A 143,273-nucleotide genomic window follows, 5' to 3' on the forward strand; every position below is an offset into this window, starting at 1 on the left:
GACTTCACATTATATCCCTCCTTTCCGCATCTGTTTCTTTTTTATTTCTTTATTTGTGTGTTTTAAAATTCACTTTCTAAAATGTCTAAAATAATTTTTAAAAGCCCTTCCTGACATGCTGGAAAAGTTCTTTCCTTCATCTTTATATTTAATTCTATTTATCTATCGCTGGGTGGCGGTTTTCTTTCCTTTTCATCTATCGATCTAAATGTTTACATATTTGTTGGATTTTAAAAATAATCGGTCATAGACACAAAAGGTTCCCCTCCGCCCCCAATGTGCTGCAATATTAAATTTGGCAAAAGGTATATTGGGAAACAAAGGAAAAGAGAGGCATGTCTATTGGTGACTGAATGTTGCCTATGATTTAACAAGGAGAAATGAGCTAGATCAATATATCAAGAGGTCCGTTTTCGTTTTATGGACCCAGGGCAGCACCCAGGTTAGTCTAAATTCTTTACTATTCCACTGTTAAGTATCACCATGATCAAAATTGTGTTTAACAATAGATGTGTGAACATACTGGGTTTTATTATCATCATGATAATCATCTGCGATTTGCAAAGCTGCGGGTAAATCATGCAGCCAAATATTATCGAAATTCAATTGCGGGATTGCGCTCCTACCAGCCGCCTGCGCGCAAAGATTTAACGCACGTGCTTAATTTTACACGCAACGGGTGAAATCATGATCCCAGTGAAATCAACCGAGAGTTTTGCCATTGACTTCAGCGAGGGCAGAATCTCTCCATTATAGGATCAGAGGGGTAGCCGTCTTAGTCTGAATCTGTAAAAAGCAACAGAGGGTCCTGTGGCACCTTTAAGACTAACAGAAGTATTGGAGCGTCTGATGAAGTGGGCATTCACCCACGAAAGCTTATACTCCAATACTTCTGTTAGTCTTAAAGGTGCCACAGGACCCTCTGTTCCATTATAGGACAGTCCCACTCCCGGCCCCCGTGTCAGTCATTCACAAAGTTCTCATTGACTTCAGCGGCGCAGGGTCAGATTTAGCGAATCGTTCCATTGAAGTCAATGAAACGGGGCAAAGTTAAGCGAGTGGGTGTTCGGACTTCTTTGAGAATCCAGCCTTGTTGGTACGGGCTTTACCTGGAGAAATAAGAAAGGAATATTATACATCTATAGAAGTTACAGTGCCTGTAATTTCTACTGAAAACTGTTGGAAGGGACTGGATGTACATTGCTCCATCCTTTGATCCCGTGTAATAACCCCCTTGTATCTTCCTCGTTCAGGCAAGCAAGCTGTTATTGAAGGCTATGGGAATGAGGAGCTTTATGGGGTCAAATCCGGGCTCCCTTGGAGTCAATGGGGTTTTTACCATCGGCTTCGATGCAGTCAGGATTTCACCGCAGCCTGTGTGAACCCGGGTGTTGCTTTCCCCCCCCCCCCCCCCCCCCCCATGCAAAGGGAGGATCGCACAATGATTTTCTCCACCAGCAAAGAGGGTCGTTTCAGGAGCCGAGCAGGGCAAAAAGAGATGGGGGGAAATCTGTGCAGAAAATAAATAATGGGAAAAGCTGAGGTTGTAAAAGTTTGTAAAAGTTCCGCGCTTCTTGGCAATCGCACGAAGCTTTCGAGAGTAGAGAAGCTACTTTCCTGTCCTGCCAATTCGTTGCTCGCGTTTGTGTCCTTGTCTTTTCCCCGGACAATTGGCATTTGGGGCGCTATTGCAAATCCCCCTATGTATACGCTCAGTTTACTGCCCAAGAGGATTCGGACAGAGAGGGGTTAAAACACGGAAGGCGACTAAATGGCGTTCGAATGCTTTGAAAATCTGCAAAGCCCCTTAGGATCCTTTGGCCTGAAAACCATTCTGGATATTAATGCCTGGTGATCTATAGCGTTAGATAATGAGGAATCCAAGCCTACCAGTGTGCAAGCCAAAACACACCGCTGGGGGATAATAATCTAATCTAGAATAGGATTGTTTTTATCCTATTATTATTTACTAATACCTAGCTCTTAAAAATAACCAGACTTGAAACTGATAAAACACAAACACTCTATAAATGAAGGATAATACTCCATGGACATTAATGCTAACAATGCAACCTAATAAAGGGCAAATAACAACAAACAATAACAGATAATATAATGATACCTACCAGCACAATGAACTTTGATGATGCTGATGACAGTAGGAAAATAAGAATAGAAGAAATAACAAACAAAATATTACACTGCTAAAATAATTATCCAGTATAATAATAATCAAATGCTAATTAATTATAACGACTATTGCGCTGATGTTAAAATAATCGAATAACAAAACATCAGCAATGAGTTTCAACCATAACAATACAGTTATTGTTATTCTATCACTCCATTTAAACCTTTAAATAACCTCTGGACTTCACTGCCACTTATTAATTACTGTTGTGGTTAAAAAGTGGCTGTGAGTTCCAACGGTTAATGATCAGCTATTGTTATTAAAGTGGCAGTGAGTTCCAACGGTCAATGATCAGTTATTGTTATTATTAAAGTGGCAGTGAGTTCCAACGGTTAGCTCGCGGCGAAAATGCAGCATAATAAAATCAAATCATACTTCTACATCTTACCGAAAGGAATGCTCTGGGATTGCGTCAGGCGTGTCAGTGCTATTGGGGTTCCCACACATGTATACCCAGCCTGCCCTACCTGCAATTCCTACAGTCCCCCCTCCCCCACATGTAAATCCTTTCCCCTTCAGATGAACTTAAGCCCCGTTTCCCATCCCCGCGCCCCAGTCATAGATCCTGGCCCCGCTGCTGAAATCAAAGGAAGAAAACGGGGCATTTGTTGAATCTTTCATTAAAGCTCATTTATCAGGCCCGAAACGGAGGAGCAGGAGCCGCTCCCCGCCGCCCCAGAGCCTGCAAAACACAAACGCAGCTCGGGCTTATTGTCCCCACGCTGATCCGTAAAGCTGGAGAGGAGAGCCCCGTTCCTTGGGCCAGAGAAGCAAGCCTTTCATTGTGCGTTTTCTCCTTGCTTTGTCTGCTCACCTAGGGGCTATAAACTTCACAAATCAAAACTCTCTCCTTGCGTAGCACGAGCTACTTGCTGTAGGATCTAGCATTTGTGCGTCTAAAAGATATCCACGCAAATCAGAGAACATTCGAATCCCATTTGGAAGAGCAGTGCCAATATTTTGGCTATAGCCCTTCCCGTTTCTGCGTCTCCGTTATTTAGAAATCATTTTTCAGTGGCTGAATTAATTTCAAACCCTTATGTACGTCTATATATTATGTATTTCCGTGTAGGAATGTCTGCCCATATTTATATCACAACTACACATACAATTCTGTTAAGCCTCAATCTCTCTCGGTCTAAAGCCAAACAAATATATGTAAGGTGATAAATAATTCTTCAGCTGAAAATAATTTATGGCTCATGCAAAGTCAGAAATTTCGCTGAACAAAGAGGTTCGTTCGTGTTTATAGAGTCAAAATGCTGTCATTGATCCGGCTGAATTTTATTTAGATTTGATCTTTTATTGTATACACATACTTGCATTTCTCTATACATATATAGATACGTAGCGATCCATCTCAAATGATAGATAGATTAGGTAGCTATTAGTGCTGGTCAAAAATGCTATATTTTTTTCACCAAAAAAATTAACAAAACGAAACATTTTTAATTTCATTTGATCATTTGGGGGGATTTTTCCTGTTTTTGATCAAGCAAAAACTGAAAAAAAAAAGTTATTTGAAAACAAAAGTTTCCGTTCTTGGTTTCTCATTCGGGGGGGAGGGGGGAAGCCCAAGCAGATTTCTTTTAACCCAAACTAACATTTTCCACGATCATTTTAGTTTCAGTTAAAAAAAAATCAATTTTCGTGGGGGGAAAAATGGTTCAGTGAAAATATTTCCATCCGCTGATTTATAGTCACGGGCACTTCTCTGAGAAGCAGCTCTCTGGCTGTGTGTTTCACATTGATCCCAAGTGCACACTAAATCTGTTTCATTTTACTGTCCTTTTCCCCTTCGCTTTCATCAGACTCACTTAACACCCTGACACTTACCTCCTAAATGAGCCTAGGTGAGGATTACTAAAAACTCAGCCCTGCAATGAAAGGACCTCTTGCTTCTCTAAGCACAACATAAATTCTGGGAGGAATCTTTCTCCAATGGACTGTCTTGAAATATTTAGTTCTTAAAGCCAAATGTGGGGCAATCCCTAGCCCTTGATTTCCTTCCCTGCGAGACAGGGTCAGCTGTAGGAAACTATTTACTATGTGGCCCTTCATGTCTGCGCCCTTTGAATCTAGCCCTCTTGATAAAAAACATAGTTGGAGCTTAATTAGAAGCAGTTGGAATGGACGGACTCTTGTAGACTGGCAGGCAGCGGGCTGTGTAAACAACTCTGCCCCTGAGAAAGGGGAAACAGGTACCACAAACAGACGGGGGGAGAAAGAGAAAAGTTCTGGATGGAAGAAAAATGGCAGCCCCCTCCCCGCTATCAGGAGACAGCTGTAGTCAGAGGTTCACCCAGCAGCCGCAGTGCTGAGCCCCAAATCATGTTCTCAGCTCCCCCTTTAAAAAGAAAACGGGGGAAGTTTCTGGTAGAGGCGAATCTTCTGCTCAGGCTCTCTGGGGTTCGCCGCTGAGGAGGGGCCGGGGGGCAGAAACGCGCCCTCCAGTGCGGAGGGACAAGCGAGCGATTTAAAGTGAGGGAGTGAAAGAGAGAGAGATTGAAAAAGTTTGACTCTTTCCTGCTTTATTCTCTCCCCCTCTTCCCCAAAGCTGATCTTTCTCAGGCGAGGTGGCTTCCTTGCTCGTCTTTGGTACAAAAGCAAGTCGGGGAATTACAGCTGTCCAGGGATTTAGCAAGGACAGACACGAAGCTCCAGGGCCCATGAGTCCTGGGCAGAAATCATTCAGTCCCTGATGACTTCTGCTCCGTTTATTTTCCCAGCTCCCCATGAGATTGCGTGGGACATACAACAACAACAAAACCCTCTCCGATTTTTGCTTTGGCCTAGGAAGGAAATTGGCTAGGAAGGAATTCAGTAGTCAAGAGAAAATGACTAGGTGAAATTGACTAGGTTTGATGCATGGTTAATCCACAGGCTGGTCTGGGCAGGTCGAGGTCTCTTACGCGCCCAGATACCGGGGTGATGGCTGCCTATACATGCCTGTATCACATTTCCCGTGCAGCTCACCACATTCCCCCCCGCCCCTCACGGCGGAAGGGTTTCTTTCTTGCCCCCATCCCTTGAATAATGGTCTCCGAGTTTTTCCACTTTAACCCAACAATTGTGCAGTTGTTCCCCAGCGGCTAACCCTGCCAGCTTCACAACCCGTCTGTCTTTTCTGGGACAGATAGCCCATCAAAATACACACGGAGAAATCTCTAGCACGATCTAGCCACTTCTTCTCTCGCCTGTGATTTTTTTATTACCCTTCCTCCTTCCTGTCTTTTTCTTTCAGCCGATTGATGGATTGATTGAGGGTGTGTTTTGGAGATGGGATGCGTGTTAAAGAGAAGCAGCTGAAGAAAACCGGCGGGATCATTGTGTTGACCAGATTTTGTGGGGGGAGGCATCACCGTATGAACCTAATTTTTGGGATCAGTTCAGCCCAAGCATCTTTCCCTGCCCAACAGAACAATCTCCCATCTCTTTACATAACAGTTGGGGGTCATCCCCTCGTTTTGAATTTAAAAATAGAATCTCAGCTAAGGGCATTGCTAAATTTTGTCTCATGAATGTTTGCCTCTGTCGATACCTTGGGAAATAAAATGGAGAAAACCCGTTACTTTTATTTTTATCCATCCCAGGTATCTAATTTCATTGCTATATCTGTAGCTATTTATTTGAAATAGCTAGATAAACATAGCTGTGGAGAAAAGAGAGAAAGATCTCTAAAGTGTCTTGTTGTCTACCTCCAGAGAAAACATTTCCCGTGGTGGGAATTAATCAAAACAAACTGACTCAGACTCGGCTGTTGGGATAAACCCCAAATTGGTTTAATTAAGCGGAAAAAATCCCTAAATAAACCCACTTCCTAGTCCTGGGAGAGAAGGAGCCGATTCGAATTAGAAACCGTTTAAGAGGAAGGAGAAAAAGGGAAGGTGCTGGGTTCCTATCAGAGTTGCGTGCACGAATTCCGATCGATTGAGTTTTGTAAATTGATTCAAGATATCAAGTTAAAAAAAAGAGTCGACCTTCCCTTTTCAGGTTTAGGTGCAAGATCCCGACTCTAGATCTGGTGTAAATTCGGACCCTGGAAGGCCATTCTAGTTCTCCAGAAACTCTCGGATGGCCTTGTTTTGTAATTAGGTAGACGAATGAAATGGGAATTTGGGTAGGGTGCTGAGAACGGAACGAACAAACCAGCCGGCTGACAAGCCAAGAAAGGAAGAGAGAAGCGATGGGAGGGGGAAAGAAGGGAAGGGAAAAGGGAAGAGGGGCAAGAAAAGACAGAAAGAGGCTACAATGGGTCAATTCAAATGAATCTCGTGCAATATTTCAAGGTAAACTTTCTGCTTAGATGGTTCGGAGTTAAAGGCATCACTTTCCAGCAGGTATTTGAAAGGAACTTTCTCTCCAGCCCCTTCGCTCCCAGCTGCTCAGACAGACCGTTCTGCGGCTAACCCTAGCGCCAGCGGCCACCCTGCAGAACCCCCTCCCTTGGCTGAGTCCTATGTGAGCCCAGCTAAAAAACAAACCACTGGGACGGAATAGGGATAGTCCGCAAGGAAGGAACTAGGCACCAGACCAGACCCTGTGTACAGGATCCGTCCCACACAGTCTATACAGGAGCCAGGGTCCATCCCATTCAACCTATACGAGACCCAGATAAGCAAAGAATATTGGGCCCGATCCTGCCATCACTGAAGCCCACGACCCAAATCCCCATTTGCCCCCAGTGGTGCAGGATCAGGCCCAATATGAAGAAAGCAAGCACAGGCCAGTTAAAACTCTGTGCCCTGGTGCCCTGTCTGCTGGTGAAAGAGACCATGGTGTGGAGAGGAAACCCCAGAAGGCTGGATCCCGTTAGGAAGGGAAATCATTCCCTAGAATGAAACCAGGACAGGAACTTCAGCCCCAGGGCTTCCTCTGTGTATCCCCAGCCGCAATTTCCATGGCTTCCACATCTGCCTCTTCCTCCCCTGGGCCCCTTTACCCCATTTTCACCTGCTGAAAGTCATAGCCTGCAGGTGAGTTGAACCAGGTGTGAGGAAAGCAGCAGAGAGGAAAGCAGTTTCCTAGCAACTCCTTTCCCCTGGGGCATTGATGGGGTAAAATGTCTCAGCCACTGAAGAGCTTGATGAAACAGGGCACCAAGTGGGTTAAATGGGCTGGCATTGCAGCTTCAGGGTGGGCCCCACTGAGAGCCCCGAATAACCTGGGAAAGCTTTGCCTGCCCACACTGGTAACAGTGTAGGGATTGAGGAGTCGTCGAGATTCAGCACCCAGAACATTCCAGGCCTGACTCTTCAACACACCAGCCTTTCCCTGGAATGGGCAGGGCTGGTTGCTGCCCCCTTTGCAGCCTCCTTCACGCTGGTATTTTAGACTTTTGCTTTTAACCAAGAGCCAGGGCCTCGGCTGGCGAAAATTAACAACATTCCACTGATGGCTACGAAGCCAATTTCCACCCACCGAGGAGCTGGCCGCAGAAGACCTTCTCCACTGGTGCGGTTCCCTCTTGTGTTCTGCTTGTCACCGTCGGCAGCCAAATCCGTGTGAAAGAGAACGCTCCTGGCTTGCGGCTGGAAAAGGCAGCCCGCGTTCCTCTTTCAGTATGTGCTCTGATTTATTCCCTCCAACACATTTCAGTACAAATTCCAGACACGGGGTGGGGAGAAAAACGCAACACAAACATGTTGCCCTAGATTCCCCACGGGCTGTTTTCTATAAGGCAATTCCTCAAACAATTGATTCGGGCTGGGAAATGGTTGCCCTGGGCGGTGCTGTTCAAAGGCGCTGGGATGGCTTTCACTGGGGAGTTCTTTCCAAATAGTTTCTGGAGAAAGATTTAGATCTTTGGGGAGCCCCTGGCCTCCAGCACATTTTCAATGGCGGTAGTTCAGGGGCTGCAAACCCAGGGCGTGCAAGAACGGAGTCATCTCCATGCACCAGGGTTGTGCAGCATGTCTGTTTGCCGCCACACCAGGCAAGATACTGCTCCATCGGTGGCGAGACAGATATTGTGTCCAGCTGGTCTGGAGATGGAGAAAGGGTGGGGGGAAGCTCAGTAGGCATGCTGGGACAATCTCATCTTGCCCGTGCTTCAGGACAGATCCTCAGTGGGTGTAAATAAGTGCAGATCCATTGAAACTATTGCTGGTTTACACCCACTGAGGATCTGGCCCTGCAGGTGCACTCTGCCTAATTCATCCTGCTCCCTAGCCTCCATTCATCTCACCTACCCCCCTCTTTACTCTTCATTTCACACCCCTGGCCTCCTGCTTCAGTATCCCTCACCCATCCCACTGCTAAAGACTCAGAGACCCCTGCAGCAGCACACAGCCGGGCAAGCCCTAGAATGAATGGTTCTGTGTGCCCTCAATTCCTGTTGGAGGCAAGGGGATCACAACAGCATCAATAATTGTCCTATAATCATAAGCACGGCCGTACTGGGTCAGACCTATGGTCCATCTAGCCCAGTATCCTGTCTTCTGACTGTGGCCATCACCAGGTGCTTCAGAGGGAATGAACAGACAGGGCAATTATAGTGATCCATCCCGTGGTCCACTCCCAGCTTCTGGCAAACAAGAGGCTAAGGACATTCAGAGCATGGGGTTGCATCCCTGCCCATCCTGGCTAATAGCCATTGATAGACCGATCCTCCATGAACATATCTAATTATTTTTTTAATCCAGTTATACTTTTGGCCTTTACAGCATCCCCCGGCAACAACTTTCACAGAGTGATTGTCCGTTGCGTGAAGAATTGCACTTCCTTTTAAACCTGCAGCCTATTAATTTCATTGGGGGACCCCTGGTTCATGTGTTATGTGACAGGATAAATAACACTTTCCCATTCACTCTTTCCACACCATTCCTGATTTTATAGACCTCTCTCATATCCTCCCCTGAGTCGTTTCTTTTCTAAGCTGAACAGTCCCAGTCTTTTTAATCTCTCCTCATGTGGAAGCTTTTTCCATCCCCTAATCATTTCTGTTGCCCTTCTCTGTACTTTTTCCAATTCTAATCCCATCTGTTAAATTGACAGGAGATACACATGTACCATGCTCTAGGCCAATGCAACCAATGCAGGTAACAGACTGTCTCTCTGTTTTAGGTACATACGTGGCCCCCATCACATTAGTACCCAAGTGCCTCACACTCTTTAAGGGCTATTATCTCTATTTGACAGAAGGGGAACTGAGACACAGGGTTGATTGACTTGCCCAAGGTCACACACAGAGGTCAGTAGCAGAGCAGAGAACTGAGCGCTGGTCTCCTGAGTCCCTGGCTACTACGCTAAAAGGTGTTGTAAAACCTAGCCCTTCAATGGCTTCCCCCAGGAGAAAACCCAGGCCCCACTCGCTGTCTCTGAGCTTTCATCTATACCCCAGCAGATGTGTAGTCTTTCCCCTCTGGGTATACTGCAATCGTTGGCAAGATGGATTTGGACCCACTCTTTGTCCTTGTGTGTCTTCCCCCTTTTAGTGATTTCATCCACCAGCCCTGCCTTCCCCACCCCAAGGCTGAGCCATTCAGTTGCTAGAAGTGCTTAATTCTTGCCTGACGGGGCACAGAGGAGATTTCCCCCCAGAAATACAGGCCCTAATCTCTCGGCACCCACCCCAGACCCGTGGTGCTGTTTCAGTGTTTAATGGGGAACTTGGAAAAACGCGTGCTGCATTAATCTATTCAGAGCCACCAGCCAAGCTCCCGGGTCCGGAATAGTTTAGAACATCCATAGAGAGCAACGCTTGAGGGGTGGGGGCAGCAGGCAACAGTATGGCTCTGTGATTGTTTAATCCACTGCTCTGTGTGTTCCCACTGCAGCCAGAGAGAAAAGCGCCAAAGGGCAGGAGTACCACCCTGTGCCCACAGACTGCAGAGCCCCGCTGGAAGAAGCCCCTGATCTCAGCTGCTCCCCGGCTGCGTCTCTGGGCAGCTTGAGGGAGCACATCTCCCCCGAGCTCACCGACACCATGGAGCTATCCAAGAACAAGAACAAGAAGAGGAGGAACAGGACGACCTTCAGCACCTTCCAACTGGAAGAACTGGAGAAGGTCTTCCAGAAAACCCATTACCCCGATGTGTATGCCAGGGAGCAGCTGGCACTAAGGACGGACCTAACAGAAGCCAGGGTTCAGGTAAGGGAACGAGAGGTGGGCAGGGTCATTTCTGCAAGGTCCTTTCCACAAAGCACAGTGATCTTTGCCTCCCTCCTAATAGTTTCACCTGGGACTGTACAAGCCGAGTGGGGGCAGGTCAGGTTGGTACTTGGATTGGAAGATTGCCAAGAGATGCTTACATAGTGTGGGTGTTCCTTCTTCTGTCTCCGTAACAAACCCAGCCTGGTGCTATAGAGCATGTGCTGCTGGAGTGCCAGCTTTGGAAAACTGAGGGGCCACAGCCATTTGGGCAGTTTAAATATCCCATTGTGGTATTTTGGCCTAGAGGAGGGTGGTTAATCCCAGCGTCCAGGGCAAATTCCAGTCTGGATAATTACATTCTAACCGATCTTTCTCTAGCAATCATCTCATTTTCTGAAATGGTCGGCGTTGTACAGGACCTAGATACAAGTCTGTCTCCCTGAAGTCCGCCTGTGTTTTCAGGTGGCTATGAAAGTCATCTTTACTTCTTCTCCTAGAAGGCCAAGAAGCATTCCTGTAGTGTCTGCTGTTAAACTTCTGCCACATTCCACCCCCATAATATCTTTTATTGGACCAATTTCTGGAGCCCATACAGGGTATCGTCAAACAATTACAACCCCATAATTGATGGGGACCACATCCTGAAAGAAATCTTCTCTAAACCCGCTCCTCTGGCTTCAAACCCCGCAGACTCACCAAGTTCACTATCAGAAGCAAGCTTCCCACAGACCAAGACACACCAAGTCAAAGCAGCACTAGACCCTGTCATAACAACAGATGCAAAACCTGCAGACATATCTCTACTGCTGCAATGATAAATCCCCCCCCCCCGCTCCCCGATCCCTGGGTCCTTCATATGCCTATCACAACTTGGGGTGTACCTCATCCGTTGCATCAAATGCCTCAACAACTACGTGGATGAAACCAGACAATCACTATGCTCTCGAATGAACTCACACAGAAAAATCATAAAAGACAAACACACCCTGTCACCTATGGGTGAATACTTTTCACAAAACGACCACTCTATAGGTGACCTCTCAGTCCTTGTCCTCAAACCTGCACACCACCATCCAAAGACAAGCCTGGGAGCTTACATTCATAACTTTGCAAGATGCTAATAGTCATGGACACGGAATTTATGTCTCATTACAAAAATCTGTAACTCATTAACCCTCTTTTGTTCTGTGACTGTAGAGGTGTTAATTGCCCACTTCATCTTGAATGGTCTCTTGCAACCTGTTAAATTCTTATGCTTACCAAGCTGTTCCATCTTGTACAGTATTTAGCTGTGATACTTAAATTTCCCAGACCTGAAGAAGAACTCTGTGTGGCTCAAAAGCTTGTCTCTTTCAACAACAAAAGTTCATCCAATAAAGGATGCTACACCTCATCCACCTTGTCTCTCTCATATCCTGGGACCAACATGGCTACAACAACTCTGCAAACAAAGTTTAAGCCTTGGCATTCTTATTCAATGTCTTTCTTTTAATAACAGCACCATCTTGCACTTATATAGCACCTTTCAATCCAGCTAAAGGGTTTCTACCACTGGCATCCCCAGGACGTGCATAGGGATTAGACTGGAGCGGATAACTTATCCCTTCGCTGAATGGAAGGAGACCTCGGCATACAGCCTGGAGCAGCCCAGTCTTTCCCCTGGCACCCCCTTTACATCAGCAGGGTTAACTCTCCCCAGAGGCGTTGGCCTGTGGTTTCAGTCTCATGCTGGAAAGCCAGAAAAGTTGGCTTGCAGGAATGCCCGCAGGAATGTGCAAAATGAAGTGAGTGCAAGTGATGATCGAAAGCAACAGGAGAAACTGGCGCTCAGAGCTACAAACACACATCTGGACAGGAATCCACGCAGCCTCGCCGCTCTGGTTATTAAATATCACTGCAGAGGACGAGCCAGTCTGCAAATGTAATGCTGGGTGAGGAAGAATGTCCCGTCAGCGGAGATGCAGACAGGGAGATGGAACATTCCACTGTGCCTGAGCCAGCGCTCATATGCAGGGACTCCACCAGGATGTACTTTGTCACCCAGCCCGCCACAGCTACAGGGTTCGCTGGAAAGCACATTCTGAGGCGGGATGGGTTCTGGGGAGAAGCTAGTGGTGTCCCCTGGTGGCAGCCTTCATAGGAGACTAAGGAAAGAGTTGAAGCAAGCACTGGAGCCAGTGTTACTCATCTGTGTGATGGAAAGGAGCCTGCGGTTGTTTGGTTTGGGGACAGAATAATAATAATTCCTAGCTTTTATACAGCACTTTTCATCTAGAGACCTCAAAGCACTTTACAGAGGAGGTCAGTATCATTAATCCCATTTGACAGGTGAGGAAATTGAGGCACAGGGAGGTGAAGTGACTTGCTAGCTCAGGGCAGAAATGGATGTAGAGTTTAAAGGAAAGGGGCATTGTGAGATGGGCATGGGGGGCCAGATCTGAAAGGGCCCAGAATTTGGTCCCAGGGTTTTAGTTTGGCCTATTACACAGTTAGGGGCCGGTCAGAAAGTTCTAATCTGGATCTGAGTGGTTCAGGGACACCTGGATCCCAGACTGGGGCTTGGATCCATCTCTAACACCCGGTGCTGCAGCTAGTGATATAAGTGAAGAGTCAGAAAGAGGTCAGCCAAGGAGAGGCCCTCCTAAATACAGACTCAGATTTTAAGCCCAGAAGAGTCCGTTATGATCATCTAGTCTGATCTTCTGCATAGCCAAGGCCAGAGATTGATTCCCTGCATCAAGCCCATATGAAGATAACCGCAACGCTATCTTGGGAAATTCCACTTAATGCAGTTATTTGAGGTGGTACTAAAGTGCTAGCAACCTCAGACAGGCACCTCCTGAGACAGCTCCACTGAAACCTCAGCATCTCTAGAGCCCACCAGAGACAATGCTGCCAGCCTCTTGCTAGATATCACCAAACTGCAGTCATCTTCTGGGGCTAGCTCCATCACCGGATCCCAGGACAGTGATGCCTGTACCATCAGATGGAGAACCCGCAGCTAGTTCCTCCGGGCAGAGGCTAGACCCCTGTGAATATACTCACTGTTAACATACTGGAGTACATCAGAATAGAAGCAGCTTGGGGAAATCTGAGACCCAGGAATGCATGAATGGAGGTTGTGTGTGTGGTAACCACTTGTAGGCTGCAGCTATTCATACGAAGCATCTGACTACTTCCAGAGGGTGTGTCCAAACTACAGCGTTGTGGGTGCTTCCTATGGAAGAGTTTTCCCATCACTGTAATTAATTCACCTCTCTGCAAGGGAGTAGCTAGGTGGACAGAAGAATTCTTCCATCAACCTCGTTGCATCTACAGTGAGGTCAGATCAAGCTAACTATGTCATGTCAGGGGTGACATTTTTCCCCAGCCCTGAGCGATGGAGCTAGGTGAACTTAATGTGTAGGCGTAGACAAGGCTGTAATGAGGATATAAAAATAAGTAGTCACCCCAGCAACCTGTGCTCTGTATGTTATGGGAGAGAAAGGAGGTCTTTCCCCTTTCTGCTGTTGTTTCTTAAGGTGAATTCAGTGCCAGTTAAAAGGCAGACAGCCCTGGAGACTGAAGTCCTTTTGTTATCCAGAGAGCAAGTACATCAAGCATAAGCTTGCTTCAAACTCCATCTGACAGATGAGCCTCAGCCATGAACTGGAGGGACCAACCCTTCTGCTGTTGTCTCTCCATGGTCCATTCAATCCTGGGCAACTCTGAGACTGCCAACAAGGGGACGAGACAGCAACAGTATCACTAGGGCTCCTTGTGTGCTGTAGACGCCTGTCAGCTAGGAACTGGATCGACAGCCACCAGACACGTCGTGGTAAAGGCTTTCAGACACTGCCGGCCTGCACAGCATCAGATCTGCTGGCCACGAGATGGGGGGCTCCATGCCTCGGTATCAAACCGCTGCTCACAGTGCACGCTCTTAAAGGAACAGTTGACAAAGTGACTCACCAGCCAGTGCGTTGCCTTGTGTCTGGATCTGATGTTGCTGGGTTTTCCCTCTCTGTAGCCTCACTGACCAGCCATTCAGGTCTGCCGGTGGCCCTTGGTCCCGTGACTCAGCCCTCCAGCCAGATCAATTTCTAGTCTCATGCCTTCTGAGTTAAGGGGGAGACCGGTCCAATAACAGTCCAGCCGCCTTGTGCCAGGGCTCCAGCCCGACTCTAGGCCCACTATGACCCTTGCCCAGGGCCTTCACCAGGCCTTTCCATGGTGACCTATAGAGACTGGATTCCCCTACCTCTAGCCTGGGTTCCAGCCCAGGCCTCTGTAGCAGATGACTATGATCGGCTTCTTCTGACCTCTTCCTTCTTCCTCAGACTTCTTCCTACTGTGGCCCGTGTCTAGGCCTTTCCCCCCAGCCCTGGGAAGAACAGTAACATAAGACAGACTTGCATCTGAAGAAGTGAGGTTCTGACCCACGAAAGCTTATGCTCCCAATACTTCTGTTAGTCTTAAAGGTGCCACAGGACCCTCTGTTGCTTTTTACAGATTCAGACTAACACGGCTACCCCTCTGATACATAAGACAGACACAATGCAAAAATAGCCCAAACACATCTCTGGTCTCCCTCCTCTGGGGGGATACTGGATGAGCCATAGCCCTGCTCAGCATCCTCCGGGCAGCGTTTGCAGTAACCCTCTGCCAGCTTTGGCTCCGCGGTGCTTCTTGCAGGGAGCTAGTGGGGAGAGATCCATTCACCTCCCTGAGCTTGGCCCTTCTCAACTGGGCTTTTCCCTTGTAAGGCTCCTCTCCTCCATGGTTGGCTTGGCTGAGCCCAAAGCTGCTCCTTAACCCCCTTCTTGCCTGGTGTGGGGCTTGTACTCCCCATCACCAACACCACAATGGAAGGTAACTTTCTGGGGCTAGCTGGTTTCATCTGGGCTAAGGTAAGATTTGGGCTTAATCCTTTCGTCAGGCCACGAGTGGAAATGTGTTTAGTGGTGTTGTACCAACCCCGAGTGGGGACCAGAAATGAACCCAGGAGACCACCACAGAATCTCGAGCGCTGAATGGTCTCCATAAATGAGAGCAATAGGGATGGGGCAGTCGCAGTGCCAGGCGAGGACCAAGGTGCACTGGCAGATGGAAGCTTGCCCAGTGCTCACCCTGACAGGGCCTTCATCCCCTTGCTAAAGTCACATGTACCATATGGACCCATTTATAACTCAGATAGGAACCAATGCATGTGAGTACCCCAAATTCCACTGCAGGGCCCTCTAAACCCACTTACTAGCCAAAGGAAACTTTGTGCTAATAAAGTGGCAGAGTCTGCTACACCATACCCCATATGCCAGTGGAACCCTCAGACACTGCAGTGCCCTGTAAGGCCCAGCCACACGTCAACATAAGCCTCATATTCCTTGGATGTCTCCAGTCTCCTGCCCCCTGTAAGGACTTGGTAGGTCTAAACTTGATCACTTTCAGTTGGGTCCCTGCTGGGTCTGACCCTTGGCTGTTTCAGCGTCTCTGTGTTGACTGACAGTCTCAGGTCACCTGGGATTTGCACTGTTCCCCCAGGTTTGGTTCCAGAACCGGAGAGCAAAGTGGCGGAAACGGGAACGTTATGGGAAAATCCAGGAGGCGAGAAATCCCTTTGCAGCCACCTACGACATCTCTGTCCTGCCCAGGGCTGAAAACTACCCTCAGGTACTGAGACAGAATCAGGAACAGTGGCCAGACCTCACCCTCATCAGAACATGTTGGGCCAAATTAGGATTTCACATCCATGGGCGTAAATCTAGATTAGCTCCACTCAAATCAATGCAGTTACTTCAGACTGGCACCATGTAAATGAGAAGACAAGGGAGAATAATGCAGCAGATCAGAGCTACAGCATATTATGCCCCATTTCTAAGCCTTTTGCATCGCTTCACCAGGGAATCTCACACTGCCCCAATAACCCCCTAAGCACCTGACCCCACAGACCAGAGATAAACACAGTAGAATACCTGATTTGGTGCTGCCTTCACATTCACCCTTCATATTTCTAAGAGAGCTGGGAGAAATTTTTCCAGACTAAACATTTTTTTGCTGAAAAATGCAGATTCAGGTGGACCGAATCATTTTGTATCGAATTCACCGAATTGTTTCAGTCAGAAAAAACAAACAAACCCTTCAGAAAAAGTCAGAACGTTTCATTTCAACATTTTTAAAATGAAATTTCTTTGATGCAAAATGACTTTTTGTTTCGAATTTTAGTTGTATTCATTATTTTAAAAGGTAAAAAACCAACAACCTCAAAATGAAACAAAATGTTTCATTTGACCCCAAGCGATTTTTTAGTTTTGTTTTTCAGTTCAGCCAACTAACCAGTAACAACCACAACAAAGAATCAGTTACTGGCATAGCTCTATTTTCTAAAGCCCTGGGGTCACTTCCCTTGTCCCCCAGTGCTCCTGGCCAGAGTCAACTAAAGAGAAGTCTGGCCCCTCTCAGAAATTCCATCCCAGATTTTACACTAACCCCTGTGCATGCTGGAGCAGGACTTTGGGAGTGTGGTCATTTTTCTCTGGAGCCCCAGACAGCGTGGGCATGATCAATTTCACTAGTGACCCCCTAGCTTTCTAGTGCCAAATGCATGTATCCAAACACACCGGAACTCTGGGGCATTGGAAAGACGGTGCTGACTGAGTACTTGGCCGCTTAAGACCATTTCTACCATTGAATTTCACTCAGTAATTAGTGGATCCTTTAAGATTTCTGCTCTCTGCCCTCTCATTAGGTGCCTGATCACACAAAGTTGGTGGGAGTTAAGGGCACTCACAGGTTCGGGTCTTATGTTCCAGGGCAGAAGAATGTGCAGCTCTGGCACTGGGAGTTATGTAGCAAGGAACCCACCGCTCCTCGCAGCTGTTATCCCTGGGGCTCTCCTATGCCCTGGGAACGCCAGACCTCAATTACGTCCATAAATTACGTAACACCTTTTTTGGGGATTTTCGAGACCCACCCAGCCCTTGTAACATTTTGCAAAACTGAAACAAATGAGGAAAATTAAGGACCCATCCACCCCTTACTGTGTGATTTATGGACAGCCCCTTTTCCCTCCGAACAATCTATCGATGGAAAATGCCGTTTCCACAACATTGACATTTTCCTCAGGGACATTTTGTTTTTTGCTGAAATTTTTGGATTTTTTGGTTAAGAAAAATAGAGACAAATTATTTGGGGTCAATTCAACATGAAACAGCATTTCCCTATTGTGGGGCATTGCCTCATGGGAGTTGTAGTTAGAAGGCCTGATGCCCCCATGCTCTCCTACGGGCCAGGTTTCCTGGCCAGATGACATCTCTGTAGAAGGGTCAACTCACTCCTGGAGCGCCCCCTCGTGGCTGGGCATGGTGTAGCAGTGCTTTTCCCTCTAGCGCCTCTGCCGAGAGTCACTTCAGTCCTGCAGGGTCTGTCTTCTCGCAGCTCTTTCCCTCCAGCCAGGTCACATTTTAATTCCACCCTTTCCAGGGGAACAGAAAATTCAACACAGGACAGTCCAATGTCATTACAAAAGGCCTTTGGCCCCCAACTCTGGGCCACGTGGTGTAATACACCCTTTTCTCAGGGCTTCCAGGAATCTATATCCCCTTCTCAGGGGCTTCCCCACCTTCCCCAGTGACCGGTGGGGGAAGCCCAGGCCCACTTTCTATGCTGGGTTCCCGTCCAGGGACCCTATCCCAGCAGCCAAGGTCTGCTCCTTCAGACTCCTTGCTGCTGCCTTCTGGAGTTCATCCTACTGTAGCCTGTCAGCTGGCCTCTCCCACAGCCTCTCTAAAGTCACCCTTCATTCAGGGCAGGCTTCTCCTCGGGAATCCCCCAATAAATCCCAAACTTAAATCAAATTCTGCCCTCCTTGGGCTTGACCTTCCATCCCTCCTAAGTTTCCCTTGCTCAGTTCCTCAGCGGAATGCCTCCCTGGGCTCAACCCCTGGAAGTCCAGATCTCCTGCCCCTTTATCAGGGCTCATCACCAGAGCCTGCTACACCCCTGTGCCTGCTCCATATATCTCTCGGCCTTCTAGCAGGAGGGGATCCCAGGGCCAACTCTTCCCCTCTGGGCTTCCTTCTTGACTCTCCAGTCTCTCCCCACTCGAATCCCAGGGAGTGACCGCACAGTTCTTCCCTCTCACCCTGCTGCCCCTTCTGATCTGGGCTTCCTCTCTTTAGTTACCACCCAGCTCCATCCCCAGCTGGGCTTCATCTTAAATAAGGCCCAGCCCACCCTGCAGGTGCAGCCAGATGGGTTAATTGGCCTTTGAGGCCCACATTAACCCTTTTAAAGCCAGGAGGGGGTATACACCCCTGCACAATCTCCCATGATACCACACTTTCTCCCCCCTGGTGGAGTGGTATCATGTGAAATGTAGTCCATCCAGGAGAGACCGGGGTCATCCTCAGACCCAAATAGCAAAGCCCAAGAGGCAATGCACCCCACATGGGAATACAGTTTAATGTTGAATGGACTCATTTTGACACTTCCGACTCGAAATGTCAATGGTCGTTAGGAAAACGGAAATAGAACATTTCGTTTGGGGTCAGTTCAAGATTAACCTGGGATGTTGAACAGAGGAGTCCCCCCGCCCTGGGATGGAAATTCTGATTTGCACTCAGCTGCATGCCACTCCCTGCAGCAGGAATGCAGGAAGGACAGCGCGCCCTCCTGACCGGTAGCTGCTAACCCAGCCTCATCTGTCTGTTTTCCCTTGTTTCAGCTGCAGAATAACCTGTGGCCGAGCGCCGGATCGGGGAGCCCTGCAGGCCCCTGCCTCATGCCCCCCGAGAGCATCCCTTCCCCCTGTGTGTCTCCATACCCGCATTCCCATGGGAACATTGCCGGATTCATGGGCATCCCTGGTTCTCCCAACCACCACCCCGGGATCAACAACCTGTACTCCATCCACGGCTTCCCCTCTTCCCTCGGCAGCCACAGCTTTGAGCCCCCGCCGGACAACAACTACAAGTCCCCGGGCCTGGTCACGCTGAGAATGAAATCCAAAGAGCCAGCCAGCCTGCTTAACTGGACCACGTGATCACCCTGGAAGGAGCTGGGCTGAGGACACAACCCACCCAGCAGGTGGTTGGCAGCTCTTTGAAGCCAACTTTCCACAAGGGGTAGAGAGAGCTCCCAGTCTGTGCTTTTCCTTTCCCTTCAGCCTCCCTGCACTCCACACCCAGCTGCTGGCACCTCAGACAGGATCCCAGGGCTGATGAGAACTGAGGAGCACAGCGGCCATCTTCCTCCTTGTCTTGGCGCTGAGATGTTGGAGCCAGCCCCCACGAGATTTCTGCGGAGGCTGGAAATCTCTTATTCCAACTCTGAGTCCCTCCTTCCAGAATCCCTCAAGCTTGCTCTGCAATGGGATTTTTTTTGCGCCACGCTTCCCACCAGGGCTGCCTCCAGGGGGAGCCAAAAGCCAACTGCAGGAGCCCTAGTGCAGACAAGACCTTATCACCGTGTTGCGTAGACCTTCTCTGTTAGGGTAAAATGTCGGTGGGCCGGAGAGCCCTACCTGCGCTGTGGCCACCATTGGTGGGGCTGAGACACTGGCAGCAATGGTGAGACATTGTAGGGGGTGGAAACATCCAGTGCAGACCCACACACCCATCCGCAGGGAAAAGGGACCAAGAATGGCACAGTCACCTGCCCCCTTAGCTCCCACCCAACCCAATCTCCCTTTCTCCTGCCAGAGCCTGGGCGGGAGAAGCCACCTGAGAGTCTCCTCCCATAATCCACTGCACTGTGGCACTTCTGCAAAGCCCTGACTCCCCTCCGGCAAGCGCTTCTGTGGGCAGAGACAGGGTGGGGGTGGGGAAGGAGAGAGGCAAAAGCTGACAGGGGAGTCATGATCCCCCATTTACCATGGAACTGTGGAGTCTGCTGCTATTCACATTTACTGAGCTGTGCTCTGCTACCTGTGCCTGATCTTAGCAAGAGGGGAAGGGGCTCCCAAGTATAACCTCACCAAAGGCCCCCACAAAAATATATCCAGCCCAGGAAGGAGAGGAGGAGAGCAGAGCCTCGTCGTGTGTGCAGGGGCTGGATGGGGGATTTTCTCCCAAACTGCAGCTGCTTTAGATGGAGATTAGACATCATCTTCCTTATTATAATGGTTTCCCTTTGGTCTGAGCCATTAGCCAGCACCTGAGGCCTTGCTGGGTAAGGGTTGTTTCCAATAAGAGGAAAAACTGATGCTACGAGTCAGTTATATTCTTTAGTGCAATCCTGTTTGCTTACTAAGAACGCACAGAGCCCTGTTCTCCTGAACACTGTAGGAACAAACAGCAGCAGGCAATGTTCCTTGCTCAGAATTTCCACACCTGCCCCTCCAGCCAGCACTCTGCTCAAAAGCTGTCCTCTCTCTCAGCTTTCTCCCAGGGCCACACTCCTATTGTGCCACTCGCCGTCTGCTCACCTTCTCCCTGCTTTCTCATTCCTTTCACATACATGCAGCTGTAACCAACATCAATGTCCCAGCCCCTGAGCTTGCAATCAGTCTTCAGGGAAACCCCTCAGCTGTGTGGCTTAGCTCAGGCCTTGCCATGCTGGTCAGTGCCTTAAGCAGTGGCTTCTATTGCTTTAGCTATCACTAAACAAAGGGTATTTAATTGCTCCCTCTGTTAGCCTGAACAGAAGGTAGCTACATGCCCATTGGCTTCAAGGAGGTCCGTGATTGCCCACGGATCAAAGACCTGCTTCCTGGCAGCCACCAACACAACAATAATAAAAATGCAATGGGAAAGCTAAGGGTGTGCCTACACTACAGCTGCTACAATGGCAGAGCTACAGTGCTCCAGCTGTGTGCCTGTAGCACCATAACGTAAACACTTCCTACATCGGTGTTGATGTAGTTAATCTACCTCTCTGCGAGGCAGTAGCTAGCTAGGTTGACAGCAGAATCCTTCCATTGACCTAGCTATGTCTACACTGGGGGTTAGGTGAACTTAGTTGATTGAGTTGGTGTTGGTCCTCCTTTGAGCAGGGGGTTGGACTAGATGACCTCCTAAGGCCCCTTCCAACCCTAATCTTCTATGATTCTATGAACTACATCAGGTCATGAACTATTTCACAGCCCTGAGAGACACAGCTAGGTCGACCTAAGTTTTATGTGTAGACAAGGCCTAAAACAACCCACTGGGAGGGGAAATACTAACATGGTGCATTGGTTAAGGCACGTGCATTCTAGGCGGTTCCTGGAGTAAGATTCCAGTAAGATTCACCCCACTGGGGACACTTCCCTGTATTATCAGAACAGGAGCCCTTTTCGTGTTGGAGCAGTTTGCCACCACAACCCTCGGAAGGGACACCCCAGAAACCATCCCTGACTAATCATCCGTCCCCAGGGGAGCCAACAGCTTCGGAGCAGGCACGGCGGAACCACTGCAGAGACAGCCTGTCAAACCACAAACCCTTACTACAGAAGTTCACAAAAGTCTGGTTACTTTACAGAGAGAAGAACTGGGTTAGAGGTTCTAGCACAGCAATGGGGCACAGGGCACAGTTTACTTCTAGATTACAAGCCCAGAAGGGCCCATTATCTATTCTAGATCATTTTGTCTGACCTCCTGAATAACGCGGTCATTGACTCCTGGCACGGCCAGTGACTCACTATGTGGTCTTGGATAAGTCACTTAAAGGTAACCTCCAAAAAGGAAAAATGAGTTTCAGCCTTTTATGTTTTTTGTGAGGGGCTTTGATCTAACAGTGGGTTTTTTAAATTATTTCCCCCCAATTTCTACTTTCTTTTGTTTTATTAGAACTCATCAACAAATTTTAGTTTACAAAGATTGTTTCACAGAAAAATGGCTTTTTGATTGAAACTGAAAAAATTTCAAAAAAATGTGTGACATCAAATGGTTTAGTCAAAAATTTTCACGGGAAAAAATTTCATTTCCAACCCAATTCTTTACATGAGAAGTATCAGAAATGCCAAGTTTTGCTGGGAGTCTCCTTGGAGTACTCATAGATTAGAGTGGAAGCGCTCTCAGCCCTTAATTCTGAATCTTTCACAAGAGTTTTCTCCCAACTGTTTCTTAGGTGTTTGAGGTAAACATGCATGATTACATGCGTCTGACGAAGTGGGTATTCACCCACGAACTCTTATGCTCCAATACATCTGTTAGTCTTAAAGGTGCCACAGGACTCTCTGTTGCTTTTTACAGATCCAGACTAACATGGCTACCCCTCTGATACTTGAGGTAAACATGTATCACTAAAAGCACAATGTTAAGCAGTCTGAATAAAATCACTCCTTCTCTCACTTGTAATTCATAGATTCCAAGGACAGATGGGCCACTGTGATAATCTAGTCAGACCTCCTATATAACTAGAGGCTAGAGAACTTCTCAAAATAATTCCTAGAGCAGATCTTCTAGAAAAATATCCAATCTTTATTTAAAAATTGTCTGATGAAGAATCCACCATGACCCTTGGTAAATTATTCCAATGATACATTTTTAACACTGAGAGAAAGTAATGCCTTATCTCCAGCCTGAATTTGTCTACCTTCAACTTCCAGCCATCGGATCATGTTAGACCTTTCTCTGCTAGATTGAAGAGCCCATTATTAAATATTTTCCCCCCATGCAGGTGCTTATAAACTGTCATCAATTCAGCCCTTAACCTTCTCTTTGTTAAGCTAAACAGAATGAGCTCTTTGAGTCTATCACTATTAGACAGGTTTTCTAATCCTTTCATCATTCTCGCGGCTCTTCTCTGAACTGTTTCCAATTTATCAACATCCTTCTTGAATTGTGGGCACCAGACCTGGACACAGGATCCCAGCGGTGCCATTCACAGAGGTGAAATAACCTCTCTGCTCCTACTTGAGATTCCCCTGTTTGTGCATCCCAGGATGGCATTAGCACTTTCGGCCACAGCATTACACTGGGCGCTCATGTTCACCACGACCCCCAAAGCTTTTTCAGTCACTGCTTCCCAGGGTAGAGCCCCCTATCCTATATCTATGGCCCACATTCTTTGTTCCTAGACGGATACATTTACATTTAGCCATATTAAAACTCATATTGTTTGCTTGTTTGTTTCCAGCTTACCAAACAATCCAGGTCGCTCTGTATCAGTGACCTGTCCACTTCCTTATTTACCCCTCCCCCAATTTTTGTGTCATCTGCAAACATGATCAGTGATGATTTTATGTTTTCTTCCAGGTCATTGATAAAAAAGTGTTAAACTGCGTAGGGAAAAGAACCGATCGCTGAGGGGCCCCACTAGAAACACATCTGTTCAACAATCATTCACCGTTTGCAGTTACATTTTGAGACCTATCAGTTAGCCAGCTTTTAACCTATTCAACATGTGCCATGTTAATTTTATGTATGCAGTGTTGTTGTAGTCATGTCAGTCCCAGGATTTTAGAGAGACAAGATGGATGAAATAATATATTTTATTGGTGAGACCAACTGAAGTCCAATAAGAGATTCCCTCACCCACCTCGTCTCATATTAATTTTATATCTTTTTAGTTGTTGTGTGGTACCACGTCAAATGCCTTACAGAACTCTCATATATGAGATCAACCAAACTTGTAATCTCATCCAAAGGAGATATTTGCATTAATAGATTGCCCTCCTTTAATTTTTTATTAATCGAGTCTCATATCAGCGACTTCATTATCTTGCCCAGGATCTACGTCATGCTGATATGCCTATAATTATCCAGGTCATCCTGTTTACCCTTTTTAAAAATTGGCACAATGTTAAGGCTTTCTTCCCATCTTCTGGAACTTCCCCAAAACTTATTGAAAATCAACACTAACGATCCTGCAAGCTCCTCAGCCAGCTCTTTTAAAATTATTGGATGCAAGTTATCCGGGCCTGCGGATTTAAAAATGTCTAATTTTAATAGCGGTTGTTTAGCATCCTTATGAGATACCAGTGGAATGGAAAGAGTGTTATCATGTGATTCAGCTACATCATCTCTTTCTTTTCCCAAATACAGAACAGAAATATTTATTCAACACTTCTGTCTTTTCTGATAATCAGATTTCTCTCCCTTGTCACCACCAGTTCTCTAGTCATCCATGGAGACTTCCAGGAAAAACAGGGAAATGTAAAAAACAAAGCAACTGCTCTCTCCTTTTTAGGGAGCCTTCCAAGCTTCTTTATAAAGAAGAAAAAAGCAGGTACAAACCTAACATATTTTTCCTTTAACCTCACCATGCCTCTGTTTTCCCCATTTTATAGATTGGGGAACTAAGCTGTCACCAGGTTAATAAATATTTGTAAAGTTATTATTCATAATAATGGTTTATATTACAGTAGCACCTCAAGGCTCAGGATAAGATCAGGGCCCAATTGTGCTGGGCACTGTACATAGTGAGAGACAGCACTTTGCCCCCTAAGAGAAGAAGTATTATTGTTGCCATGTTGTGGTACTGAGACCTTATGGTTGGAATTTTCAGTGGGACCTCAGGGAGTTAGGCACCTAAACACCATTGATTTTCAGTGGGAGTGGGGCTACTTTTTTCTTTAAATCCCTTTGAAAAGCCCATTCTAAGTGACTTACCTAAGGCCACTCAGGGATGTAAACCCAGACCTCTTGAGTACAAACCTTGGGCACTATCCACCAGCCCAAGCTTCCTTGCCAAAAAGTGCTTTGAGATCCTTCAGTGGAAAAGGCTGGTGCAAGTCTCACTATTATCCTGTTGTGGGTTTTGTAATTGTTGGTGCCTGTGTGTTCTTGACAGGATTGAAATATCCCCTGGGAAGCCATTCTTTTGGCACTTCCAGCCCACCCCAAACCAGAGAGCACTAAACAACTCGTGAGAACGTCCGGCGCTAATAGATTCTGAGCGCAGAGAGGTCTGGAGAGGTGGGGAGCTGGGAGGAACAGTTGAACTCTCAGAGGCTTCTTACCCGTGCTGCAAAATTCAGAGCTGGCTCGGGCCTTCCTCTTGGATGTGGGAGCGTGGGCTGGTGAGCAGCAGGAGACAAAGAAAAGCATCTCAACCGATTCTGTCTCCTCCAAACCCTTGAGGTGGCAGAAGGAAGTACAGACCCTGCATGGAGATGCATGCAGGCAGACCCTGGGTAGGTGCAAGGACCTGCTGCCTGGGAGCATCTCATTGCAAGACTGGAGTCTCAATCTGGAAATCTCATCAGAGGAGGCTCCCTTACCCCATTTTTAGTGCTTCCTCTGCTTCTGGTCAGGTCAGGAATGCCAGCACAAACAGTTTTTGTGGCCACAGTCCAGCCCCGCTCTTCCAGGCAGCATGAAAATGACAAAAAGCAGTGGAGGAGATAGTTAGTCAAACTCTTTGGAACTTCTGGAGAGGTTTGGTTTGGATTTGGGGCAAAGGCTCTGTCAGATCTTCGGCAGGAAAGTGCAGACCAGTGTTCAGGAATGGGAATCAGGACTCCTGGGTTCTTTCTTGTTGTCTGGCTTTGTCACTGCTCTGTGCCTCATTTTCCCCACTTGGGCCAGGAGGATTGTGACAATGTCCTACCTCCTCTGGGGGGCTGGGAGGGTTATTTTGCCAGTGTCTAATATTATCATTGCATCCAAAGTAGTTTGCCAGCCCCTCTGTCCCTCAGTGTAACCTGAAGCATGCCGAGCTTGGGAACCTTCTGAGCCCATTCTTGCTTTGAAAAAAACCCTTGGTCTTTTGGATTTATTGATGTATTGATTTCCCTAGTTCTCGGATCCAGAAATTGAGAAGGATCCAGGCCATGACACATGACCCTGGATTCCAGCTCCCGATTTCTAACCCCAGAAGTTTGGGGGTACTCAGCCCCAGATGTTTGGTTGGAGCTCACCTCTACCTGGGAATACCAGGGTACTGACAAAAGAGAGACCCTTCCAACTAGACAGAGCGGTCTCTGTGAAATTATATCATATATGGGCGTGCCACGCTGGAAGTATGTCTACACTAGAAATGCTACAGCAGCGCTGCTGTAGTGTAGACCCTACAGGAATGGCAGAGGTTTCCTGCCGCTGTAGTAAATCCATCTCTCTGAGAGGCAGGTACTGAATTCTTCCATTCACCTAGCACTGTCTGAGCTGGGGTTTACTTTAGGTTGGCTTAACTGCATCTCTCGGGATGTCTGTGAATTTTTCACACCCCTGAGCGATGTAGTTAGGTCAACTTAAGTTTTAGGTGTAGACCAGGCCTCAGAGCAATCTCAGGACACAAGCCAGAAGGAGCGCTCCCAATGACACTGTGGGTCATCCTATATTCTGGCCTATAGATGGCCCCTTACAGAAGACAGCAACATTTTCTCTAAACAGGAGACCTCTTATAAGAGATGTAAAGTCTCTATATGGGAGACAGTTCTAGTTTCTATAGGGGAGACCCATATAGGAGACCCCCTACTATGGATAGGCATACTGTCTATGCTGGACATCTATATCGGAGAGCCCATATAGTAAGCACTATGCTGGAGATGGTCATATTCTGCATAGAAAATTGCCAAAACTCTCAATACTGGAGATTCAATTCGGTAGATACAACAGATCCCATAAAGGAAACTTCAGATGAGAGCTGCTGGCTTTACTTTCTATACAGGTCTGTGTCTTTTACTTTTCAGACAACAAACATAATACGAAGACAGAGCACAAGCCCAGCTGGGTCCCAAACAACCACGTTTACTATTTATACACACATATGCAAGGCCTGGCTCCAGACAAGCCACCGTTCTGGCTGGCTTCTGCAGGCTTCTCAACCCAGAACATGGTGAGCACCACTAAATAGGCTTACAGCAAGAGCATTAAAACCCTTTGGTAACCTCAAGGCTGATGCATCCTAGTACCCGCCATCTATTGTCTAAAACTTTGGGTAGCAACCCCATCCCCACAGAGATGGGGCCTGGAATCCAAATCCCCCCTGGCACGGGCTCGTCCGCTGCACACCCATTTTGTACCGATACATCTGCAAAGATTTTGCGATTCATTTATAAACAATAAAACACATTTTCAATGAGTTCTTTATGGCTCCCGCAGCGCTATAAAAGGCAGCAGCGGCGCTCGATCGCCCCACAGCTGGGGAATGTTTCTGAGTGAGCCGGAGATCAGGGCGCAGGGTTTCCATGGCGTGATTAAGTGCTTGGCTCTCCTGACACCTCATCTAGAGGAGGCCTCTGCGTTCACACTCAGCCTCTCCCGGCGCCCGGCTCCCTTTGCAGGCGCACGTTCAGCCAGGCCGGCCTTGTCGTCTCCGGTGAAAAACAGGACCTGTGAGTCTCCAGCCGGAGGTGTCGATGGGGCAGGCGTTTGTAGAGGACATGGGGGTTCTGCCACAGCCCTGTCTGCACTGGTCTGCGCTGCTGGAACTGCTCCAGAGGTTTGAGAAAAAAGAAGCCAGCGTAGACTCAGCCTGAGAGTGTCTGCCCCTAGCTCTTCGCGTATCACCCTGTCGTAGCGTTTACGGCCAGAGGGGCCACCAAATCAACTAGTCTGATCGCCTGTAAATCACAGGCTGCCACCACCGCCCAGTGCCCACACACTAAACCCAACAACCGAAACTAGACTGAAGTGTCATAGCCCACAGGAGACTAACCTGTTCTGTGCCGCAGGCAGAGCATAGGAGAAGCACCAGTGCCCGTGGCCCCCCGCAATGGCAGGGAATTGATTAAATGAGAGATATCCAAATAATCCCGGCGTGTGACCCGTCCCCACACGCTGCAGCAGAAGGCAAAACCCCCCCAACCCAAGGTCACTGCCAATCTGAAAATTCCTTCTCCACCCTGCACATGGCTCCAATTTATGTCGCCCACCCCGCAGCGTCTCCTGGGTCCACCCTGCACTCTGAGCACAATGAGGAACAGGCACGGCCTGGCTTTGCTTGGGGCGGGGTCACACTGCAGAGGGATGGCGCCAGGGCTTCATACCGCGGGAGCATGTTACTGAAGGTGGAGGGGAAAACACACAGCCTCAGAGGGGGTGTCCCCACTAGAGTGGGATGAACCCCCTCATTTGGGCCCCATTTGGGACTGGTGAATTGCTCGCCTGCTGATGCTGATCTTTGCAGCGTGTTTGTGGTTCCCCGGATCAGGCAACTATCACATTCCCTGCTGGTGTGTCTCTTCCCTGATTGCATGACTCACGAAGAGCTGTCAAGCTGCCCTGGCAAATACTCCTGCAGGTATGTCCCTCGTGAATCCTGGTGCCAACGATTCCTTTGTGGAAACCGGCATGCTCTCACAAGGGCGTTCTCTTGCCACGCACTTTCTCGGAGGGCCCGGGGCAGTCATCTGTGGGCACATGCACGGAAAGGAAAGCAAAGGAGCTGATGCAAACGAGTCTGTTTTATCTGAGGGAATGTTCCTGGGGGCTGCTCACCCGTCTCTGATCCTGGCTGAGGACCAGCAAACTTGTTTCATAGCATCATGTGTTCCACACAAATGCTGGATCCGCTTTGGATATAGAAGAGACTGTGGAGCAGAGATGGGAAAAGCGGCATTGTCTCATGAAAACCCCGGGGCTACAATGGGCTCCACTGATTCCCACCAGCTGAGGGTCTGGCCTTCAGTCCCTTTCCCTGCTTTAGGGTCCCCATCTATGGCAGCTCAGCTTGTCAGGGGTCCTCTGTCCCCAACCCACAGCGCAGCCTGACCCTTAGCTAGAGAGAGGAGTGCAGGTTATGTTAAATGGAGTCACCATGCAAAGCACCGGGGGGATCAGTTACAGAGGACAGGAATTGGTGAACTCTGATCTAGCGCCCAGAATATTATTTGGAAGGCAGATAACACCTCACGCTGCGCCAGGCTCCCCCATCACTCTGCCCCTCAGGATACACACCGGAGCAGCCTTTCCCTTTAAACTTCACCCTCCCTAGAGTGTCCCTGTTCCCATCCAGCGCCTCTTCACAGAACCAAATCCCACCGTAAAACAGCTCCACCCCCTCCCTGCCATGTGGGCCACATCCAACCCTCTCAATCCATGGCAACCCTGATAAAACACAGCTCCCTTCTCTGCTGCTTTTCCCCCGGACATTACCTGTATTATAGTAGCACCTAGAGTACTCGGCTGCAATTGGCTCCATTGCGCTAGGCGCTGTACATACATATGCTCTCATAGCTCACACACGGTGACGGTCCCTGCCCCATGGAGCTTACAATCTAAACAGACCAAGGCACTGCTGTTATCCGCATTGTACAGATGAGGACTTGAGGCTCTCAGAGCACTTAGCAAACATTAATTAATGACTCACAGCCCCCTAGGAGGTAAGCCAATATCATTGTCCCCATTTTATTGGCAGGGAAACTGACGCACAGAGAGAGGGACGTGACTCGCTCAGCATCACACAGCAAAGTCTGCAACCACCTACGGGTCAGCATTGGGTTCAGGACCGCTGGCTTTTGTGGAGCCCAGGAATCTGAGCTCCCAGCCCCCTGCTCTAACACTAGGACTTCTGGGAGCTATTTCCGGACCTGGAAAGCAGTGGTCAGAACAGAGGTCTGGGAGCCAGGCCAGCATTCCATTTCCTACGTAACCCCGCTGGACAGGGGCAGGGAGGTGAGGCGCATACAGGCACCACTTCCATTTTGCTCATCTCTCCATAGGACCTCGGGGCCCAGAGTCAGCAGAGCCAGGCCAGGAGTTCGACTGACAAAGGAAATTTGGCGGGAGTCGGACGGGAAAGGGCAGGAGACGGGGAAGGACCCGGCCCACTGACTAAAATGCCGCAAGGAAGTGCAGTGGGCCTGGGCTGGAGTTGTCGTTTGCAGCTGCAATTCACAAGGACAGAGCCCCCCTGACGGATTTGTGTGTCAGAAATGCTCCCGGTAGCCTGTCTGCTTCCCCTTGCCGCTACCTGAGCCTCTGGGCTGAGATGAAAGCCAGAGCTCTTTCTTGTGGTTTCTGCAGCATTAACTACTCAATCCTACCTTATCTTGCCAGGACCCCGGCAGGCTTTACCAGGGGAATAAATTCAAGCTGCACGGGGCTCCGTTTCCCAATAAACACAACCACATTTCTCCAAGATCAGCAGCCCCCTGACCCTCCCCCCTCCCCCCCCCCGGCAATCTCTCCCTTTTGGGGGGAAATACAAGGTCACTCAAGGAACTGAATCTCTTCCGGCACCACTAGCCAAGGCCTGGCCAATCACTCTGTGCGGCAAGGAGAAACACGGGCAATAAATACCAAACCTCTGGCCATCTGTAGCACTGAGATGGGGGAAACTGAGGCATAAAGAGGGGGAAGCAACACACCCAAAGGGTAGGCAGCAAGCCAGTGCCAGGAACAGAACCCAGAAGTCCTGACACCCCCTCACACCCAAATTATTCCTTCCATTGAACATAAATCACTACAGTCCCACCTACCAGTGATCAGGGCCCCCTTGTGCCAGGCACAGCACATGCACATAGTAAGAGATTGCCTCTGAAGAGATTATTGCACTCTAAATCAACTGGGAGGAAGGACATTTCTATTACTTAGATTGTCAGCTCTATGGTCAGAGACCATCACTCTGTTCGGTGTTTGTACAGCACCTAGCGTAACAGGGTCCTGGTCCATGACTGGGGTAATGCAAACACCAACTTTATCAATGGGGACTGAGGTCCAGGGAGCGTCAGTGATTTGCCCATGGTCACGCAGTGAGTCTGTGGCAGAACTGGGAATTATACCCAGATCCCCTGAGTCCCAGGCCAGACCCTTAATCCCAAATCCACCCTTCCATCCCAAAATGTGCTGCTTCACTCTGTAGGCTGGTCTGGACTTCCAGGCCAGGTAAAGAAGATTCTTTCCATACCTTGGCTTGGAGAGATCGCCGTCATTTCAGAGCAGGGACCTTGGCTGGATTAGGAGAGATTAAAAGAGCTGAAGATAAATTAAGAAAAATGACACCCAGAGACAGAAGCACCCACTTGTGAGGAACTCCAGTCCTGTGGAGCCCAGAGTACCATGAAGTCAAGTGAAAGTCCTTGCATTTCAGTGGGACTATCACTCCACTTCTGTACTGTTTTTCCGAGACAACCACCACCATGCACAGCACAGGGATTAAACTGGGGCCTTTTTAGACATTAAGGACCAGTCTCTCTCCAGCTGGAAGTAAAGGACCAGATGCGGTTGATGGCAGCAGTAAACCGACTCACTTCCTTTTTGGATCAGGTAATACACACTATTATACATCTGCACTAGGGAAATTCAGATGCTTAATTCACTCCTGGTGCAGCTCCAGTGGTGGCAGCATAATCCACTCAATGCGGCACTCTGTTCCCCTGTAGAGGTGGCCGGGGCCACACAGGTTATGTCTACACTACACACTAAGCCCAGACTCAGATTTGAGCCCAAGCCCCCCACTTCAATCCACACAGAAATCAGCCTGACTTGGGTCAACCAGCATTCAAGACTAGGGTTTTAGGACCCTGCTAGCAGGGTGGGTCAGATCTCGAGTCCTGCTGTGCCTGGGGTCCAAGCCCTGTCATTGTGCAGTGTGGGCACAGGTCAAGCCATAGATCCAAGTCAGACAGTCTGTGTAACACAGTATGGACATGTTAGCATGGCTGTGAGATCTGGGTGCCGCAACGGTACACCCAGGTTTACAATGCAGTGTGAACACGCCCATCTAGACCCCATGAAGAGGGCTGGACAATATTTTTCAGCTCAAACGTTTTTCACCAAAAAAAATCCAGATTGAGGTCGACCGAAACATTCCATGAATTTGTGCTGATTTTTCCTGGTTGAAAAGACACACACACACTCACTCTTTTTGATTCAAAACGCCCCATCATTTCAAATTTTCCTTCAGTTTTATTCTATTATTTGAAAAGGCTTAAAATAACCACTAAATGCAACAAAACATTTTGCTCCTCCAAATATGGTCTCGACATTTTCAGTTCAGCTAGTGGAGAGAGAAACCAGCTATTCTCCCGGCTTCGGCTGCTACAGCGTTGGCCGAGGGAGGTGAATGTGTTAGTGAGGGTGGTAGGTGCGCGTAGCTTTAGAGCCAGTGGCCCGGCATATTAGCAATGGGGCAAACGCTGGTGTCGAGGGGCCTTTGAACCACCAGGGTCAGACAAGATGGTGGTAAAACCCCAGGTGACAATCTATGAGGGGGCTTTGGATCAGGCCTTTGCTGCACACGGTGGTTACAGGCAGGGGCGGCGAGTTATATGGGCCCGTGGTGCCTGTGCTCCAGGAATATTCAGGGCCCAGGGGCCCAGCTCCACCAATGTTCTGGGCCGGGATACTTCCCCGGCCCCACCTGCCGCCCCACCTGCCCTAGAGGGAGTGAGGGACCTGCCACCCACGAATTGCCGGAGGTGCCACCCCTCTCCCTTGGCTGCCCCAAGCACCTGCTTGTTAAGCTGGTGCCTGGAGCCGGCCCTGCTCTCCAGGGTGCTAACCCTGGCTCAGCACTGGCCCTTGGTGACACGTATGGGGACCGCGACCCCTTTCTGACAACAAAAATAACTACACAACCCCAGGAAGGGGGATTGAAGCCTGAGCCTGCCCGAGCCCTGCTGCCCCGGGCTGGGGGGCCAAAGCCCAAGGACTACGGCCCCGGGCCGAGGACCTGTAACCTGAGCTCTGTCGCCCAGGGCTGAAGCCGAAGCCCGAGCCCCGCTGCCCAGGGCTGATGCCCTCGGGCTTCGATTTTGGCCCCAGGAAGTCTAACGCCAGCCCTGGTGACCCCATTAAAATATCATGACCCACTTTGGGGTCCCGACCCACAGTTTGAGAACCGCTGGGTTAAACACTCCCTGGGATCCCGGTTGCACATCCGGGGGCTCCGTATCCTGGCACATCCCGTGGAAGACAAAGGGGCCCTCTCCTCCCCATTACCGGAGGCCCGGATGGATTCATGATCTGTACCAGATGGACAGCACCTAACCTTCCCTGACCAGCTCAGAGCTGGATAATTTGGAGAGCGGGGCTATTTCATCTCGGCCGGGCTAGGGAATTCAGCAGGGAGAAGCGGGCTGAGTGCCTTAGGCCCGACTCCAAGAATTAATAACCGTCTGAATCATCTCCAATCTCCCTAAAAGCCGTTTATGCATCCCAGCCTCCAACACACAAAAGCTCTGCCTGGAACGCTGCAGAAACTCAAAGCAGCTGTGGACGGGCGGCATCAGCAGCTTAGCTCCAACCAGGGGGGAGAGAGAAGCAGCAGCTTCCAGCCCTCGGGGGGTGTCTCTAGTGGAGTTGGGTGACTCTCAATCCAAGAAGGAAATCTCCTTCTGCACTTCAGATTAACACATCTCATTACAAGCTCGTGGGCGTAGATCAGACCCCCTTTGGAGCCATGCAAGTGTTGGCAGGCTGCTGCCACTTTGGGCAGAGCTGCTTTTAGAGTTTCTCCTCCTGTTTCGGCCGAGCAGCGACCGATCGGCCCCTTCCCATCGTTAGAGAAGTTTTTTTCCCCCCTCACACGTGCTCCCCTCCTGACCCGGCCACACGCAGGAAGAAGAAGAGCGGCCCCCACGCGCAGGGCAGCAGCACAGAACAGGGCGAGCCCACCTACGTGCAAATTCTATCGGGCACAGTGGGAATCACACGCGGCCGCCCAGTCGGGAAGGTGCGAACGGGAGTGCAAATGTTCGTGAAAAGTCATCCGCCTCCTCCCCTCCTCCTCTCATCTAGCGGCTGGGTGCCACCCTGGGCCCATCGGTGAACGCAGCCTCGGCGCAGGGAATCGTCTGGGAGTCCCCGGAACGCAAGATCGTCATTGTGTTGGGCGCGCAGCAGAGATGAGCTCAGACCACGGATCTAGATGGAGAAGGAGGGTAGCCTCATGGTTAAGGTAAGGGCTCAGGAAACCCTGATTCAGTTCCCAGCTCTCCCAGACTCCCTCTAGGACCCCAGGCAACTCACTGAATCACTCTGTGCCTCGGTTTCCCCCTTTGGAAGAGGGGGACGACAACGCAGCCTCGTCCATTTCAACTAAGCTCTTGGGAACAGGGGTGCGCTCTTGTTGCGTGCATGTCTGGTAGCTGAGAAGTGACTGCTGTTAACCTGGACCATCCCACCGGGGGGTAGTGGTGTGAATCTGGAGTCCAGGCCCTGTCTCTAGTGAGCAGAGATGACAAACCAGCGAGGAAGAAATCAAGGCAGCTCGAGTGTCTCCGGCTAAGCAGAAACTCCCTGGCACCGGCTCCATGCTAGAAAGGAGGTGAGGGGCCAGGCCTTGCTCCTGGCCAAGCTCCAGCATGGCTCTGGAACAGCTCATATTTCTCTGCGCAGTGACAGCTAAATGAACAGAGCTAACTTTACAACCGCCGGGTTCACACTTAATGAATATTAATGGTAATCCCAGAACCTGCTTCTCAGCCTTATCTGGAACCTGACAGGTTTCCCCCCGTCAGGGCATCCCCATCACTTGGAACTGTCCCCCGTTAACCAGCCTAGGAGGGGCTGGCTGGCTGTATAGCCTCCACCTGCTTCCCATTAGCCTTCCTCCCAGCCCGCCCCTGCAGAGCTCACCCCAAGACTCCAGCAATCCACCCAGACTGAGAGGAGATGGGCTGTGTACCCCGAAGCTCCAAAGACCCCCATCTCACACAAAAGGGACAGGCTGTGTACCCCCAAACTCCAGAGACCCCCATCCCACACAAAGAGGACAGGCTGTGTACCCCCAAACTCCAGAGACCCCCATCCCACACAAAGGGGACAGGCTGTGTACCCCCAAACTCCAGAGACCCCCATCCCACACAAAGGGGACAGGCTGTGTACACCCAAACTCCAGAGACCCCCATCCTACACAAAGAGGACAGGCTGTGTACCCCCAAGCTCCAGAGACCCCCATTCCATACAAAGGGGACAGTCTGTGTACCCCCAAACTCCAGAGACCCCCATCCCATACAAAGGGGACAGGCTGTGTACCCCCAAGCTCCAGAGACCCCCATCCCATACAAAGAGGACAGGCTGTGTACCCCCACGCTCCAGAGACCCCCATCCCATACAAAGAGGACAGGCTGTGTACCCCCAAACTCCAGAGACCCCCATCCCATACAAAGGGGACAGGCTGTGTACCCCCAAACTCCAGAGACCCCCATCCCATACAAAGGGGACAGGCTGTGTACCCCCAAACTCCAGAGACCCCCATCCCATACAAAGGGGACAGGCTGTGTACCCCCAAACTCCAGAGACCCCCATCCCACACAAAGGGAACAGGCTGTGTGTCTCCAACCCACAGCAATGTGCGTCCAGGAGGCTGACATCCCTCAGTACTTCACAGACTCCATTGGCTTTGATGGCACCCCTGGAAGCTGCAGGATACCCGCCAAAGCAGCTGTGAGGCTGGAGATAGGGATGGAATGGGGCGCACTTGCTTTTCCCTCCAAGGCCCAGGGGAGGGGAAAGGAAGGGTGTGGGGTCTGTGGCTGGGGATGTTCATCTGTGCAGACCCTTTAGGAGGCAGCTCAAAAGCCTGCTCCCGGATCAGTTGCTGAACCTGACCCACCTGTCCCCAAACCTTCAGCTAGGCCATCCTACTGTCTGGGGGCTGGAAACAGCTCCAGGAAGGGATTGCCCCAGGGGATTTGCCTGGAGCCAGGGAATCTGGCTGCTCAGGTTTCAAGAAACTAACAGATCTCGCCTGGCTTCCCTCAGCTCTGGTGGCTGGGAAACAGGAGTTGGCCCCAAACCCAAAATCGTTCAACTGATCCCCAGAGCTTTGATATAACAAGACCTGGATCCAAAGCATTTCACAACCACAGCCCAGCCTCTTCGGGACCCAAATACATTGGGAACCTGCTTCCAGCCCTATCCTGAGCATCTATGCCTGGTCCTAAGGTCCCCGGCCCAGCTGATCTATGAGCATCCCTTGGGGAAAACAAAGCAGCCCTGATCCTCCCCTAGGAGCCTTCTGTGATTCCCTGGCCTAGCCCTGCTTAATGCTGAGCTCGGATGTTTCTTCCAGGCACTCTAGGCCCCAGTTCCCTCCAGCGCAGGGATAATTACCGCCCTCCCCCCCCCCCCCCAGCATCCCAGGAGCCTTGGCATGTTCTGGCCAGTTGCATTCGGCGTCCCCAGGCAGCCAACTGCTGCTTGTTAGAGAACTGGAGCCCTTGCCAAATTACCGCAGAGCAGCTCAGAGCCATTGCAACTCCTCGGCCTCCTCTGCAGCCTGCACTGGCGAACGCCCTGCCAACGGGCGAGTCACAAGGCTCTGTCATGGCATCTAACACACATACCCCGGGGCTGGGAGCAGCTCCAGACAGGGGTCTGGGCTGGGACGGCCTGGGGCAGAACCCAACGAGAAGATCTTTCCTGTCCCAGCAGCTGAAGGAAGAAGAGCCAAGTCAGCCAGCAGGGCAGAGAGAGGAAGCAAGTGGGGCCTGTGACAGCTACAGGGCTCCTTGCACCCCCCCCCCCCCCTCGGTCCCCTGGCTAGTCTCTCTGAGTGCACTCCTCGTGCTGGCACTTTTCCTGGGGTGGAATCCCAGCCTGGGCCACAGCACCCTGCTTACCCAGCAGGTCCAGCTGGAATAGACCCCGATGGCGTCTGTGGCCAGTGGTGAGCAGCGTCCACCAGCTTCTGAAAACAAATGTCTGGCCTATTTTATCACTAGGAACTGGACCTCCCCACACACACTGCCTTTATACACTGCTAGCATCCTTCTAAGCTCTGGTTTCCAGGCCTCTCCTGCCCTGGCGTGGTCTCAGAAAAATTTGGTTGGGGGCAAAGCTGTCAGCACATAGAACATTACCTGGGATTTGATTATATCCTGCAAAGGCTGGGGGAGGGTGAAAAATTGGGGAAGGGGCAAACAAAGGTCGGGGAACAACTGCCCCCCTTGTCCCTTGGCAATCGATGTCCCTGCTCGTAACAACCCTCAAGCACTTGGTTAGGGGTGGGCTTGTCTCGGGCCGTTCTTTACTCCGCCAGCTAATTTCCTTTACAGGCAACTGCTGAACTAAACCAACATCTACCGTCACCATCCCAAGAAGCCGGCCACCATCAATCATTGCGCAGCAGCTCCACAGCCAGGGCAGGGCCCTTCGCCGGTGCACACGGGCCGCGGCACTGATGGAGCATGGCTGGGGGCACCGTGCCGGGAGCCCCACCTTGCAGCCGACAGCATCACGGTGACGGTTCCGGGGGCAGCGGAGGGAAATGCTGGCCCTGAAGGTGCAATTCGCCAGTGAGGGCTGGGGTGCATCAAGGAGAAGGGGGAGAGCATGATCCTGGCAGCAGGTCCTGATCAAAGCAAGAGGTGGTACGGGCAGGAGTGACAGCCACTGAGGAGGCAAGATGCAGCTGGGACGGGGATACACCCCTGCAGGGTGCTGCAGGCTAGGGCAGGGGCATGCTATGCATGAGATGGACACACCCCGTAACATGCAGCCTGGGGCAGCTTCCCTCCTGCACCAGGTGTGTCAGATGAAGCTGAATGGAAAGAAGAGAAAAACAAGCATGTCCGGGGGTCGCTTTGGCAGGGAGCGAGGGAAATTCCATTCCAGCAGCCCCAAAATGCCAATTTCTCCCCCGCAAGCTGGCCCTTGGTTCCCCGTCCAGCCACTCCCATTTCTTCCATATTCCGGCTGGATTAGAGCTCGAGCGATCGCAGAGCTGGAAGATACCCAGTTGCAAAGACCGTCAATCTTTCCATTCAGTCTGCGAAGTGCCAGGCTCCTTGTTCTGCCAGCAGTTTGAGAGAGGCAGCGAGGGGTGCAGGGAGTGGAGCCAGCTGCTGGAAGAGCGTCCCTCGGATCTCAGTGAGAAACAAATCCCAGCCCTGAGAGCCAGACACTGCGCTCATAGCCCTGCCTTGGGCCACAGAGCACGATCCCAAGAGACAGAAGTCCCCTGCTGGGCACTTGCCCAAACCGGAGTTTGGCACCACTGGCAATCTCGGCTGAGAAAGAGGCCGTGGCTGGAATTGCAGAGAGCTGGAGGCCAGGCGTGCAGCCCCTCACCAGGGTGCTGTGGCGGGCCTGCAATGGGCACTTGGTGCAGACACAGCAGGTCAGGCTTCAAGGGCATTGGCAAAGCACGAGTGGGCCGGGCAGGATCAGCGCAAGGTGCTGCGAGTGGGAGTGAGGCATATGGGCAGAGCAGGAGGAGGGAGCAGTCCTGGAACGGAAGTGGAGGAGCTGCAGGTTCTGACTGAGGAGCATCCACAGAGCAGTCTGTGAGGAGCCCGGCACTGGGCCTGCCGCTTGGGACAGAGGGGTGCTGGCAGAGCTGTGTGCATGTAGCCCAGAACTGGACTGAGGGAGACCTGTGGGTCAGGACTGAGGGGCATTGTGGGAAGAACCTGATCACAGAACCCTTATCCTAGGCACCACTGCCTCCCGCTCTTCTGAGCCCTGAACTCCACAAGAAAAACAGGTGCGTGTCTGCAGCATGCATGCAGCCACTCCTGGAATCCAGCCCTAGAGTTCCCGGCCCACGGAGAAAGCTCCCAAACTAACCACCACGCTGACCCAGCCGTGCTGGAGTGTGAGGAGGTCATGCCAGCCTGGCCTAGCCTTGCTTTTAACACAGCCACAAGCTGGAGATTTAAGGGCTTATTTTACTAACCCCTCCCTCACCTGCTAAGGGGACAGAGTGCATCCCTGCCCCTACCAGAGCCAGCCCACTGATTTATTCTGGAGAGCCATTGCCAAGGCCTGGCCATGCCCCTCTGCTCTGCCAGCCTGCGCCGTTGAGGAGGGCTGAGGGTGGGGAGAGAGAACAGGGAAGCTAGATAGAATCATAGAATATCAGGATTGGAAGGGACGTCAGGAGATCATCTAGTCCAACCCCCCGCTCAAAGCAGGACCAATCCCCAGACAGATTTTTACCCCAGTTCCCTAAATGGCCCCCTCAAGGATTGAACTCACAACCCTGGGTTTAGCAGGCCAATGCTCATCTCACAGTATATCTAATGTACTTAGCACTCACATGTCTACAACTGGGCTTTCTTCCTAGCTGTGCCAAAGATGGTTGCCTGGGGTCATGGCCTCCTGCTGTCTCTGTTTCCCCCCTTTGTAATATGGGGATAATGTTTGAGGGCTGCTGGGGGAGGGGCTTTGGCAGGAATCAAGCTTTGGCTCGAAGGCCCAGTAGCAGGGCTGAGGGGTAAGTCAAAGATCACTCAGTAAACAGAGCATATCCCAAGAGAAGGCATAGTGGGAGGTTACCAAACAGCACTCTATGGGACGGGGCACACTGGCATGCACCAAGGGGACTAGCGCCATCCACACAGCTGGTAAGGGCTAGCAGGGTAAAGCACTGGGCTGGGTGCAGGAGTCAGAGTCATAGAGTTCAAGGCCCAAAGTGACCATGAGCTCATCCCGTCTGGCCCCCTCTACATCACAGGCCACCAGCATCTGCACACTGCCCCCACCAACCAGTCGGAGACCAACGTATCCCAGCCCATAGGTGACCAGATGGCTGCGTCACAGGGACAGAACAAGAGGGACCAAGATGCACTAGTGCCCCAGGCCCCTGCAATGGCAAGGAATTGAGTGAGCCAGACCCAGATGATCTCAGCAAGTGACCCACACTCCACTCTGCAGAGCAAGGCGAAAAGCTCCAAGGTCCCTGCCATTCTGACCTGGGGGGAAATTCCTTCCCAAGCCTACACCCAGCGATTGGCTAGACCCTGAGCGTGTGAACGAGAACCAGCCAGCCAAGCACCTGGGAGCCCTGGCCCACCCCACCCGACGTCCCCTCTCCAGCCATGGCCATCCCTGCTGCTTCCAAGGAAGTATTAAAAAAAGCCCTTCCACACTGCATGGGGGGTGGGGGGTAATTCCCTTCCTGACCCCTGCTGGTGGCCAGCTGAAACCCTGAACTATGAGATCTCCTGTTCCCAGGAGATCTGGGTTCAAACTCTAACCGTGTCCAGGGGACTTTGGGCAAGTCCCTTCATCTTTCTGTTCCCATCTGTCAAGGACAGGAACCCCACCCTTTGTCTGTATAGACCATCAGCTGCTTAGGGCACGGGCCGGCTCTTTGCACATGGATGTACATCACTTAGCATACTGGGGCTCTGATCTCAGGAGGTGCCGCTGTACCACATGGGATGTGCAGGCTGAGCATGGGAGGAGCTCTGGAATATACAGTGATTTCTCTGGCCAGGGGATGTAGAAGACACCCAACATGGTCCATCATGCGGTATACAGAGGCTCCCCACCTGCTTTAAAACAGGAGCCCCCCTGCATTCAGAGGGCAGTGACCCTACCTTTCCACATCCATTCCACCCTCCTCTCAAAAGGGCTCTGGCTAGAAGGCAAATCAGCACAAGCCGGGCTGTGAAACTGATTCTGTCTGTTTCGCCAACAGCAAAATATTCTGGAACCCTGCGATGGCTGCCACATCCCCAGCCACTGCCTGAGCCAGAAGCGACGCCTCCTCGCACGGCCCCCAGCCACAGCAGCTTCTGCAGAGACAGCAGGAGCAGGAATGGGCTGGTCCGTACCAGCAGCCACACACTGGAAGCTCCAGGACAGGGTGTGGGACTGCATCAGAGGGGCTCTGAAGAGAGCCTGGTTCAGCCTATAACCCCAACTTCAAAGCACCAGCAGCCACATTCACTAGCACCGCAGCCTCCCCCATCCCATCTTTTTAATCCCTGCTGGCTCTAGCCTGCCTCAGTTGTGGGGGTGGTACAGGAAGAAGGCCAAGGAGCCAGAGGCAGGCAATTGGCAGCCCTGCCAGTCCCCATGGCACTGACAACGGAGGGGACAGCAGGATACGAGTTCCACACCATAAACTGCTGGCTACAGATGTAACCGTGAACTTGCGTCATTGGCACAGGCTGTGCAGCCACAGCACCACCTGACCACAAGGGGAGCTAGCCCGGGTGTCGACAAGATGGGACAGTGCCCTGCAGTCTCATCATTCTCATGCCTCACGCCCACAAATGGCCCACACGAGGCTTCCCCTGCTTCCCTTAGGAGGTCCCTCCACAGGCTTATAGGTTTCATAAGTAAGCAGATTTTGCACAATTGCTTTCACCCTATTCCTCTTCGTTGTCCGATGTGGGCGGTCATGCCGACTGGTTGGAGTGAGAGTCACACCTAGCGGTTAGCACAGGAGTTGGGAGCCAGGAATAGAAGCCCAGGGTGAGAACTGGAGTCAGATGCCAGAGGCCATGGGTCAGAGCCAAAGTTGGGAATAGGAGCCAAGGGTCAGAGCTGGACGAGGCAAAGCAGGAGCAGGATTGGGTCCGAGGCAGGAACAGGGCTGGGAACAAGCACGCCCAGAAATTATCACAGCCGTGGGCGAATGCTTTGAGCAGCCACCAAACGGCTGCTGGGTTTAAGAGCTGGTCTGCTGACTCTTGCCGCCAATCAGGCAGGGTAGCCAATCAGGCAGGGTAGCCAATCAGGCAGCCTACTGCAAGCCAGCTGTGCTCATCAGATTACCCAGAGCTGGCTCTGCTACAGGCCCTGACCCTTGACATTAGCTAAGCACCTTTGAGACACCAGCCCATTGGCCACCTCACCCTCCTCATCACTGGGGACATGTAGTCCCCAGCCCAGCTTCAGTGGTCACTTAGCCCAGCTATGTTCCTTGCCGCCCTCATCTGCCAATCTCTGCAGCCCCCTGATCACCTGCGGTGTTCTGGTCGGAACTACCATCTTATCCAGCCATGGCCACAGCAAGACAGGGCACATCCCACCAGAGCTGTGTAGAGAGGGATCAATAACTCACCCCCAACTTCTGTCACCCAAATCTTCTAATGCCTGCCCTTGTCCCCACCTCACCCGCTCTGCTAGCACCCGGCATGGGGATCGGCTGTATGGGCAGACCCAGGGGCGATCAGAGGACACCGGAAACCCTGCCTGGCTCACGGTCATTGGCCAGGGAGAAAAACCTTGTGTGTTTAAGAGGGGCTAAGTGCAGAGCAGCCACAGCTGCAAGCTAGGAAGGGGCAGGTTGGTCCAGCTGCCTGAGACAGGCTGGCCCCCAGAGCCTTGGGCTCAAGGCCTGAGGGAAGAAGGGGAGACTGGGGTGGCCTCAAGAGCAGAAAAGGCCCCATTGGGGAAGGTGGCTGGGAAGCTGTAGGGGCCTGCTGGATATCGGCAGGGAGCAGCTGCTCTGCAGGATGGAGGAGCCCCACACCTAGCTCAAGCCAAGTCCAAGCGCGACAGATTGTTTAATGCAGAGTCACAAAGACATTAAAAACCTGGCATTTGGAGTTACGCAGGAGGAATGGTTACAGGGCTATTTATAGATATGTACAGCTCCCCTGCGCCACCCAGCGGGGTGAGGCGGGACAGCAGCCCAGCTCCAAATGAAGGTCCCTTCTCCACTCACCATGTCCCCTGCATCCTAGCATCAGCCACCTTGTTTGCTTGGGGTCTTTTCGGCTATGCCCAGCCCTGGCGTTGGCGAGAGCACAGGCTGCTGCTACCACCACTCCACCTTCCTGCACACACTAGGTGGCAGCACCGAGCCTGCTGCTCCCCACACCCTCTTCCCGAGCCCCTCTCTATGCCCCCCACACCTCTGCCTTACCCGAGGCTGCTCTCCCCGCCTCTGGCCAGGGAAGGAGGGTAGGAAAAGGCAGGTGGCTAGAGTGATGCCATGCCCCTGGGTGAGTCATCCTCCGTGGGGATTGAATCCGGGACTTCCGGTTCTAAAAGCAGGAGCCTCTGCAGCCTGAGTGGAGACCCCAGATGAGTTGGCCAAAGCTGTAGAAGGCTCAACCACCACCAGAGGGGGACAGAGCACCACACTGAGTGGGCAGGAGTGACTGGTTTGGGACCAGAACCGGCAGCCACATCCAACCCCCGGCACGGAGGCAGAGCATAGAGCCCTGTCTGAGCCAAGCAGCGGGGCCAAGGAACATGCTTCCCTCGGATGGGATTGGACTCTAGTGTCTTGGGGATGATGGAGGGGATCTGTCCTCCCCCCAGACCCCTCACTGAACAGCGTGGAAGCCAAGCGACCCAGGAACCCAGTCGGCACAAGCTTCACCAGGAACCGCAGGGGCTGTCGGGTCGCCGCAAAGGCCCGTGACTGGTGCTGCTGTGTCCTTGAGCAGGTGGGATGAAGCCAGGCTGCCATCTGGAGAAGGAGGGAGGAACAGCTGTTCCAGGCAGCATAAGCCACACCTGGAACGTGCCTTCAGTGGATGAGGAAGAGGAACTCGACCATTCCCAGCATCGTCCCTTCGGCATGTTAGCCCCAGCTCCAAGTCTCTGCAGGGCCCCCTAGTGTCACACAGGCATTATTGCAGCAGTTCTTCCCAGGAGATAGGTCTGGAGAAGACTTCCCTTTCTAGCCATAGATCGTAGTTCATCTGGAAATCCTCTGGCAGCTCCACCCTCTGGCCCAGCACGCTCTGTAAACAGTTATCCACGGGCAGGAAGTCAGGGTTGCTGTGCGCCCGGTCATAGCGCCGGGAGTTGAAGCGCTCGATGCTGGCTCGCAGGGCGCACTCCTCCGCCTGGAAGTCCCAGGGGCGCGCATCCAGATCTAGGGCAGAAGGGGGAGGACATTAGGCCTATATAGCCTGGGGAAGGCGGTCTCCTGGTCATACCTTGCCTACCCTCTCCCTCCTTGGACAGACAGCTGCCCCTGCCCAGGAGTGTCAAAAGAGGAAAAGCCCCTTTGATTAGGAATCCCACGATCAGGGCTCCTAATGCCCAGACTTCAGGGCTTGAGCCGTCACCAGTGGGAGTCAGGGAGGGCACTGGGCAGTTAGGTGATTTATGGCTTTTGCCAAGAGACGGGATACCGGGCTAACTGTACCATTGAGCTGCTCCCATATAGCAGTTGGGATGCCACCTCCCCATAATGGGAGGTTGGTACAGCTGCCCTGGGGAGCGAGTTCCTACAGCTGCCAGTTCCTGATAGCTGACAGATATAAACGGGAGCAGCTCAACCACAGTTGCTAGGTCGAATGCTGCTGCCCACATCTTTAGGGTGGAGATGAAGCCAGCAGTGCTCCATCTTCACCCACCCATGCCATTCTCCCAGCATGCAATGCTCCATCTTTGTCCAAGCAGCTGCCCTCATCTGTAATATGGAGGGACAGTCTCCTGGAGACTACAGGTCCCAGCATGCAATGCATCGCCTCCATCTGGTATGTTAAAGACCTGTTACGTTTTATGCCAATTAGCGACGCCCTTTGGGCTCCTGGCCAGGTGCCAGCCTGGCCTGCTATTGGGCAAAGTAAGCAGATGCCCCCTGGGATAAGCACTCCCTTGGGGCTCAACCCAACCCCGATGAATCAGGCACGTGAGAGGCCCCGGGCAGAGGGTGGGGGTGGTACCATTTCCATACGCCCAGTCATCGTTGAGCCGGTGCCGCACTTTCTGGTAGATAGCGGACATGGTCTTCATGTTGCTTTTCCTCCACTGCCGCCCCAGGTACTTGGTCTGCACCTTGAGCAGCTTCAGGACATAGAGCTGCATCATGGCTTGCTTCACCTTCAGGGCTCGTTTCAGGATGGGAGCCGACTTGAACACCACCAGCATCTAGGAGGCACACCGGTCACATCATGCCACGGGGCACACGCAGTGCGTAACGCTGTGCCAGGCACATGTACACTGAGCCCATTCACACCCCTCCCTGGCACCAGGACATGGGCTGGATCGAAGACTCAGCTCACACTCCACACGCGGAGGTTTTTAAGGCCATATAGAGCCTTACGCAGCCCCCACCCACACAGGTCTCTGCACCTCGTGGTCCCGATGTCCAATGGGCTCCTACTCACCATGGTCCTGGAGTGTTTCCACTTTGTCAGCTTGTTCAGTATCCTCAGGAGGTTTATACAGGAGAACAGGTTCCGCCAGCAAAACTGGTTGTTATCCCCGGCTTCCTGCAGAGATGAAAGCCGGGTGGGAGGGTGAGCAGCCGGCTTGGGGGTGTGCCGCGCAGGATGGGCAGGGCTGCCTGTGGGAGGAGGCTCATGCTATACAGGGCCAACCTGAAGGCCAGGAGTCCCTTCCCACCCAGCCCTCCCCTAGCGCTACCTGGATCCCAGTCACATGTGCGGGGAGCTGATCTCCGGAAAGCCTGGGCTGTCACAGCAAGGCACGGAGCCCAGCACTGCCCCAGCCCTCTGAACAGCAGCAGCCTGCCCTGGGTGCTTACAGGCTTGCTCCCACCTGCCAGGCCTCCCGGTGCTGCAGAGAGCTCTCCTCATTTCCCCTATAGCCCCTCTGTGCTCTGGCCCCAGCAGGGAAAGGACATGACAGGCAGGAGGGGGGCAGCCTGCAGGGCACTGCGGGGGGCTGAGCTCACCAGACTCTCTGCCGTCAGCTCCGGGAGCTCGTGCACCACGCAGTAAGGGTAATCCAAGACCGAGATGCTGGAAGGAGAAGAGAGGGCCTCAGCCTCTCCTGCTTGCCGATGCACAGCCCCAGCCTTGTGTGGGGAGATCTCTATGGAGTCCCCTGCGCCCCCCGGGGCAGCTTCCTGAAGGATCCCATACTGGGGATAGCGGACAACGTCCATTTACTGAGAACGGGTCCCGGTGCCTGGGCCACAACCGAGAGGGGACGTTGCTGGGGATTCAGTAGCGTGTAAGGGAGTCTGATGGGAGAGATTCGAGAACAGCTCCCTTCCTATGGGCCCCACGGCAGGAGCAGCGCTTGGGGAGGGGGAGCAGGTGCTGGGTACCCCACTGTGGGTGCAGTGTTGGGGGCCCTCAAGGCACCCCACAACCCACTCAGTACCTCACACTGGGCCAGTGACGGGGGGCCCCCACCAGATACCCCATGGCATGGTCAGTGATGGTGAGGGACCCCATCAGGTACCCCACAACCCACTTGGGTAGCTTGCTGCAGGGTTAGTGATGGTAGGGGCACCCCACTGTGCAGCAATCCCACTCCATGGCAGATGCAGGGTCAGCGAAGGGCCTGGTGGTACAGCAAGCCCTGGGCACCCTGTTACCTGTTCTTGGCAGTGATGTAGGACATGATGTTCTGATTGAAGAATTTCAGGATGAGTGGGATGCAGTTGGCAAACACCAGGTGCTGGGCCATGTACTCAAACTAAGAGCAAAGATAAGGGAGGCAGGTAAGCAAGCAGACCTGAGCGCCCCCTGGTGCTGCATGCTCCCCTAGTGAGCTGCATCCGTGTGCGGGGGGGGGGGGGGGGGGAGGGTGTTGTCCCCACCCAGGTTTACCTGATAAACGTGATTCAACTTGAAGTGTTTGAGCAGCAGCAGCAGCACGGCAGAAATGGCCTTGACGATGATCTCTTTGTGCCGGTTCACATCCACGCCCAGCTTCATGCTCTGCAGCACCGTGGTCCTGGAGGACAAAGCCCCAATCTCAGCCCCTGTCTCAGGGAGGGGGTAACCAGTCCACAGAAGAGGGGATGGCCAGAGACAGCCAGACCACAATCCCAGCAAGGGAGTACAGCCCACTGCCTCTTGCCTCTTCTCTCCCTCTCCACAGACATCACCCCGCTGTCCCCTGAAGGCTTTTCCTGCAACTCCATATGCTCATGCTACCTTTAATTAACGAATAAGGTTTCCAGGATACATTTCACCCCAAAGATCCCAAGGTGGCCAGTCAACAAACTGATCCCTGTGCCTAATTTGTAGCCACTCCATCCCACCGCTGAAACGCGGCCATCTCTGGGGCGGACGGCAGCAGCGGCTAACAGAACATGGGAATGTTCAGGGGAGACCAATCCCGTATCGGATTGAAACCACAATTTAGACTGGCACACCAGTTGGAATTAGGCCAGGACGCTGGGCTAACACGCCCTGGAATCTATACCAAGCTCGACATCTCAGCAGAAAGAGAACACCTCTGCTAGCACAATGCCCCCAGCGCTGCAAGTCCTGACTCAGAGGGAAGGCGCCTGCTACAGTAACCAGCACTGCTACCTGCACAATCTTGGGTGTGAGCCAAAGATCTCCCCTCCAAGCAAGGATCAGGCCTAACACTGCTTAGCACGAGAGACCTGACAGAATCTAGGGAGTCTAGCTTCAGGCCATTTCCTAGCTCAGAGTTCAGACTTGCTCCCAGCACAGGAAACTGAGTCGCCTGCCGCAGTCTGGGTGCTGGCTAAGACTCCCCAGCTCCAGCACAACCAGCCAGGCCTTAAAGCGCTGGCATGCAAAGCCAGGAGGGGCCTTCTACCTACCAGAGACCTAGTCACCCCTGTTCTCTCACCCCCCCATTCACCCCGCCGTGGGCTTCTCCAGGCCACCAGAGAAGGGCACTCACGGCATCTCCTCCGGCAAGACGTCCGCGAGGATGTTAATGGAATCCGTCTTGGCTTTGGAGGTGGGGGCTGCGGCCAGCAGGATCTTCAGCAAGGCAATCTGTGGAGGGCATCCGAGAGCTGGGTGAGGGCGGAAAGGGCCTCCGAAGGCAGAGAACAGGGCTGCGGGCGCTGACGCCGAGGTGCTTAATGGCCCTCAATTCGGTACGCGGTGGGGAAAGGCGAGAGGATGCCACGAAGTGCGTGCCAATGTGTAAAGAGGGGGCACATACCAACGGGCAGGGGCGGGCAGAAGTCATGTGACTGGGGACATACTCACAAGCAGGGGCAATCAGGCACTTGTCAGGAGATGGGTCTGAAGCAGCAGAGGGCACAATCAAGCACACGCCAATGGACAGGGAAAGGAGTGATTCAGTATGACTTGGCACATACCAGTGGAAAGGGGCTGAGATCATGGGATCAGGCCCACTTCAATGTAAGTTTGGAGAGGAGAGTCCAGCTGTACTAGTCAAGGCGGGGGAGTGGGAAGGGACGGGGCTTGGCCTAGGATCTGTAGTGTGGCCACAACTCACCATGTACTGGGGCAGGCTGGGAAGGAGGCCCTGGTACAGGGTTTCCGTAGGAACTTGCTCCACTTCCTCTTCCCCCTAGTACAGAGATGAGAGAACCGCACCCTGAGAACGTCTCCAGACCTCGCAAGGTGGCCGATTTGGATTGGGGTGCAGGGGTCTGCCTGGCTCTGCAGAACCAGACACGAGCACAATGCGGCCTCCCAGGACACGGGCACAGCCCTCCCCTCCCACAAAGGACAGCCTAGCAGTCACACAGCAGGCTGCCACATAGGGATCAGAGCTCGTGAGGGGGGAGGAACCTCCCCCCGCAGGTTACCCTTGAGCAAACCTCTCTGGCTAACTGAATGCACACAGTGACAGGCTCCTGCATGCAGTCACCTCCTCAGGGGATACAGGATTGGCAGGGTCCCCGAGGACAGACACCTACCCAAAGAAACCCCAATCAGCAGTTCTGCAGGCCCCACAGCCTCCTCCTCGCACTCCCCAAAGAGTCACTTTACGGATCTGCCTCCCTGCAATGTGCGGACTCCCCAGAGAGGGGCGCACCCCTGTGGCACTCACCCCGGAGAGCGGGGAGCGCAGGTACTCCTCTTCCATCTGAACCTGAACCTCCGCGATCGACGTGTACTTGTGCTGCGCAGAGACAGAGCAGGGGAGGTTAATGCCACCGGCCAGCGGCACAGGGAGATTCCCCCAGTCCCTTCGCTGACGGCGCACACCCAACCAGCTGCAGCCCACCCAGTGGGGAAGCCACAGACGGGCTTGTGAAGGCAGGTGCCTGTAACATTTTATGACTATTACACGTTCTGTCCACCTGACCGTTATGTAGTTTGCTACCTGCTCACAAGGGATTAATTCCAAAAGGAAAGCGAATGGACCCTCCATTGACGACCACTCAGAGGGTGGCCCGGAGTCTGGATGGTCGTCACACCACGGGAATGGGCTGACCTGATTCGGGAGACCCAGGGCAGACAAGGGAACTTTGCAGGGGAGAAGAGGGCAGCCCTGGGAGAACAGGAGAGAGGGCAGGCTGGAGGCCTGGCACCTGGACAGGGTGGACAGTCGGCCCTCAACTGGTGGGAGGGGTTAGAGGCATCCGCACACACAGGCAGTGTCGAGGGGAGCCCGTGAGGGTGGCACTCACCAGTTTCAGGGTTCGGATGCTCTCGTGGATGGGTCTGGGCAGCCCCACCACCGTGTTCGTGTCACTAGAGAGAGGAAAAAGCCAGACTGACACAGAGGCTAAAAACGTCCCCTCCTCCTGGTCAGAAAGGAGAGGATCCATTTCTCCTAGAGGGCAGAGAGCAGCCACTGAACCAGGCGGGAGTTTGCCCATCTGCTGTAGCCTTGCCAGCATGTCAGCATGTGAGGCTGAAATGGGATGACCCACAAACTGGCTCTGCCCAGGCCCCAGAGCTCTGCTTTAACTCACCTCCCCAGCGTGTAACCGATGAACTTGCTGCGGCTGGATTCCAGGAACATCTCGATGTCCTTCTCTCTGCAGGAAGGAGGAGATCACTTACCATGCAGTCAGGCCCACACCTTCCACCACTGCCGTGCTGGAGAGTGCCCGCGTAATTACAACCAGGAAGAACGAATCAGCCCAACAGAGCTCTCCTGGGTCAAGTGAGATTCAGAGAGAGCAGAGCTCCCGCCTCCACTCCAAAGTCCCACCCCAGGAGGGTCCACACCCTCTAGGTGAGCTCCAGTGTGGAACACGATAACCCATCATTGCTCCAAGAAAATGCCACCACCCTGGAGGCTCGTAACAATGGGGTGGTTGATTTCGACAGCCCCACTGCTGGACAGTTCCTAGAGGGTCCCGTCTTTATCCTGAAGGATACTGGTCTCCATCGGGGGAGCGGAAACCTGTCTCACACTTTAACCATCACCACTCAGCATTCATTAGACAAGCCGATGGCAGAACGCTGCCAGGGGCCTGGCACGAGGTCATTCCTAGTGGTCCTGAGGAGACAACTCACCTGACCTTGGGAGCCCAGGGCAGCCCCTTTGGGCAGGTGAGTCGGTCGGTGGGAGGGTGCTGGATGGGTGGAGGCATCACCTCATCTCGTTCCAGGGGGAATGTCTCCCCCTCGAGGCTGTTGTCATCGTCATTCTCCTCCTCTTCCTCACGGGAGTCGTCAGCTTTGTAAGGGTCCCGCTCATTGAAGGCATCAAGGTTGTCTTGCTTAATCAGAGCCTGGAACCAAGGGAGAAGGCGGCTGAGTGGGGAGGAGGTGAACGTCAGATTGACACGGGGAGACTCTCTCTGGGGCGCAAGTCACCCCAAGATCACACTTGACTCCCCAGCATGCCTAGGGCAAGAAGCTGGCTGCCCTGTGTTACCCTTGTTAATTTCACTGTCCCCTTGAGGGCAAGGTGACGTTCCCTCCGCGACCCCCCTGACCTCGCCCAGACTCAGCCTCACCTTGTGTTCCCGCCGGCCCCGTTTCTGCTGCTGTTCGATCAGGTCGGAGGCCGACGCCGGCGGGGACGCAGCCCTCATGTTGCGGATCACTTTGATGCTGTCCTCTGGAAGTGGCGGGAGGCCCAGTATCTCCCGTTTCTCGGCCTTCATGGCTTGGAGCTCCTCAAACCCTCCCAGAGTGCACTGCAACAGACCCCCCCACACACACCCGGAATTGTGACTGAGGCGACCGCATGGACAAGCACCCGCCGGACACACAGCATACGGGGTTCGCTCACTCGGCAGAGCTCCAAGCACCCCACACCACCTGACAGAAAGTCCACGTGAACAGATCCCCGAGATAAAGAGTTCTGCCCATAAACCTTACGTATGGGGTCTGTTATTTAGGGTCTATCTATGTCAGATGCTGGACTGCTCAGTCTAAAGATAGCTGAAAAGCCAATGGACAGAAAGGCACCGCTGGGGTTCTAGCTACAGGACATCACAGATCTAGCGAAGTGAAGGGCGCACTTTCCTTTGGTCAAGAGGTCATTCAGGAAAGAGGGGTATGGTCTAGAGGTGGGAGCACAGAGCTGGTCATCAGAAGCTCTAATCCCACTGCTCACACCATCTCCTCTCTATGACCCTGAGCATCCAAAACTCTTCGCACCTCAGGCCTCCCATCTGTAACGTGAGGATAACACTGGTGACAGGTCTCACCACGGAGTGAGAGGATCTCTATGGAGCGCTCGGACTGTGAAAAGCGCAATGGGATACTGCCCCAGGGTCCTACCATTCTACTTCCTCTGAAGGAATGGAGGATCTGCTACAGGAACCCAGCAGTATTCAGCACAAGGGCAGCTGGGAGTTAAAGGCTCCAGGAAGTCCGCATAACCCTTGTTATTCATACACGGAAGGTGCTTTCAGCTTTGACAGCTGGCAATGTGTTTAGCAACACAGGGAGGGGGAATTTTGATAGAAAATCGACCCTGTCAATAGCTCCCTGTAAACGGATTGTGGAATTTCACCTGCTCCAAGCCACAACCTGCACTGGGGACTGTCTACATTACAGACTGACACCGTGGTGATCTCACATACTGTTTGTGTCTAGCCATCATTGCCAGGATGGTACAGGGCCATGACCCTGACCGTGAGCAGAGCTGTCACACACTTGTTCCAATGGTTAATTACTCTCACTGTTAAAAATGTTATGCCTTATTTCCAGTCTGAATTTGTCTAGCTTCAATTTCCAGCCATTGGATCCTATTAGACCTTTCTCTGGTAGATCAAAGACCCCATTATTAAATATTTGTTCCCCAGGTTCTTATGGACGGTCAAAGTCACCAATTAACCTTCTCTTTGTTAAGCTAACTAGATTGAGGTCCTTGAGTCTATCGCTAGAAGGCAGGTTTTCTAATCCTTTCATCATTCTTGTGGTTCTTCTCTGCACCCTCAGCAATTTATCCACATCTTGACTGAATTGTGGGCACCAGAACTGGACACAGTATTTCAGCAGCGGTCGCACCAGTGTCAAATACCTAGATCCCAGAGATCACAAAGAGAGGTCAAATAACCTCTCTGCTCCCACTGGAGATTCCTGTTTATGCCCTTTGGGCCATCGCATTGCACCAGTGCTCATGTTTAGCTCATTGTCCATCACAACCGCCAGTCTTTCTCAGGGTCGCTGCTTCCCAAGACAGAATCCCCCATCCTGTCTACGTTCTTTGTTTCTAGAGGAATACAGTTACATTTAGCTGTATTCAAATGCATACTGTTTGCTTACGCCCAGCTGACCAAGTGATCTCGATCGCTCGGAATCAGGTGACCTGTTCTCTTCATTCTTGACCACTCCCCCAATTTTTGTGTCACTTGCAAACTTTATCAGTGATGATTTTCTGTTTCCTTCCAGGTCATGGCTAAAAGTGTGAAACAGCGAAGGGCCAGAACCGATCCCTGCAGGAGCCCACTGGAAACACACCCACTCCACGATGATCCCCTGTTTACAATTACTCAGCTGCGTCTCAGGGCGGATGTACCGAGTTCAGCAGAGGACAAGACAGTCAGTGCCCCTATCACTTGCTTCCAGCCAAGTCGGCCCCAGATTAGATGCCAAAGAAAGAATTACTTGGATGATGGCTTTAGAAAACTTGTTCCAACTCCCCTGCTCACACCAGGGGATTCTTACCAGCACAGTTTTCCAGAGCAGCAGCAGCACCTTCTTCATAGGGAAGTGTGGGGCGTGGCCACTGCAGAATTTGGTCACCATTCCGAAGAGCATAACGGAAAATGGCTCGTTGTTATACAGCGGGGCCCCTGGAAGCAAACACACCGATAACAGCCATGCTCGCCTGAGGAGCCGCCCACCCTCCCATCACCACCTCCCTCTCAGGGCAGAGCTCCGGCATGTTCCTAACCTCACCATCCCATCCCCTACCTGCTCACCCCCGCCCTCATCCTCTCCTCCCTTCTGAAGCCCAGGATCTACCGTATTTGCTTACAAATAACTCTGATGCTGGGCAAGGATGGCCCCAGAGACCAGACTCCACAGCAGAGATACAGCACAAGCAATGGGAATGCTGGCTTCCTTGGCTCTGCCCCCTCCGGTGTAGCTTAACCCTGCCCCAGAGGAATCCTCCACTAACAGCAAAAGAATCCTGTCTCCATGGCCTATTTGGGCTTTGGCTGATTTGCCAAGACAGACAAGAAGAGCGTTGGGAATGGATTCTGCAGAGTGGGCCCATGTCGCCTGGGAATTGGAATGGGACCCAGTAATTCACTTCACACAGGTCACTGAACTGCTGTAAGCGGAGGACTGCTGGTCACAACCAAACGGGCCAGATTCGAACCACTATAGAGATTCCAGGCCCCGGCTCATCACCTTGCAGAGAACACTGCTGTAACCTACCCACCCCACCATTACACACCCGGGACATCCCAGGGGAAGCTCCTACCTAGCTCTGCTCGGAAAGTCTGCCTCATCGTCTTCCACTCAACCTTGTCTCCCTCAGCCTCCTGCCGGACCGTCTCTACGATCAGGTACATGATGTTCAGCAACACCCTGCAAACCGCAGAGTGTCAGACAGGACCAATGGATGACCGAGAGGGGAGCAGGTCTCAGAGGAGCTGCCTATGACCTGCTGGCTCCAACAACACTTAGAAAGGCAGTCATGTTCTGCTCCCATTTGTCCATATCCCGCACGAGGAACAGATCAGATTCAAGGGGACTAGAGCTAGATATCGGAGTTGGGGGGTAAGAAACCCTCTGGAGGAGTGTTATCCAACTGGCAGGTCATGGCCTCCGGGGGTGGGGGGGAATCACGAGATGTTGAACCCTCTTCCTCTCCCCACCCAGGGTCCTTCAAGGTCATAGAGTTTACGGCCAGAAGGGTCCCCTAGATGATCAGTCTGACCAACTGTATATTATAGGCCACAGAATATCCCCCAGTCAGCCCCGCACCAAGCCAACAACCAGAATTAGACCAAAGCGTTACAGCCCTCAGAAGACGAAACTATTGTGTGCCACAGGCAGAGAGCAGGTCAAGGATTCCCTCTCTGGTAACACACAAACTAACCAATTATCTAGGCTCCACATCGGCATCATTGATACACTTTTTACTCTTAGTAAATAAAAGAGGGTAGTGAAAATTTCTAACTTCAGATAAGGGGTCACCAACCTGAAAAGGCTGAGAGAGTGTGCTCCACTCCTCACCCCTTTGCCCCCCGTCTTTTGACCCAGTAGAAGTAACTCACTGTGTACATGGATTAGGAGACAGTCTGACCCTGTATGGCAAGCCCTACTGGTCCATCAGTCCAGTATCCAGCCTCCAGCAGCAGGCTGTACTTGATCCTGCAGAGATGCTAATGAGCTGAGCATGTCTACAGTGCCTTTCGAGCCCGGAGCTCAACACACTTTAACAAAGGCGGGTGCCATTAGACCCATTTTATAGGTGGGGTAAATGAGGCACAAAGAGACCACAGTGAGTCAACACTCTGGAAATGGCGCTCGTTCTCCTGACTCCTAGCCCTCTCTGCTGGACTGAACTGCCTCTCAAAGGAAGGAAACAAATCCCATAACGCACCTGCCAAAGCTCCTTTCTGAACCCCCAGGCCTTCAGCTTAGACGCTGAAGCCTAACATTCAGCAGCCTCTCCCCATCATTTACTCACCTCAAATCCGTGCTGTCGGCCAGGGAGATGGCGGGCTTCCTCACGGCACTGCTGCAGGCGGCGCTGTTACTGCGGGAGGAAAGAGACTCAGACCCTCAGATCAGGTTGCCCACCTCTCCCTCTGGGAAAACGCAGCTTGGATAGTTTAACACCACCGTAAACAACCAATTAAACCACACAGGAGAGCTGATCGCTGCCGCTGGGATCTGACACGACTAGACTCTACTGATGCCAAACACTGGAAGCCTCCAAATCAATCCGGCGACACAGGGAGCAAGCGCAGAGTCCCTCATGTCTGAGGAAATTAGCCCCAGTTGATCAGAGGCCCAGAGAAAGGGTACGACTCTCTCCAAGGGGAAACTAAATCACATTCAGTACTTGCTGCAGCAGTGCTTCTTAAACATCTCACTAAACCGCCCCCCCAACCCCCACAACTTAGCCCCATTTCTCAGATGGGAAAACAGACACAGCAATGCAGTGATTTGCCCTAGGCCTCAAAGGGAGTCAGTGTCAGAGCCAGGATTGGCATTCAGGAATTCCTAGCTCCCAGGCCTGCCCTCGGAAACCCCTCCCTCGAGTGCAAAGGTCTCCGCTCTGGAGCCCGCTGCCGATGTGAAAGGGCTTCATCCTTAGTGGATTCTCCCCCCAGGCGCCCATCAACAATGCACTAGCAGTCTACGCTCAGGGCAGACCTAAGGATGCGCCACGTCTAACATGCTCACTGGCTAAATGGACTAACCCCCGGGAAGAACCATTCTCTCTAGACTGGGTGTCTGACCATGCGTTACCTCCCTGCCCCTCTTCCCCTTGCAGAATAAAAGTGTTCTGGAGAGCACACAGGTGAGATCTCCAGTTCAAATCCAGCCCAGCTGCCACCAACTGACCACTGGTTGGAGGCGGGGTGGGGGGAGGGATTCAGCTCCTAGTAGCCAAAATCCACCACCACAGTTGGCAGCCTGAATAGAGACACCAAGGATTGACTGGACTGACCTGGAGGCAGTATCTCCAGGACACGCGTGAAGCACTCTGAAACTTGCAAAACTTACTACTGCCTACATCGCCCCTGGTCCTTGGAGACAGAGCTCAACCCGACCCCCACTGAAGTCAACAGGAGCCTTCCCGCTGACTCTGACGGAAACTGGATTGGGAGCAGAGAGCTGCTGGGAAGTGAGCATCTTTCACAAACTGGAAAAAGATCCAGGTGGAGCAGTTCACGCACAGGTTATCAAAACTCTTCAGGCACAGCTTTTCATATCCCCAGCCCCATGATACTCACTCAATCTCCATGTTCAGAAGCTCCACCAAAGCGTTGAAGGTACCAACTTCCAGTAGCAAGAAAATGTTATATCGCATCCAGGCTTGAACTTCAGCCTCGGAACCGCACTCTCCGAAGGTGCCTGTAATAACATTATTATTGGATCACCTTTCCGTCAAGAATCTCAGTGCACTTCACAGACATTCAAGCAAGCCTCAGAGAGCCCATGCGAATCTGATCCACGGATGACAGACAGGAAGACAGGCACGGAGAGGGGAAGAAACTTGCTCCAGGTCTCAGGGGGAAAAAAAAGAAATTAGTGGCTGAGCTGGGCAAAGAATCCAGATCACCCAACTCCCGTTCCGGTGCCCCATCTACTTGGTTAGAAGTTGGACAAAAGTATTTAAGAGAAATATTTTTCAGTTAAAATTATCCATTTGGATTTAAAGATTTCCCCTGAAGCATTTGCAACCCAAACTTTGCCACATTGAGCTAGTGCAGGAGAACCTGGGGCCAGATTTTGGCCCAGTCCCCGGCCCATACGTGCTGATCTGATATAGGGAGTGTAAAATGGACACAACCGCCAGAGGGAGAATTCCCCTCGCTGTGGCAGCTCTGTAAGGCTCAGGTGCATGGCCCCATGCTGCCCACAGCATAGGGGACAGGCCTGGGGGTAGGAGAGGGAGTGGGGACAGCGCTCAGCCCCACAGCCATTCTGGCCTATGGAGCATTCCACTGGCAGACAAAGCCCAAGCTGCTCTTAATTTGACTGGGGCCACAGCAGCCCTCAGTGCAGGAAGAACATGGGTATTGCAAAGGTGTTTTAAACAACATACTAATTATTAGTATTATTCGAGGCGCTTTTGGAGGATGCAGCTCCGCAGCTTAAATCAACCTTCGCCCCAGACCCTTCTGGGCTACCCCTTAGGCTTCAGAATCAAGCCCCTAAACAGGAACCCAACTAGAAATAAAGGTGAAAATGACTCATTGAATGCACAACAGGTAAGATGGCAGCAATCGTAACAAGTTAATTCCGATCTAACAGCTGCAGGTGTGACCAGGGACATGGGGAGGGAAGCTGGTGTTAAACAGATGATTTCTAACCTGGGTGCCCCTTTAATAAAGATTCTACACAGAAAAGTTAACAGGGATTTCAGAACAGGACCAATTCTTCTGCTGACACTGCAACATACCTTGTGCGACGTAGAGGATGGCTCGGGCCACCTTGAGCCTCTTCTCCCTGGCAGTGACCTCCAGCCCATCGAGGAGCCGCATGGCATGGGTACGATGCTGGCTGTTGTCCAGCTCGGTCCATTTTTTATCCAGCACTGAAAAGCCAAACACAGCTAGTTTTGTGCGAGGTTGCTCCCCACAGCTGGACGGGGGTGTATATTTCTCCCCCTCTCCAAAAGCCATGAAACTATGAAGCAGTTACAGCTGCAATTCTCTCATCGGATGTAAAACGAAGAGAGGAAAATTCAGAGCATTCAGCATAAATAGAGAGCCAGACTGTCAATTTGGACAGGGCACTCATCACAGCCATGGGACAAAGCATAGGTATGTCTGACCATCAAGGGGCCAGGCAGAGGGAACTCTAAAGCAGAGGTGGGCAAACTACGGCCCGTGGGCCACGTCCAGCCCGCGGGACCCTCCTGCCTGGCCCCTGAGCTCCTGGCCCGGGAGGCTAGCCCCCGGCCCCTCCCCCGCTGTTCACCCTCCCCCGCAGCCTCAGCTCGCCGCTCCGCCAGCGCAATGCTCTGGGCGGTGCAGCTGTAGCGCCGCCAGCCACCGGTGCTCCAGGCAGCGCGGTAAGGGGGCAGGGAGCAGGGGGGGTTGGATAGAGGGCAGGGGAGTTTGGGGTGGTGGTCAGGTGGCAGGGGTGTGGATAGGGGGCGGGGCAGTCAGAGGGCGGGGAACAAGGGAGTGGAATGGGGGCAGGGGTCCCGGGGGAGCAGTCGGGGGGGGGAGTTAGATGGGGCGGTGGGGGGCAGTCAGGGGCAGGGGTTCTGGGGGCAGTCAGGGGACAGGGAGAAGGTGATTGGATGGGGTAGGGGTCCCAAGGGGGCAGTCAGGAATGAGTGGAGGGGTTGGATTGGGCAGTGGGGGGCTGTCAGGGGTTCCGAGGGCGGTCAGGGCACAGGGAAGGGTGGATTGGGCAGGGGTCCCATCAGGGAACGGGGGGGTTGGATGGGCAGGAGTCCTGGGGGGCTGGCAGGGGGGGGTTGGATAGGGGGTGGGGGCCGGGCCACGCCTGGCTGTTTGGGGGGGCACAGCCTCCCCTAACCGGCCCTCCATACAATTTCAGAAACCCGATGTGGCCCTCAGGCCAAAAAGTTTGCCCGCCCCTGGTCTAAAGCCTTCTAGTACAGGACAGAATTAATCAGACTCATCTGTTTGAGTCCACATCAGCGGTGATCAGAAGTCAGTACAGACAACAACCTTCATAAAATGAGATGGTTGTTCTTAATGGACAGACTTCCACATCTTACAGCACAGCCACAGTCGGCACCAATTAACCACCTAGCACATTTTGATAGCCTAAGTGCTGATTAGGCCACGGACACGAACCTACTCTTTCCCCTCCAGTTCACAGGTGAGGCACATTAGAAGGTGTCCTATGAACATTGACAACATTTGTCAGCAAACACTAGCTAAGGTAAACAAGGAATCAATGTACGTGGCTGGTTCCTTCCTTCTGACACAGAGATAGCAGCACATCAATACTTCTGTCTCCTATTGTCTATGTTCTACAGGTGACATCATCTCCACAGTACGATGTGGGAGGGAGAAGACAGTTCTCTTACCGTGGACCCTAAAATCCTCCTCAAAGCATTTTCGATTCAGCTGGAACTCCGGACCCTCCGTGTAGCTGTATAGTTCTGCCAAGAGAGCATCACTGGTGTCTGATGGTTGTCAATTTCATTTCTGCATCCAACCAGAAAACACCTCCCAAAAACTAACCAGTTCTCAGCTGTGAAACTAAGGAGCACGGACTTCACTTCAGTCATATCACACTTAATGTTTATTGGACTCTGTGAGCATTAGAATCTGCATGGTTTGACTTGTTACCTGGAAATTGCTGCTATGGGTTTTTTCTACTCATACTAATTATATTAATTTTTTTTTAAAAGATTTCTCATCACTGAAGTTTTCTACACTTAGGGTCCTTTGTTTTCAGTTTTTATTTTATTTATTTTTTCCAGACAATTTATCAGTGTTTATTATCACAGCAACCAAAACAGGTGAAAAATCGGTGCAAAAAATGTTAGTAATTTTTCTGGGTAAATATTGGGGTTTATTTTGGCGGACAGAAAGACAGGGAAAAAACTATTCAGTCGATTACAGGTCTGTCGCATCTTACGCGCATTTAACATGCGCGATTTCAGCTTTACGCGGTCGGCAAAAACAAAAAAAAAGAGAAAAATAACAATTTTAATACTGTACCTGTAGTGCGGGCGATTCCGCCCGCCATTGAACTCAATGTAATTTTGACTATACGCGGTTTTCGCTTTACGTGCTAACCGCAGAACGGAACCCCCGCGTAAGATGAGACAGACCTGTAATGCTTTGAATTTCGTTCATCAATGTGGTTTGCTGCAGAAACTAAAACAGAACTCAAAACACAATGCCACCTCTGAGTTTAAGAAAACAACATATCTCTAATCCCCAAATAAAACTTTTCATTTGAATAAACGGTTTGCTGTTGTAAACTTAGAACTATTGGCCTATAAATATTTACATTTAATAATTGGGCCACACCATTTGCAGCGCATACACTCAACTTCATCCTTTTCTCCTGTTTGTTTTTTTTAAAACTTTTGAATACTTCCTTGTGTTCTGAAACGTATTCTGATACAGATTTTCGTTTTCTTCCTATTTTAGCGTGCCAAATCTTTAAACCACTATCTGCTAACAGCTTGAAATGTGCAAGTGGTGGGCGTGAGATTCACCAGTACGTTCAGATAGGCACGCACTTATTTTGTGCATGCCTGCCTGTTTGTTATTGTGTGTATCTTCTAGACTAACACATAGTCTTACTTCAACAGGCAGCTTTGCATATACACACACACAGACTAATGTATTATCAAAATACATAAATCTCATGCAATGTACTGTATTTTCCTAATAAAACAAGTTATTATTTATATATTTGAATGATACGAAAGTAGGGTGAAAATCAGAAAAAAATGAATAATACTTTTTGTAAAACCTGGAAATTTTTTCAGTAAAAATCGGTTTAAACTGAAAACGAAGGGGCTTATATATACTCAAATGCTCAAAACATAAAAGATCTCAGAACAATGTTTTACATAAGTAAAATTCAATAGAAACTATTTTTGGTATTTAAAATATTATTTCCAGTGAAAAGAGTTTATCTGGAAGCAAGTTTCTAAAGTATTTGGGATCCAAACACTACATCCACTAGCATGAGAACTGAAAGCTGAAACTGACAAGCAAGTCAAGTGAAACTGACTAGCCTGGTTGTCCAAGGTGGGAAATGCAAAAAAGAAAAGCAGGGTATATGGCAAAAATAATGATTAGTTAATTAAAGCGAATAGGATTTTAACAACGTGTTATTAAGCTAAAAACAATCATATGAAAAATATATTATTTTTGAGTCGATCGTGTTCTTTTACGGACCACTGAGCAAAAAACAAGTTAATTTAAACATTAGGTTTAATTTCCTTACCCGACAGCTCTGCAGACCATCTATCTGTGTCTGCATATTCAAACTCCAAGTCCGGGGATTCAGAATAGCCCTGATAGCAGAAGAAAAACAGTTTTCATCAGTCACTATTCAGTAAAAAAAAATTCAGTCTCCATAACTTTCAAAATTCATCCTGTTGCAAGTTCAGTACAGTGTTTTCAGTCTAACAGATATGAAATTTACCGGCACATCAACAGCATCAAGGTAACCTACTAAAGTGCCTTCTGTATTTTGAATGGGTGTAATATTCAGCACTTCTTATTCCTACCCGATTGTGTAATGTTGCTCTGTGCTGTTGAAAAATCATGTTCCATTGAATTGCATTTCAGTGGTGAGTGACCCGTTTGTATACAGCCTATAAAGCACTCTGGGATCCTTTGAAGTGAAAGGCACTATGTAAAATTTTATATATCCATATGCTTATTTAATCCTAAAATTGGAGCAGACTAGTCTGGACCAGGGAGCTCTCAGATTTTATCAATTTAGAATAAATGTGAACCACTCTGGATGTCTGGGATGCTACCACAGTCCAAATCCTCATCCTTGTCTTTAGTACTAACAGAATACAAAAAATAACTAAGTAAATAAATAAATAATACAGAGAATAGAGGCAATATTACTGAGGCTGGAAAAAGATCAAGACTGCAGCAAGATGCAGTAGCTTTAAAAGAAATGAATGTAAGTCATCAATATGTTCCCTTGGCTAAGCTTTACATGAATCTTGTGCCAATCGCTAGCAGAGGATAGGATGCACAGTCACCTTTGGAAAAACAACGAGGAGTCCAGTGGCACCTTAAAGGCTAACAGATTTCTTTGGACATAAGCTTTTGTGGTAAAAAAAAACCACTTCTTCAGATTCACCTCTGGGACTGGGATCAAATGAAACAGCAACATTCATTTACTCATTTTAAGGCAGTGGGTCTGAACCCATTTATCATTGTGGGCCGCCTATGCAGCTCTCTCTGTGTTATGTGGGCCCCATCCACACCATATATATACTACCTGTATGGCCCTGAGCATGTCCCATGGGGCACAGCTGTGCGCTGGTTGGGCTGCAAGCAGCCGGGGAGTTGAGAACCACTGCTTTAAGAAGTCACTCTGACTGGGGCTCAATCTCCCACGTATGGACCATGTCACCTTTTGAGTCTGGCATCGCTCCCCCTGACACAGGGATGTCAGTCCCCCGAAATCTGGGTCTGGGGCCGCTCTGGATGTCCCCTCCCCCTAACACAAACATAGCAGTGGCTCCAAGGTGCGGGCCAAGACTGAACACCCTGCCCCTCTTATACACCCGTCAGCCAGTCGCAGGCCTGGCGCCCAGACACCGCACCGATGGGCGCTTGGTCTGTATGTCTATAGCCAGGCCCACTGAGAGGCGGGGCTCTAGGCAGGTACCGACTCCCTCCCCCACAGGATCCAGGCTGGCGCTGGCCCCGGCCCCCCACTACCAAGGCCCAGGGGAAGGGGGCTGGTCCGGTACCGAGACCCCCATGGGGGTGGGTCAGACCCACTTATACCCAGAAGGGGGAGGGGTCTGCTCCATTTGGACCCGGTACCCAACCGCCCCGCCCCGCCCACAGCGACCGGGGAGGGCAGCGTCATTCGGAGCCGGAACCGAACCGACACCCCCCGCCCGGCGGACCGAGGAGGGAGCAGGGCCGCGCGCTCACCTCGGAGTCCTTGCGCTGGTTGCGGTTGAACTCGCGGCCCTTCCCCGCCGGCAGCAGCCCGCCCCGCTGCTTGTTGTTCACGATCAGCGGCCCCGGCCCCCCGCAACCACCGACACCGCCCGGCTCCATCTTCGCCCGCCCCGCCTTCCTCCCCGGGCCGCGCCGCAATCTCGCGAGAATCACTCGCGCGCCCTTCTCGCGAGATCTGCAGCCAGGGAGGGCGAGGTAGAGAGGCAGCCATGTCTGGTGTGGCAGACGAGTGGGTAGCCTGAGACAGCCATGTTAGGAGTGGCAGGAGCTGTAGCAACGCCCCTTTTAAGTTAGCGTGCTGGCTGCTGGGGGGCTTGTCCTCACAGGGTCTTGCCATTAGGCCCCGCTGAGGCTAGACCTGCCATCACATCAGCATGCAGCATAGCCAAGCCAAGCCAACCCGCCCCTTCAAAAGTCACAAATCATCATAGAATCATAGAATATCAGGGTTGGAAGGGACCTCAGGAGGTCATCTAGTCCAACCCCCTGCTCAAAGCAGGACCAATCCCCAACTAAATCATCCCAGCCAGGGCTTTGTCAAGCCAGTCCTTAAAAACCTCTAAGGATGGAGATTCCACCACCTCCCTAGGTAACCCATTCCAGTGCTTCACCACCCTCCTAGTGAAATAGTGTTTCCTAATATCCAACCTAAACCTCCCCCATTGCAACTTGAGACCATTACTCCTTGTTCTGTCATCTGGTACCACTGAGAGCAGTCTAGATCCATCCTCTTTGGAACCCCCCTTCAGGTAGTTGAAAGCAGCTATCAAATCCCCCCTCATTCTTCTCTTCTGCAGACTAAACAATCCCAGTTCCCTCAGCCTCTCCTCATAAGTCAAGTGCTCCAGCCCCCTGATCATTTTTGTTGCCCTCCGCTGGACTCTTTCCAATTTTTCCACATCCTTCTTGTAGTGTGGGGTCCAAAACTGGACACCATACTCCAGATGAGGCTTCACCAATGTTGAATAGAGGGGAATGATCATGTACCCTCAATCTGCTGGTAATGCCCCTACTTATACAGCCCAAAATGCCGTTAGCCTTCTTGGCAACAAGGGCACACTGATGACTCACATCCAACTTCTCATCCACTGTAACCCCTAGGTCCTTTTCTGCAGAACTGCTGCCTAGCCATTTGGTCCCTAGTCTGTAGCAGTGCATGGGATTCTTCCGTCCTAAGTGCAGGACTCTGCACTTGTCCTTGTTGAACCTCATCCAATATCTTTTGGCCCAATCCTCTAATTTGTCTAGGTCCCTCTGCATCCTATCCCTACCCTCCAGCGTATCTACCACTCCTCCCAGTTTAGTGTAATCTGCAAACTTGCTGAGGGTGCAGTCCACGCCATCCTCCAGATCATTAATGAAGATATTGAACAAAACCGGCCCCAGGACCGACCCTTGGGGCACTCCACTCGATACCGGCTGCCAACTAGACATGGAGCCATTGATCACTACTCGTTGAGCTCGATGATCTAGCCAGGTTTCTATCCACCTTGTAGTTCAAATCAACCCAGGACTCCTAGGTCCTGCTCCCAGCACGAGGAGGGAGTGCGGCTTCGTGGTCAGAGGGAGAGCGGGAGTCCCACGGGGGAGAGGTCACTACACGCCAGCATACTTCTGGCTCAGGTGCCCTCCTACATCAGGTAGGAGGCATACGCCGCTGGATCTTCATAACCAGAGCTGTACCAACCCCGCACTTCTGTGCACTACACCACAGCCTTGTGTGTGTCTCAACAAGCAGAAGGGCATGCATGTCCTGCCCTCGCTTCCCCACTGCTGCCCTTGTAACGAACAAACACAGTGCAGCCTCGAGCCAATTACTGGATAAATGCCACAACCCCCAACCAGGCCAGGCCCAGCATCCTACTTCTCGAGCTCCAAAAATGACACGTTAAAGAAAATCTCCCTTATTTGGTGGGAGTAATACATCCTTTATCCTCTGGTTTGGCCACCCACCTACTCAGTCCTACAGCCAGCTAGTATCTGCAGACTAGAACAACAGTGCTTTCATGTGAGGGACCAGGAGTCCGACCAAGAGAGCAAAGGCTGAAGATTCTGGAGCTACCCCAGGTAAGTGACGGGAGAATCAAACCCGTCAACTTCAGACCACTGCCTCCTCTTGGTCGGTAATGACACCACTTGCCCTTGAGGGACCTCACAGACACAGCTTAAGGTAGGAGGTAGCTGCGGGTGGAATTTGCTTTCCTTGGCGCCAGCTCTACTCTTCCCCCCTAGCTTTTAAACACCTTTGATCACCCTCCAAAAAAGTTGACATGACCACGATTTTCCTCCCTCTCTTTTCCCAGGCATCAGCTGCATTTGTTCATGCCAGTGAAATTGGAGGTGGCTTTCATACCATACAGCTTCCCAAGAGTCTTGGGAAGGGAATCATTACAATGACATTAAGACCAGACTGCCCACCAGTCATTGCATCACTCGCTCACTTCCCCTCACACTCACTGCACTGTAGGGTAGTTTATCGTTACCTTTTGGTTAGATCGGTGCTTCCCAGATGATGATCCACATGGGTAAAGCATCCATCCCTCTGGAAACTTGAGGTTAGATGCAGCTCAGTCCAGAATTCTTTCAGGCTTTCCAGAGGCCTATTTTGAACCAAGCTCACAGCCACAGCCCCCTCTCCACGTGCCGTGGGGCAGCTGCTGCATTGCCTGTGCATGGGGGATGCTGCTTTAGTTCACATTCAATACTGGGTGTACTGATCACCCCCAAATTCCCAGTGCCTCTCTCTAGAGCAGCGGCGGTGTCTATAGTGGCTATTTACACTTCTGCACATTTATTTGTTCCCCCTACCTGTTTATGCAGCACTGATACTGAATGGATCATTTACCAGGACTGAACCAGGAGCAGGTCTGTTACCTCAGTGCCAGGAGCATTCAAACCTAGTATGGCCACTGGAAAGGTACAAAGCCACTGTGATAGCCTGCATTATAGACTGGCATTAGCCTGCCCAGGTCCTCAGTCTCCAGGCAGTCAGGTGCTAGGGCTCTGTTGCCTGCTTGGCTGAGGTGCTGCTATGAGGAGTGGTGGGTTGGGAACTCAAGGGAAGGGAGTTCCCTTTCCTTTATTTATTAAATCATTTCTACAAGCTCCATTTCATTTATTGTCCTAAGTGCCCCTCTGGCTCGAGATCACTCTGGGCTCCTGCAATGGGCCTGGGCCAGGCTCAGACTAAGGATGTTCCTCTGGGCCCCTCCACTTCACTCCTACCCGTCAGTATCATTATTCCTGTTTTACAGATGGGGCAACTGAGACACAAAGGGGAAGTGACTTGCCCAGGGTCACCAGCAGGCCAGTGGCAGAGCTGATATTAAAACTAAGGTCTCTTGAGTCCCATCCAGTGGAAGTAATGTCCTGTGTAATCTTTAACCCCTGCCAATGATGTGTCTGATTAACCCAGCGACGTAGTCCTAGGAGAGGGGAACTCTAATTGCACCGCATTGGTTTGGAGCAACAGCAGAGGGGGTAGGAATGTCTACTCACCACAGGAAGCAGCTTTGCACATGAACGCAAGGCAGCTTCCAGGAACAACAGACAGTTGCAACAGCAAAAGATTCAGGTGCAGACAGGGCTTTAAGGGGTTGCCTTAAGTGCTCCATCTATAAGCAGCCCTGGTTTAGTTGGATAGTTTTAGAGGACACATGCATAGCTGAAGTTAACATTTTAAAGCCTAAACTCCTACCCTCTTTAAAAGGTTGCTTTAGGATGCCCATATTTTCATCATGGAAAATAAGCTATTAAACCAGCAAGCCAGACTAGCACAGGGCCCTACGGTTCTCAGCATCCCACTCAGCAAAATTAATTGCAGTAGGCATGATGGTGAAACTGTCAAAATTCCTATTCTCTGAAATCACCAGAACAGGATTCTTGTCAGTTTCAATATCCTACAACCTCACAACAGGGCAGACAGACATGTGCAGTACAGACATGTGACTGCAACAGAGGTTCATGAGGGGCTGCTTAGATTTCAAACAGGACTGCAGTGAAGTATCTCATTAGAGATTGAGAGATATATACTTTGAGATAGTACAGTCTGAACCTGTTAACAACTTAGCATTGTCTATGCACAGATTAGTGCTTTACAGAGGGTAAAAGTTATCCCTGCTGTACAGCAGGTAAACTGAGGCACACTAAGTACCAGAGCCAGGAATACAAACCAGATCACCCATCCCACTTTTTCTCCCCTAGCACATTGCTCCTCTGTACATTGCTCTTAGGCAAAAGAGGTCCAGGGAGTTGGTAGATTAATTTGAACCGTTCTATGTAAAACAAGACCAGGGAGAAAGGAAGTATTGAGATTTTGAACCCATTGTCTTCAGGGAGCACCAAAATGAGGGACTGACTAGTACCTCGGCATCCCAGATCCATACAGAAAGCAGCAGAGCGGAAAGGGAAGTTCAGGGAGTCTGTTCATCAGCGATGGTTTCATAGAAAGTGACAGCTCAACCCTCACCCATGTGACAGTACTGCAAAGCACTGGGCTTTTAGGCATCTCAAGAAAGATTTTAAAGGGACACGCAGGTTAAATACAAAACCAGATGGCAGTGGGTCAAAGGCAGAGCTAAACAGCAGATTCCCTTGGCGGGAGAGGGGGAGAAGATGACAACCTCACAGGGAGGCTGGTTTTAATTTGCTGGCCATGGTATGAGCCCAATACACAGGAGGTTAAAAATCCTTATGTGGGATTGTAACAAAGCCCAATGTCAGATCCTCTCTCACTGGTGCTAATCTACATACACAGAAGAGTTTCACAGTGTTTTCATGAATCTAGCAACTGTAGAGGGAGAGATTTTTAGGTCTATGGGTGACGAGCTTGCATCTACAAGGACATGACCAGTTAATTACTGCAGTCACATGCCACCATCTGAGGTATCATAAGTGAGGTGCACCACAATTTGTTTGTATGGTCTATGATTTTAAGTAGACAAGTAGCTCTGTTCTTGTGCCTTAGGTAATAATAGCAACTGATTCACTGATCTGAAGGCCACCACGTTAGATCTTTAAACAAAACCTCACAAGGCAAGAGAAGTGTTTTTCTAATCATTTTTTAATTAGACTTTAATGATTTATTGCTCATCTGCAAGGATTAATATTGCATCCATTAAAAATCATTCATATACAAAATAAACCTATCCCACCCGGATTGGTGCTAACATGCTCCCTCTGACAGAATCAAGGCTTCTCTAGGCGTAAGACCAATTGTTCCCCTGTGTCCTTTTCATTACATGGCTTATACAGAGATGGAGCCCTTAAGCTAAGATTCCTATTGACACTGTAACACTGAGACGGACAAATGGAACAGAGGGGCCCCTCCCGACAGTCACGACGGAGAACATTTAGGATGGTACATAGACTCTGTTTGGCTTAGTGTGGGAGAACCAAGCCTGCTCTGGGATACTAGAACTTCTATGCGAGCAGGAAGTGCAGAGGGAGGGAGAAAGCCGGGAGTTGTGGCATGGGGCAAACCCCCTAGACTGGAGCAATGATTGAGCGGGAGCTTCCCTGTGCTCCTGGCCACGTCCTCTTCCCTGAGCAAGGAAAGGAGAGCAGGGCCCCCAAAGGATCCTGGGCTCATCACTCCAAACCCAGCTGCATCTTGCTTGAAATTCAGGTTATGGGGGGCAGAGGGGGGTACATGGGCAGACTCGGTAAGGTCATTGGGAACCAGCCCTGGCAGTCTGAGTCAGCCCAATGCAGCAGAGAGTCAATGAGAAATCAAGAATCTATCTAGGAGAGGGGGCAAGAAAGAAGATGATCAAGGAGCTGGGCAAGGTTGTGAAGAAGAGTCTGGAGGAATAAGGGGGAATTATTGGAAGTGCTGCAAGGTTTTGGAGGATGAAATCTTAATCCCGCCCCTGTTCTCATCAGCAAGGAGCTGTTCGCTCCCAGAGAGGGAAAGCAGCCGGGGTCACCCATAAACAAACATGGGGAGGTTCCTCAGAAGTGGTGCTAGGAATGAATATTGTGTACTTGGGCGAAGGGGGTAAGGGAGCACAGGGTTGGTCAAGGGTGTTTGCTACGCCCAACTGCAGCATCTCGATTGTCTTTGTACCTGTACATTCGTGAAGTGCTGGACTGATGCCATAAACTCAGAACACCCACCCTTGTTAGCTGGAGCTGGGCCTTTAGGCCGCTGCAGCTAAAACTCCTTCCCTTTTACATGTCACTGAGCAATGAATTGGAATCTGGATTGTTGTGCTGTGATCTTTGTTGAGCTAAGCCTGGAACACAGACCTGAAAACCATGGGGCATCAGGCCCTTCCATAGTGAGACCATAACATGGGGAACCAGATGAAATAAGACAACCTGCCAACTTCTGGGCTGGGGAAGGAAGAGGTGATTGGCTGAACGCTTTAGAAGACAGCAGTGCAGCTGGCCAGGGATTCCACCTCCAAGAGTCATTGGCTCTGAGTGGAGCTAAGTGCTTTACAGAATGGTCCACTGACTGGAGGATTGTGATTTCAACATGAGAGCTCACCGTTAAAGCTGATGGAAAAGTTGCTACGTCATCAGAACATCCCCTGCACTCTACACGTTAAGGGGACAGGAGCAGAAAGGGTCATCTGTGTTCAACACACTTGTGCTCAGAAGCCCGGAGGAGTTCACAGGAGGTGCCATACGTTGGCCCCTCTCTGGTCAGGCCTGCCCATGGCTGAAGAGGCTGCAGCATACTGTCTGCTGCCTGACTATGCCACAGTGTTTCCACTTGGAAACACTTTCTCCTTTAAAATAGCGCTTTAATAAAGAAAAATGGTCTGAAGTTAAATAAGATGCAGTTTAAAACCTAGGAGAGACAAGGAGTCTGATGGGTAGGTGATCCCCATTCAAATTCAGATTAGCACCCTGAAATAGACTAGTTAACACCCACTTGGGCTTATCCTTACCTGGCACCATCCCACCATCCCAAGTTCACATAGGAAACCCGGTCTGGGGTCACACACCTTTACCCTAACTGGCCACTAGGTGCCACTCTGCTCCAACACAGGGATAGGAGCATTGATCTAGCAGCTAAAAACTGGGCTCATTAAGGCAATTTAGAAGTTGCAGATAATTCCACACAGAAAAAAACAGTACAGCATCTCAGTGTTTGCAAATATCCCAACTAAGACTAAGGTGCACTGGAAAGGTAAAAAAACACTGTGGGAATGAATTGCCCTTCATAGTCAGGAAAGGAAACCCTTCCCATCTGTGAAAGTCTGAAACCCCACAGCCAGATTTCAGTCATAAAGCAGTAAGCAAATCCCAGGTTGTCTGCCAAGATCAGACGTACAGAGAGACGCGATCACGTGAAAATGTAAAACAAAGAAGTGACATTAAAATCAGACAGATAAAAGAAAAACAACAACAGCTTTTAAAAAAAGAAAAGAGTAAAACAAAATAAAATGATCTTTAAAAATAATTTCTCTAAAGTTGTCTCGTGTGGTCTGGTCCTTCAGTGTTATGGTCCATCAGTATCTGAAACGCAAGGAAAGGAGACCAGAATCAGGCAACAGGTAACATACTAGAAGCCACACCATTGGTGGGACATCTGGCACCTTCAGAGAGCAGCCATCACCTCCATGTATCTGGAAGTACTTGTCCCTCTCCAGTGCTGTGCGTTCCCCACCCTGCCAAACACCAGCTGTACTCACAGTCTGGGTGACTATCATCCAACCCAGAACTAGCTAAGCAGACAGCTGGTCCATGTCCCAACCACCTAGATGACATTACCCTGCCCCGAGAAGCAGCACGATACCGCCACACCCACATGCCACTGCAATCAAGAGGCACAACCCATGCTGCTACTGCTTGAAGAGGCCTCAGAAGGTACCAGAAGATGGATTCTTTATCCCCCTCACACAGATGTTACCTGTAATAGTTGGGTTTGAAAGGCCCGTTTTTGTTGAGTCCCAGGTATTTCGCTTGATCATCTGTTAGTTCTGTCAGATGGGCATCAAATGAAGGCAGGTGCAAGCTGGCAACGTATTCATCTGGGAAGAGTAAAGATGAAACCATGGGCAATTGAGTTTGGTGGCCCTGCACACGGGAGCACATTCAACAGTACCAACAAACACATGACAGATGTTAAGTCATGTCACTTAATGCGCGACTGGAAGGCACTCGATACTACAGTGATGGGCAAGGTATAAGACGCTAGAGAGAACAGATGGGATTAGACTTCAGGATAAGGCCAATGTAAAATCTAATGAGGAGTTCAGAGGTGCAATCAAATTTAAGACCAAGGTACATCTTAGCAGGGCAGGTCTTAGGGCTAGGAGAAAACTGCACAGATCTTAATAACTTGTTCACTGATTCCCAGTGTAACGAATTCAGGAAAAAAATAGCGTATTCAAGTGATTGGGTCCAGAGCTCAAGTCATTTTAGAAGCTAACTTTTCAGGCTCTTCAATGTTAGCATGGAGCAAACTGTACCCCACCTGCAAAAAATATCTAATATTAATGCAATGGGGCAAACAGGGTAAGCTTGAATTGGATAAAGCATTGCACAGTTCATATGGAAAGCATCTGCAGCTGTATTACTATTATTAACCATGTTCATTATGGTAGTACTTGTCCAATGTGTTAGGCACTGTACAGAGTAATAGACAATCCCTGCCTGCAGAGCTTACTATCTAGACCTGACAGATGGAGGGGCAGGGGAGAGGGATATAAACAGACAAGCAGAATGAGCTCTGAAAACTACAAGGGCTCTCGGTCCTCATCTTTCAGGATAAAAGCATCACCAGTGTAAGGTCAGGAAGTAACTGCTCCATGGAGTGATACTTCAACTATAGGAGTTATATGCCTTCCTCTGACGGGGCCGGCACTGGACGCTGCCAGATTAGATTGATCAATGGTGTGTTCCAGCATGGCAGACCCTGTGCTCTAAGTGATACAATAAACTAACAGCCCTGAAAAGCCGTATCACCACTCAGAGTTAATATGCATGTGATGGGGTGGACTAGGCCCAAAGGCCCCTGCTGGAGGTGTCAGGTTCCTGCCACACCCATCCCAGGAAAGGAGCAGTGGAGAGGTCCTTCAAGCAGCCTAGAGTGGTTGCAAGGAAGCAACCAGAGGGGCTGCTGGAACAGCCAATCAGCGTCCAGGAGGACCATATAAAAAGGAGCTACAGAGGCCAGAACCAAACACAAGGCCGTTCCTCACTAGAGCTGGAGGAGTGTGGATGATGTGGCTGGCTGAAGGAAGTGCAATAGAACAGACAGCCCAGTGCTAGTAGGGACAGGGGGAGCACGGGAGAGCTCCTGGCTGACTCCTGGGCCTGAGCTTAGAAGAGCCCTGAGCTAAGGGTAAGACATTGGTGAAGGCTGGGGCCCGGAGTAGTGAGAGGGCCCAGGTCCCCACATAGGCCACTGGAGAAGGGCCTACAATTAGACAGCACTAAACCCCCAGAAGGGGACTGAACTGTCAAGAAGGCCCAGATGAAGACTGGGGCCAAAACAGACTAAGAGGGCAAAACCATTGCCTGCAACGAGGAAGCCCGGGGAGGGGTGGGGGACAGAGCCCGAAGGCAGGGCTAGGACTGGTTTAAAGACCAGAGACACATCCAACCAGAGGGGGGTGTTCACGAGGAGTGGGTGCCAACCCCGTTACAATACATTAGAGGAATAAGTGGGTATTTAAATGACTGATCAGGGCAGTTACAGGCCACTGGGGAAATTATGTATTTAGCCAAGCCTCAAGTGTGCCAAGAAAGGCCACTTACTGGCAAATGTTTCTTCAGTAGTCATCTCTTGCACTTCCCACTTGTGTCGTTACTTGAGGACACCAATTCCACAAGTGGGAACTGCACACAGGCCCTGGAAGAATTGTTTTTAAAGAGACTATTCTTCTGGGTTTATGTTAATATGGTTAGTGTCGACTGAACACAGTCACGCTGGCTGACGCATCGAAACTGCAAGTTCAGGGGAGAACTATAGCCTCAAGTCATTCTGCTCTGTTCAGAGCAGCTCACTCACTCCACCACCACACCTTGAGCTGATGTGAAAGGCAGCCTGACCTTGGAATCACCTACAGTTTACTGCTAAGAGTCTCGGCCTCAATATTTAAAAGCATCTTGTTGACTCTCCCACTCAGTCGGAAGAACAATCAGACAGGGCATCTAGCTTAAAGAACTGCTAGGTAGGACAAGCTGTCACTAGCTCTTTGGTGTCAGGAAAAGGTTTGGGTGTGAAAGGCAACAGGTCCAATCCAACTGGTTACACAAAACAGCCAACTCGCTGACAGTGCATACGCATCACCCCAAACTTCTTGCCTCCTGCAATCCCTGCCGAACAATCATACACAGTTAGCTTGCATAAATTGCTCCTTATAGGAGCAGGAAACGTGGACCAGAGATCTCTGCAGAGTCTGGTGAGACTGTGGTTTCTCTAACACAGTGGCTGTCAACCTTTCCAGACTACTGTACCCCTTTCAGGAGTATGATTTGTCTTGTCTAGTAGCCCAAGTTTCACCTCACTTAAAAACTACTTGCTTACAAAACCAGCCATAAAAAAACAAAAGTGTCACAGCCGGTGATTACAGAAAAATGGCTTCCTTTCTTATTTTTACCATATGATTATAAAATAAATCAGTTGGAATATAAATATTGTACTTACATTTCAGTGTACAGTATACAGAGCAGTATAAACAAGTCACTGTCTGTATGAAATTTTAGTTTGTACTGACTTTGCTAGTGCTTTCTATGTAGCCTGTTGTAAAACGAGGCAAATATCTAGATTAGTTGATACACTCCCTGGAAGACCTCTACATACCTCTGGGTGAGAACCACTGCTCTAACAGCTTTGCTGGGCCCTGATCAGATCCCTCACAGCTCTGTTGGTTGGGGACCACTTCAACTTGGGGCTCAAGTAGCTTCCTTTACTCACCCATCTTTTTAGGGAGCAGGTACACGTCTTGCTTGTAACGTCCCTCGGGAGCATTGTAGAGCTCAATCAGAGCTAGAGCCTGCAGAGATCAGAAAGGACAAGTCAGTCACCAGTACAGAGCTCACCAACAGCATGGGGCCAGAGAAGAGCTGACCAGAGGCCAGACCATGACACGTGTGGATGTTGTGATACTGACGACATGTAGGCACACAAGAATAGCCATATGAAATGCAGGACAGTGAGGTCCAAGCTCTAGCTTTTGTAAAAACCCTTTACAATACCATCCCTGATAAATGATTCCCTTTGGAAGATAACCTCACCTCCTTGCCATGTGATTCAATACTGCAGGATCCCTGGTGCTGGAGAACCAGAGAGAAACTGACCAGCACGTTTTCAGTGCCCCCAACTGAATGCTAGGTAAAAATACAGCCCTCGGACATGGTGGAAAAGTAAATCAGTGATAAAATTATCTTTTGTAAAAATCTAAGGCTATCAGTCACAGGCAAGGAAATTCGTTTTAAATGGACATTCATTTTAATCTGACAGTGGCCCTTCAAAAGAGAAATGACCAGCTCTGCAGCTGATATAAGCTCCCTTGAAGTCACTGAAGCTCCACCAATTTACAGCAGCTGGTCCAAAATGCTGGCATTGTATGTGTTCCAACTGGCATGAAAATAACTCGGCATCAAGGGAAAGGAGTGCAGCTACTGGTCTGTAACACCAAAACTCCCTTCTGCAATGCCCATGGGTAGAGTTTCATTTAAAACAAGTTTAACCATCTGCCACTTCTGGATTTCCCTAGTGTATTGCATTCCCTGCATTTCTCTTAGATCGGGGCAGGGACTGCCTTGATTTTGTGTATGGCAAAGAGCCGAACGCATAGCTGTATGTGTTTATAATCCTGTTTACAGAGACAGCCACGTGCCAAGAAACACAAGGGGTGGTGGTGATGGCTGTCCATTCGAGGTAATATTGCTACCAAGGATGATTTAAATCATTTAAACCTCAGAGCCAAAAAAACAGATTTGAGAATTTATTTTACCCAAAGTTCAAAGAAATAAATGCTCTAACAACTTAAAATGCAAACTCAAGTGGTTGAAATTTTGTATGTTACAGAAAGTGTCTCCTACTGCTCAGTGGTTATGTCGAACCCCAAGACCACACGAGGCCCTGAAACACTAACGCCCACACCTCGAGATACAGCATTAGGCAAGGCGGGCAGGTGTTGATGGTTCCAGTTACATACCTGAGTGGTGGCTGTGATAGACAGAACAAAGGTGGGAACTGTTGAACAGCTCAGATTGAGAAGACGACCCTAAAATGACAACAGGATGAAGACGTTGAGGACAGTGAACTCATTACACTGGGGCGGCTTAGAGTTATGAAAATGGGGGGAATTTTTTACCCCCGATGCTTCAGATTCACCCATTTAGTAGGGTTACTAGTTGATGAAGCCAAAAAGCCCAACCTCGTTACTGACCCCTCCCAGGGGTCCACGCTACATATCTAGTCTCACTCCCTGGGGCAGGGGCAGGTCATGCCCAGCTATTTGAGAAGGTGCAGTGTCCTGCTATCCTGGAGGCCCTAACTTCCCACCCAAATGGGTGAGAGCAGTTCCTGTCCTTAGCTAAAGGTCAGAGAATCGGTGTGGTCCTGACAAAGGGAGAGACAGAGTCACTTCAACTGCAAGGCCTGTGCTGTGCCCAGGAAGGTGGGAGTGACCAGCTGGAAAGGGAAGAGAAATGCAGTGTTTTGTAGCCATTGGGTCCTTCCCAAATCAAGACAGATATTGGGTCTGGCTTGCATGGATGGGCAAGAGCAAGCCAGCTAGTAACTGTGTTGCTGAGAGACCAGTATATATGATAGGTAACCCTGCACCCCTTTGAGAAAAATCAAACCAAGAAAGCTCTGTGACTGCAGTAGTCCATGGTTACAGGGTCCCCCCAGGCTCAAAGACCTTCCCAGCCACACAGATTGCTCTGTAGTTACTCTATAGTCTTTGTATTGAGCTACATCCCAATCTCAAACCACTGCCCACAATGGCATCTCCTGGGCTGCAGAAACTCTACGAACAGACACAGGACCCCCTGCCACGTGATGCTTTAGGCCAGATGCTTGGCTGCAGCCTCTCAGGCCTGACTTCCAGGACATACCTCAGCCAGCAGGACCACCCGCTTGCCATCCGGCCAGATAACATGGTCCACCTGTGAGCGGACGCGCTCCCAGGTCAGCTCCGGGGTACGGAGACTGGTCTATGAGGAGAGAAACAAGCAGGAGTCTGTTACCTGTGATCCAAGGCAAGTGGGTCCCAGGGGGAAGGAAGTAACCCAGGAGCATGGAGGATAGGACTGCCAGAAGCAGTTGGTAGGCAGTCCGGGGCTAGTCTGAGGTTAACAGTGAGCCAGGGGCTTGCTGCTGGAAAGGTTGATGGGGCAGGTAAGCAGCAGAGACTCACCACATCAATTTCAGTGTTGGAATGGCCCATGTTACACACAATGCAGCTGTTCTTCATTCGGTCCAAGTGTTCCCTGGTCACCACATTCTTATTTCCTATAGAGAAAGAGGGGGAAGCTAAGATGAGCTCAAACAGCTGTAATTTGTGCCTCCTGATCCCTCTCTCTATGGCTGGTGCTGAAGATTTCTGCCCCAAAGCCAGGCGCAAGGTTCACAGGCTCTACCAGAACACGACTGGCTGGTGCACTGGGCCCACACGCACTAGGGCAGGGCTGGCTGGAGTGCTTGGCAGCGGAGGGGTTATGCTTTCTGCTGATCAGAGGGCCATGGGTGTGGTCTCTGCACATGAGCTGGCTGTGGTATTGGGGAGATCAGTTCCTAGTGCCTCTCCCCAGGGTGAGCTCCCATTAGTGGCTGTGGAGGGTGAGGTCACCCAGGCAGCAAGGAGAACCCAAAATGGCAAGAAAAAAAGTGCACCCCCTACATTACAATCTCACCCTTCCCAAGGTAAGGGGGAGTCCCTTTGACTCACCTGGACGCACTGAGGACAGCAGGTGGAGCTCACATTTTGACACCAACACAGCAGTGGATTGGATTTTTCCCTCACCCTCCACTCCAGTTTTCCCCCTTATATGCTCATGACTGCCCTAGCTACGTTAAGTGCCAGAGGAGACCTGCTCAGGCATGATCAGCTCCCTCCACAGGCTAAACTAGCAGAGGAGCTGCTCTAGCTCCCCACATAGAGGGCAGGGAGTTTTGAGAGCCCAAGGTCACAAGTTGTACCCCCCACATTGCATGTGCAATATGTTGACTGAGGTGTCTAAGCAGTACATCTTCCATGCACAGTCACTGGAGCCCATCACCTACTTTCTGATGTGCGTGGAGCACGGAAGTCCTATAGAGATTCCTGTTCCGAGTACACAGGCCCAGGAACAGTTCCTTGGAGCTTGAAGCAAGCATCACCCCCCACTTTTCCCCCCAAATCTCCGTACCTGTGCAGGTTATGACCACATCCACCTGGCGGATCACTTCATTGAGTTTCACCACCCGGAAGCCGTCCATGCTGGCGAAAGGAAAAGGGCAGAGTGAGAAGATGGATTGTAGCACCCCCGCCTGCCTGCACAGCACAGCCTGGAAAGGTGAAGCCAGGAGGGAATGCAACAGACTAGCTAAAAATCTACCCTGATCAGGTAACATCAGAGTAGCAGGCTTCCCACCCATACCCTGAGTGCAGTAAGTGCAAGATGGACAATGTGCAAAGGGGCCTGTGTGAAAGCTTGTGGTTGTGAATGCCACGGCTAGTGAGAGAGACCTGGGAGTGCACACCCAACATGGCATCGAGAGGATTATGGAGTCCCATGCCATTGTTCTATCTTAGCTAATGTTAAGGCACCTAGGTCTCTAAGTCCATTTGGCTGTCCTGGGCCAAGGATACATGCACTCAAATGGTAGCACAAATGATGGAAGGTCCCCAAGAGACGTATACTTTCTCATGAGACTAGCCATGGGTTATGAGGTTCCGGGTGGAGGAAGGATCTTCCTGAGCAGCCTGACTTCAAGTCAGCCCTCCGATGAAGCTCAAAGACCAGACAGACAGTAAAGGAACAGGTGCTCCACTCAGCAGCATTTAACACTTCATCTCTTACCAGGCTTGGAGAGCACAGATGGGGTCAATCTCTGTGATGTTGACTATGGCTCCGAGGGCTTTCAGAGCTGCGCAACATCCCTTCCCAACCTGCAATGCAATGAAGAGCTTCCAGACACAGGACCCAGTAAGTCCCCATGGACGAGCTGCACCTGTTTGTTTACACAGATGGCAGCGCTACGAGCAAGAGTCTCATCGCAGACACCTGCCTAATGCCAAGGTTCAGGAGCAGGAATGTGCTGCATCAGGTTTACAGTATGCATGGCAACAGGCACTTGGCCCCTCACAGCCCAGTCTTCCCCTCCCAGAAGTGTCATTCCAAGATCACCTGCTTGGCATTTATGGCCTGGGCATAACATCCAGCAGGTACAAGGGTTCAGAGAGGAGAGATCACAGCTAACTTTTCTTTTTAAAATAAATAAATGCAGACCTAGGCCGGGATTAACCTCCAACTGGACTTTTTTAAAAAAGAGAACATGGGTATGTTCATAGCTTTGTAACAGACCCCCCATTTTATTTAGCACATGTATGGGGTAGTCAGTATGGCCCTATAGTTCAGCTTCTGGCATCTCATATTTAATATGGCAAAGCCACCCTGAGGGACTACAGCCCCCAGCATGCAATGTTGCAGCTTGCTCCGAGCAGACAGGCAAATTACATGCAACCCTCGAGTCCCTGGTAGATTGCCAACACAGCCTTTTGGTTGGGCAAAGTTTGGGCTCCTTTGGTGTATAAACAAATTAGTACGCATATTCCTGGGGAGAAGAGCATTTACTGCTACCGCCAGGGCCTCCACTGCAGTGGACACAGCTTGTAAGGTAAACACACATACACACAGCATGTGAACGGGGCAAGGTGTCAGATCCCTGCTTTGTGCCGGCTCTTCCAGAAGGATTTACAAGCAAGATGCACGACCCCCCCCCCCCCGCCCCATAAATGTACATCCAGGAATTCTGTAGACATCAGGGAGTTTCAAACCACTCAACAAGAGAATCACTTCATTATAACAGACCTGCTTTATATAGCCAAGATACAGCCGTGTGGGATGCAGTCAGTCCAGAGCTCCATTCCACACCAATCCAATCACCATTACCCCTATGGCTCTGACACTGGCATGCAAGAGCGTTACCAGCAACGCCTGTGTTGAAATAGCAATGAAATAGCTGGGGAACAGAGAGACTTTGTATATAATGTCTCAGCAGCTTCTAGCAAGGCTTTCCTGCACAAGCACGACAGAGTGGGCATCCATCTTCCCATGATTTGAAAACAATTCCCTCCAGGATCAGCAGTCAGCCATGCACTGACATAGGGAAAACTGTCTAGAGAGACACTATTTCCTTCTATTATGTATGAACTCTTCCTAATGCTCCTACTCTTAGCAAGGGTAAGAGGTCGTTGCTAGTCAAAGACAGATAATGAACACTGTGGAAAGGATGGGTCTTGCCTATGCATCAGGGAGAGATGCTGCCTCATGTTCATACATGGAACTCACCTCACCATAGCCACACACCACCACTTGCTTCCCTCCGAACATCACGTCTGTGGTCCTTTTTAGGCTACAAGACAGAAACAGACCTGTGTTGGGATTAGTCAGTCTCCGAGTGTTCCAGACAGAGCAGTCTGCATGGGGTGATACTCCAAAGCGACAGCCCATCATGTGACCAGACACTGCAACATTCAACTAGGACACGACAGAGTCTGATTTAAACGCCACTGAAGCCAGAGAAAGACCAATCTATCGGCACAAGTTAAAGGAAGGGAATGGCTGTGTATCCTGAAGGATCAGACTCACCCGTCCAAGATGGACTCTCTGCAACAGTACAGGTTATCGAATTTCTGTTTGGTGACAGAGTCGTTGACATTCATGGCTGGGACACACAGTTTCCCAGCCTTGGACAGCTGGTACAGCCTGCAGGGAGAAAGGACACTTCAGAAACCGTTCCATTAGACAAACTAGAGATCTGCACACAGCAAAGCAAACGGGATCCAAATTAACACCATGCCCCCGAGAAAGATGGGACCACTGTAACCTCCTAGCCTAGCACTAGTGATGGGGAGCTGGCAGCCCAGGATGCAAACTGCCACAGAACACACAGATCCACAGCTGCTCAGGCTCTCAGGACAGATGCAATCCAAGGCCAAACATGTACAGCAGAGGAAGTGACTGCAGAGCTAAAGCATGCACCTGGACACCAGAGCCTAAGGCCCTTTATGATTTTCTGTCATTTCCTGGAGGCAATCATAGTGCATGTGTGAACAGTAAGGGTCAGGGAAACCTGAAGGCCTTACCTCACATAATCAGAAAAAGTACATTGACTGCTAGTCTCTTCTAGCTACCATGCAAGAGCAGATACCATGGAGAATAAAATCACCAGCAGCTGCCTGCCATGAGCAAGAGAGTGGTGAAAGGGCTAGATTCTGGCTGCCCTTGGGTCCATTACCTGTGCACACCAGTCACGCTTTCCTCTACGATGCCACGGATCTTCTTAAAAACATTGGGATATTTCTTATAAACCCAGTGGGTCAGATCTCCACCATCATCCAGGATCTATGGAACAAGCAGAGAAAAGCAAAGGACATTCAGTCCTTCCACTGCCAGCAAGCCAGGGCACTGGCAGCTACAGAAAAGCCCCATTAAAATAGGATTTCTGCTCCTGGGTTCTATTCCCAGGTGTGAGACTTGTTGTGTGGTTCTGGGCATGTAACCTGACTCAGTTTCCCCTCTGTAAAATGGGATAACTACTGACTCACAGGGGGACTGGAAGGGTTGCTTGTATACCACTTCCAATCTTTGGCCTGAGAGGCATTAATAGTATCTAAACATTGCACATGCGCACACAGGAGCCGAGAAGTCTATGCCCAACTCAAAAGGTAACCATCCCAGGGGAAAGGCTTAGACACAGCTTTGCTATCGGGCTTGTTTCCTAGGTGAGGGAGGAAGACAGATCCCAGTCAGGGAGCAGATCCCAAGAAACTGGACAGGCCACCCTTATGAACTGCATGCGAGTTTTATAGGACCCACAAGCATGGCTCTTCCAGGATGTACTGCTGAGCTGCGGACCACAGGGCCTGGTTTGAACTCCAGTCACGGAGTTAAATCAGACTATTTGGGCGTGGCTTAGACCCCAATACATATAATATCTATAGGCCTCTTGAGACTTCTGCCTAGTCATACACCCTGCAAGTCTCCTCTCCTCCCCACAGCCAGTTCACCTTGGCTGTCTAGCCACAGGCTCTAAAACACAGCATGAGAAGCTCACAATCTCTGCGAACTCCCCTTCCTGACCAGCATTCAGCCCTGTTCAATGCAGAGACAGAAAAACGCTCCACTGATACACCCAGGGACTGGTCGTACAAGAGGACGACTGGACAGTGAAAACCACAAGGTAATCTAATATATTTTCCATTAACAACAGCTCTTGGAAACCAAAGTAGTGCTCTGGGGGAGGAGGTCAGGCAGTGGAATACTCTGTGTGGGAGGAGCAGAGGAAAGGCTGGGAAATCCTCCCATTACCATGTTGGCCTGCCAACCATCCATGTTAACACAACGGTCAATACACCACCAGAAATCATCCTCCGACTCCCCCTTCCAGGCAAACACAGCAACACCTAGGGAGGAGACAAATAAAGACATTTGCTGCTGCTCTGTTGGGAGGGAGCTGAACGAGGCCGGCAGGCCTCACACATGCGAGATGGTTCCTGTGCTGCTGAACCCCCCCACCGGCTCCCTAAGTCTACACTAACATTGCTGAGAACAGGTGCAGCTGAAGAGAGGTGAACAGCAAGCTCAGTCAAGGGCAAGCCAGTGGTATAAACTTGCCCTGAGCTCTTGGACCACGTTCCAGTGCACTGTTGAATAACTGTTGTCTCCCACCCCAGAAATGACTGCACTGACGTGGTGGATGAAGCATGATTCCTACACCCAGTCTGCAAAGTGGTTTGGGATTCCTTGAAAGGCACCAGAGAAATGTATGATGAAGTAAAAGCAACCGCCTCTGGCTTGCCAACTAATTTGGAATAGGCAGGAGCAGAGATGGCGCTGCTAAGCTGTCCAGAGTATCCAAACTCGCCCTTTGTTTAGGGGTAATCTAGTCACGCCTAAGTAGTCCTGGAGCTCTGTGAACTCCCTGGAATGTTTCTCCAGACGGGGCTGCGAAGTGGCAGTCAGGAGTCTGGGTGAGCATGGTATTTACAAGAACACTGGCAGCGCAATGCGAAACCGGCGTAAGTTGCGCTTATCTCTCTCCCCTCCTGCTGCTCACACAGTACTCACCAGCCTCAGCTAAGGCAGCAGCCACCTCGTTCTGAGTGGAATAGATGTTGCAAGCAGACCAGCGGCACTGAGCCCCCAGCGCACACAGCGTCTCAATTAACACCTGGAGAGAGGCAAACCGACAGTCAGCCCAAGAGGAAGCTGTAATGGCCGTCTGGATTTAGGGAACTCCAGCACAGAGCAGGAAGGGAACAGTGTTACTCAACCATAGACCATTTGCACTGAAGAATGGAAACATCTGCTGATTGGGATCCTGGAGCAGCCATATTGGAAAATGCAGCTGCAGGGCAGTTACACACACCCACACACACCCCTCTAGGAAGTGTGAAAATGGGGACAACTTGCTCATGTGTGTTTATGCAATACTGAAACACTTCCTTGTATTCCCCCAGGGCTGAGAAAGTTCCCAAGATTATCCGCACAGATAACAGAGAACAGGAAAAGCCAGTCTCTGTTCTTCCTCCTCCCCTCCACCCACAAAGCCCTGAGCCCAAGGAGTACTCACCGCAGTCTGTGCTGTAATGTGTGTACAGCCCACTATTTTAGCTCCAGCCAAAGGTTTCTCTCCCTGGGCCCGTTTCCTGAGTGAAATCAGAGCAGACATGTCTGTGAAAGGAACAGAGGGTTTTTAACGAGGTCTCTGTCCACCAGTGGTTATTCCCCACACAGGCCTCTTTGCCAGGACACCAGGCCAGCTCCTGCACCCCTACCTGTCCATCTAGTCAGACTGGTACACACCCAGGAACAGAGTGGGGCATTTTAAAGCAAGTATTTAAGGTAAGAGCATATTATAATACATTCCTTCCTCCCAAGACGGTCATCCTGCAAGCACCTTTACAATGGGAATTTTTCCATTTTCTGTGGCTTGGACAATGCGTGGGTGGGTAGAGTTTGAAGGCACATCCTTCATCATTCCCTGAACCAGCCAAGCTCCATCAAATCCCACTTTAAAATACAAGTCACCACTTTTCATGAGATCTAAAGAAATGGGCCTGCTGGTGCCACCAGTTTTTCTTTCTGGAAAGTGCTTTGAGATCTTCACATGTCAAACTTCCCCATCAAAATCCACCAGAACATTCCTGCTGCTCACCAGACTGGGTACTTAAAACCCTGCATGGCTTGTCACTAACACACCACCTGTCGGAGGAGTTCAGTTCTTTCCTACATGGCTTGCTGATGCCTCAAGGAGAACATCAAGATATTTGCTGATCATAACTGGAGGTTTCAGGATATACCCTGTTTTGGTTTATGGTACCAACCAGGAATACAGCCCAATTGGCTCGGAAGACATCCTGTTACCTTGTTCAGCTATCTCAATCTCCCGGCGCCCAAACTCTGCCTGCTTGATGTTCTTCACACAGAAGTTGCTGCTGCCCTTGGAGTTGGTTTGCTGTTTCTCTCGTGGGGAGACCTCATCATCAGAACTGTCTGTGTAGGATGCAGCTAAACCAGGAAAGAAACACAACATGAGAATCTCAGAGGCTCAACAGGCCAATTACCTTCTACCAGCTGCGTTTTTAGTCAGTTTCACTTCCTGTCTGTCATGAGCTAGCACAAGGCTGCAATGTCTATGTTGCCAACACTGCAAGGGAAAACAAACGTCTAACAAGAACTTTGCATTTAAATTCTCTAATTTCTTAAAGGCAGCTCTGTTAACAAATTAATCATTCATGAGTGTAAATGCCAACATGGACAAGGTGGTTTTACGATTTAGCAGAACATGAAACATTCTATAAGTGGATCTGCTTTGTTAAGATTTTCAAAACGCCTTGAAAATGGTCAAAACAATTTTAAAGGGGTTGTTTTGAGTTGTGAGAAGAAGGAAGCCCATAAAGTCTCTAACCCAGCAATAGATTGGCTTTAATTGCACGTTAGACAAGAGAAATGTTCTTGTTTTCAGGATGTCTGGTTTCATTGCAAAGCCCACTCCAACAGCGAAGGTAAGGACCACTCAAAACGTTCAGGATGTAATAGAATGCGGACAGACTTGTCAGTTTCAGGTGTTCGCACGGGCTTTTGAGTCAGTACCTGGGGAAGAGGAGCCTTGGCAAGACAAAAGCCTCTCTGGCTTAGTGAAGAAACGTGACCAGTATACAAGCTGGAGGCAATTCCCAAAATTATTCGCATACTGCACCCCACCCCCCGCCCCGCTGAGTGCTTCCAATTCCAGATGGGAGGGACTGTAGCAGGGAAACCAGAGCGGGGCTAGGCCCACACTTACCAGAGCTGTAGCTGTCAGTGGAAGATTGCGAGATGGAGCGAGACAAGGACCTGCGGCCAGTCTTGGTTGGGAACTTGCTGAACTCCTGCATGTCATCCGCAAACTGGATTTGCTGAGAAGTGCAAAGGAGTAAGAGCTAACAACAGAAATTCGCAGGAAACGCTCTAGTGACTCATTCTGCTCTGCCCATGGGCTCCCTTCTTTGTCCCCACTGCTGCAGTAACAAACGAGCATTACACAATGTTCCCTTACCAGAGCTAACAGCTCTGCCTCCCAAGGAACCAAAGTCACACTTTGCTCAAGAATGGCTATTCTCTCTTCAGTCATCTCTGTCAGCAGCAGGTTAATGCAGATTAGTCACCCGACACCCCAGGTTAAGCAAGGATCCAGCATACTTCCCTGCACGCCTTGAAACATCTCTTTGAACCCTTCCCAGGCTCCCTGAGACCCAAGCTGAGAATGGTTAGAGTAATCCTTCAAACACAGAGCACGGGGGGATCATCCCTTATAGGCAAACCCGCTGGTGACAAAAGCACAGGTGTCACTCGTACAGCAGATTACGCATTGAAACTAAAGCGTCACACTGTGCACTGATTTGGTTAGACTGGGTAGCAAGTGAAGATGCAATGGCAAGAGTCAGGGTAGAAGGGAGATACTAGCTGGAGCAGTGTGAACAGGGCCTCAAAAGACATTTACCCCAGGAGGGAAGAAGCATCCCGTGGACTAAAAACACTGCAATCCCCAAAATTACATTAAAGGAGGACCTGGCACACCAGGGTAAAAGCTGAAAAGTAAGAACATTTCAACAAAAAGCAGTTGACATTGTATTAATGTTCAGTTTCCTCTGCTATTATTACAGATGTTTCAATTGTAATCAGAGCTCTTAGCTGGCCTCTCCTTCCACTTCATCCAGCAGCGAGACTCAGTTCAGGACTCTATTGCCTGCTCTCTCATAAAATCCTAGTATGAGAGGAGAACGAAAGTGCCAGGGTTAGCCCCAAACTGCTTCAGAATTCAGCTTTTGGAACATACTGTATGATCAGAGTGAGAACATTCTTGCTCTGTACCTTGAGTGGTGATAAGGAAGATGTGAAAGGGAAACAAGTGCAAGTTTTGGGCACAGTATTTGAAAATCTCTTCCCCAGAACCTCTTTAAATGGGAAATAAAACTGGCTTTGAAAAGCCAGTAAATACTGGTTTGCTTTTGCAACCTATAGAAGTGGAGCACAGAGTCCCATATATGATGATAAACCCCACAAAGCGTTCCCTGGTCCTGTTTGACCCCTTCATTGATTGTGAGGCATGTGATTTAATTGTACCTCTTAGCAGGGATGAAATATCATCCTGAGTGCAGATTAACAAAGCCCCCCACTGAGCCAGGGTGCAGCACAGTTAGAAGAGAGTCCTGAAGAGAATATTAAAAAGTCAAGACAGGTGGTATTAGGGGGGTTCTACACAGCAAACTAGACCTGCAAAACCATTAAAACCAAAAGCTTCCTTGGATGCTTTCAGAAGCGGGGAGGTACAAACTGAGACGGACCTCAGGGGTGGGGAAGAACAAATGTTTAATCCAAGGTGACCCACCCCAAGGAGAACTTGTCCACCCACTGAGCCCAAATACACAATGGGAGTAACACTATCACACCCCTTCAGGCCAGTGAGCAGCTGTGCTGCTCCAACCAGAGACATCCTGCAGGAAGCACTGCTAAAAACCGAGTGTACAACAATTTTGGTCTGTTTGCAGCCAGATTCCAAGGGGATAGGCATCTTAGGTGCTCAGATACCTCAGTGATGGGCATGGTATAAGAATATGAACAGAACAGAAATAGCTAAGATAAACAGTAGCAAGGGTGCATGTTGTTGCAGGTTGTGTGGATAAGAGTTGCAGCTGAAGTGTTTGTACCAGGGCCAACATGAAGGGACTTTCCCTGGGGAGGCCTTGGTTGAAAAGGGTTTTAATCTGACTCAATATATCTGAACATCCCACTCTCAGTAAGTGGGAATACAGGAAGAGCATAACAAGGACAAACACCTGCAAGGCTTGTTTTCCCAGCTTGAGAGATGTGACAAAATGATCAAATGACCTTATAGATCCTTTGTAACTAACACGGTCTCAATCCCCTAATAGCAGCTAGAACGAAGACTGAAACCCATCAGCCAAGAGAGGGAGGATGGTCCAGTGGGAAAGATGCTACCCTGGAACTTGGGAGATGTGGGTTCAATTCCCTGCTCTGCCACATATTTCCTGGGTGCGCTTGGGCAAGTCAGTCTCCATCTGCCTCAGATCCCCCATCTGTAAAAAATGGGATAACCGCATGGCCATACCTCAGAGGGGGGTTGTAAAGATAAATATCTAATATGTACTTATCTGCCCCCATCACAGTAGTACCTAAATGCCTCTCAATCATTAACGTATTTACCCTTGCAATCCTCTATGCAGCAGGGCACTGCTATTATCCCTACTTTACAGATAGGGAACTGAGGCAGAGAGGTTAAGTAATATGAAAGAAATAAAATATTGTGAGGCGCTACAGTAACAGGGGACAGATTGCTCAGTCTGCACTGTCACTGTCATACATGAGACACTTGAGCAATTTATTTGCCATCATTACTCAACTGCCAGGCTTATTGCGCTCTCCAGGACTGTAACTTACAATGAATAGGATTTGAAGCAGTGAGAGAACCTTGTGATAAGATTCTTGAAAATGACATCGACCCTCAAGTAGGTACAGTTACTTTAGGATGCCTTCTTGGGAACAAGTTCTAATAAATGACCGCACAAGAACAGTAATGGTTAAACATGGTTGTGGCTAAACCATGTCATACCAGTTTATTCTTGTCAGTATGGACAGAGACATCATGATCAAATTCAAGGCTAAAACTTGGTTCCTTCTAAGAGGATGCAGGTTCTTTTGAGGTGACTGGAGGAAGGTTGTTGAATCATTAGGCCCTATAGTGTGTTTACATTAGGGATTTTCGCCAATAGTTTTCTGTCACTACCACTGTGGGCTGTATTGTGGTAGCAAGAGCAGGAGCATTCGTGAAGAGAGGGCTCCTTTGGCCACTGGAGTTTTAATCACCACATTGTCCAGAGCCACTCAGCCCAACATCTAAGTGACTATTTAAAATGCTAGTGGACACCAGCAAGTCATCTACAGTCTGGCTCCCACTGCTACTACCCGAGTAGAGTTGAACCTGTGCTAGCAATGGTGGGAATTGGACAACAAAAGCTCACTCCTTACCAGGGTTGAACCATGGCGGTTTTCTCCACACAAGCAGGGAAAACAATTTGGCCACCACTAAGTTGTACAAACATATTCAGCATGGTGGTTTTTAACAGCCAGGGCTTTCAGGCTAGTAGACAGGGCTTACATTTACCACATGAAGTGCGTGACACCTCCGTTTGTCCATAACAGACAAGGGCTCAAGGCAAAGTAATAGCTAGAGCCCTGCAAATCCGTGGACCATTTTTGCAGATCGCAGATGGATGAGGAACTAAATTTTATATCTAAGGGCTGGTCTGCACTGCGGGGGGGATCGATCTAAGATACGCAACTTCAGCTATGTGAAGTTAGATCTTAGTGGGAAGTGGGAATACAGGAAGAGCATAACAAGGTAAATCTTGTTAGATCTTAGATCGATTTACCTTGGGTCCTCACGGCGCGGGATCGACGGCCGCGGCTCCCCCGTCGACTCCGCTACTGCCGCTCGCTCCGGTGGAGTTCCGGAGTTGACGGGGAGCGCATTCAGGGATCGATATATCGTGTCTTAACGAGACGCGATATATCGATCCCCGATAAATCGATCGTTACCCGCCGATACGGCGGGTAGTCTGGACATACCCTAAAGCCCTGCAAATCTGTGGATGCTGATATCTGTGGATCGGACACAGAAACAAATTTGGTATCCACACAGGGCTCTAGTAAGAGCCATTTCAAACTTCCATGCTATGTTCTTGTAATTTACCTTGACACTGCTCTTCATAATGAGTGCTAACTTTTAAGAAGGAACCCTCAGGCTAGTGAAACAGTAGTACTGGCATCCAGAAACCAGAGCACAACTCACTTGCACTAGAAGCAGATTAAGACAATCTTAGACCCAACCAAGGCGGCTGTATGTTTTAAAGCTGTGATTGCAGAAAGTAACTTTTTTTAGCTTGCTCTTCCTTATCAGGATTGTTGCAGTTTGGTATGTCCTCGAGTCTGGATTTACCAGCAGACATCATGTGACGTGCGTGCAGCAGGATGAATTTGGTTTACTGGAGTAGTTAAATATAGTTTACACAGTTTGCTTTTGCAGTTATTTTCCACTGATTTATTTTAGGTGGAAAATAATAAAGAGGCCATCACAACAGCAATGTCCTAGAATATTTGGTTACTGACAGATAAAGAACAAACAGGTAGAGTTAGTGTACTCTATGTGCAGATCAGGAGCTGGCAGGCTGACAATCAGATGTTAAAGAATGCACTAAATTTTCAATCCAGGAACAGTTTGTTGGACTCTGTTCATGGCCTGTTGCCTGCAACAATCTTCCTCAAAGAAGGTGTGGGGTTTTTCAAGCTGATTGGAGGGGGAACTCATACACAACATTACTGACATATCTTTAGGGAGAAAGATTAGCAGCTTTAAAAATGCAAGCTCCCACTTCCCACAAGAATTTAAAACCAAGATGGGAGGGGGGTGCCCCCCAAAGCAACTGCAGACATTAAAACAGCTTAAAATGTTAGTTTGAGAATATTCTTAGACTGAGTTAAAGGCGGGAGAGGCTTTCAGGGCTGGGAACATGGGAGGAGAAAAGCATATACATGTACTTTGTGAAAAGAGCAGGTAACTGCTTCATTTCGTCAGTCAGTGCCTGGCATATGCTTGGGCCATTGCTTCTGAAGCTCTCATCCCCAAAATCATCCAAGTTCACTGTAACTATGGCATGGTCATCAACAGAGTCATGGGAAAAGCCTCTTTCTACTCCAAAGTGATTTCAAATTAAACCCTCCTCCGCATGAATATTCTCTTGAAAAAAGCTTGTTCGGGATTTGACCAGAAGCAGGAGAGGTTACATGACGGTCTATCACTAACCCACACAGCCCCTTTGCAGTCACCAATGCTGCACGGATAATCCTCACCAGTACACCCAACCCCCTTTTCCCATTCCTAATGCTGCCCCCACTGGCAGTTCCTTTGCATCATGTTGTAGGCAAATGCCATTTTCATTCTCAAAAGGGTTCCTGTCTTGGCATCTGCACCAAGATTTTTCAGTTCTAAAAAGGCGAGTTTGGATACAGGGAAATCGGTTGCTAAAGAAACCAAGTGCTGAATTAACCACAGTAATCCCCAGGCCGGCTTTAACGGAGCTCATCTGAACTCTGCAGCTTAGCAAAATCTGCCCCGTCTAAAAATATTATCAAACATTGCAAGCAGCTTACTAATCAAATGAATTATTCCAGCATTAAACCCTCTTCAAACCCCGTCTGCAACAAACTAACGGGGTGTTTCCTGACTGGCTGAGAAGGGGGCTGGGGAGGCGAGTTTACCCAAGCCAGGGTAAGAGCCAGGTCTGACTGCACACTCAGTGATGTCCTCCAGTTAATTTCAGCCATCCTACTTGTTCATGTGCCGGGCTCTCTAGCTGGCATTAAGGGGAAAATCCTCTTCGTAATCGCTCAAACTCCAATTACATACTGACTGTGCAGAGTCTCTCCTGCACTGCACTGCTGTGGAATGCAGCCACCCAGGCCATCTCCTTTGGATGGGCTAGATTTGCTTGTACGGCTCACAAGCCAGCTAGTCTGGTTCTTCCCAGAGAGGGCTGGAAAGCGCGGCTATCCACCTTTTCATTGTGGATACAGGCAGCTCCGGGCTTCCAAGGCCAAAAACAATCTTTAAAATGTCTTTTATTGGAACCCAAACTTCTCACTCTGCTGGAAGTGGCTTTTCCGACAGGGTGGAGCACAGCATTTAATAGCAAGGAAAATATTTTTAATCCCAGCACGTCAGTGCTAAGTAGGCAGAACAACGCAATACTTAGCTCTTACACAGAGTTTTCTATGAATACAGCTCAAAGCACTTTACAGAGGAAGGTCAGCATGGCCTTTTTACAAATGGAGAAACTGAGGCACTGAGAGGGGAAGCAACTTGCCCAAGGCCACCCAGCAAGACAGTGGCAGAGTCAGGATTAGAGCCCAGGTCCACTCCAGTGATCGATCCACTGGACCACACCAAGCTCAGTTCTTTCTTTCAGGGGGGGTGCTGCTAAAAAGAAAGATTCACATCTGTCAATGTTTAAATCTGCCACAGTATATTTAGAAGTCTAGTATGAAGCATTGAGCAACGTTTATAGGCCCCGACGAGCATAGGCACACCTCAAGTGCAGGATTGGGGCCTTAGTTTTAATTACACGTGTCAATAGCTGAAAGGTACAATTCCTCGCAATCAGTGAGACGTAGTGCAGTTCCACTGTATTTCAAGCAGTTCCAATGCTTTCCAGGTATTTCTAAGTGCAACAATGCAAACGGTATTTAATTTTGCTCGGTCTATGGCAGAAGGACAGAAGACAAAGACATTCTGACCTCTCCAGATACAGTGCTGTGTCTTAAGACTGAAAGGTCAAAATGACCCCCATTCTCACCTGCTGGAAACGCAGGTCAGCTATGCTATTAGATACTTCCATTCTTGGTCATTGTGCAGCTGTGTTACAGACCAATCTCAATGGCACACTACAGTCTTACTACAATGTTAACTGCTTCTGCACTGATGGATAGCCCACAGTCTTCACGGGTAGGCCACAGCCTAATCCAGTGCTGTATTCATTCATGGCAAATCTTGATCAGACAGATGAGTAAAATGTCCTTAGTTTTTCATGAGCATGGCAAAAGGCAGGCAAGTAGGTTCTGTACCTTGGCTGGTAAGTTTCTTTGGCAGTTTTACCTGACTGCTCAAATCAACCAGCAACTCATCAGACCTACACCCCCAATTCTTCCAGCAACATAGTCACCCTTCATAGGATGAAAAGCCACCTGGATTTTGTCCCTGATACATACTAGGGGTCCTACAGTTCTCTGAGATTATGAATGCATTTAGGCAATTAAATCACCTTTCCTGGAACAGTGGGCTACATTTGAGCTGCTGCATGTAACTTCTGTACAGATCTAATTTTATACATATGGTTCTTATAAATGCACCCAGAAACCAGCCCCAGTGCCCATTCTCCCAGAATGAACTGGAGTTTAAGGGAAAATACAAACCGATCCCAAAGCACCAATTGCGAAGGGGGGGGGCGGGGGGAAGTACTCTCAATTACTAGTATCTAGCAAGTCTGAGTGAGTTCCATACTGCGGGGAAAGTGCGTCTACAGCAATTTCAATGACTGGAATGGGAGAAAATATCCGGCAAATGTCCAATGACAATTTAGCAAGAGGGGAATTCAGTGTTTGGACAAGGGTTTTTAGTTTTCACATCTGTTGGCTGGCTGAGGTAAACTCTACAGAGGCCCGAGGGCAAACCTCGACCTGCTAACACAGGAAAACTAAATACTGCTTTGGCTACATTAGGATGTTACCATGTGATAAAGCGTGTATTTTCCTGGTCAAGCCAATGCCCGTGGGATAAATTTGACTGTTGGTAGGTTTATTACTGGTGATAACATGCTAACCAGAAAGAACCCTGCTAGTCTGTCATATCCCAGTGTGGCTGGGAGATTAAAAAAAGGGTGTTTTTTCTATTCGTCAGCTGAGAAAATGCCATCAAGACACAAACGTGGAATCTCAAAAGCTTCCTCTATAATCGCTTGTCAGACTAATCACACCAAGAGTACACACAAAGACTTACAACATAAAGCATCAGATTGACATCGCCACCCAGGAGAAAATGGGTCTGCATGTCCTTCCAGGACTCTGGCATTGCCAGGGAATTAGGCATCTTCTCCACTTGCTTGAGAGAACAATGCAACTGCTGCCCCAGGATCAGAGATCCTGGGACCTTTCCTCTGGAGGCTGCAGAAACCCAACAACAAAGAGATCAGGACACAATTGTGAGCACTGTGTTCCTTGACTTAATCTGCTCGCCCTAACAATAGCTCAGTGGATCTGGAGACTGTTGGCTGCACACTTTGCTCAGCAGGCCACATCCATGATGCCCAGAGACTACCTGTTCTTTTACATGTTATTTTTTCATTCCGAAACTAGGATTGTAAACTTTATCAGAATAAAAAGCTCAGTATCAATCTGCATCCATCCTCTTTATGACACAAAGCCCAGCAGCAAGCTTAGAAAATTGCAGATTTGATTCTGTAACTCGTATTTACAGTTACTGATTTTAACAGGCCTGGAAAACTGTCTTGAAATGCTACTACTACCGTCAGTGATTAATTATTCTACAGAAAGATTATTTCCATGGCACGATTTCCTCCTGGGAGGTTGGAATTGTTTTCTCGTAAGCAGCAGGCTCTCGCTGTGCTTGTGAGTTCAGAAGCTTTTAAACGGTGATTGTTTGAATTCATGTATTTTCAGAAGAAAATCATCATGTTTATTAACTCTAGCCACAAGGAGGAAGGGAAGGAGGAATGTTACTATTCATTTCAGGCATACAAGTGCCTGGTGAATCCTCAGACAGGCAGAAATTTGGCTGCTATGTAGGGTGACCAGATGTCCCAATTTTATAGGGACAGTCCCGATTTTTGGGTCTTTTTCTTATATAGGCTCCTATTACCCGCCCCCCCGTCCCGATTTTTCACACTTGCTCTCTGGTCACCCTACTGCTATGCAGCTTCTTTTTCTAGGTCAAGAACAGGAGCGGACTAGCAGGTTAATTCGTGGCCATCTCCCATCCCCCAACGACACCATTACGCATACCAGAGTAACCAATTCTCAGGATGTAGATCTGAGATCATCCTAACTCTGTGCATAGGCACCTACTGTACTTTTCTACTGAGGTAATGTTCACGACCCACACCTACCACTGATCCATCTTGTCCAGGTGAGTCCAGTCCTCCAGGTAATTCCTGCCCATGGCATGTCCCAATACCCCTTACATGCCCTAACAGGGACTGACTGTCTCTCCAGAAAGCAGTTCATTAAATACCATCCAAGTAGGGTCAGATGTGAAGTATATATTGCTAGGTTAAACCATAAAAATGTATCAGCTGCTTTCTTCCCCAATCCTGAAAACAGGGAACTATAACTTGTTACAGAGTCCTCAGAGTTGCTGTTCTCTGAATGGAGGGGGCTGGTAGCTTCACGTGGCCGGAGCACCCTGAGAAGCCTCAACAGCAACCCATTATGGCACAGATCTTTAGTACGTTTCCTACTCCAGACTCTTCCGGGCTAACTGCTGGCATTGGGAACAGGAACTGCAGCTGACCCTCCTTTGTCAGTATCAGTGGGAGCCCTGAATGGATGACACTTCCATCCAACTACCACAAAGCTGGTTTAGTTAAGGGACAAGTACATGAAATATTGCTTGTGCTGTGCCAGGACAGCATTCCTGACCGTAAGCACTTAGCCATACCTGCTCTCCCCCCGAAAAGACTGAGCTGCTCGCCAGTGTCCTTAGGCCCACTCTGCCCTAGTTGTGGAGCTGGGGTTACCCAATTCTGTTTTCCCACAACCTCCTGAAGGGATCATCTGGATAGTCCTTAAAAGTATCTGAGAATGCCCTGCTCAGACAAATCACAGCCAAAGCTAGGATGACTGCCTAGCAGTTTTGCAATCTGGGGGGCCTTCTACTGCTCCACTCCTAGTAGTGCTAATTCGAAGGCACACTTGCCATTTCAGACACTGGTAGGTCTAGGTGTTTAACATGAAGGCCTCCTTGCTCTGATTTTGTGTCACTGCAGCTAAAAGCTGCTCAGAGACCTACTTACTTTCTGTAGCACACATGGCATTGGTTATGGAGCAGGAATCATGGCCAGCTGCCAGACTCTAGTTTGGGAATCCTATGCCACACCCAACCGGGAACTAAAGGGTACTAAACTCGTGATAATGCAAATAAAACCCTAAAGTCTGTCTGGGTTCCTCACTGAAAGGAAGGGCTTCTGTGCTAGTGAGCATTAAAGAGAAATCTCCATCTGCTTCAAGATGAGGGTTAAAGGCTTTCACAAGAATCTGAAGCCCAACAGAGATTAAGACACTCTTGAAAGAAGCAGGCAAGTTACAAAGGTTAATGGGGTGAAAAACGGCTTCTGGTTTTTAATCGTCATATAATGATACATGTGAAGAGGTGGTTAAGGGAATAATAAATGGAACACAACATTAAATAAAATTAATGTGATCTTAAGGGTCTGATGGTTAAATAGTAACTGAGAACAATAACAATTACTGCTTTATAAAAAACTCAGGGTCAAAGTAACTCATTCCTCAAGGAGCATAGGCAAAGTTTTGCCATCAAAAGGAAAGATAAAGTATACAGCCCTTGGACTCTGGGAAGGATTTTAGAGCTGGAGATTGCACAGATTATACATATAGGGATCAATTTTTAAAAGTGTGCCTGAAGGTTAAACGCCCAGGGTGGGATTGTGAAAGGAGACTGAGACCTCGCCTATATTCAAAGACAAGCTGCAACTGCAGGTGAGAGTTTAAAGCAATTTAGTTAAATTAGTGCAACAGTGTAGGCCAACTCCTAATCTGATTTAAACTCAGCCTATAGAGCATCCACTTCTAACTAAATCCGTTTTTAAACCAATTTAAAGTTAAACCAGTGCAATTTTGAATGTCAACAAGACCCAAAAGAGTGAAGTGTACGTTTTGCGAGTTGGGCACTTACCTCCCTCTGGATCTTTGGAAGAGCCCAACCCGAAATAAAGGGTCTGTTTTTCAGAAACAGAAACCACCACCCACCAAAGTCAGTGAGTGAGGAGAGCTCAGTATCCCAAAGCTCCTTAGATGTCTACCTTTACACAGTCACTTTTGGAACGGTTACCCATTATGCCAAATACTAAAAGCGAAGTGACTTTAAATAAATAATGGTACTTGGATATTACACACGCAGCCAGAAGGACTGTCGAATTGGGACTTTTACTCAGTTCTTACATCAGCGTCGTACTGCAGTACCAACTCCCTTGTTAGAGAGGTCCAGGAAAGTGCTGTCATTAAGCTCCAGCTGTCAGGGGCTAAGAGCTTTTTATAAAAGCTGCCTTTTGAACTGAAGATTTCACACTTGCTCTCCAACCACAGCATTAGTTTCCCCCAAAGCATTTACACAACACTGCGCACATGCATACAACTGCATCAGTCCACACTTCACAAGTGGGCAAACTGAGTCAGCACAAGGTTAAGCTAGGAGAGCCCAAAGTCACACTGCTGGTGAGCAGCAGTCAGGTCTCCCGACTCCCAGACCCCGGGGTTCAATACAGAGCCCTGCAATTACCCCAGGGGGTTGGGCTGAGTTTGCTGTAGCAATCATTATTGAATCTTTACCTTGAGGCGGTAAAGTCTTATCAGTGTTGCATTAATGCAATTTTAAGTATTTAATTTATAACTGTTTGGGGATCATTTACTTCAGGTTGCCAAACCTGCTATATTTCTTATTCAGGCTGAATGGTGACAGCAGCATGGAAGGTACCTGCATTATAATGCTGATCAGCACCTGAGCAGGGAGTGTGTTTAAAGGTGACCTGCAAAGGAAAAAAAATACGAGCGTCTGGGCCCTTTTGGGTCATGAGGCTGAAAAACCACCTTGAATTTGTAAAGCAATCTTTCCCACTTGATTATTTGTTATTACTCTTTAGAGATTTCAAGCATATCAAGTCTGGGTCTCCCTGGATCTGCTCTCTCTTTTGAAGACCCAGAGATGGGCTAGAAAGTTAGATGAAGGGAGGAGAGGTGCTGAATCTTTAACAAAATAACTTTTCTCCCAGCTGGGTTCGGTGTTTGAGTTATATAGGTAGAACCAAAAAAAAAAAAAAAAAAAGTTTTAAACAGTGCGATTAAGTCACTTCCTTTCCCAAGTAATGGGACTTCACTTCCCTGGTATCCATGATGTTATAAGCTTATTAGTTCCCCAGTTCTTCATAGAGTCTTACAGGGTAGACACAAGTACAAGTTATTTACCGTAACCTTTCAGGCCCTATATGTATTGCGATACGGTCATGGACCAGGACCCTACGGTACCTGGGGTATACAAACAGAACAAAAAGCTGTATGAGCTGCATGAGCTTCAATACCAAGCAGACTTCAATGGCCCTCCTTTGACTATTTAGCCTATAGGATGTAAAGGACATTGAGCATTATGATATCCTTGTACTTTTTCCTATCTCAGGAAAACTGTAAAACAAATGTAAAAATGGAGAACAAAGCTCTGCAATATCAACAGCCTGAAACGGGACCAAGACAAAAAACATACAACGGACGTGATTTTTGGTCAATCCGCTGTGATTGGTACCAGCAGAAAGACAAAGAAAGACAGTGCCAGTTTAGAAGCAAGTGGCTCTTCCAAAGCAGCCTGTCAGCATCAGAAGGAGCAGCATAACCTTAATGTGTGTGTTACACAAAGATAAAAATCCAGCCAGGCCTAACCATTTGAGCACTGCTCTGGCGAGAGAGCTGAAACTGCATCTTGGCTGGCAGACCATCAGTGCAGAGTTCAGGCAAAGGTGAAGGTATGTTCTAGTGCTGAGGTCTCATTGACATCCAGTGCAATCTGTGTGCAACTCATCGGGACCGGAAAATTACATTTAACTCCAGGAGCATGAGCCTGACTGGCAACAAGACTATCCCAGACAGACTGCAACCCATGGCCACACTGTGGTAGACACCCTTTCTCTGAAACACAAGACTCACCCTTCATTCAGCTATTCCTCACTCTCAGGAGGGCTAGAGTCTCTAGCTAGGTCCATCATTGGGATCCAATGTGCAGGTTTCCCCACCATTCACTGCTATCTATGGGATGAAGAATAGATCTTCCATCTCCTAAGGCAGCAACCACACTTTACAGGAACAAATCAGCATCTTTACCAACTTAATTCAGCAGATCAAATTGCCTCTGGTTTTGTTACTCTCATGCCCCAGAACCAGCTCTTGTACCTGTTGAGGTCAGTGGGATACCACACACAAGACAGAATTTCAGCAACAAAGCTCCTTGCTGCAGCTGACCTAAGTGATCTAAATAAACCACTTATGCAGGCAACTGAGAAGGACCCGAGTGGTGGTGGGTCCATGCTTCCTTATATGCAGAGTCCTGCACTTAGGAAGAAAGAATCCCATGCACTGCTTCAGGCTGGGGACCGACTGGCTAAGCAGCAGTTCTGCAGAAAAGGACCTGGGGATTACAGTGGACGAGAAGCTGGATATGAGTCAGCAGTGTGCCCTTGTTGCCAAGAAGGCCAACAGCATATTGGGCTGTATAAGTAGGAGCGTTGCCAGCAGATTGAGGGAAGTGATTATTCCCCTCTATTCAACACTGGTGAGGCCACACCTGGAGCACTGTGTCCAGTTTTGGTCCCCCCACTACAGAAGGGATGTGGACAAATTGGAGAGAGTCCAGCGGAGGGCAACGAAAATTATTAGGGGGCTGAGGCACATGACTTACGAGGAGAGGCTGAGGGAACTGGGGTTATTTAGTCTGCAGAAGAGAAGAGTGAGGGGGGATTTGATAGCAGCTTTCAACTACCTGAAGGGGGGTTACAAAGAAGATGGATCTAGACTGTTCTCAGTGGTGGCAGATGACAGAACAAGAAGCAACGGTCTCAAGTTGCAGTGGGGGCGATCTAGGTTGGATATTAGGAAACACTATTTCACTAGGAGGGTGGTGAAGCACTGGAACGGGTTACCTAGGGAGGTGGTGGAATCTCCATTCTTAGAGGTTTTAAGGCCCGGCTTGACAAAGCCCTGGCTGGGATGATTTAGTTGGTGTTGGTCCTGCTTTGAGCAGGGGGTTGGACTAGATGACCTCCTGAGGTCTCTTCCAACCCTAATATTCTATGATTCTATGATTCATTTGGGAGCACAAGGTGCTGCTCAGGGGAGGCCCACGGCCATTGCTTTGTATTCTCCAGTCAAGAGCACACAGGCACACGTACATGCTACAGGGGAGCACCCATAGGGACATATACTCGAAGAACCACCAGCCATGCACTGCAATTCCTCCACCAGCTGGGGAATGAATCAGCCCGGTTTCCTGTCAGTTAAGTAAGAGGGGTCATCAGGAGTCAATCTTTATCTTGCCTCCACCTGATGACAGGATGAAATACAATAGCCCATGGAACTGCATCTAGGAGATTATTGGCGAATAGGTTGTTTTAAACGGGAAGATTGCGGCCACACTATATGCATACAGTCTCTTGCTCCAAGTGCAATAGGAATTGGCAAAATGCTCTCATTCCAAACATGCCCAGGTTGGAATTAATCTTCTCCCTGTGGTACCAGAAAAGAATGTGCAATATTCTGATCCTGACTTTTGATGAAGGGCAGGGAGGGGGAGAACTCCTGAAAACATCAGGGTCAAGTGGCAGAGTTTCCACAGCACCAAGGTCCAAGTCACTCAATGAAAGGAACGCAAAGAGAATCTTTGCAAGAGGGAGCAAAGGGAACTGCCTCCAGGCTGCTCTTAGGCAGGCTCCAGCCACCTCCCCCACCCCGAGAAGCCTGAAAAGAGACAGATCCCCCATTGGTACAGGCCCCTGCTGCCTCACTCTGGTATTTATGAACTAAACCACTCCCTTGTGAGAGCCAGGATAGCACTGGGATCTGATGGTTCTCTCAAGGATAACAGTAGGCAGCACTGAGGCAATACGCACTTCCCCTGCAGCAGCAGGCTTCCCACCCTGCATTACAATGCTGCCTGTTTGACTAATTGGAACATCATGTCCCTGGCCAGTGAAGTCCTTTCTCTGCTACAAACCTGAAGTAAACAGATTCTACAGCAGCAACGAGCCCGTTACCAAGGTCACGGTATTGATCAGACAGTGTAATTAAAATTCACAGTTCAACTGGCCCGATGTGACAGGGCAGCTGGGTAGCCCCACGAGCGGCATGAATAGCAGCAACATCCGTGTCGTGCCTTCTCAAAGGCACAAATCCCACAAGACTCCAGGTGCAGCAGAAGCTATTTTCCTAGTGCAGAGGCAGCCTCGATTTCAAGAACAAATTTGCCACGACTGCTGCTCAGAATTCACTCTATACACTCTGCAAGGCCGAGAACCACCTCTCTGTCTGGAGCCTCCACATTCTGCCTAACGTCTGCTGCCACGTTGCCAGTGTCCCATGGAGTCCAGGTCAACAACTGTTCTTGGGCTTGGGTGGAGAACATTGAGCTACATTTAGCCTTCGGAAAAAGGGACATATTTAATGACAATTAAATGAATACGGTCGGAGCATAAGTAAACTTTCATAAAGGCCTGCTTAGCTTTATGGCTTATGGACTGATAAAGCCATTAAGTCTACACCGGTGGCATTGTTCAAACCTGCTAAGTTCTAGTCCACTGCTGGTCTCAAATGAGGTGTGTATCTTTTCAGTGTCCTGCTTACATATGGTTGCCCCCTCAGTTTGGAGCACATTTTGTATTAGGGTTTGAATCTCTCCATTACAAAACACCTATGAATGCTCAACTGATCAGAGAGCTTAACGGGAAATTCAAGAACCTTATCACAAAATGTAACATCTCATGCACTGGAGACCATATAAATATATTATAAACGCACTGAAACCCATACAAGAAAGGGGCCTCCTTTATTAGACAACATCCTGTTCTGAAAACCAGGCAAACATACTAAGCATAGTTCTATTTGCACAATTCTGTTCCCCCTTTATTAAGTCCCTTCCATTAAGCAACTGATTTGCCACTCCACTGGGTAGCCATTGAAAACAGGATCCTCTGTATGTAAAACAGATGAATAGACAATGCGCTGCTAAAAATGTCAAATGTTTATCTCCAACAGTCAGCTCAAACCTGGCCCTGGAGAGCAGATTCCCATAGCAAGATTGAGAAACCTTAGCAATTGGGAACAAATGGACGTAAACACTGTCCAAGCTGGAATCCAACTGTGGAAAGAATTGTCAGGATCCCAAAGAAAGTATTGTTATAGCCTGTTCCATACTGCAAAACAACCGTCCATTTCAGGAAGAGTTTTAAAAAACTATCACCACTAGATCTCCTATATTTGAGAACGGGCACTGCTTGTACCAGAACCAGGTTCCCATCAGGAAGAGACTCAGGGCCTCTTGACGGGACTTGATAACAGAAATCACCCATCACCTCAGCCCAAACATAGCAAAGATGCACAGAAGGCTCTGCTCAGCCCCCTGGGGGAACCTACAGTAGGTTACTATGGGGAACACAGCAAGGGCTGGTCCAATTTCAATTCTTCATTACAGATTTGGAAAGGAGGTAAAGAGTATGCTAATGAAATGTACAGACAATACTACACACCAACAGGAGCAGTGAATACCAGGGCTGGCAGAAATATAAAGGGTTCTAGCAATATCAGAAATACGGAAGGTAACAGAACGGGATTCAATTTGGAAGAGTGCTGTTAATACTTACAGAAAAATTATACAAAAAATACAGCTGTGCAGTAGTGGGAATAACCTAGAAAGTAGTAATGCTGAGAGCAACTTACAGCAGACAGCAATTAGAAGAAAGGCCACTAACTCCTGGCTGTGCATATGGAAGCATCTCAGTACAGAACCGGGGAGGTGACAACCCCTCTCTCTGCGTCTCTCATGGAAGAGCACCTGGAATACTGCATCCAGGCTTGGGCGCCTTGTCAGCAGACAAACAAACCAACTGCAGGAAGATCAGAAAGAAATGGCTTCCCACAATTCCCCCAGAAGGACAGACAAGTTCTCCCGCAATTGACACAACTGACTAGGAAAGAATCCTAGAGCATCTCAGCACAAAGAACCATGGGATATGCTCCCAGTCACACACCGGCAAGTGTGCAAACAGTGGACAGATAGGTCTTTGCAGTGAGGATGCTCACATCTGGGCTAGGCTAACCCAGCTCCTCAGACTGGAGGCCAATAACCTGGGTTAACTGTCCACTGTAGACATAGCCTATGGAAGTGACATGGTGGAGATAGAACCATCTCCAAGTAACTGATGAGTGGGGGAGGATTTATGAGTGATAATTTAATCCCAGCAAATCTATGTCAGAAAGAAATTCAGAATGACTCTTAAGAAAAGCTTTGATAAGGAAATCTATTGGCTAAATTGTGACAGCCTCCAGGGATCAAAGGAGGAAGCCCCAAAGTGTACTGATCCTAGAGGGAAAAATCTTATCGCTGGCAGGAGAGCTAAGTGGTCTTCTCCATCTCTAATTTCTGGCTCACTCGAGAGACGCCAGAAATGCATCCCAGAACACATTTCCTTGCCAGATTGTCAGAGTAGCTTGATTCACTGGTATCCTGCAGACAGACAGCACGGGCTTAATGGAGTACATCATACCCCTTGGGAGTAATCTTGTATTTACGGAAAGGCGCTGTGTAGCGTGTGGCAATTCTGCCCTGGGAAGGGCACAACTAACCTCATCCACAGAAGGATTAATGTGCCAGGAGCAGACAGGCCCTGTTTAGCAAGGCTAGCCAGCACCAGGGAAAGCACCAGAGCAGCTTGTGCAAGTGACCTCAAAAATTAGCAACAGCCACAAAAGCTCTATGCACTGAGTGCAATCCAGAGGGATTTAAATCATGTCTAATTGGATCCCATTTGCACCTATATCCACCCCCCCACCCACCCCAAATTCAGTCCTCCCAGTGCCTCATTCCCTTCCCCCCACCCCCCAGTCTTCCCTGGCTCTGTCCTTCCCCCACCATGCACAGAGTAGCTCTGAGTCTGTACCACTGCAAAGCTGCAGCAGTACATTAGTATTCTCCTTGGCACCCCTAGAACACAGCCTCAGCGGGATTCCACTGATGCCATCATACACAGGTTCAGAAGCAAAAAACCCACAGAGCCAGTGCAGCTGGTTTCATTGGGGGGGTGGGGGGGGGAGAGAAAAATACCACACTTACCTGCTTCTCAGGCCAAGGAGGACAGAGCCTTGGGCAGGTGCTGGGAGCTCGTCTGCCTGATAGAGCAGGGAGCATGAGACAGCTTTTAGCCCTTGTGAAATGTGAAAACATTTCAGTTCTGTTGCATGAATAAGCATAACTGACTGCAGTTCAACCTGATGAAAAGTAGCTCACACCTGGCAAGGTAGATCAAGGTGTAAGCTGGGCTGTTAAGCTTCATAGGTAGGGCCCTACCAAATTCACGGCCATGAAAAGCGCGTCACGGACTGTGAAATCTGGTCTCCCCCCGTGAGGTCTGGTCTTTTGTGTGCTTTTACCATATACTATACAGATTTCACAGGGGGGACCAGTGTTCCTCAAATTGAGGGTCCTGACCCAAAAGGGAGTTGCGGGGGGGGGGGTCACAAGGTTATTGTGGGGGTCCGCAGTATTACCACCCTTACTTCTGCATTGCCTTTAGATCTGGGTGGCTGGAGAGTGGTGGCTGTTAGCCAGGCACCCAGCACTGAAGGCAGTGCCATGCCAGCAGCAGCACAGAAGTAAGGGTGGCAATACCATACCATGCCACCCTTACTTCTGCACTGCCTTCAGAGCTTGGCAGCCAGAGAGCGGCAGCTGCTGACTGAGGGCCCAGCTCTGCAGGCAGCAGCGCAGAAGTAAGGGTGGCAATAGCATACCATGCCATCCTTACTTCTGCGCTGCTGCTGGCGGCGGCTCTGCCTTCAGAGCTGGGTTCCCGGCCAGCAGCCACCGCTTTCCAGCTGCCCAGCTCTGAAGGCAGCGCCACCGCCAGCAGCAGCACAGAAGTAAGGGTAGCAGTACCGCAACCCCCACACACACATTAACCTTGCGCCCCCCCATCCTCCAACTCCCTTTTGAATCAGAATTCCTACAAATGCTGTGAAATTTCAGATTTAAATAGCTGAAATCATGAAATTTATGATTTTTTAAATCCTATGACTGTGAAATTGACCAAAATGGTCCCTGAATTTGGTAGGGCCCTATTCATAGGTGGTGTGACAAGAGGATACTGCAGAGATATGTCACTAAGCTGCTGTTTGAGTCCATGATAGAAACCCTGGATAGATACTATGCTTTGTAGTCAGCCCTAGTTAGGGTCAGGGCTCCCTGATGTTCTACCCATCACTACTGTCTCAGCACATTTTCCCTACTTTGATCTAAGGTGGGATGAATTCTAACAGCAGATATCACTCCGACCTGAATATACAATCGCTTGTCACTGAAATAGTCTATGAGCCAAAGCCCCAGAAAGCCTTGCTCACTGAATAGGAGGGACTTGAGGAAACTGGTATTCCTAATGAAAACAGTTCAAACCACTAGGCACCCAATACTGAACAGCCCCTGATTTGACAGTGAGCTGTAGGGAAGAGATTATTTCGGTTCTTTGCTAACAGGGTAAGATTCCTGAGCCATTACAAGAATACTGTTCTGGATGTATCTATAAAACCCTCAACACAATTCACCGCTGGAGGGAAACCTGTTGGTGGCAATCCATCTGTTTCTAAAGTTCCTACTAACATCTAGGCACTACAGTACAGAACACACTGGTTAATGTCCTAGACTAAGTATACCTCTCTGCCTTTCTTCAGCTGCCCACTGCACTGGGGTAGTATCACTGGAGAACAAAGCTGGTGTTAGTTTGCTAACAGAAAAGACAAAGCAAGAGGAGTTCCATTAAGTAAACTGCAGTCAAGAGGGAGCCTCAGCTAAACTAGCTCCCCCAATCTACTGGGGGGAAAAGACCACCCGTTTCTGTGCAGGGTCGAATGCCAGTTCACCTTGCCTTCTTTGGCCTTGTATTTAAACCCAGAGTTGATCACATTTAATCTCTTAATCACTTACCTCCTGCTGCTTCACTTTTTAACCTTTACCAACTCAATGACAAGAGAAGAAACAGGAGCTCCTCAAGGCCAGGATATGTAGCTAACAGGGATCTCACCATCTGGCTCTTTCAGGCTGCCAGAAAGGGCTGATCAAACATGAGGAACACATCTATTTCTGCAGAAAATCCACTGATGGGGCTCTTCCCACAGCCCAGTTCCTATCAGAGTTGCTTCTTGCTAATGATCCCTCCAGCTTCTCGAGTGAGGCACTTAGCCTGGGAAACTGAACACATTTGCAGCCTGTCCAAATGAACACCGAGAGATGCTTATTCCTGTCAGCACTTTCACTGCACTTCTCAGCAAGTGACACAAGACTGCTCTTTGAAAAGCTGTTCTAGAATGGTTAGTACAAAGGAGACAGAGCCAGTACCAGCACTCTAAAATCCTGGAGATATTCCCATCCTCCCACTATGTCTGATCTTCATGCCCACCAGCCTTTAGAGAATGGTTTGTTCAAAGCAAGCCTGCTGTTGGACTCTCTCTCCTGGCGAATACAGGGAGTCACTCTCAGCTGTTTGCCTGAGATGTGGAGCTAAGGGGGGGAGTTTCAAAGCTCAAAAAAGGGACACACAAGTCACATCAGCTTTGCATTAATAGAAATAAATACAAGTCTCAAGAAGGAAAGAGGCCTGTTAATGGTTATGATTTTGTTATGAGGCAACTTGAAAATGCCTTGGGCTCTGAGATAAGCTCTAGGCACTTAGCACTGTATACTTTGGAGTTTTTGCCAACGCCTCTGCTATCAGTGCTATTCACAATCACCGGGTGGGCTGGGAAAGTGGTGGCCTGAAGCATTCATTCTTACTGATGGCAATGCCACCCAAGATTTCACTGGCTACTGATGTTATCCGCCTCAAAGGCCATTCATTGCATGTCCTGAAGTGCTCCCGGCAGGGCCTTGGCAGCATTGCAACCTGACTGCACATCAAGCTATGAAACAGGCCTAGAACTACAGCAGTAGTTTCAAGGGGCAACTATTACCTCCTGTACACCCAAGTATATCAGCCCTCCCAGAGCCTCTCCCACAGGAACACTGGATTGAGCTAAACCCTATGTACCCCCATCCTCACATTAAAGGGGTTTCCCACACTACCACCACAGCAACTCCCCCCGCCCCATGGGCTGCTTAAGTGTTACAGTATATTCGTCTGTCCTATCACTGCCACATTATGGCTTATGTGGTCACAAGCCTCAGACTGTTACTTTCATAATCCATCGTGCAAGACTGGAAGGAGGTAACAACAATCAAAAGAAAAGAGTTTGCTTTAGTTCTCTCAAAAGCATGACTGCAGCCGCAGAACCACCTCTGGAAAGAAGCAGCTCTTAGCCTCTGCATTCTTCTGCTCCCTCCTCTGGGCTACATCCACAGTCTGCATAAACAGACAGATCCATTGAGTTCCTCTGTCACTGGCAGCTGAATGCTAGTTATTTGAGGAGATTAGGCAGGAGGGGATGTCTCAAATGCAAATGATTTTAAGTGGCCTCCTCTAGATGAAACCAGTACCCTCACCCTCTAAAATTCCAGCACCTATGTCAACCATCAAAAAATTCTCAGCCGGAAGGCTTTGCATTTCCAGGGGCTGAGGGCTCTGGTGTTTTTCCCATTTACTCTGTTCAAGTCCTAACACTCAAGCATGTGGCAGCAACCTAGGGGAGAACACGATATTCAACACAGCAGGGACCTCCACAGCAAGTCTAAATCCCAGAGTCTCAGCTGCATCTACACACGCAAAGATCTGAAATTCACCAGTAGTGCAACTACCAATGGTGGCTGTAGCAAAGAGTTGACTACCCCCTTATCTAATCCTACTCGGACAGAATTTAGACGACGGAGTGGTAAAAGCACAGTGACCAGTCTACATGAGGGCTCTCACCTTTGCTAGCACAGAGGAGCAGATGAGAGAATTTCAGTCACTTTAAGGGTGAATGGACAAGAGGGGAATGCTGAGCGCAGCAAGCACACCAGGAAGCTTGAGTTACATTCCCACAAACCCGCCTGCAGATTGGTCTTTCCCTCAAAGCTGTCATCAAACCCCTCCTCTCATTAGCTGCCCAAATTTGTCCACGGCACCCACAAAGGTACAGAGCATGCCTCCCCTGCTCCCCAAAATGCCTGGCTTGCTGTATTCTCTAAATACCCCTTGAATATTCCATCACATCCCTTGGGTCACCCAACATCTTGCTATCATGCCCCAGTCCATGAGGCCACAAATCCACCCTTCCAAGTCACAGCAACACTGTCCTCTTACTGATCCTGAGTTCAGGGTCACAGCAGATAACCTGCCCGGTTCTAACCAACCCCCAAACCTGCCCACCTCCCTCCTGACAGATATCTGTACCAGGCCATCACAATTCCCCCTAGCACCTTCCCCACAAAGCCTTGTGCATTGTACCTGGCATCCTCCCTACGACCCCGGGACACCCCATCCTGCAAACAGCTCCCCCATCGACATCCCACGGGCTCCTGCTCTCCCCCCATCCCCTAGTGCAACCCATGGGAGACACAGAAGGTGGCCAGCTCCCCTGCGACTAGGGTGACCAGATGTCCTGATTCTACAGGGACAGTCCCGATTTTTGGGTCTTTTTCTTATATAGGCTCCTATTACCCCCCTCACCTCCTGTCCTGATTTTTCACACTTGCTGTCTGGTCACCCTACCTGAGACCTGTAGTCCCCACTCACAGGGAACACACTGCCCCTTCACAGGCCTTTACGGTTATCCACCCCCCCATCTCCAGGCCCTCCCAAACCGAGCCTTGGATCAGCTGCCAACAGGGTCTCTTGTGGAGCTGAACTGCATCCTCACTCCAATCCGTTCCCCACCCCTGAACCAGACCTCCCCTACCCCGGGACCAGCCTTCCCACAACCAGACCCTCCTACAGGGGACAGGCCTTCTCCCCCCCTAGGCCGGACCCCCCTCTGCCCCGGACCCGGCCTGCCCCCCCCAGCCCGGACCCAGGCCTCATCCCCCCGGACCGGACCCCCGGACCGGACATGCCCCCTCACACACCTCCGAACCGGACTTGCCCCTCACCCTCCCCGAACCGGCCCCCCCCCCGGTACCTTCTTGGGCGCCTTGGTGACCGTGGCCATGAAGGAATACTTCTCGGCGTCCTCGATCTCCTTGGCCTGTTTCATCTCGTCCCCGACGGCGGAATCCGGCACCGACATCCTGGAGCTGGGGGGGGGGGCGGGGCGGGAGGGGTCAGCAGCGCCGCCCGGGGGATCCGGGCCGGAGCGGGAGCAGCCGGCGTCGGACGGACCCGCTCGGGAGCGCTCACTGAGAAGACTCCGGCCCCGCCGGCTCCGAGCACTCTGCAGCGGGAGACTGCGGCCGCCGCGCGCACCGGCAGGGGGCGGGGCTAGCCCCCGGCACACGTCATGCGCCCGGGGCGGTGCCTAGCGTCACGCCGCACGCACGGACCGGGCAGGCGACGCCGTACGCACAGAGCGGGCAGGTCCCCGCGTTAAGGGTCGAGCGGCGCCCCCTGGCGGAAAAGAATGGGAGCGAACGAGCTCGGGCTAGGCGATGGGTCCGGCTCGAGGAGGGGTCCCATTGCCCACCCCTGACGCTGCCCCTCGTTTGGGCCTAGGGTGTGTGACTGGGGCCGGGGAGCAACTGGGGGGCTGAGCTTAGCATTGGGCTTCCCATTCGTAGGGGGCGCTGCTGGGTTTGGGGTGCTGCGTATGGGGTGGCGCTGCTGGGTTGGGGGGGGGTTGCAGAGTTGGGGGGTTGCAGGGTTGGGGGGGTGCTGAGTTGGGGGGGGGACACACTGGGTAAACTGGGCACCTTGAGAAATCTGGGCCAGCCCAAAGCGTGGGTGGGATCTCAGCACTTGGTCAGTGGCAGGGTGATGGGTCATTGGTGGTGAGCTGGAGAGCAAGTCCACCCTGCATGCACCCTGCACTGATGGTTCCTGCCCTGCTCAGCTGGGCCTGGCTTCCTGCTCTGTTATGCAATTTATGGACAGTCCCCGACAGCCAATTTTTTTGGTGATTTTTCAAGGCTTCCCCCCCCCCCCCACACACACACTTGTAACAGTGAAACAAAGGTGCAAAAGGAAGGACCCACACCCCTATAGTGTGTTAGGTAATTTATGGACATCCCCCGCCAATCTGGCACACAGAGTTGCAGCACCACTCTGGTTTGGTCATGACGGGGGGTGGCTAGGCCAGCTCTACGTGAGTGACATCCCGACCTGGAACACGGGGTCACAGCGTCACACAACCCTGTGCGCCATTTCACAGAGCCAGGACAGGCGCTGCCACTGCTGAGTGAGTGCAGGGTGGGCTCACGCTCCAGCCCCTTGTGAAAAGTCGTGTCATACACCTCCTTTTGTCAGTTCCATAGTATGATGGATAACACACCACCCTTACACCGAAATGCCACTGGGATGGCAGTCACCCTCTTTTCCCCCTATTAGTTCTGCTACTGGGCTGGGGGAGATATCTGGGAACAGGTCTGAATCCCTCAGCCCTTGGGGAGAATCAGGGAGCACCCGCGTGGCTCAGGATTTGGATTTTATCTTTTATCTAGAGTCTTTTGTTTGCCTTATGGAGGCAAACAACTGAGATGCTAAAGCAGCACTCAAGGAAGATAAGACCATTGTGGAGAAACTAAATGAATTCTTTGCATCGGTCTTCACGGCTGAGGATGTGTGGGAGATTCCCAAACCTGAGTTATTCTTTTTAGTGACAAATCTGAGGTACTGTTTCACATTGAGGTGTCATTAGAGGAGGTTTTGGAACAAATTGATAAGTCACCAGGACCAGCTGGTATTCACCCAAGAGTTCTGAAGGAACTCAAATGTGAAATTGCAGAATAACTGTGATATGTTACCTATTATTTAAATGAGCTTCTATACCAGATGACTGGAGGATAGCTAATGTGACGCCAATTTTTAAAAAAGGCTCCAGAGGCAATCCTGGCAATTACAGGCGGGTAAGCCTAATTTCAATACCATGCAAATTGGTTGAAACTGTAGTAAAGAAAAGCATTATCAGACACATAGATGAACACGATTTGTTGGGAAAGAGTCAACATGTTTTTTGTAAAGGGAAATCATGCCTCACCAATCTACTAGAATTTTTTGAGGTGGTCAACAAGCATGTGAACAAGAGTGATCCAGTGGATGTAGTGTACTTAGATTTTCAGAAAGCCTTTGACAAGGTCCCTCACCAAAGGCTCTTAAGCAAAGTAAGGAGTCATGAGATAACAGGGAAGGTCCTCTCATGGATCAGTAACTGGTTAAAAGAAAGGGAACAAAGGGTAGTAATAAATGGTCAGTTTTCAGAATGGAGAGAAGTAAATAAGGGTCTGTATTGGGACCAGTGCTATTCAACATATTCATAAATGATCTGGAAAAAGGGGTAAACAGTGCGGTGGCAAAATTTGCAGATGATGCAAAACTACTCAAGATAGTTAAGTCCAAAGCAGTCTGTGAAGAGTTACAAAGAGATCCCACAAAACTGGGTGACTGGGCAACAAAATGGCAGATGAAGTTCAATGTTGATAAATCCAAAGCAATGCACACTGGAAAACATAAACGCAACTATATACATAAAATGATGGGGTCTAAATTAGCTGTTACCACTCAAGAAAGATCTTGGAGTCATTGTGGTTAGTTCTCTGAAAACATCTGCTCAACGGGTGGCGGCAGTCAAAAAGGTAACAGAATGTTGGGAATCATTAGGAAAGGGATAGATAATATGACAAAAATATCATATTGCCTCTATATAAATCCATGGTACACCCACATCTTGAATATTGTGTGCAGATGTGGTCGCCTCATCTCAAAAAAGATATATTGAAATTGGAAAAGCAAAGGGCAACAAAAATTATTAGGGGTATGGACCAGCTTGCATGTGAGGACTGATTAGTAAGACTGGTCCTTTTAACTTGGAAAAGAGAAGACTAAGGGGGGATATGATAGAGGGCTATAAAATCGTGACTGGTGTGGAGAAAGTAAATAAGGACGTGTTATTTACTCCTTCTCATAACACAAGAACTAGGGGTCACCCAATGAAATTAATAGGCAGCAGGTTTAAAACAAAAAAAAGGAAGTATTTCTTTACACAATGCACAGACAACCTGTGGAACTCTGCCAGAGGATGTTGTGAAGGCCAAGACTATAACAGGGTTCAAAAAAGAACTAGATAAGTTCATGGAGGATAGGTCCATCAATGGCTATTAGCCAGGATGGGCAGGAATGGTATCCCTAGCCCAGGGCCGGCTCCAGCATTTCTGCCGCCCCAAGAAAAAAAAAAAAAAAAAAAAGCCGCGATCGGCAGCGGCAGTTCAGCGGCAGGTCCTTCGCTCCTAGAGGGAGTGAGGGACTGTCAAGGCTGTATCCCTACTTTGAACTTTAGGGTACAAATGTAGGGGCCTGCATGAAAACTTCTAAGCTTATCTACCAGCTTAGCTCTGGTCCGCTACCACCATCTTAAGAATTCCCTCCCTGGGAAGCCTTGAGAAACCTTTCACCAATTCCCTGGTGAATACAGATCCAAACTCCTTGGATTTTAAACAAGGAGAAATTGACCCTTCCCCCCTCCTTCCTTTCACCAACTCCTGGTGAATACAGATCCAAACCCCCTTTGGATCTTAAAACAAGGAGAAATCAATCAGGTTTTTAAAAAGAAGGCTTTTAATTAAAGAAAAAGGTAAAAATCATCTCTGCAAAATCAGTATGGAAAATAACTTTACAGGGTAATCAAACTTAAAGAGCTCAGAGGAATCCCCTCTGTCTTAGGTTCAAAGTATAGCAAACAAGATAAGCACTTTAGTAAAAGGTACATTTACAAGTTGAGAAAACAAAGTAAATCTAAGACGCCTTGCCTGGCTTTTACTTACAATTTTGAAATAAGAGAGACTTGTTTAGAAAGATGGGGAAAACCTGGATTGATGTCTGGTCCCTCTCAGTCCCAAGAGCGAACAACCCCTTAAACAAAGGACACACACAAAAGCCTTTCCCCCCCCAAGATTTGAAAGTATCTTGTCCCCTTATTGGTCCTTGGGGTCAGGTGTCAGCCAGGTTACCCGAGCTTCTTAACCCTTTACAGGTAAAAGGATTTGGAGTCTCTGGCTAGGAGGGATTCCATAGCACTGTACACAGGAGAGCTGTCACCCTTCCCTTTATAGTTATGACACGCCCCCCAAATCACAGATAGTGTTGGACGTCCGGTTCCACACTGGCTGTGATTTCTTCCTGGAGCTTTAGGAGAAAACAGAGTTAATAAAACACATGTACCTTTAGACATACTACTGATTATATAAAAACTAACAATATGTTTTATTTCAAGAACAATTGTTAACCAGTTAACTCTGGGAAACTTTCCCAGGAGAGTGCATCAGCCACTTTGTTAGAAGCTCCCGAAATGTGTTGTATTTCAAAATCAAAATCTTGGAGAGCTAAACTCCACCGAAGAAGTTTTTTGTTATTTCCCTTGGCGGTATGAAGCCACTGTAGCGCAGCATGGTCTGTTTGTAGTTGGAAGCGCCGTCCCCAAACATATGGGCGTAACTTTTCCAGCGCGTACACAATGGCGTAGCATTCCTTTTCGCTGATTGACCAGTGGCTTTCCCTCTCAGACAGTTTTTTGCTGAGAAACACGACAGGATGGAATTCTTGATCCGGTCCTTCCTGCATTAAAACTGCTCCCACGCCTCGCTCGGAAGCATCTGTGGTTACTAGGAACGGTTTGTCAAAGTCTGGGGCCCTTAGCACAGGGTCAGACATGAGTGTTGCCTTAAGCTGGTTAAAGGCCTTTTGACACTTATCAGTCCACTGAACTGCATTTGGCTGTTTCTTTCTGGTTAGGTCTGTCAGCGGGGCGGCGATTTGGCTGTAGTGTGGTACAAATCGCCTATAATATCCGGCCAAGCCTAAGAAGGATTGGACCTGTTTCTTTGACTTTGGAACCGGCCACTTTTGGATAGCATCCACTTTGGCCTGTAGGGGATTTATAGTTCCTTGACCCACCTGGTGCCCCAGGTACGTCACTCTGTTTTGGCCTATTTGACACTTTTTAGCCTTAACAGTTAGTCCTGCCTGCCGGATGCGCTCGAAGATTTTTTTCAGGTGCTCCAGGTGTTCTGTCCATGAATCAGAAAAAATGGCCACATCATCGAGATAGGCAACGGCAGATTCTCCCAATCCCGCTAAGAGGCCATCTACAAGTCTTTGGAAGGTGGCGGGTGCATTTCGCAACCCGAAAGGGAGTACATTGAATTCATACACCCCTGCCTGGGTGACGAAGGCAGACCTTTCCTTAGCGGGTTCATCTAGTGGTACTTGCCAGTACCCCTTGGTTAAGTCTAAAGTAGAGATGAATTGGGCATGTCCCAATTTCTCCAATAGCTCATCTGTGCGTGGCATTGGATAGTTGTCAGGACGAGTTACAGCATTTAGCTTACGGTAGTCCACGCAAAAGCGTATTTCCCCATCTGGTTTGGGAACTAGAACCACTGGAGATGCCCATGCACTGGTAGAGGGGCGGATTATACCCATCTGTAGCATGTCCTGGATCTCCCTTTGTATAGCAGTTGGGGCATGAGGTGACTCCCGGTAGGGTGTGGTTCTAATTGGGTGAGCATTACCTGTGTCAATGGAGTGGTATGCCCGTTCGGTCCGTCCTGGAGTGGCTGAGAAAATCGGTGCAAAGCTTGTGCACAGCTCCTTTATCTGCTGTCGCTGCAGACGTCCCAGGGTCGTGGAGAGGTTCACCTCTTCCACGCCACCATTCCTTTTTCCTTCATAGTAGACACCTGCAGGCCACTCCGCATCATCAGTTTCCTGGGCTGTAAACTGGCAAACGTTTAATTCTCTAGAATAAAAGGGCTTAAGAGAATTAACATGGTATACCTTAGGCTTTATGTTGGAGGTGGGGGAGGCTATGAGATAGTTAACAGCTCCTAGGCGCTCCTGGACCGTGAATGGTCCTTCCCACGACGCTTCCATTTTATGGGCCTGGAGCGCCTTTAAGACCATGACTTGGTCTCCTACTTTGAAGGACCGTTCTCTGGAATGTTTATCATACCAGGCCTTTTGCTCTTCCTGAGCTTCCTTTAGGTTTTCTTTAGCAAGGGCTAAAGAGTGTCGGAGGGTGTTTTGTAGGTTGCTTACAAAGTCTAGAATGTTAGTTCCTGGAGAAGGCGTAAACCCCCCCCATTGCTGCTTCACCAACTGTAATGGCCCCTTAACCTCGCGGCCATACACAAGTTCAAATGGTGAAAACCCTAAACTGGGATGTGGTACAGCCCTGTAGGCAAAAAGCAACTGCTGCAACACTAGGTCCCAATCATTGGAGTGTTCATTTACGAATTTACGTATCAGGGCCCCCAAAGTTCCATTAAACCTCTCCACCAGACCATTGGTTTGATGGTGATGAGGGGTGGCAACCAAGTGATTCACCCCATGAGCTTCCCACAGGTTTTTCATGTTCCCTGCCAGGAAATTAGTTCCCGAATCTGTAAGGATGTCGGAGGGCCAACCTACCCTGGCAAAAATGTCTGCTAATGCCTGGCACACACTTTTAGCCTTGGTGTTGCTTAAGGGTACAGCTTCCGGCCATCGGGTAGCAAAATCCATGAAAGTCAGTACGTACTGCTTTCCTCTGGGTGTCTTCTTTGGGAAAGGACCCAGAATATCCACAGCTACTCGCTGAAATGGGACCTCAATTATGGGTAGTGGCTGGAGAGGGGCTTTAACCTGGTCTTGGGGCTTTCCCACTCGTTGGCACACCTCACAAGACCGGACATAATTAGCAACGTCCTTGCCCATTCCCTCCCAGTGGAAGGACTTCCCCAACCGGTCTTTGGTTCTGTTCACCCCAGAATGGCCACTGGGATGATCATGGGCTAAGCTCAAGAGTTTTACCCGATACTTAGTGGGAACTACCAGCTGTCTTTGAGGATGCCAGTCTTCCTGGTGCCCACCAGAAAGAGTCTCCTTGTATAAAAGTCCTTTTTCTACAACAAACCGGGATCGGTTAGAAGAGCTGAGAGGCGGTGGGGTGCTCCGTGCCGCCGCCCAAGCTTTTTGAAGGCTGTCATCTGCTTCCTGCTCGGCCTGGAACTGTTCCCTTGATGCTGGAGACATCAGTTCCTCCTTGGACTGTGGACTGGGGCTTGGTCCCTCTGGAAGCGATGCAGGTGCTGGGGCTTTTTCCATTGACTGTGAACCGCTGTCCGCTGGTGCACTATGTGGTATTTCAGGCTCTGGCTGAGCCTCTTGGGTAGGGTTATCTGCTGCTTCCGCCAGTTTAGGCTCGCTGGTGCCCTCTGGCATTGGAGTTGTAGACGGGGTTGCAAGCGCTGGACTCAGGGCTGGCAATGGTTCTGGTGCTGGTTGCGTTGCCAGTTCCGGTTCTGGGACTGGCTTTGGCTGGGTCTCTGGGATTGGATCCACTACGGCTGTTGCAGTCGTTGGCAGGGGATCCGGTTCCACCACCTGTTTTTGGGTCTCCGGTAACACAGACGGGGCCCTGGTGGACGGCTCAGGAACAGGGATGGGGGTGAAAGCTTGCTTAGCCTGGCTGCGGGTGACTATTCCCACCCTCTTGGCTAGCTTCACATGGTTGGCCAAGTCTTCCCCCAGCAGCATGGGAATGGGATAATTGTCATAGACTGCAAAAGTCCACATTCCTGACCAGCCCTTGTACTGGACATGCAACTGGGCTGTAGGCAAGGTTACAGACTGTGACACGAAGGGTTGAATTGTCACTGTAGCCTCAGGGTTGATGAGTTTGGGGTCCACTAGGGATTGGTGGATAGTTGACACTTGTGCCCCAGTGTCCCTCCAAGCGATAACCTTCTTTCCGCCCACTCTCAAGGTTTCCCTTCGCTCCGAGGGTATGAGAGAGGCATCTGGGTCTGGGGTTCTTTGGTGTGATTGGGGTGTAATGAACTGTAATCGGTTGGGGTTCTTGGGGCAGTGAGCCTTTATATGCCCCAGTTCATTACATTTAAAACATCGCCCTGCTAAGGTATCACCGGGGCGATGTTGGTTGCTGGAGACTGGTGTGGTGGGGTGAGAAGGCGTCTGGGGTTTCCCTTGGGATGTGGGTGGGGTCTTGGGTTGTCCCCGGTGATAAGGTTTTGTTTCGGCTTGCCCCTTCTGATATTCGCTCCAACTGCTACTAGCTTTTTTCTTTTCTGTCACCTCCACCCATTTGGCTCCAATCTCCCCCGCCTCGGTTACAGTTTTGGGCTTCCCATCTAGGATGTACCTTTCTATTTCCTCAGGAACACCCTCTAAAAACTGCTCCATTTTTACCAGGGAAAGCAGATCTTCCAGAGATTTAACATTTGCTCCTGATACCCAGGCATCACAATTTTTGTCAATGTGGTAGGCATGCCGGGTAAATGACACATCTGGTTTCCACCTTAGGGCTCTGAACCGCCGACGGGCATGCTCGGGTGTTAGCCCCATTCTGAGTCTGGCCTTGTTTTTAAAAAGTTCATAACTGTTCATGTGTTCCTTAGGCATTTCAGCCGCCACCTCTGCTAAGGGTCCACTGAGCTGCGGCCTCAGCTCTACCATGTACTGGGTTGGAGTGATGCTGTATCCAAGGCAGGCCCTTTCAAAATTTTCTAAGAAGGCCTCAGTATCATCGCCTGCCTTGTAGATGGGGAATTTCCTGGGATGGGAAGTGGTACCTGGAGAGGAGGTGTTAGGATGGTCTGATGCACCCTGCCTAGTCCTTGCTGCTTCCAGTTCCATCTCTTTTTCTTTCAGCTCCATCTCTCTTTTATGGGCCTCCTGTTTGGCTTTTTCTTCTCTTTCATGGGCCTCCTGTTTGGCTTTCTCTTCTCTTTCATGGGCCTCCTCTTTGGCTTTTTCCAGCTCCATTTCTCTCTTGTGGGCCTCCTCTTTGGCTTCTTTCTCGAGTTTTTTAATTTGAAGTAGTCTCTGATGTTTTTTCTCATTTTCTTCTGCTTCTAGTCTGGCCAGTTCTAGTTTGTTAGCTGCTTCACTGGTAGTCATTTTCCTGCTTTCCTGTGCTGGGCCACACCCCTCTGCAGTTGACTGAAACTGGGATGTACTCAGCTCTGGCTGCTGCTGAGCTAACAGAGACTTTCTAACTAGCTACTCACGAGGATGTAAAAAGAAAAAGAAAAAAACAATGCAGCTTGTAAATTCCTTTTACCAGTCGTTTGCTCATTAATTGAACCCTTCTCTTAACAAAGGACCTTGTTAAAAAAACTGAACACCTCTGCCTTCAGGCAAGGAGAGATAAGATATGCATCTACCTTCAGCTCTGCTCTCCAAGCAGCTAGAAGGAAAAAAAAATCTCTTACTGGCTTTTGGGTTTAAAACGATCCCACCGCTGTGCCACCATGTCAAGGCTGTATCCCTACTTTGAACTTTAGGGTACAAATGTAGGGGCCTGCATGGAAACTTCTAAGCTTATCTACCAGCTTAGCTCTGGTCCGCTGCCACCATCTTAAGAATTCCCTCCCTGGGAAGCCTTGAGAAACCTTTCACCAATTCCCCGGTGAATACAGATCCAAACTCCTTGGATTTTAAACAAGGAGAAATTGACCCTTCCCCCCTCCTTCCTTTCACCAACTCCTGGTGAATACAGATCCAAACCCCCTTTGGATCTTAAAACAAGGAGAAATCAATCAGGTTTTTAAAAAGAAGGCTTTTAATTAAAGAAAAAGGTAAAAATCATCTCTGCAAAATCAGTATGGAAAATAACTTTACAGGGTAATCAAACTTAAAGAGCTCAGAGGAATCCCCTCTGTCTTAGGTTCAAAGTATAGCAAACAAGATAAGCACTTTAGTAAAAGGTACATTTACAAGTTGAGAAAACAAAGTAAATCTAAGACGCCTTGCCTGGCTTTTACTTACAATTTTGAAATAAGAGAGACTTGTTTAGAAAGATGGGGAGAACCTGGATTGATGTCTGGTCCCTCTCAGTCCCAAGAGCGAACAACCCCTTAAACAAAGGACACACACAAAAGCCTTTCCCCCCCCAAGATTTGAAAGTATCTTGTCCCCTTATTGGTCCTTGGGGTCAGGTGTCAGCCAGGTTACCCGAGCTTCTTAACCCTTTACAGGTAAAAGGATTTGGAGTCTCTGGCTAGGAGGGATTCCATAGCACTGTACACAGGAGAGCTGTCACCCTTCCCTTTATAGTTATGACAGGGACCTGCCGCCCCCGAATTGCCGCAGGTGCCGCCCCTCTCCCTTGGCCGCCCCAAGCACCTGCTTGTTAAGCTGGTGCCTGGAGCTGGCCCTGCCCTAGCCTCTGTTTGCCAGAAGCTGGGAATGGGCGACAGGGGGTGGATCACTTGATGATTCCCTGTTCTGTTCATTCCCTCTGGGGCACCTGGCATTGGCCACTGTCAGAAGACAGGATACTGGGCTAGATGGGTCATTGGTCTGACCCAATATGGCCTTTCTTATGTAGAAATAAGCAATATCTAAGGGCAAGGAAAGGATTTCCGAGATTCACAGACAGTCCAGCAACTGAAATAGCCTGAGAAGACCAGATTGCTGCCCGGACAGTTCCTTGCGGCATAAAAAAACCCTGTGAAACATGCAATTTCAGATAAACACCAAGGCACACAAATGCCCAGATCCCCGCAGGCACCCAGCTACTGGGATGGGCACTATTAGCCTGCAGCAGCGAGCTGCCAATGTGTGTGGTAACACACAGTGCAGGTTCAGGGCTCACTTGCTGGGCAAGGCCCCCAGGTGGCGCAGTTGAACCTCTCTACGCAGCTGCTACTAGGTGCTTTTCATAGGCCTATCTGCAACACTATATCTTCCACTACCCCCACACACCCCTCCAGAATTATAGTCACATGCTGACACAATTCTCTCCCCACGGTTTTTCTGAAATAACATCTCTGGTTGGCTGGAGCCGGCCTCTGTGTCTGTGGACTTTGGGGTGTAGGCAGGGCCTAGTAGATGTTTAACTTTTGCATACGTTTGGGCCTGGTTTCCCAGGAGTGCAGCTGTAGCATGCTATGGTTTGTTCCAGGAAAAGCTGCCAACAGAAAAGTAAAGTTTGCATAAAGAAAGATGTCTCTTTACTTCCCTGTGACTTCTTATGCTTGGTATAATGCTGCCCTCTAAACTACCCAGCGGAAGACATGGAGAACAAGACAAGCCAGTGCCACAAGAGATCAAAACCAGGACAGGAATTTGGACTCCCGTGATTCTGACAGCGAGAGCGAAGATGAACTACATCGTGCAATGGAGCAGATACTACCCCTGAAACAGAGACTGCATCCAGAGGCAGAAACATTCAATCCATGTCTGAGAAATGAGGATGTTGTTGATCCTGTAAACATGGAAACTGCTGATCAGATTGATGTGACATTTACACCAGATAGTGAAAGACCTGAATGCCAAAACAAACCTGTGGAACCTGAAACCAGGAGCACACAAGAGGACAGATTGTGAGAGCTTTCTACTGACTCATAGATTTAAGGCCAGAAGGGACCATCACGACTATCTAACAGTCTGACCTCCGCACATCGCGGAGCACAGAACCTCACACACCCACTGCTGTAGTAGGCCCATAACCTCTGGCTGAGTTACTGAAATCCTCAAACCATCATTTAAAGACTTAATGGAGAATCCACCAATTACTCTAGTTTAAACTAGCGAGGGACCCAACATCAGGGCCGGCTCTAGGCACCAGCAAAGCAAGCAGTTGCTTGGGGCGGCAGATTTGCAAGGGGCGCAAGAATCCAGCATGGGAGCCAAGAACCAACAGGGGCCCCTGGGAGCTGTAGTTCCTTGGTTAGCTCCCTGCCTATAGAGCCAGCCCTGGAGCAGGGAAAGAACTACATTTCCCAGCATTCCCTTGGCCGCTAGCAACAGGAAGGGGTGTGGGAAAGGAGTATGGAACTGAAATGGTAAGAATGGTAAGAATGGTGTCCCTAGCCTCTGTTTGTCAGAAGGTGGAGAAGGATGGCAGGAGAGAGATCACTTGATCATTGCCTGTTAGGTTCACTCCCTCTGGGGCACCTGGCATTGGCCACTGTCGGTAGACAGATACTGGGCTAGATGGACCTTTGGTCTGACCCAGTACGGCCTTTCTTATGTTCTTATGTTATGTTCTTATGAAATCTCCAGCTTGCTGTGAATGGTAGGAACAGAGCCAGCTCTAGGTTTTTTGCCGCCCCCCCCCTCCCTGAGCTCCCCCCCGCCCACACCCCCTGCTGCCCCAGCTCTGGCCCCCACCTGCACTCCCCTGCTGCCCCAGCCCTGGGCTCTCCCCCGCTCCCGCAACTCCTGCCACCCCAGCCCTGGGCTCTCCCCCCCCTCCCGCAACTCCTGCCACCCCAGCCCTGGGCTCTTCCCCCGCCCCGCACCCCCTGCCGCCCCAGCTCTGGCCCCCACCTGCACCCTCCTGCCGCCCCAGCTCTGGGCTCTTCCCCCCCACCCGCACCTCCTGCCGCCCCAGCCCTGGGCTCTCCCCCAAAGAAGGAATTGGGGGGACTAAATGGACAGTGCACCTCTTTATCTGAAGCCTAGCAATGGAGGTATATGGATCCCACTAGAATTTAAAATGAAAAGTAAGGGAGGGGAGGCTCTGGACCTGGGCAGCTTTAGATACAGTACCAGGCACTTAGGAGGATTTCCACTTCTGAGCCATGGAAGCAGAAATTGACTTTTCCTCTCCAGATATAGCTAATATTCAGAAAGGGAATCTAGCACCTGCCTTCCAGATTTGAACACCCTCAAAATTCAGGAGTGCTCAAGCTCAATTTGGGCAGCTGTTACTTCATTTCCCCCAAATCAAATATACTGATCCACTGTAACTTGCTGTAGAAAAAGTAGAATAAATTGAGCAAGAAATGCTTCCCAGTGGTTATTAGGACTGGAATTGCTATTTTCAACAGCCATTGCCCTTTTTTTTTTTTTTTTTTTTTTTAAAGTTTTAGTTTTATTTGCTTAAAAGGAAGACCGTGATAGTGCATTCCCCATAGAAACAAAGAATGGAACAAAAAAATAATAAAGCCACCTCAACTTTTCCTCATTTATGTAGGACAGTCTTATAATGTGCATCCAGATATCCTCCAGTCACACAAGCTGAAAATTGTTCCACTTTACTGCAGTTCTGTAACCATATGGGAACCAATCCTGTCTGTGTTCTGTGCACATCCAAAATTCCTGCTGAATGACCCGCCCTGGGAGCGAGTTACCAGTGACCCAGGGCTGGGGCAGCACGAGGGTGCAGTTGGGAGGGGGAGAGCCCAGGGCTGGTGTGGGGGGCAGCCAAAAATTTTTTTGCTTGGGGCAGCAAAAAACCTAGAGCCGGCCCTGCCCAACATGCAAGGTCATCCAACTAGGGAGGGAAGACATATGAACATTTAGAGACATGTACTTATCTGTGTCTAAATCCAACTCCTGGACTTGTGAATGAACCCTGGGGTTATCCTCATGTTTGTCATAGGGCGTGCGAAATACCTATTCCTGCACTCTATCCAAGACTGATGGAATATCGGCAAATGAAGTGATATTGATTTAAAGTATGGATGTTGCTGTAATAACATGCTTTATAGTTCTGAATAGTTTATTATGTTAATTTAGTAGATTTTTTTTCTAAATAGTTTGCCATATGCCCAGTGACTTGGAGAGACATGGTTATACCAGGGGTCACATAGGAGCTGTTATTTCGTAAGAGATGAGTATCTTTAGGGAATTTAAACTGTTCGGTACTAGCTATTCTGTTGGTCAGTGGATCTACACTTGTCATAGAAATTTCCTGCTTTCTGTGGAGAGATGCAGAAGTTTCCATCCTCGGTACCAGAACTGGTGACTCAGCTGAGGACAACTGCTTAAGAGCTGGAACTTGGGGCCAACTGTTAATAAGTCAAATGGATAGACTGAATGTTTTATATTTTAACAGAAATGCTGGGAGGACATTACATTTATGAGTGGGGAGCATAGCACTCTTAAGAAAACGTCAGGGTTATATTTACTCTCTGGGTGATATTCATCTGCACCTTTCGCTCTTGGAGGTTGGAGTTCTGCAGAAAAAGTCAAAGGGAACATAGTGGGGAAGGGGACCCAGTAGACTGGGTGGTGTGTTGTGGTCAGACTGAGTTGATGTGGGGGGGTTACTGAAGCTGTGTTTACTGGGGGAGGGAGGTTGTAGGCTGGGGCCCACTTTAGTGCCCAGAGGCACTAAAGAGGCCCAGAGCCTGACTTGGGGAGAGCTTTGAAACAGTCTAGGGGTGACCCCATTACATACCATCCTGTTGATACCACAGAACAAGGGGCTGTCCACCAGTCCTGCAGCATGTCCCATCTCTTTGGAGAAGCCCCTGGAGAATTCAAAGGCTGCTCCCAGAGTTCATCCAAAGCTTTAGGCTCTGAGGAATCGGGCTGGAAATTTCTTCAGCATCCCTCCACCCTAACCCAGAGTGGACAGTTCAGGATCCCATGGCCCATTGAGTCCTCAGCTTCTCTCTTGACACTGGCAGCATGGCTGCGGAGGAGCTGGGTGAGAGCTGGGCTTTGTTCACATCTGCTCAGCTTTGATTCTGCAAAAAGCCAGAGCCAGACCCGGGCTCCATTTCAGGCAACCCCCATATTTTGGGGGGATCAATCTCAAGTAACCATTGTGTCTCTTGAACAGCTTCCATTCAAAACCACTTGTATTTTCCCCTCTATGCAAATAAGTCAGCATAAAGCCACTGGAGCGCTTTGGAGCAAGGTGGCAGAGCTCTGTTCTTAGAACCACAGCAGCAGCCCACAAGCCGCGGAGATTGTTATCACAGAAGCATCAGCACAAAGACAAGCTGCAGGACAAGCTGCAAGACTCTCTCTGTCATGCTCTCTACCTGGCCTGATCTGATTCCCTGGAGTTTTAATCTCTAGGGCCTCTTACAGTCCCAGAGCCCCATGCTATCAGTATTGCCAGCTCTGGTGTTGTCATCAAGAGTTGTGTGCTCTCTGGTGTTTTCCTTAAAGCCCGAGCTCCTGAAGTCAGGTGATTAGGTGAGAATCTCAGCTTGCTTGCTTGCTTTTTTCTTTTAAAAATAACCTTTTTTCCCCTTGTGATTGCAGGGAAGTGCTAGAAAAATCAGACCCCAAAAGGCTCAGAAGCCAGAAAAGTCTCACATCTATTCTTTGGAAAAAAAAAAAAAAATGTCAGGAGTTTTCAACCAATGAGGCTTGCAGGCCTGAGTCATCCTTTGTGAATGTTTGTGGTTGGCAGGGCTGCACACTGGAAAGTCCCTTTGCAGCTGAAGCAACGGCATCCTTCCCAGAGTCCTTTGGGGGAAGAAAGCAGCGTGTAGCAAAGCATAGGAGCACAGGAATCACCGTAGCACATCAGAAAGGGTCCATTTAACCTCGACAAGGATCAGTGCCAGATACTTCAGAGGATGATGCAGGATACCTCTTAGTGGACAATTCTAGAATAACCAGCAACTGGAGACATTTCTTCCTCTCCCCTGTCGGCTAGTGGTTGGAGTATGCCCTGAAGCATGAGGATTTATAACCCCTTATCATTTTGATCTGATCTTTATTAACTGTGCATGTTTTCATTACCAATTTAGGGGGAGATCTGACAGCTGCGCTTCTTAATCCCGTACACACTTTTTGAAAATCTCTCCCAGACATGGGTATATCCTTGGGTGAACCCTACCAAGCCCTTGGATTCAATGGGCCAGACCCTCAGCTGGCATAAATCATTGTTGCTGTGTGGATGTCAATGGAGCTACACCAATTTACACCGGCTGAGGATCTGGCCTGATATCTTGTAGCAGGGAGTTCCACAGGATAAATTGTGTGTAGCATAAAAACAAAGTGCCTCCTAGTTCTAAACCTGTTGCCTTCTCTAGATGCCCTCCTGTCTCCACTGTGACCTCTTTGAGAGTGAAAGCAAGACACAATGTGGTTGGGACAGGGAGGTGGAAAGCAGAGAGGGAATGGGATGCATTTGTAAGAGATGTGGATGTAAGGGTGGGCGGGGGGGGGGAGTGGATAGTGTAGCAGTAGCCACCAGATTCAGGACATCCGACATACTGACCCCTGCCATGACATGAGTATTGACCTTGTCATGATAAGCGAGGATTAAAGGTAGTCCAGTTTGTTTCACACCCTTATGAAGTGTCAGAAGAAAAGGCAGCTTCATTTGCTCCATTGAATCCCTCCCCTTGGAAGGGAACCAGGCAGAGAGCTGGGGGAGGCAGCTGCCAATATTCCTAGCACCCAATTGCACGGCAGAGAATTCAGAGGGAATGGAATCCTGCCTGTGTCACCAGAAATACAGCCTCTGGCCAGATCCTCAGCTGGTGTAAATTGGTGCGGTGTAGATTGGTGCAAGCTCCACTGAGCGTATGCTGGTTTACACCACCCGAGGCCCTGGCCCAGGCAGCCAGCTGCCTCCTGGGTTTTGTTTCGATCCTCTTACGGCTGGGGCAGAGGGAGAGTGGGAGGGAGGGAGCCAGAGTGGGCAGAAAAGAGAGGCTGCATGGGGGTGATAGCATCTACCCAGCTAACCAATGAGACACTCCTGGTGCTTCCCACCCTTGCCCCAAACACTGGTACCCTCCGGGGGCACCTTGCCAGCTAAACACCTCAGTCCAGCTATGGGCCTTCTACTTCCCCCTGGCTAGAGCTCTGGTTAAGCAATGTATCTCCTTCCACCCAGGCACAGCTAAGCAGGAAACTGGAATGCCTTGGGGCTGGCTGGCAGGAGGCCATGGGGACTGGATGAGTTTCAGAGGGAGATGCCAAAGTCCTTTTTCCCTGTGCTCGGTCTCACCTGGGAGGGGCATGTGGCAAGCCCTCCTCCCCCAGCTCTAGCTTTGGATCCCAGCATGGACCTGGCCCCATGCCCTGGTGCTATGTGGGCTGCTGAGCAGACCCCTCCCCATGCAAGGCAGTTCCGGGAGCAGAATTATGTAATCTTCAGATTACTAGCTGGAGCACAAACCACAGAAGCTTTGCTCTCTGCCCAGAGTGGTTGCAAGATCCCTTAGATATTCTCCGGCTTTCATTAAACATTAACAGGCTGAGCAAACTCACAGGCCAAAGCCTTGGTTGTGCAGAGCTCATAAATCCCAGGAGCCCAGGCTAGCCTCCCCCAACATGAGGTGCTAGAGGAAATGGGGAGCCAGAACTGGAACCGGGGGAATTTGCAGATGCTCCAAGTCCTGGCCTCTCCCAGCAGGGGTGTTGTGGGAAGCATTACAGGAGCACGGCCCTCTGTCAGAGACAGGCTACGATGGGCTTCTACTGCACCATGCTTGTGTTCCTCTGTAGAGCAAGTTTAGATCAGATTCGCACATATCCATACTCTTCCTGGCCCCTTCACTGAGGATAAGACTCCCCGTCATCTCCTCCTCCAGCAACATCCCTCTCCAACATCATCCCTTCTCCCCAAGAGCACACCCCACCCCACTGCCATCCCTCCCCGCATTACCCCTTCCCTCCCCCAGACCACCCCCCCATAAACCTCCCCAGGAGTGAACTCAGGCCTCCAAGCAGAGCTGCCTACAGTCTGCATCCTATCACCCTTGGCCAAGCTAGGTGAGTGGAGAGTCTGTGCCAGAAGAGAGCAGCAGTGAGCCAGAGTGGTGTCTGCTTGGGAACAGCTAGAGCAGGGGTAGGCAACCTATGGCACGCGAGCTGATTTTCAGTGGCACTCACCCTGCCCGGGTCCTGGCCACTGGTCCGGGGGGCTGTGCATTTTAATTTAATTTTAAATGAAGCTTCTTAAACATTTTAAAAACCTTATTTACTTTACATTCAACAATAGTTTAGTTCTATATTATAGACTTATAGAAAGAGACCTTCTAAAAACGTGAACATGTATTACTGGCACACAAAACCTGAAATTAGAGTGAATAAATGAAGACTCGACACACCACTTTGAAAGGTTGCCGACCCCTGTGCTAGAGGAAGCAAAGGCTCATGTGCATCCCTGAACAAAGGATCCAGTCTGCTCCGGCGTGCAGTCAAAGTACAGCAGAGAGGCCGACAGGCAGAGCTCAGCATCGGATAATGATCCTAACCCGCAGCAGCATAAGCAGAGGAAGATCGTGTGGACATTTTTAATCCTGGCAGAGCCCATGTAATACTACAAAAAGGAAGTCATTTTAGAGGAGGAAATCTCCTTTCAGGACAGGTGGACTCCCCCCGCCTCATTTCTCTCTAGGTAGGAGAGGGGTCTTTATCAGCAATTCCCATGACCCTGTTTAATCATGAGGAGACCTTCTGTTCATGGGACCTTTTTTCATAAGCCTGGATTCTAGGGCTCCTCGTGGAGTAAGGTGCTACTTCGCATGAGTAACAGGGATAAACGCAGGCACAGAGGGTCAGATTTCCATCCATTCCTGCGTCGTGATCATCAGCCCTGACCACCCGCATGACAGGCCCAGCAAGCTCAGGATCAGGTTTTTGAGGGCTCAGCATCTACCACTGGAGCTGGATTTTCAAGATCTCACCGCCCTTTTAGGCCCTGTCTACACTAGCAAGTTGTACAACTTTAACCATACAAGGTCTGTCCCCCTGCCTCCCCTGGTGTGGATACAGTTATAACTGCATAAAGAGGCGGTGTGGCTTAGTGCATAGAGCACTGGACTAGGGTTCATGAGACCTGCTCTGCCATGGGCCTGCTGGATGGCCTTGGGCAATTCACACCTCTCTCTACCTCAGTTTCCCCACAGTGTAAAACAGGGATAATGATAATGATACTGACCTCCTTTGTAAAGTGCTTTGAGGCCTACTGATGAAAAGTGCCAGAGAAGAACATATTATTATAGGTACCCAAAGCAGTATAGCTACAGGAAGGGGAATATGCTATACTGGTAGGGGCAGGTCAATGCCCTCAAGCACACCCTCTTGTGGCACAGGATGGCCCCGCAGGCCCACCAGGCTCTTCTCTTGCAATGATTTACTCCCAGAACAAAGTATTTCAATCAAGATCCGTCCGGGGGGGGGGGGGGGGGATATTGATTAGCTCTTTTTTAAAGGAGCCCCTTAAATCCACCTTCTTCTGAGAGTCTGGGCACTAATTCTGACAGACCTCCTTGCCTAAATCCAGGAGTCCCACAGATCTACCCCGGGCAGGTAGCCTTACCCTTCTTGTATGCAGGAGTACCACAGCCCCTCCTCCTGCGGCTGGGTTATAAACATTTACCCTCGCTCTGGAGCAGGAGTCCCCAGCTCTCCTCCTGGTGCTGGGGAGTGACTCAGTGCTGGCTGCAGGCTCAGCCAGTTGATCCCTTTCCCCTACTCCGTCCTTTCCTCCGAGGCTTGGAAAGCCACCGGGCCTGCTGTTTGGGAGCATCATCTCCTTAGGAGCACCCCCGGCACTGAGCTCTGGTAGCCTTTTCTCAGGCCCAGGTGCTCCCCAGTCAATTAGCTACCAAGTGGCCCCCCTAAGCAGTTAGCCCCAGCTGAGTTAGGAGCTGAAGTACCTTTGTGGATCTGGACTTTAATGACCACAAGTGGGCTGAGCTGGGCGAATTCTCCTTAAAAAGCCCATCACAAATAGACTGGGCCACTTCTGTAGTGGTATAACTACAGCTGCACTAGGGGGCCTATCGGTATAACCATTTTGGGGTAAAATCATCTCTCACTGACCTGGCTCTACCTGTACAAACATGGTGGATTAGGTGTGAGGCACCTAAGTGAGGGCCAGCTTTTCCAAACTGCTCAGCACCCTCCGTGCAGAGCCCTCCTGAAGATCCAGCCCCGTGTTCAACTGAGAACCGACCCTTTTGGTACACTGGTGTGTTGTGACAACCATTGGCCACCTTTTACCGTACACAAGTTGAGGAAGTAACAGTTAGTCACTGCGTCCTGCTTGGTGACGCACGAGGCTGCTTGTGGGTGCTGGGTCGTATCACTGACATCTGGGTGCCATAAGCGATTAGATACACAGCCCCTGGGCGTTCGTTTATTGCTCTGGAGACACTATTCAGTCTGGTCTTCACCTCCGTGTTCTGTCTAGACACCTATGTGCCCCCCCCCCATATTAGCTAAGTGGCCCCGCCCAGGTGTTTATAGAAATCACAATAACAATCGCGGAATTTCTTGAGTAGTCTGTAGGGGGGCCCTTTTGGTAGGGATTTTAAAGTTTATTTATGGTATGTACGGGCCTGAGTTGTGACGCACTGACATTTGCATCCTGCAGCATGCTGGCCCTAGGCTGTGATGCACCGGGACACCACTGCCTTATGCACGAGGACACCCTCTCGTGACCCGACGATGTCGTGTCTTGCATCGTGGCAAGGCCACCCCAGGATGCACCGCAGTGGTGCTTCAGCATAAAGTAACGACCTCCCCCGCTGCTCCACATCGTGACAGGCTGATGCCATGGTCTGATACGTTTACTCCAGCTGCAAAGGTGGCAAGCCGGGAAGGCTGAGCCCGGCTGAGCAGAACAGACCTGGCTGTTTTTCAGCTCATTCGCTCTGCGTCTGTGTAGGCGTGTGACTGTGTGTGAGGCTGTTTGTGTGGTGCGCACACACGCTGTGCTTGCTGCCTGGAATTCCAGTTAATAATCACCCAGGGAGCACGAATGCTGCTGCTTACCAAGCGGCCGATAAGGCATGAGTCTCTCCTATTACTTTCATAACTGACATGGCGAACCCAGAGGTGCCGGGGCTCAGGCCTGGCACAGATTAAGCACTGGGAATAAGGCGGCAAGGGGGGGAGGAGGCCTGGTCCTCCCTAGGAGTAATGTGACCACCTTTTCAAAATGCAAAAATGGGACACATGCAGGAGTCCCGCCCCCTCTGTGGCCCCACCTTCTGCTCCTCTTCTTTCCCCTGAGGCCCAGCCCTCTGGCCAGGCCAGGGGCTGGAGCTGGGTAATGGTGAGAGCTGCCCAGGGACCCCAGGCTGCTGTGGGGAGCCACAGAATCCTTCACCTGCCCTGGGCAGGGGGTTGGGGGGCCCAAGAGCAGCTCCCAGCCTGTGTCCCCACTCTCCAGAGCACACTGCCCAGGGCAGGTGGAGGGTCCGGGACTCTGGTGCTCCACACAGCAGCCCAGGTCTCTGGTCAGCCACTTACCACCTCAGCACCCCCTACCCCCATCAGGAAGAGGCTGGTGCTACCCGTGAGTGTCGGGCAGGTGTGGCATGGAGCTGCAGGGAATCTGGGACAAATGCAGCCCCAGAGTCACTCAGCCCTGGACCGGGACTTGAAATGTACATTTTGGGACTATCCCACCCAATTAGGGACAGGTGGTCACCCTACCTAGGAGTGGAGCGAGCAGGACAGATCTCAGGACTCAGACCTAGGATCAGGGTGAGAGGACAGTTGCTGCCTTGTAGGTCTGCCCCTGATCAGGCTGGGGGGCCGCGATACATCATCTGCAGGGCTGTCTCCTCCCACCCCCACACTGCAGCATTCCACTTCCAATTCCAACTCTGACACAATGCACCAGAAGGTGGCAATCAGGTCACGACTAATGCGCTGTGTGCCTGGGCACGAGCCAGTTCTGTATGGGAAGTAATGCTGAGCCTCTCCCCAGTCTCCTCTGCTGATACAGCCACATTGCCAACACTGGGAGCTTTCTCGCCAGCCTGGGTTCTCCATGCCAGGGTCTGCACTGCTAGCATCTCTCCAGCTGCTTTTATGGCCCCCGGCATTTCAGCATCTCAGCACCATCCAAGTATTCAAATAGAAATAATACTAATCTCACTCTCCCGCTTCGTTCCTTCCCAGCCTGGAGGCAAAGCAGCTGGCTTGGTTAGAGGGGGGTCTTATTTGTGTGTGTTTGTGAGAGAAAGTGACTGTATGAGACAGTGTATGTTATCTATATGTGTGTGTATAAAAATTGTATTGAGGGAAATCTAAGCAGCGAGCTTGGCATTTAGTTCTGAAGGCAATGACGCTTGTGAGCTCCGATCTCTTGTGACATTGAGTTCCACAGTCTCTAGATTCAGCTGCTAGAACAGTTCTGTCTCCCATCCCCACAGGCCTCCCCCTCTTGGTCAGTGCCATCCCATTGACGGTGCCAGTGGAACACAGCTGTCCTGGTAAGGCAGGGAGAGGTAGCAAGGGTTGATCTCACAGAGGTCATTGGTTATTGGGCAGAGCCCTTGCATTGTTCATAGGGGAGCGAATGCAGAGAGCAGAGCCTTGAGGTGATGCATGCATGCTTACCTGGGTTGCTAAGCAGAATTGCTGCTGCATTTTGCTTTTTCAGGGTGTGGAGCTTCATTGCAAGGTATTCTGAGTTGTCATAATCAGGTGCAGAGCTCACCAATGCCTGGATCAAAGACAGCTCAAAGGTGCAATCTTCTGGAGTGTCTCAGATGGAAGTGGCTGGGGCTTATGGCCAGGAGCTATACAAAACAATGTCTGTGTTTGAAAAAAAAAAAACCCTGTACAAATAAAAAATCATTTTTCACAAACAGAAAAATTCTCTTCCTCCCCCCCCCCCCATGTGGTTTCCTTTATTTTAAAAAAAATTGCCCCAAATTAAAATGTCCAGCTGGCTCAAAAAGCCATCTTCTCCCCCGCATTGATTGAGACATTTCAACCAGCTCTGCACTCTAGGAACTGGAGTTAAAGGGCCAGATCATCAGCTGGTATAAAGCAAGGCAGCATCATTAACTTCAATAAGGTTATTGTGCCCGTTTGCACCAGCTCAGGACCTGGCCCCAAACCACCAAATCATTTCACATGGGCCTCCCAAAAGCCCCTGCTGATCTTGGCCAGTTTCGAACCAGCGATGTTGGCGCAGTTGTGAGAACGTGAAAGCGTCTGGTTAAGGGAAATCCTGTCTCCAGCCCCTTTCCGGGAGGATTCTGCCCAGTCAGCCTTCTTGCTGGGCTTGTGGTGTGTTTGTGGGAGAGCGCGGAGCAAAGGTTTCCCAGGATGGGCTGAGTCTGACTGATCTGGGCTCTTTTTCCCATGCCCAAGGTATTCAATATCTGTCTGGAGTCAGCCGGAGCAGGGTCCTTTATCAGGAGCTGGGTTTAGAACTCGAGCGTCTCTCACCGTCCTATGGCAGCAGGCAGGTGCTTTCGCCTTGGGAGGTCTGGGCCCGTGTGATGGGAAGCAGGCAGGGCCCAAAGGACTTGGCACTCAACTGTAGTGGGGGTGGGGGTGGGGGAGAAGAGCGCGCCCCCTCTTGACTGAGGAGCCGCATCCCTAGAAGGTGGGGGAAGCAGGTGCTGTGCAGCCCTATTAGATGCTTCAGCTCCCCCTGCACTGTACGGCTCATCGTAAAACACGCCCAGCTGCAATTGGTCAATATCAGCCAAGCAAATGGCCCTGTTTCTAAGCTCCTCCCCTTCGTTGCATATTCAAATACCGTACCCACTTTTGCAATGGCTACGCTGGATACCATTCTCCGTGTCATTTATGGTACTTCAATTGTACCTGCCGCTATAGTGCCCAGGCCCCTGCTGCTTAGCTAGCACCATACCTCAGTCAAGGCTCCCCCACCCCGTCTCATCCAGGCCTCCCGCAGCAGTTCCCCGGGGCTGCCCTTCCATTCTTTTGCCTGCTTTTCCTATAGCTTTAGTTCAAGGAAACACACATGCCTGCTAGAGCGCCCCCTACTGACCAGAAGAAGCAGCCAGGCACCACTTAGCTGCCTTCCACACTGTGTGACCTTGGGCAAGTCACTTAATGTCTCCACTCCCCATCTGTAAAACAGGGCTAGAAATACTCCCTTTGCCTCTAGCACTAAGGGGCTGCAAGATCAGCCCCCATGCTTGGTGTGAGGTTGATACATCCCCTGGGCATTAAACTAAGACATCAACTCATTGCCTGTAAGGCAGAAGAGTCGACAGTTTCCAGTCACTACTGTGCTGGGCTTGAACCCACAACAGACTCCACATCACCCAACCTCCCTGTTCTCAGTGTGCGTCAAGCATCCTTGTGTTTGCAGGCTGGCGAGCGGTTGGAGGTCCTGTTTGCACTGCACTGGGCCCCCATCTCTGTAGGTTTAGGTTTGATGCTCCAGCAGCAATAAGGCTCAGCCCTGCCCTGAGGGATTTGCACAGCGGTGGGTGCCTGGCCTACTCACAACCAGCGCAAGCCTCCCGGAGGAGCCCTCCCAGACACTGACCCAGTGCACCCAGCGAGGGAGGAATGGAATCCACATGAGCCCGTCCCTGGCTGAGCCAGATGGCTGCCGAGAACAGCTCGGCCAGTGAGTCACAGGGCAGCATAAACAAAGGCAGATGTGGCTGCTCTGTGGGTGTACTGAGAGGGGACCGAGAGCGAGGAGAACCCTCCTTAAGGAGGGATGGGGTTAGGTCCACCACAACTGAATTGCACTGGGGTCAGGGTCTCTCCACTCTCCTGCTATGCATCCCCTCACCTTCCTTCTCCAAACCCCCTCCATTTCCAGGTCTCCTTCATTCCCCGCTCCTCCTCTATGTTCCCTTTCTTCCTCTCTCCTCCTCTATTCCCTTTTCCAGTTCCTTTCAGCCTCACCGCCTCATCTCTCCTCCCTTCTCTTCCCCTCCATTCCTACCTCCCCCAGCCCAGTATCAGAGGGGTAGCCGTGTTAGTCTGGATCTGTAAAAAGCAACAGAGAGTCCTGTGGCACCTTTAAGACTAACAGATGTATTGGAGCATAAGCTTTTCGAAAGCTTATGCTCCAATACATCTGTTAGTCTTAAAGGTGCCACAGGACTCTCTGTTGCTCCCCCAGCCCAGTCTCTCTTCTCCATTTCCCTCCCTCCGCTCTTTTAAAAACTTCTTTTTTAACTCGAAAGCATTAAAAAAACACACAGCACAGCCAAGATGGAGACAGGAATAAAATACCCATGATAAGAGGGACCACAGATGGCTCTTTCCCTGATCTGACCGTGCATTAGACTCAGGTCCTGATTCGGCTCGCATACCAGCTCTATAGCATTATAAATCCATTGACTTCAATGGAGTTACTCCTGATTTACACCCCAAGTGAGGGGGCACTCAGCCCTCCCAAGGGCAGCAGACCCCTTGATTTCACAACTGTACAGTTGGGGAGGGCACATGCGGGATTGCCAACCTCAGATGTTCAAATATTATGAGTCAGGCTCACCAAAACCCACGAGATTGGCTTTAAATCCATGAGATTATGTAAAAATAATAGTTTTTGTGTTCTTTGGATTTGCCTTCTGCTTTTTGAGCCTTTAGGGTGCACTGGGGTCACATTGTGATGCTTTCTCTGCAGCCACAAGGGCTAGAAACTGACTTTTTCTGTAAGAATGAAGGCTACAATCATCACATATCCACTTCTTCCTCCAGGAGCTGGGGCTTTAAGGAAGACAATAATTATCCTGAGACTCACGACAGAATCATGACAGTTGGCAACACATGGGGAAAAAGACCTTGAGTGACACTAAGTGTTTTATTGGGACAATAGTCTGGGGCTACTGCAGAAGCAGCTTTACTTCCCAGTTCCCTCCATGCTCAGGAACTCTCCAGTACTGATGGGCAGCAGGCCCAGGAAGATTAAAACCAATTAGTAGTGTACCACACAGAGAGAATTCCAGTTAGTCAGTTTCAGATGCAAGTCTTCTCCAGGCTCCATCAGACTTGGCGAGGGTGTCAGAATGCCAGCATCACGAGCACCGATTAGCCCTCGTCTTCGGTGGCATCTCACATTAGAGCTCTCCAGATGGCTGGAGACTAGTCCCATCTGCATCTGTAACAGGGGGCCACCCTCGAGAACACCCCTTCACAGTCCTGTTGATGCACCGCCCTCAGCACCCGCGTGGGCTCTTCCATTCAATTACCCAGACCAGATTGCTTCAAACAAAATGCCCCCTTCCCAGGGTCTGGTATATGAACCCTTTTTTACAGAGTGCACACCACTTCTTTTAGTCTCTCCAGTTCACACCCACTCTGGGTCCACAGTAGAATCCTGATGGGTTGCCTTTCCCCAGTTCAGGAGCCCCCAGTCCTCCTCTTGGCACTGGGTTGTACTTTAGGCCAGCTGCAGGGGCCACCACCAGCTCCTCCAGCTGGCTTCTTTCCCCCCAACCAGTTCCTCAACTTTAGGCTTGGCAGGGCCTGCCGGCACCTTCCCCAGCTGGTGTCTTTCCTCATATGAGAGAGGAGGCAGCATATATACTGGTCCTCTTCCCAAAGCTCATCCCAATTGGCTGGAATAGAGGGGAAGCTTGTCCCGCCCACTCTAAAGTCTCCTGGTTCTGGGCCCTTAAAGAAACAGTAATGGGCTTCTCCCCCCTCCCCCAACACTACTTATTCCCAAGACTGCTTCCTCTCTTCCCATATCTTTTATTTCCTAGGTCCTTGCATCCACAAGACCTCCCAAAATTTTAAAGGGACGCACCACAGGACAGGGTAGGGCTGACCCCTAGGCCCTACTAGCCTTAAGGGGACATTCTGTATCAATTCTCTCAGCACTCCTTGCGTGACCTCTCTGCCTTGCTTGCTGTCAGAGTGAAATTCACTGCCGAGCAGAGGGCCGGCACCAGCCCACATGCAAGTCCCTCCTGAGCCCGCAAAGTAAGTCCTAAGTGGGATTTAAATGGTTCCCAGGCCCTTGGCACAGGAGTGAGTTTCCCCCAGCTTGCATTTGAGTGTGGAGGCCATTGCAACAAGCTGGCGTCTCAGGGGGGCCGTAGCAGCAGCCCGTGTGGTCTCTACTGGCACTGCTGAGCTATGCAGTCGCAATCGGACCTCCCAACATCCCCCATCATGAGTCTGAAAAAGATTTGGGGGTCGCGGGGGATAATCAGCTGAACATGGACTCTCAGTGCAACATGGTGGCCAAAAAAGCTAATGTGACCCTGGGATGCATAAACAGGAATCTCGAGTAGGAACAGCGAGGTTATTTTACCTCTCCATTTGGCACTGGTGTGACCGCTGCTGGAATCCTGTGTCAGTTCTGGTGTCCACAGTTCAAGATGGATGTTGATTGTTGACAACAGGGGGCGCCCCTGAAATGGATCTTTACTGGCTCCCGGTGGAGCAGATTACTATCATACCAGTGAAAAAGGTCCATGGTAATTATCTTCAATACACATCAGTTTATTGAGAAGGAATTACACAAGCGATAAAGGGTTATATTAAGCACATAACACCTATGTTAGTCATTAAGAGCTATACATTAAGAGCGATTAGGGTTACCATATTTCAACAATCAAAAAAGAGGATGGGAAGAGCCCCACCCTAGCCCCGCCCCCATCCTGCCCTAGCCCTGCCCCTGCCCCTTCCACTCCCTCCCACTTCCCGCCCCCCTCAGAACCCCCAACCCTCCCCCCCACTCCTTGTCCCCTGACTGCCCCCTCCTGAGACCTTCCCCCCATCCCAACTGGCCCCCTAGGACCCTACCCCCTACCTGTCCCCTGACTGCCCCAACCCTTATCCACACCCCAACCCCCAGACAGACACCAGGGACTTCCACGCCCCATCCAACCACTCCCCACCCCCTGACAGCCCTCCCCCCAGAACTCCCGACCCATCTAAACCCCTCTGCTCCCTGTCCCCTGACTGCCCCCTCCTGGGACCCCTGCTCCTAACTGCCCTCCAGAACCCCAACCCCTACCTAAGCCTCCCTGTTCCTTGTCCCCTAACTGCCCCCTCCTGAGACCCCCCCCACCCTAACCGCCCCCCTAGGACTCTACCCCCTACCTGTACCCTGACTGCCCAAAACCTTACACCCCCAACCCCCAGACAGCCCCCCCCCCGAACTCCCGACCCATCCAACCCTGCTCCCTGTCTCTTGACTGCCCCCTCCAGAACCTCCCTGCCCCTTCTCCGACCCCCTGGCCCCCTTACCATGCTGCTCAGAACAGAGTACTGCAGAGCGGCGCACTGGGTAGCAGGGGAGGGGGAGCAGGGGGAAGAGCTCCAGACTGTCGGAGGCCCGAGGCAAACGGCCCGCCGGCGATCTGCGAATGCAGGGAGGGGGAGGGAGGGAGAGGAGGGGAGTGGTCTCAAGTTGCAGGGGAGAGGAGGGGGAAGTGGAGGAGGGGCTCTGGCTGCCAGAGCCCCATGTGAGTGGCATGATCCGGCCGGCTGTCCTGTCAGCCACACACACTCTGCATGGGGGGGAAGTCCTGACATTTACAAATTCCCCCCGGACACTATTTTTAACTCAAAAAAGCCGGACATGTCCGGCAGAATCCGGACGAATGGTAACCCTAAGAGCGATACATTCCTCTTAACGAGTCTCTCTTTCACAAACATACACAAACAGGCCCTGCACTAGACTCACGCAGTTCCTGCTTGGCAAACAGAGAAGGTGGTTACCACTATTATAGATGGCTTCTTTCCTCCTGGTCTGTTCTTCTCAGCCCTCTGGTCTGCCTTGGATTCCCTTGAGGCAAGGCCTTGCGCCTTGAGACCCCTCTGGTTCACAGTCCTTCTCGAGCCCACAGAGCAGAGTTTTGGCTACTCGGTCTAGCAGCATTGCTTCTTCAAGCATCAGTTAAGGAATCCCAACCACAGACATTTACTTTGCTTGATTTTTATACCTTTTTTCCTCAAAGGAGTCACATGTCTTAAAAGCATGCCCAGTGGGAGTGTGGTTACTAATTTTACCTAATTAGTGTTTTAGAAGGGGCTGGGAGTGGTGGTGATACCCAACGAAGATCACCCCACGTTTATTCACTCATCAGTCATTCACTCTGGCTCTTTGCATGGTGTCTCACTACAACCAGGTCGACCTGTGCTCCATGCTGGAACTTTATACGTGTGATATTTACTTTTGCATGGGCCCATATTTGCCGACCAATAGGCTCAATATTGATTGTATGCAGAGACTTTGCCAGTTCTTTATCAAATTTGCTTCTGCTTAAAGGGAACCTGCTCCCAGAATCCTCTGCAGCCCTTCGGCCATGTTTAAGCCATGTCAAGTGATGCTCACACCATTCCTTTAGTACGGCCACACCAATTTGGCACCATCCCAACAGTCCCCCATTCGATATTCAATTACCAAAGATAATTGTAATATCGCCTCAATGGTACCCGCAATTTGTACACTAACTATTAGGTCATGTGTCTCCTTTTCTGGTTTCTATAAAACGTCAAGCAGTATTTTACGATTATTAGTAACATAATTCATCAACTCAATTTTATAAGTTTTTTACAAAGCTTGTTTTTTTTATACTGCTTACACAGCTGATATCCACAACAGAAACATACAAGTAATAATACAGCAGTTCCAGAAATCCAAAATAACATTGCCCATTCAGCCCCATTCCATGTTGTTATTTGACATTGTACCAAGCACACATTTGAGATCTTATTTTTTCTACAGCTTTTTTAACAGTTTTATATTTTTGAGCAAGCATCACTTTTACAGATATTATTAGTTTAGTTGACTCTTTTATTTGGTCTAGTGTGCCTTGATTAGTCTGTATCTTCATATTCCAATTTGTATCATTCCACTCTATTGCCCTTAAATTTGGCGACATTAATCTAGGGTGAGTCATAAAGGTTTTAGTCATCTGAGGGTGCCATTGATGTTGTTCGTACAGGAGATAAGTTATATTTCCATGAGTACACCACATCTCCTGGTCCATGAACCAAGTTTGGTTGTTTATTGTTACATTACCCTTTTCCTTTTGATGCCAACATATATTTTGGTTTATTTTATATAATCCCCACCAATCATTTTTTCACAGTACATTTATGGGGGGGTTACCTCCTTTTCATTTTAAATGTCAATTTCCTTTTTTAACCAAGGTGCCCCTTTTTTATTGGGCTTTTATTATTTGCTTCCATTCTAATTCAGGTATTTACCATAATTCATTTTCTTCTGGTACTAGTTCATAGTGCCCGGTTTATTTCCCCAGGCGCTGGCATCTATTACTGGATACACTTCCTGTGCCTTTCCATTGGCTATACCGGAAAGGACAAGAGTGCCCTGGTGTATGGTACATGGATGCACTTGCACCTTTCAGGTATCTTGGAATGCTTGATTAATATAAGAATAGTAACATAATGCCCGGTTAAGAGTTTGGGGCCACGTTCCTTTTTGGCTCTGTTTCAAGATATCTTTTCATTGTTCTCCCAAGATTTCCTGGGCTTTTCTACACACTTGACCCCAGGATAATTCTGAGTGAATATTCCTTATTTCTTTAACAATATTCAGACTACTTTTTTCCAACAAGTTACTTAATTTCATCACAGAATATCCCATCTCTTGATTTATTATTTCCCCTTGTTCCCCAGTGTGTGCTGACTGCGTCAGTTGCTTTAAAGTCTTTTTTATTTTTTTTTCCCTTCGGGTAGAGAGGCTCCATGTGTTTTTCAATTTTATTCCAGTGTTTAGTGTTTTCCGTATGGTATTTTTTTTTTAACCATGTCTCTTTTTGTCACATCCCAGACCCAATATGTTTTATATTGTGCAATTCATTTAGAACAGTTAGGATAATGAGTGTTAATTATCCAATCTTCAGGGAATAAGTTTACAAACACTTTAAATCTGGACCCATTATAAACCAAGCTCCTTGAATAATACATTTTTGGAGTGCTTTGGTTTGAAGGACCTTTTCTTGGGGTACATTTGGTTTTCAGAGTTCCCCAGTTCTAGTATTAATAATTTGGGATTTGTGAATTCCTGACTTATGTTTACATAACGTTTGGACAATACTACAGAGGATGGCTCTGAGCCGTTATTCAAAGTAAGGTTCATGCCAGTTGGAACTGTGCCTAAATCTATATTATTCTCAGCAGTTAGGGAATGTTTCTGAATTTCCCCTCCTGCTTTTTTAGTTGGCGGAGATGCTGTTATAGATCTGTGTCCTATAAAAGGTGGAAGTAAGGTGACTGGACGCTCATATCGGAACTCCCATTGTATCCTCCTATACAGCTACTTCCCTTGTTCTACAAATACTGCTTCAAATTTAAACTGGAGGGGGTTCAGAACAGACCCACAAGAATGATGAAAGGATTAGAAAACCTGCCTTCTAGTGATAGACTCCAGGAGCTCGATCTACTTAACTTAACAAAGAGAAGGTTTGGGGTGACTTGATTATGGTCAATAGGTATCTACATGGGGAACAAATATTTAATAATGGGCTCTTCAGTCTAGCAGACAGAGGCAAAACATGATCCAACGGCTGGAAGTTGAAGCCAGACAAATTCAGACTGGAAATAAGGTGTAAATTGTTAACAGGGAGGGTAATTAACCACTGGAACAATTTACCAATGGCTGTGGTGGATTCTCCATCACTGGCAAAGTTTAACTCAAGATTGGATGTTATTCCAAAAGATTGGCTCTAGGAATTATATCGGGGAAGTTCTCTGGGCTGTGCTATACAGCAGGTCAGACTAGATGATGACAGTGGTCCCTTCTGACCTTAGAACATATGAATCGCCGCAGGAGTCAGGAGCTGGAAAGCATCTCTTCCCATTCCTGTTTAAAGGAGCTGCCAGCCTGGACAAGACCAGAGCTCCCCCTAGTCCTGTATGCCTGTTCACAGCTGGTGCTTCATAGCAGGTGAAACCTCCTCTAAACATACTGGGCCGTGCTTTAGCTCAGAGAGGCAACTATTCCTTCCCCAGCAAATCACACAAGGCCTAAAGCATGAGGCTTGCTCTCCCTGTTAAGGTCATTGGTCGATCTAACCACATAGGTTAATTAATGTAGCCAATGAAAGCTCATCTGGTTTTAATACTGTGACGGTGTACCCCATAAGGCTTTATGGAAATATGCTTATGAATGTATATATGACATAACTAGAATATGTTTTATGCTACATATGCCATGTAACATATCTCTGCAAAGGTTATGATCTACTGGATATATTAATCCTATTTGTATGCATGTATCATTTTTGTGTTTGAAGTTATGAATATTGGCTGTGTACTGGCTTGATTTCTAAGTAGCCTTTGTAAAGCATTTGGTCAGGAATGTGAAAATTAGGTGCCCAATCAAGAAGCACTTAAGGGACAATAGATCTTAGGAGGCTCCAATCCACATAAGAAGTCTACATGAGGACGGTCAAGGTAGCAGGTAAGCCATGGCTGCTGCCTGTAAAAACTGAGTCATGCATGGACATGTGACTTGCCCATGTGACTCCAAAACTCCACCTTGGAGCTGGACTTTGCGTAGGAGAGAGGAGAGGGTCTCTACCCACAAGAGAAAGTCTATTTAAGCCTGTGGGAGACCCCTCAATTTTGTCTTCAGCTGGCTAAAGAAAGAGCCTCTCCACCCCCAAGGATACCTGAAAGAAACTGGAATAAAGTACAGTAACTACAGAGGGTGTAAGTGATTGCTGGACCCAGACTAGCAAGAGACTAGTCTGTAAAAGGAAGCTTACTGGAACTGGTGAAGTGTTATCTGTATTCAGTTTTCTTAGACATAGACTTGTGTGTTCTATTTTATTTTACTTGGTAATTCACTTTGTTCTGTCTGCTATTACTTGGAACCATTTAAATCCTACCTTTTGTATTTAATAAAATCACTTTTTACTTATTAATTAACCCAGAGTATGTATTAATATCCGGGGGGGGGGGGGCGCAAACAGCCGTGCGTATCTATCAGTGTTATAGAGGGTGAACAATTTATGAGTTTACTCTGTATAAGCTTTATACAGGGTAAAACGGATTTATTTGGGGTTTAGACCCCATTGGGAGTTGGGCATCTGAGTGTTAAAGACAGGAACACTTCTGTAAGTTGCTTTCAGTTAAGTCTGCAGCTTTGGGGCATGTGGTTCAGACCCTGGGTCTGTATTGGAGCAGACGGGCGTGTCTGGCTCAACAAGACAGGATGCTGGTGTCCTAAACTGCCAGGGCAGAAGTAGTCTTGGCACATCAGTTGGCAGTTCCCAAGGGGGTTTCTGTGATCCAACCCATCACAAATATCCATTTATTTATCCAGTAATTCCACCAGAGTGAAATTCACCCCACCACAAGACATAGGCACCACTAACCCCACCCAGTTCTTAGGGCCCGATCCAAAGTCTAACAGAGTCAATGGGAGGTTTTCCATTGACTTCTTTAAGCTTCGGTTCTGGGTTTTAATCCCAGCTGTTCTGTAAACCTGCCAAGCTGATGCTGCTTTTGAAGTCCGATTCCCCCCCATCCTGCACATCACAGCCTGCTGGGAATGCAATTAGGATCACTTCCCAAAAACCAGCAGTTCCTGCACATTCCAGGAATTCATCCTGACCAACTGGCTTCTTAGGAGCCTGTGCAGCACGTTCATGACATACCTTGCCCATGTTGAGTATTTTCTTCCATTCGCCATGAGACATGGTCCCTACTGAGCTTTAACACTGGTCTTCCACCTGGGAGAGAACATAGAATCATAGAATATCAGGGTTGGAAGGGACCTCAGGAGGTCATCTAGTCCAACCCCCTGCTCAAAGCAGGACCAATCCCCAGACAGATTTTTGCCCCAGATCCCTAAATGGCCCCCTCAAGGATTGAGCTCACAACCCTGGGTTTAGCAGGCCAATGCTCAAACCACTGAGCTATCCCTCTCCCCTGAAAACACAACCTAGCAGAGGATGTTTATTCATTAAAAGGTGCCCATTTTTCAAAGACGGGTGTGCGTGTAATAAATTACTGGATCGGCTTGCGGAGTGGGGATTCTCCATTACTTGACATCTTGAAATCAAGAGCAGATGTCTCTTTCTAAAAGATCCGCTCTAGCTCAATCACAAGTTATGGACTTGATGGAGGAATCACTGAGTGCTAAGGCAAGGGTCCAAATGGATGATCAGAATGGCCTTGGCGATATCCAAGCTTTTGTGTGACCTCCATTATGAAGCAAGCACTCTGGGATTAAGCAGCACTTTCTCTCCAGTCAATCCAGTATCATTTGTAACAGCAATTTAATTTGATGTGGAACTCACTGGGCCAGATCCTCAGCTGGTCTGAGTGAGGAAACACTGGCCTGTGCTATGCAGGAGGTCAGACTAGCTGACCATAATGATTTTCAGATTTATGAATCGGCTTTGCGCCAGCGGAGCTATGTTGAGTTACTCCAGCTGTGAATTGGGCTCACGCTGTGTCACGCTGCCCTCCTATTTTCAACATGCCACTGATTTTTGTTAGGGCTGTCAAGCGATTAAAAAAATTAACCGCAATTAATCGCACTGTTAAACAATCATGGAATACCATTTATTTAAATATTTTTGGATGTTTTCTATATTTTCAAATATATTGATTTCAACTACAACTACAGAATACAAAGTGTACACTGCTCACTTTATATTTATTTTTGATTACAAATACTTGCACTGTAAAAAACAAATGAAATAGTATTTTTCAATTCACCTAATACAAGTACTGTAGTGCAATCTCTTTATCGTGAAAGTTGAACTTACAAATGTAGAATTATGTACAAAAAATAACTGCTTTCAAAATTAAACAAAGTAAAACTTTAGAACCTACAAGTCCACTCAGTCCTACTTCAGCGAATCGCTCAGACAAACAAGTTTGGTAACAATTTGCAGGAGATAATGCTGCCCACATCTTGTTTACTATGTCACCTGAAAGTGAGAACAGGCGTTCACATGGCATTGTTGTAGCCGGCATCGCAAGATATTTACGTGCCAGATGCGCTAAAGATTCATATGTCCCTTCATGCTTCAACCACCATTCCAAAATATATGCATCCATGCTGATGACAGGTTCTGCTCAATAACGGTCCAAAGCAGAGAGGACCGACACATGTTCATTTTCATCATCTGAGTCAGATGCCACCCAGAAGGTTGATTTTCTTTTTTGGTGCTTCGGGTTCTGTAGTTTCCGCAACTAGAGTTGCTCTTTTAAGACATCTGAAAGCATTCTCCACACCTCGTCCCTCTCAGATTTTGGAAGGCACTTCAGATTCTTAAACCTTGGGTCGAGTGCTGTATCAATCCTTAGAAATCTCACATTGCTGCCTTCTTTGCGTTTTGTCAAATCTGCTATGAAAGTGTTCTTAAAATGAACATGCGCTGGGTCATCATCCAAGACTGCTATAACATGAAATATATGGCAGAATGCGGGTAAAACAGAACAGGAGACATACAATTCTCCCCCAAGGAGTTCAGTCACAAATGTAATTAACGCATTATTTTTTTAACAAGCAGCATGGAAGCATGTTCTCTGGAATGGTGGCCAAAGCATGAAGGGGCATATGAATGTTTAGCATATATAGCATGTAAATACCTTGCAATGCCGTCTACAAAAGTGCCATGCCAACACCTGTTCTCACTTTCAGGTGACATTGTAAATAAGAAGCAGGCAGCAGTATCTCCCGTCAATGTAAACAAACTTGTTTGTCTTAGCAATTGGCTGAACAAGAAGTAGGACTGAATGGACTTGTAGGCTCTAAAGTTTTACATAGTTTTGTTTTTGAGTGCAGTTATGTAACAAAAAAAATTGACATTTGTAAGTTGCACTTTCACGATAAAGAGATTGCACTACAGTACTTGTATGAGGTGAATTGAAAAATACTATTATTTGGTTTATCATTTTTACAGTGCAAATATTTGTAATCAAAAATAATAATATAAAAAGTGAGCATGGTACACTTTGTAATCTGTGTTGCAATAGAAATCAATATATTTGAAAATATAGAAAAACATCCAAAAATATTTAATAAATTTCAATTGGTATTCTATTGTTTCACAGTGCGATTAATCATGATTAATTTTTTAATCACAGTTAATTTTTTTGAGTTAATTGCGTGAGTTAATTGCAATTAATCAACAGCCCTAATTTTTGTATTGCAAAACTAGCTGTGTCATAGGAGTTGTCAGGTGGAGGAGGGGGAAGCTGTAGGTTTTGGCAGCTGCACAGGGAACAGTTGAGTCTTTTACACCCAAGGACCATGTGGGAGGTGATTTCAGTAGCTAGGAGGCAGTTGAGGTTTCTGGTATTCTGAAGGAGGCATTATCTCCAGTTCCAATACTGAGGATAGGTGTCAGGGGCTGACTATGAATTTGGAGGGGACAAAGGTTTGGATTCCTCACCACACACCTGAGCTGCCATGAACAGGAGCTGGCTGGCCCACAGCATGCCACTGCAATATCTGTTACTACCCCTGACAGCACATTCGCTTGATAGTTCAGCCAAAGAGTTCATCAGTGAAATAGATGTCATTATCATTAGACTTCAGGGTTAACATTCCATTGAGATGAACAGGAACAAGACACACTCCTGACACAGAGAGTTATCATCTCAGGCTGCCTGCAGACTCAGGCAGCCATCACCGCTTCTGTTATACTAGGGTCCCGTTTTGAAGAAGAGCATCACAATCAAAAGGGCCAGAGCCCTCGTATTGGTCAGTTTAGATTCCAGGTTACAATTCTGCTGCAATTTGTTTAAAGAAAACCCAGCTCATAAGGAACAGGAGAGTCCTCACTTTTCATTAAACTTGGGAACAGTGGGTGGAATGACTCAGCAGAAAAAAAAAGATACATTCAGTGTAAGAAGGGGCCGTCCCAAATCATTGTCACTGATGGCACAGTGTGATTCTGCAAGAACCCCACCCTCAGCTCCCTCAGGGTTCAGAAATAAGCCACTTGCACCCAGAATCTTTCAACACTGTTCCCCTTCTCCTTCTCAGGGCTGAGGGGATTTCCTGTCAGGCTTCTCCATCCTGGACACAGGAGACCCACGGCCTTCCTTAATGGAGGTGGGTTATAATTCACAGCCTCAGTTTCTTGAACCAGGGGTCCTCAGCCCTCCTCCCGGAGCTGGGTCATCAGCTAAATCAACTAATGCTCCTCAGATAAGGAGTCCCCAGCTCTCCTCCGGGAGCTGGATTATTCAGCTTCTCCCCAGCTGGAGCCATCTACTCACGGCTTTGACCTGTCTGCGTGCAGAAGTTAACAGGCACTGGCAGCGAGGACAACAGCAGCTGCCTTCCCTTAGGGGTGCTCCTGCTGAGCAACTTACCCCTGTTGGCTTTGTAACAGGCCCAGGTGCTTCTTAGTCAGTTAGCTGCCTAGTTGAGCTTGTTCCCTTTAAATGAGGTCCTCGT

General features: G+C 49.5%; 3 protein-coding genes across 5 annotated transcripts in view; 1 reads left to right on the forward strand and 2 right to left on the reverse strand.

Annotated features, from left to right (window-relative positions):
- ALX3 (ALX homeobox 3) overlaps positions 1–19,305 on the forward strand; it is a 20,924-nt gene extending 1,619 nt beyond the window's left edge. Inside the window, exons 2-4 of the mRNA XM_065404340.1 lie at positions 9,970–10,283; positions 15,807–15,935; positions 18,988–19,305. Of these exons, the coding sequence (XP_065260412.1) occupies positions 9,970–10,283; positions 15,807–15,935; positions 18,988–19,305 (761 nt within the window). The remainder of the gene's footprint in view (positions 1–9,969; positions 10,284–15,806; positions 15,936–18,987) is intronic.
- Positions 19,306–42,245: 22,940 nt separating this feature from the next.
- Positions 42,246–62,207, reverse strand: STRIP1 (striatin interacting protein 1). The gene is made up of 21 exons (XM_065402748.1): positions 62,079–62,207; positions 60,391–60,460; positions 58,505–58,579; positions 56,894–57,028; positions 55,722–55,842; positions 54,446–54,514; positions 53,231–53,337; positions 52,465–52,592; positions 50,301–50,483; positions 49,855–50,072; positions 49,305–49,370; positions 49,017–49,080; positions 48,434–48,505; positions 47,873–47,947; positions 47,303–47,400; positions 46,249–46,375; positions 46,014–46,114; positions 45,363–45,429; positions 44,833–44,937; positions 44,389–44,593; positions 42,246–43,589 (listed from the first exon to the last, which is right to left on the reverse strand). The coding sequence occupies exons 1-21, from the start codon at positions 62,205–62,207 to the stop codon at positions 43,342–43,344; spliced, it is 2,463 nt and encodes an 820-aa protein (XP_065258820.1). The 3' UTR covers positions 42,246–43,341.
- Positions 62,208–69,968: 7,761 nt separating this feature from the next.
- Positions 69,969–106,595, reverse strand: AHCYL1 (adenosylhomocysteinase like 1). 3 transcript variants are annotated; one of them, XM_065402691.1, is made up of 16 exons: positions 106,488–106,595; positions 83,581–83,692; positions 82,659–82,802; positions 81,865–81,965; positions 81,360–81,462; positions 80,601–80,695; positions 79,528–79,634; positions 78,879–78,995; positions 78,579–78,642; positions 77,088–77,176; positions 76,434–76,504; positions 75,443–75,537; positions 75,141–75,239; positions 74,234–74,302; positions 72,988–73,066; positions 69,969–70,093 (listed from the first exon to the last, which is right to left on the reverse strand). In XM_065402691.1, the coding sequence occupies exons 1-16, from the start codon at positions 106,593–106,595 to the stop codon at positions 69,969–69,971; spliced, it is 1,578 nt and encodes a 525-aa protein (XP_065258763.1). The 3 variants fall into 3 exon arrangements, with proteins under 3 accessions (XP_065258763.1, XP_065258765.1, XP_065258764.1); XM_065402693.1 differs by lacking the exon at positions 106,488–106,595 and having other exon boundaries at positions 82,659–82,787; positions 83,581–83,686; XM_065402692.1 differs by lacking the exon at positions 106,488–106,595 and having other exon boundaries at positions 82,659–82,841; positions 83,494–83,686.
- Positions 106,596–143,273: the final 36,678 nt, after the last annotated feature.

This window comes from Emys orbicularis, chromosome 4 (genome assembly GCF_028017835.1).
Source record: "Emys orbicularis isolate rEmyOrb1 chromosome 4, rEmyOrb1.hap1, whole genome shotgun sequence".
NCBI classification, from domain to species: Eukaryota; Metazoa; Chordata; order Testudines; family Emydidae; genus Emys; species Emys orbicularis.

Excerpts from the sequence above, each read along its gene's own strand:
- STRIP1 (XM_065402748.1), bottom strand. The coding sequence starts at position 62,207 with ATGGAGCCGGGCGGTGTCGGTGGTTGCGGGGGGCCGGGGCCGCTGATC. Across the intron at positions 54,515-55,721 it reads CTTCTGAACATGGAGATTGA|TAACAGCGCCGCCTGCAGCA; the intron begins GTGAGTATCATG and ends TTCCTCCCGCAG. Across the intron at positions 44,938-45,362 it reads AGCTGACGGCAGAGAGTCTG|GAAGCCGGGGATAACAACCA; the intron begins GTGAGCTCAGCC and ends TCATCTCTGCAG.
- AHCYL1 (XM_065402691.1), bottom strand. The coding sequence starts at position 106,595 with ATGTCGGTGCCGGATTCCGCCGTCGGGGACGAGATGAAACAGGCCAAG. Across the intron at positions 81,966-82,658 it reads GATTGAGATAGCTGAACAAG|ACATGTCTGCTCTGATTTCA; the intron begins GTAACAGGATGT and ends TTCCTTTCACAG. Across the intron at positions 74,303-75,140 it reads GGGTGGTCCTGCTGGCTGAG|GGTCGTCTTCTCAATCTGAG; the intron begins GTATGTCCTGGA and ends TTGTCATTTTAG.